This window comes from Pelobates fuscus, chromosome 7, assembly GCF_036172605.1.
Source record: "Pelobates fuscus isolate aPelFus1 chromosome 7, aPelFus1.pri, whole genome shotgun sequence".
Taxonomy (NCBI): domain Eukaryota; kingdom Metazoa; phylum Chordata; class Amphibia; order Anura; family Pelobatidae; genus Pelobates; species Pelobates fuscus.
The window spans coordinates 90,996,530-91,140,708 of record NC_086323.1 but is presented as its reverse complement, the minus strand read 5'-3'; positions in this window follow the sequence as shown (position 1 = coordinate 91,140,708).

The window sequence follows — 144,179 nt, the reverse complement described above, 5'->3', positions numbered from 1 at the left end:
TATAAAAGCTCACTTGCATTTTACCTCAAAGGGCGGGACACATGTACCGAACAAACCCCAATGTTTCAGCCCAAACAAACAAATCCCAATGCCTTTCTCAAGGGATAATCACATTCACCCATCCTCCATTGGTGTTTTAAGTAGCCCTCCTACCTGCTGACGGCCATTAGGAAATAACATTTGTAACTCATTAGTGATGTCCCGAACGGTTCGCTGGCGAATAGCGAACATAGCGTGTTCACGTTCACCACGGACGGCGAACATATGCGATGTTCGGTCCGCCCCCTATTCGTCATCTATGAGTAAACTTTGACCCAGTAACCTGTGTTTATTATACATTATCCCCCCGTAGCCAGTAACCTGTGTTTATTATACATTATCCCCCCATCGCCAGTAACCTGTGTTTATTATACATTATCCCCCCATAGCCAGTAACCTGTGTTTATTATACATTATCCCTCCCATAGCCAGTAACCTGTGTTTATTATACATTATCCCCCATAGCCAGTAACATGTGTTTATTATAAATTATCCTCCCATAGCCAGTAACCTGTGTTTATTATACATTATCCTCCCATAGCCAGTAACCTGTGTTTATTATACATTATCCTCCCATAGCCAGTAACCTGTGTTTATTATACATTATCCTCCTATAGCCAGTAACCTGTGTTTACTATACATTACCCCCCATAGCCAGTAACCTGTGCTTATTATACATTATCTCCCCCATAGCCAGTAACCTGTGTTTATTATACATTATCCCCCATAGCCAGTAACCCGTGTTTATTATACATTATCCTCCTCATAGCCAGTAACCTGTATTTATTATACATTATCCCCCCCATAGCCAGTAACCTGTGTTTATTATACAGTATCCTCCCATAGCCAGTAACCTGTGTTTATTATACATTATCCCCCATAGCCAGTAACCTGTGTTTATTATACATTATCCCCCCCATAGCCAGTAACCTGTGTTTATTATAAATTATCCCCCCATAGCCAGTAACCTGTGTTTATTATACATTATCCCCCCATAGCCAGTAACCTGTGTTTATTATACATTACCCCCCATAGCCAGTAACCTGTGTTTATTGTAAATTATCCCTCCCATAGCCAGTAACCTGTGTTTATTATACATTATCCCTCCCATAGCCAGTAACCTGTGTTTATTATACATTATACCCCATAGCCAGTAACCTGTTTTTATTATACATTATCCCGCATAGCCAGTAACCTGTGTTTATTATACATTATCCCCCATAGCCAGTAACCTGTGTTTATTATACATTATACCCCCCATAGCCAGTAACCTGTGTTTATTATAAATTATCCCCCCATAGCCAGTAACCTGTGTTTATTATACATTATCCCCATAGTCATTTATCGTTGGACATAGGCAGCATGATGTCTTAGGCCGGCCCAGAGAGTGAGTGAATAATATAATATATATGTTCAGAAACATATTAGTAATATATGTAAGTCGGGTTCATTCAAAGAGGGTGAAAAGGTATTAAAGAAAAACACACTTATTGCATCAAATTTACAAAGCCAAACTTTTAAAAGCTTTCCTCATTTCTTTCTCGGGATGAGGAATATATCGGTTGTAGACTGAGGATTTCCATCTGCCCAATCTTTTAATAATATGCACTGGAGTGTCAGTGTTGAAGGAGACCGAAGCTGCCCCTATTCTAAATGAAAGACCCGAGACATGGATACAACCCAATCTTAGGAATAGTGTTCTGATGTAGAAGATGAATTTAGCCGTAGTCAGAGGGATTCAGTGAGAGTAGTGGTGAAATGTGTGTGGCATGACTGAGTGTGGGCAAGTAAGAGTCAAGTATTTTAACTGGGCACTAGTTCTAGGTGGGATAAAGTGGTATAGCGGATGGATGAGTAGTTTGGCTCGTTTTAGAGGTTTGTGGAGAAAGTATATAGTGATCATGATTTTTTGCGATATCCAATATTTTTAAGGTGGTCTCAAACAAACATAAAATGCTATATAAAATGTGTGGGAATATCGAATAGTCGTGTACAGTAAATCAGAGAGGGCTCAGAATATCGAGCCATCGATCGGTAACCTGGATGAAGTAGGGGGTCTATCTGTTTTATTAAATACGCGGTAATATGCTTTTAATGGGATAGGATGTTAGGAAAGGTGTGTGATTGGGATAAGTAGTTGTGGCTGTACCTTATCCTGGGACCGACCTGGCTCCTAAGCTTGAGCCGCGTGTGGCTGGATCACTCCTGCCTCCACATGAGCCGCATGCGGCTTAATCTCCTCTTCTGACTTAGCCGCGTGCACTGACCGCAGTGATCGGTCACGTGGCCCGCCTGGCACTAGGAGCATGGCTCGAGTCACGAGCTCGCTCTTAACCCCTTAAGGACCAAACTTCTGGAATAAAAGGGAATCATGACATGTCACACATGTTATGTGTCCTTAAGGGGTTAAAGGGGCAGTGGGAGCCAAAAGTTGATTCAGGCTCCCATTGGCCCACGTCATTCCAGCACCCACACACGAATGTTTTGGGGGCACAATAGCTTGCATTTAAAAAAAAAACAAAAAACTTTTTTGACTGTAATATAATAGCAGTCGGTTTCCTTCACATGTGTGCGTTTCAGGGCTTGCCAGGGCCCAGTGTCACACCAGTGCAACTCATATCTGGTGTAACAGTAGTGTACATTAAAAAAAAAAAAACTAGAAATTTGACTGTGAAATAATTGCAGTCAGTTTCCTTCACGCGTGTGCGTTTCAGGGACTGCCAGGGCACAGTGTCACACCAGTGCAACTCATATCTGGTGTAACAGTAGTGTACATTATAAAAAAAAAAAATACAGGGGGCTTGTTGTCACCTTTCGGGGACCCTTGGTGTTGTACGTGGCTGGGTGGAGGAAGAGACCTTCAATGACATCAGTGAGGACAAGGAACGGGACATGGCTAGCTTGGTATCCAACCTTGCGCAAATGGGAAGTTTGCGGTTGTGCAAATGGACTGTTTGAGGTTGTTTGCGGTGCGTTCAACGGGGAGTTTGGTCTGTCACTGTGAAGCGGGCGTAACCCTTACACTACCTGATCGATACAATATCATACCTGATGCCTTAAAGCACGCTATTTCAAACAATTTAGGAAAGTTAGGTGATTTATGCCCTTTATGGATTAAAACCAGACTCTGCATCAACTATGCAATTTTCCATGGGAGTTTTGCCATGGATCCCACAGTCCAGGTGTTAATCCCCTTGAAACAACTTTTCCATCACTATTGTGGCCAGAAAGAGTCCCTGTGGGTTTTAAAATTTGCCTGCCTATTGAAGTCTATGGCGGTTTGCCCATTCCCGAACATTTGCGGAAATTCGCGTTCGCCGTTCGCGAATGGAAAATGTTATGTTCGCGACATCACTATAACTCATACTTCCAAAAGAGCTCTCTTTGCTGCAATCGGAGATCACATGAGCCACCATGCAAGGGAGGATGCATCTTCTCTATAATCATGTACTGCAATTGTTCAACAGAGTGGCCAGCTTCCACAAAATGCCTAGCCAATTTATTTTATTTATTTTTAATGTCACAGTTTGTTTATTATTATTTTATTGTGAATATCTTGTTTATTATTTTGAGACACATTACCCGAGCAGTGTTGAGGGTGATGATGTCATGCTCAGCCTCATTTGGTAATTACTCTGATGACCATCAGCTGGAAGGAGGGCTATTTAAAACACCAATGGAGAATGGGTAAATGTGGTTATCCATTGAGAAAGGCACTAGTAACTGTACCGAAACGTTGGGGTTTGTTTGGTGAGCTTCTATGCCTTTGTGATTTAAGTGCATGTTATATTGCCTCTATCTCTGGTTGTTGTAGTCTTGCACTATTAACTATTGATTTACTTTTATTTTGTTTATTTTGTGTACGTAATAAAGAGATTTGAGGTATTAACTAAGGTGTACATTTTTTTGTATGTAGTACTATGTTGTTTTTGTATTTGTTCTGTGAACTACAGCCTTTTTCAAATTGATGTATTGATGTTGTAAATAAGATTGAACTGTGTTTGAAAGCCGATATATACAATATATATATATATTTCAAACAAGGAGACGCGCACTCACCGGATCACTGTCACTGCTTTGTTAACTCCAAAAGCAGACAATCACAGCATATCAATGTTTCAGTCTCAACAGGAGATTTTTCTTAAGACCTTAACATCTAGTTCTTGAGAAAAATCTCCAGTTGAAACAGAAACTTTGATACGCTGTGATTGTCTGCTTTTGGAGTTAATCACGCAGTAAAAATGTGATTTAAAAATTCTTAAGAATGTGCTTCTCCTTGTTTGATATAATTACGGGTGATTGCTGCACTAGGGTAAGCAAGCACAGATTTAGTAAACTGTGTGCATGGTTCTTGGGACTAGATAGATAGATAGATAGATAGATAGATAGATAGATTAAGCAATTCATTATGTTTTAACATTCACATTAATTTCAAATGAAGGGGTTTATTCTATATAGTAGTAAAGAAGCAGAAAAGTAAGTGAAGAAAATCCCTTAGTCACAAAAAACATGTAGCTGCAAATCCAAAATTAAATAAGCATGGATATACTGGATACACTCATAGCAGTTCAATAGGTGCAATAACAGGGTTACCTTCTTGGTGCTGGAATCCTCCTAGTAATTATGCTTCTATTAAAGGGGATTCCCTATGAGTGTGGATCAACAAACTTGACCTGTGTGAAGTTTATTCTATATACACATTGTAGCGGAGTTCCCTGTACCCCGACTGGGTACCTCCGCCAACGACCGCTTCCTAGCTGGAGCAGGGGAAAACCCTCAGCACTTCCCACCATTGCCACCAGATGTAGCGGACCATGGGTAACCCTACTGGTTACCATTGCTAATTCCTACCTTTAGCCACTCTGGAACCATTAAAGCATACAGGCATTCATTCCCCAAGTAACCAGACGAAACATAGCTCTGGGAGTCAACTCAACTGAACTTTATTGTAACACACACGGCTTTTATGCCCAGTCCCCTACAAGGGGTTTACAATACAAGACAACAGGGGTTTCAATCCCAGGATCCTCTACATAAAAATATACAAAATACTCAGACACTCCAAAAATACATTTTCAAAAGGGGCAAATTTGAATGTGAAAGGGGGCAGACGGTTTACAACATGGATTGTTTGATGTGTGAAATTCTACACTTGAGATGCATGGCTGTCTAGTTCTGATATAAACTAACTGCCTTCAGCCATATGGCCTGTACCTCTTAATTGATTAGTTCATTTCTTTGAAATGTTAATGATCATTAGCTTTCCAGAATTACATTGTATGATAGCATTCCATATCACAGTATGCTCTGTACTGTATTATAGCATTCACTATCACTCTTTATCACACAGTATGATATTATTCTGCATCATCCTGTATTACTCTGTATCTCACTGTATTATAACATACTGTATTACTCTGTATTACACTATTATAGCATACTGCATCACACTGTATTACAGCATACTGTATTACACTGTATTATAGCACATTATTATCTGACTGTATTATAGCACCCAGATCACTATATATTGCACTGTATTATAGCATACTGTATCAAAGGTATTACAGCATACTGCATCACACTGTATTATAGCACTCTGTATCACTATATATCACACTGTATTATAGCATACTGTTTCACACTGTATTATAGCATACTGTATCACACTGTATTGCAGCACTATGTATTATAGTGGAGTTCCAGTATCATATCTCAAAGAGACACCAACACTTACCCACAGATTAATAACTAAGACTCATTTCTATTATATTTGAAATGGGACAAACACAATCTTCTAATCAGCCTAAACATGATTGTAAACAAGGGGATCACACAGCAGGGGAGAGAGGGGGTGGTACGGACAGCCTAACAAAGGGAATAAAAAGTATATTGCAAGTGTCCATTACACTACAGCCAGCATGATGACCTGAAAACAATGAGCAGGCAAGAGAATGGGCACATGTGGGCATAGTATTCAGTGACAGCGTTCCATCACACACATAATTCTAGTGAAATTAAAATTTGATAATTTTAGGTTGCTATAGCCAAGTTTTGACTAGTGCAGTAGATGGCAACCTGCGGCATTCCATATGTTGTGGAATACAACTACCTTGATGTTTTGCTAACATTATGGCTGTAAGAATATTATGGGAGGTGTAGTACACTATATCTAGAGTGCGGAAGGTTGCTACCGCAGGCTTGGAGGGAGAATTTTCCAAATCACATGTTTTTTGCCTAAATTTGCAGTTCATCTTTCAATTCAAGACAACAAAACCTTTAGTGAATAAACTGAGTTAAACTTTTATATGACAGGATTTATTTAAGCCTGTCGTGGAAACGCTCATCTAATAAAGTGTACTTTTCATTAAATTCTGATTTGTAGAATCCATTCCAAAAGTTGTTTACAGATACCAATTACTGAATTTGTCTGACAAAACAACAGGATGGCATGTGTAATAGCATAGGAAGGAAATGCTTTGTGGCCTTATATTCAGTAAGGCTATACTCAACATGTTCATTATTACATGACTATTGGCACACAGATATATATTTTGTAAATAAATATTAATAATAGTAACATGTACATATCTTCAACAGTTATGCAGCATTTCTATATTGCATAAACACATTATTAACAAACAATTGCCAAAATAGATAGAGTAATTACTAGGGTTACCATAACTATCATATTTTCCATGACACTTCCCCACATTGATAGGCTACAAATAAACAGAATGAAAACAGAAAAAGGTGCGCTAAAATGTAAAGTGCAAATTAATTTAGCAGCATCAGCTGTGTGAAATAAAGTGCAATATACTGTTTCACTCACAAGTGATGAGGTGTATACAAACGGTCAGCACATATGTGATCTAAAAGTGCAGATTGAAATAACCACTTCAAAGTGATATAGTGCATAAATTAATTTTGACTTACACTAATATTATATCTGAGGTAAGTCATAGCTCCAATTGCAGTACATAAAAGAGAATGCAAAACAAATATAGTATAGTATTGCAGGGTAAGAAGTATTGAGTTAATAGTGAGATAGGAAATTCACTCACAAACATAGAGCAGATGAGTCTGCTCTACCTTGAATAGCCCAAATATATAGAGAGACTTCCACTGTAACCAGTAAAGATAAATTAACAACTTTATTTCCAGATATACGAATAAAAGTGCTTAGTAGCAAATATCAGCGGATCCTAAGTTGCGACAGTCCTGCCCTGAGTCCGTGTAAACGCCGGCTGTGGGTAATGTTCATACATGCTCAAGATAAGGTTGTGTCTTCAGTCTGGATACTTCCGGGAGGCGGAGTATACGTAATGACGTCAACTCCCGGTCAGATGACGCGTTTCGCCGAGGGATCGGCTTCTTCAGATCTGACTTCCTTCACACACTTAGTCCTTTTAAATCCACCCAGAGGGTGTGATACATTCTAAAAACTACTCCTACTGGCTATACAAAAAAAACTCATTACTATAATGACGGGAGAGTAAAGACTTAATCTTATTATGGTATTCTGCTAATTTAAAGGTACAAGCAGCCTATGCATACAAATATGAACATTTTATGAAAATTGTACATTCATAATTTACAAAAATATAAATGTATACATAGAAAGATATAAAACTTTTCTCTGTATGGCAAACCTACATATTTAAGGTACAGTGATCTAACATTAAAATATTGAAAAACATTGCAAATAGATACATTCATAAATTCTTTAATGCCAAATATTTTTTTAAAAATCAAATATTTTAAAAATACATAAAATTCATCCTACATACATGAAATCTGCTCAGGGAAAAAAAGGGGGAGAAATAATTACTTTAAGAACTCGCAATGTTAAAAAATCATCACATTTATAAAAAAAAAGTCCCCTTGGCTCCAGAGTGTCCAACTTATAAACCCATTTTATTTCTTCTCTTCCTATGTTATTAATGTGGTTACCTCCTCGCCAAGATTTATTCATTATTTTAATCCCTAAAAAAGTAAGACCATTTGGGTCCTGGTTGTGATATTTTTAAAAATGGGCAGAAACGCTATGTTTCTCATAACCCTTACAGATATTGTTTATTTGTTCATAGATCCTCTTGTGTAATGGACAAATTGTGCGACCTACATATTATAGGCCGCATGGGCAAATTAAAAGATTGTTTTTAGTGTGCCGCTATCCACATAAATATTTAAATCTAAAAAGGTTATATTGGAGGTACTAAAGTCACTAGTTAAACATATTCCCCATTCATTATTATTCAATTGAGTTAAAATTATTTTAAAATGCCTTCTGGACCCTTCCATATAAAAAGCAAATCATTGATATATCTACAGTAGGAGACCAGGTTTGTCCCCCATGCTTGGCTGTCATATATATACTTTGTTTCCCAGCCTGACATATATAAATTTGCATAACTGGGGGCAAACCTGGTCCCCGTAGCTGTACCCTGACGTTGCAGATAAAACTTAGAATTAAAAACAAAATAATTGTTATTTAAAATCCATGTAATGCTATCAATTAAAAAATGTACATGTTCTTCCGAAAAAATGTTTTATTCAATCAGGATTTAATGTACCACCTTACATCCTAGAGAGTTAGGGATGGATGTATATAGTGAGGAGACATCACTAGTCACCAAAATGTATTTTAACCCTTTTTATAACATCTGTGTTATCTCTCACGTATGAAGGCATAGATTTCACCAAATATTGTAGCAATATATCTACGTACTTTGAGAGGTTCACAGACACTGAGCCTATCCCTGAAATTATAGGTGTGCCTGGGGGGTGTTGTGCATATTTGTGTATCTTGGGCAGGGTGTAGAAAGTAGGTACTCTAGGGTATTCTTGCAACAAAAAATTATATTCATTCTCATTGAGCATGCCATCCTCTCTACCCCTGTTCAAGAGCATAGTAAGATACTTAATCATTTCTTCAGTGGGATCTGTATTAAGTTCACTATATACTTCTTTATCTCTCAATTGTTTAAAACATTCTGCTACATAGTCTTTTGTATCTTGCATGACTATGCTGCCCCCTTTGTCTGCCGGCTTTATTACAATTTCCCAGTTTTTTCTTAAATCTTGTAAAGCCTTCCATTCTATATTACTTAAATTTTTGAATACCTTTTATTATTCTGTTCTAGGGCTTTAAAATCCTCAGCTATCGATTTCTCAAATATATCTATAGCACTTGATTTGTATGTTCTAGGATAGAAATTCGACTTGGCCCTTAAGGTAGTGTGAGCCCTCTCAATTTTCTTCTCTTGACACTTATGGATCTCAAACAACCTTTTTAGTGTCAGAGTTCTAGAATATTTTAAAATGTCAATATAAGCAGAGAAAGAATTAAACTTCCTATCAGGTGCAAATTTCAAACCCCTGTTTAAAACTTTTGTTTCTGCTTGTGTTAGTTGGTATTTAGATAAGTTACTTACTCCCTCCATTTTAACATACATCCTCTTTTTCCGGTGTTGACGTTTAATTCCTCGTCTGCATCCTCTGCATCCTCTGCATCCTCTGCATCCCTGAACCTTCTTCTTTTTGGGGGAGAGAAAATAGTATTCCCTCTCTGTATGTCTAAAAAATCTTACCGCCTAAAACTAGCATGGTCATTGGATAAAATTTCAAACCGATTTTTAAACTCAATATCTTTATTTCTGTATGTACGTAAAGGACTTGAATTAATTGTTATCCTATTTCATTTAGATTCTACTTTGGTCCACCTAGTGTGTTTCACACTTTAAGGAGTTTTCCATTTCATAATTTTTTTCTGTTAACATTGTTTAGGCTATCTCTCTTTTTGTTTGTGTAAAAGTTCCAATCATCTCGTCTGAAATGATGATTCCTAACCTCATTCCTCTTTTTATTTTCAAAATTTGAAAAACTTCTGACTTGATTAAATTTATAATCATTAAAATCTCTTTTAAATTTCTTAAATTTTCCAATTTTTACTTGTTCTTCCAACTTTTCCAATTTTTTAGTTTTTAATTAGAAAAGTTGGAAGTAAAAAATTTAAAATTTAAGAAGTTTAAAAGAGATTTTAATGATGATGAGAGTCATACATTTTGGTGACTAGTGATGTCTCCTCACTATATACATCCATCCCTCACGCTCTAGGATGTAAGGAGGTACGTGACATCCTGATTGAATAAAAAAAAAATTCTATAGAACATGTACATTTTTAAATTGATGGCATTACATGGATTTTAAATAAAAATTATTTAGTTTTTTAATTCTAAGTTTTATTTGCAACGTCAGTGTACAACTATGGGGACCAGGTTTGCCCCCAGTTATGCGCATTTGTATATGTTAGGATGGGAAATGAAGTATGTATATGACAGCCAAGCATGGGGACCAAACCTGGCCTTTTTGCCTCCTCTAGCATTTATCTAGATGCAAAGTGATTTACGCAGATAGCTAGTATTCAGATTATCACAGGAGCGGCACACAGATCAGAATCTTTATTTGAAATAGCCAGTGAGAGTACCTGGTATCACTAGACAGGTGCCCTTGAAGGCACAGACTAAGGGATAGTTTAGCCTGAGCCTCGTTGACATGAGGCACCTGCACTCTATATTCAACCGAATTAGTATAGCTAGATCTTCCTTGTTGACAGGTGCCCTTGAAGGCACGGACTAGCTTGTTTCTGTTTTTTTCTCGCTGGGACGAAACAACTCCGCTTTGGTAGGCAGGTGCCTTTCAAGGCACAGATTGATGAATTTCTAGCCTGAACCTTGGAGGATATTAGGCACCTGCTGTACATATCATATTATATAGATTCTATACTCTATAGAGACTTTACAGCTAGACTTGACTTTGACAGGTGCCCCTGCAAGCACAGACTAGTTTGCCTGTTCTCTCTCGCTGGGACTCCATTACTATTACGTACGATCCATCTAACTATTTAGTTATCAAATATAGATTCTGGCTTAACTACAGGGAGTAAGTGATCATAACCATCCAGAGACATTATTAAATCTCTCTCCCCTCGAACACTATCAAATTGTAACTCCATGTTAGTACGCCTATTTTCACTGCACTAGCAAGCAGCCCTACTTTGAGTGCTTCTAACCATCACTCCCATCTATATTATACTGAGCAACCCCCACCATAAGGGTCTACTCAGTCTCAATAAGGTATTCCCCTTGGAGTCATGACTACACTATAGATCTGCCGTTTGGAGTCTATAGTATAGTGTTTTACTATATCTAGGTGTGAGACCTAGACAATTGTATCACTTAGGGAATTACCAGTGGAGATTCTAACAACACATAATAGATGGATCTGTGTTGTATCAATTTCTCTGATACATTTCTGGTACATAACTCCAATACTATTCCATTTATACTGCACTGATCTGGCTACTGTGTATATTTTTTCCAGGCACACAGAGCCTGTTGCAGTGATTCTATTTGGGGTGAACTTCTATACCCTGGAGTTTTGTCTCCACCCAGCCTGTATCTGTTTATATGTTTATCAATCCCCTACCCTATTGTAAATTATCCCCACTTTTGTCTATTTAGTTTATTTAGAGCACACTACCACACTACTATATTTAAGTGTGGCAAGTGCAGCATGTGTACGTCCGTCTGTTTTTGAGTCTCATAATAAAGTATCTTATAGATTTTTAACCTTAATTAGTTTTTCCTCCTTATAACCATTCTGGATCAGATTTTCTTGCTTTCCTACTGTAGATATAGTGATGATTAGATTTTTTTTAATATGGAAGGGTCCAGAAGGTATTTGAAAATAATTTTTTAACTCAATTGAATAATAATGAATGGAGAATATGTTTAACTAGTGACTTTAGTATCTCCAGTATACATTTTTTAGATTTAAATATTTATGTGGATAGTGGCACTTTAAAAACAAAAAAAAATATTTTAAAGAAGTAGATGCCAATAGTTATGTACTGTACAATAGCGGTCACTATGCAGCCTGGCTTAATAATATTCCAAAAGGACAATTCAGAAGGATCCGAAGAAATTGTACAAAGGTGGATATTTAAAAATCAGGTGAGCATATTAAAAGAAAAATTTAAAAAGAAAGAATATCCTATTAAACTCATAGAGGAGGCATATGAAGATGCTTTAAAACAGAATCAAGATGATCTAATTATAAACACTAAGAAAAATATAGATTCCAAAGAAAACATAGCCCCTATGGTGTTTGATTACAATAGGGATTGTAGAAAGATCAAATCAATTATAAGGAAGCATTGGCATATTTAAAAAAAAGACAATGAACTTTCTAACCTTCTCGCTGGTAGACCTTGTAGAAGAGTGCCTAGTTTCAAACAGATTTTACTCACCCTAAAGAAGAGTACAAAAAAGGTACAAAAAACCTTTCTAAATGATAAAAAAAAGGATTTTATTCATGTGGTTTATGCACAGGCTGCAAATGCAGCAAGAATACAACCCTCAAAAGTATCAGCAAATTTAGGACAAAATACAAAAATGTGGATTTTCTTATAAAGGATTTTATTACTTTTTTTTCTATATTTGAGTGATAACAGGCTGATTATCATTAACGATCCGTTAGCCAAAAAAAAAAAAAACCTTCACGATATTGATCTGAGCTGTCTATACTGACCTTGAATCCAATAATATTTTTTGCAAAGTACCTCCAAGACTAATAGTGACCTTCTTGCATTACTAAAACTCTTATTAAGCTCCCCAGACTTTAGGTATTTGAATATATCAGCTGATATTTAGACTTCGAGCTACACCTCATACATACCAAACCGCCTGGGGACCGTCTGTCAGTCCTTTGGAGACTGACATTCATTCCCACAGGTTATCTATATTTGTAATATTTGTGATCTTTTTACACCAAGCAATTAGAAGGACACTTTCAATAGATACATTATTGGATGATATCCTGGCTGACACTTGATACTATTATACTTACCGTATTTACTCGAGTATAAGCCGACCCGAATATAAGCCGAGGCCCCTAATTTTACCCAAAAAAACTGGGAAAACTTATTGACTCGAGTATAAGACTAGGGTGGGAAATGCAGCAGCTACTGGTAAATTTCTAAATAAGCTGCAGGAGAGGTAAGCGCTCGCTGCCAGCCCCATTGTCTGTATTATGGCAATTTAAATTGCCATAATACAGACAATTGACTCGAGTATAAGCCGAGTTGGGGTTTTTAAGCACAAATAATGTGCTGAAAAACTCGGCTTATACTCGAGTATATACGGTACCTGAAATCCCTACTAGCAGATTTCACATTTTAGTACCTTTTGACCATTTACTCTGGCCATTTGGACTATTTGTTTTTATATTATTAGGACACTTGTTTTGGGGTAATACGTTTTAGTACATACTCTAGGTTAATTTTTTGTACACTAGCACATTTGGTTTTTCAGTATTATTTACTTATAATAAAATGTATTTATTTTTCTTTTAATTTATCAGTCAAGTGCTTTGTCTGACAGTTATTTTCTGTGTAGATCCAAGCACTCACTCTTCAATCTTTTGAGTAGATTATCTATACTACTTAGGTACACTACCTGTGCTCCTTTATGTTATATTTGGGGTTACCCCCCGTTCCTTTAATGTACCTTTAATTTGGCTCTATTTTTGCTTCATCGTTTTCGGATTTTATTACTTGTTTTAGTAAAAATTGTATTTATCTTTTAATTTGCCGCACGGCCTACAATATGTAGGTCACACAATTCGTGCATTACACAAGAGGATCTATGAACACATAAACAATATCTGTAGGGGTTATGAGAAACATAGCGGTTATGGTGCAAGAGCTCCCTTTGTGCAGCATTTCTCCTTGCAAATTTGTAGATATTTTCATTTATTTACCATGGTGCAATCCTGTGTACATTTGGCTTTTCCCACAGAAATCCCAAAACTGCAGCAATGTTGCAACCGCAAAGGATTCTGGGTGGGCATATGCAAATTAGTTTAACACAGAATCACATTTTTGCCTCATTCCATTTTAAACATGGATTCCTTTTAATCTGTGTTTGCAGTATACAACTGCAAACAAACACAATTTCTGTGCGAAAAGCAAGTCTTATGGCTTGACTGGTGTGCAGATTTTTGTTTAACATTGTATTAACTATCCACAGACTTTAGGTGGAAGGGGTTTTCAATCACAATTTTTCCCCACCATAACCTATTTGGATTTTGCTTCCCAAGCACTACCAAGCCTCAATAAGCAAACCAGTAACCAGCCTCATGCTGATGAGTTGCATTAACAACGAAACAGCTGTCCATGAGTGGTTCACTGGTTTTGCATCTTTTCCTAAATTGTGTTCCAAGCAGTTGTATACTGCAAACACAGATTAAAAGGAATCCATGTTTAAAATGGAATAAGGCAAAAATGTGATTCTTTGTTAAACTAATTTGCATATACCCACCCAGAATCCTTTGCGGTTGCAACATCGCTGCAGTTTTGGGATTTCTGTGGGAAAAGCAAGTCTTATGGCTTGACTGGTGTGCAGATTTTTGTTTAACATTGTATTAACTATATATATATAGATATATATATATATATATATATATATCTATATATATATAGTTGAAAGAAAAAGTATGTGTGGCAAACCTAGCCACTTCAGACTATGGAACTAGATCTCTAAAGGTTGTCCTACACACTGCTGACATATTGTATTTGAATGTACTTTGTATTCTGCCTTGAAATGTATGGTTGCATGTATTCCTATGGTATTCGTATGCTAGCAGCCGAAAGCCGCTGGCATTTACATGGTCGTTTCATGAACAGCAACTTTACCGGCTGTTTGTGAAACAAATTAGGGTACCGAACCCAAGCCCACACACTTAGAGGCGTGTGACACCAATTACCCGATTGCAACATTGTTGCAATCGGTAATTAAGTGGGTTCTTAGGTGGCCGTCGTTCGACTACCGACCACGCGGCGGTCGGCCATCTTGGATCCTTTGTCTCCCCCTTTGTCTCCCCCGGTGTTTGGTCGTCGAGTGCGTGGAATTAAAAACGGCTACTCGACGACACGAACACCGCTGTACTTCCAGGCTGTTTGGCAGCTCCGGTCTTCTCCTATTGTGGGACCCATCGGTGTTCAGTACTTTTGAAATGAACTAAATAAGTGAATGTATTTTGTGCGGCGTTCGGTTAGTTTAGCTGGGATCTGAGCGGTATTCACACAAAATGTACCCTCAGACCCTAGCTATCTACTGAATGTCTGTTCGTGCAAATAAGACGAATATTGTTAGAGTTATGGATTTAAATGTGAAATGCCGGTTCTGCTGCACGAGGGGATAACCCACTTAACAGTATATTTCAGTGGGAGTATCCCTCTCGTGCAGCGGTGCCTGATGGGAGAAATGTACCAAATGTTAAGTCCCCCATGTAGTCCCTTACTGTATCACCCCTGCTTTGTCAGTAAGGAAACCCCTTGCATGGGGACTTGCATAAATACTGGAAGTTCTGAATAAAGCTCTCAGTTGACTCCCAGACTGTGTTTCGACCGTTTATTGGGAGGATTGGGGATATTGCCTTACTTTTCAGCGCTGACTGTGGATTTACCTGTAATACCAGCGGAGATCGTGGATTATAATATTGCACTCCGCTACAGTATGTGAACCCCTTGGAATGATATGGATTTCTGCACAAATTGGTCATACAATGTGATCTGATCATCATCTAAGTCACAACAATAGACAATCACAGTCTGCTTAAACTAATAACACACAAAGAATGAAATGTTGCCATGTTTTTATTGAACACACCATGTAAACATTCACAGTGAAGGTGGAAAAAGTATGTGAACCCTTGGATTTAATAACTGGTTGAACCTCTTTTGGCAGCAATAACTTCAACCAAACGTTTCCTGTAGTTTCAGATCAGACGTGCACAACGGTCAGGAGTAATTCTTGACCATTCCTCTTTACAGAACTGTTTCAGTTCAGCAATATTCTTGGGATGTCTGGTGTGAATCACTTTCTTGAGGTCATGCCACAGCATCTCAATCGGGTTGAGGTCAGGACTCTGACTGGGCCACTTCAGAAGGTGTATTTTCTTCTGTTTAAGCCATTCTGTTATTGATTTACTTCTATGCTTTGGGTCATTGTCCTGTTGCAACATCCATCTTCTATTGAGCTTCAGCTGGTAGACAGATGGCCTTAAGTTCTCCTGCAAAATGTCTTGATAAACTTGGGAATTCATTTTCCTTCGATGATAGCAATCCGTCCAGGCCCTGACGCAGCAAAGCAGCCCCAAACCATGATGCCCCCACTACAATACTTCACAGTTGGGATGAGGTTTTGATGTTGGTGTGCTGTGCCTCTTTTTCACCACACATAGTGTTGTGTGTTTCTTCCAAACAGCTCAACTTTGGTTTCATCTGTCCACAGAATATTTTGCCAGTACTGCTGTGGAACATCCAGGTGCTCTTATGCAAACTGTAAACATGCAGCAATGTTTTGTTTGGACAGCAGTGGCTTCCTCTGTGGTATCCTCCCATGAAACCCCATTCTTGTTTAGTGTTTTACGTATTGTAGATTCGCTAACAGGGATGTTAGCATTTGCCAGTGACTTTTGTAAGTCTTTAGCTGACACTCTAGGATTCTTCTTCACCTCATTGAGCAGTCTGCGCTGTGCTCTTGCAGTCATCTTTACAGGACAGCCACTCCTAGGGAGAGTAGCAGCAGTGCTGAACTTTCTCGATTTATAGACAATTTGTCTTACCGTGGACTGATAAACAGCAAGGCTTTTGGAGATACTTTTATAACCCTTTCCAGCTTTATGCAAGTCAACAATTCTTAATCGTAGGTCTTCTGAGAGCTCTTTTGTGCGAGGCATCATTCACATCAGGCAATGCTTCTTGTGAAAAGCAAACCCAGAACTGGTATGTGTTTTTTTATAGGGCAGGGCAGCTGTAACCAACACCTTGATTGGACTCCATTTGGCTGACATCTCACTCTAATTAGCTCTTGGAGATGTCATTAGTCTAGGGGTTCACATACTTTTTCCACCTGCACTGTGAATGTTTACATGGTGTGTTCAATAAAAACATGGCAACATCTCATTCTTTGCGTGTTATTAGTTTAAGCAGACTGTGATTGTCTATTGTTGTGACTTAGATGATGATCAGATCACATTTTATGACCAATTTGTGCAGAAATCCATATCATTCCAAAGGGTTCACATACTTTTTCTTGCAACTGTATATATATATATATATAAGGAGATAAACTTGGCACTCACCCTTTTTAAACAAATATTTCTCAATGTTCTTGCCTGGGTGCTGACCTCAGCGTCCGTGTAAATATTCCAATGTAATAAGGTGCACTCACAGGACTTTTTTCAAAGACTTACTTTATTTTTAAGAAGTGAATTCCATGTGAAAATATCAAATCGACGTTTCGACCCCTATAGGGTCTTTTTCAAGATCAATCTTACAGTGTACAACCAAGCATATATATAGGTATTTACTAATAATCACTTACCTAATTGGTGTGTGTGACCAAAGCTCCCGCTCGAAAATCTGAAACCCGGAAGTGATTCAGTGCCATCACGTGACTGCGTGTGATGACGCGTGTGCGTCGTTGCCAAGCAACGAATCTAAACAAAACATAGCCTCCAATGGAATATCTATTCCGCGGGCTGCAAGCAGCTCTAGGGGGGCTCGATCGTGTTCCTGAGTGCCAGTGACTGAGTGGTACCTGCCAATAGTAATTGGCAAGGTCCATCCCTGCTTCCCCATGGAGGATTACTATAATGCATTATCTGAACTGTCCGAGAATTAGACGTGGGCTATGAAAAAAGTGACCTCACACGTGAAACATAGTGAAAGTGCTAGTGCTAAAACATGCAAAATTACAAATAACACCATCCTACCCAATCCTCCTCGGACAGTCCTGCTAAACATAGTTCTGAACATAATAAAATCTTATAAAAGATACTAGGGACAAAACTAATGTAATTAGAGCCCATGTGTATTGTATCATACTATATAAGTGGAGCATATAATACGTGCTACTCTATAATATACCAACTTAATGTATTTTTTCAAATAATCCATATTTACAACATATAATCATGTCCATCCAAACTTATGGACAAAATATGCACATAACATACTGCAGAATGTTTACTAATAGCTAGTATAAGGCCATGATACCTTGCTATTCTGAACCTGTTAAAGGTAAAAACCTGAACCCAATCAATCTATACTGGACACTATGAAGTGTCTGATGAATGGATTACCTATAGTTTAATTTTAGTACTTAAAATAACCAAACAATTATTCTGTGAGAAGCATATTTACAAACATAACTACCAGAAATTACGGTTATTTGATGACCAAAGTGTCTCCCAACTAGACTACCGAGACAATTCCAAATATAAATCTCTAATTCACAAAAACATAGAGTATGTGTTATATTCATTCAAGCCACGGGGTGTGACAGTGTCCAAAGTAAAGATCCAGTATGCTTCTCTTTGAAGCAATATTTTAGATCTGTCTCCTCCCCGAGGTAAGGGTGGCACATGATCTATCGCCATGAATCTGAGTGTTGGAAGTCTGTGTGATGCTGCAAGGTAGTGTTTGGCTACCGGTTTATCCGTCTTTTGATCCCTGAAGGCTGTCATAATGCCCGATCTGTGGCCTCGGATGCGATCTCGTAGGGTAAGATCTGTCTTCCCTACATAGGATAATCCACATGGACAGGTTATTAAGTAGATGACGTGGTCTGTAGTGCACGTGATGTAGTGTGGAATTTTAATTCTTTTACCGCTATGCGGGTGGGCAAAGGAATTACCAGAGTTCATGTGGCTGCACGTGACACACCCACTGCATCTGTAGCATCCCAATTTCTTCCGTATGACATTTTTCTTATAGCTTTGTACAGGGTCATTCCGAATTAAGATGTCACGTAAATTTCTGTTTCTTTTGTAACTGATGATGGGTTTCTTGTTAAATATGACAGGTAGTTGTTTGTCAGATTCCAGTATATCCCAATGTTTTTCTATAGATTGCCGGATTTGAGTAGATCCAGTATGGTAAGTGAGTGGTAAGTACATTGTGGGCATATCGTTGCTAACTTCCCCTTGTATTTCATTAGTCTCCTGTATCCATTTTTCAAATGCCCGACTTTTAGCTTTCTCAAGTGTGTTTGACTGGTAGCCTCTTTCTTGAAATCTATGGGTCATATCGTTCAGTTGTTTCTCTCGGTTCTTTTCATCGCTGTTGTACCTAAGGACCCGCATATATTGGGATATGGGTAAGGAGTCTTTGAAATGTTTCGGATGATAACTGGTGTTGGAGAGTAGTGTGTTTCTGTCGGTTTTCTTACGATGGAGTGAATATCCAAATTTATTCCCCTCTTTATATATAGTGACATCCAGGAAGGGAATTGCTTCATCACTATATGTCAGTTTGAATTTAACTGGTGACGATAACTGATTGATATTAGCTACCGTCTCTTCCAATTCCTTAGACGAGCCCTTCCATATCATCAGTACATCGTCGACAAATCGATAATAGGCTAAGATCTTGTTCGAAGATTGATGCAAAATATGTTGATGTTCAAATTGGGACATATAGGCATTGGCATACGAAGGTGCCATAGCCGCCCCCATTGCAGTTCCAGTCAGTTGTAAGTAAAATAAATCTTCGAATTTAAAGTAATTGCAGGTGAGTGCAATACTTAAGAATTCTAAAAGATACTCAATTGGTGGTCCGTGATATTTTTCTGATGTTGCGAGTATTTCTCTGAGTGCTTTTATACCCCCCTCATGGGGTATAATAGTGTACAAACTTTGTACATCTAAAGTGGCCAAAATTATATCATCTGGATCCTCCAGCAAGATCCCTTCCAATCTATTAAGTAGGTCTCTGGTGTCACGAATGCACGTCGGTAGTTCTTTAACACTGTCTTTGATGTGAAAATCCACATACTTTGCTATTGGTTCTAACAAACTCCCTCTGGCTGAGACGATGGGTCTTCCTGGGGGGTTGATACTATCTTTGTGAATTTTTGGGATGGTGTAAAGTACAGGATATATCGGGTGGTCCACGAATAAGTACTTAGATGTAGACATATCCAAATATCCCAGCTGTAGTCCCATCGTGATATGTTCCATGATCCTCTTTTGAAACTTAATGGTAGGATCGAACGTGAGTCTTTGGTAAGTGGTGGTGTCGGATAATTGGCGCATAATTTCTGTCCTGTATTGATGGTATGACATTATAACAATCGCACCACCCTTATCCGCCGCTCGAATGATTATATTCGAGTCTTGTTTTAGATCCATAATTGCCTCCCATTCCCCTTTTGTTAGATTTTGTCTGTGATCCAGGGGTTTCTTGGTAATATTTTCAGCATCTTTCTTTAATGTTTGCATAAAGGTTTTGATTGAGTTATTTGTTGTTTTTACCTCTTTGATGTATTTCGGTTTAAATGGATTTGTTGAATAATCTGATCGGATATCCTTTCGGTGTTCATTATTAATGAGGGTTCGTTGTAATTTGTACATCTCTACTTCCATTTTAAACGGCTCTGGTTTGGATACCGGTACAAATGTTAATCCTTTTGTGAGTGCAGAGTAATGGTCAGCTTTCAGAATTTTTTGAGAAAGGTTAAAGACATTAGTTACCTCTTCCGTATGGGAGGTTTGCCCTTGGAACTTATGTGTCTGTCTCCCCTTCTGTCCTCTCCGTGGAATTCTGTTCTTTTTATGCCTCTGGTATCCATTCGGGATGTCCCTGGTGATTCTTGTGGAGCCGGGTCTCTTTCTAAAAAAGGTTCTGATCTTCCATGATTTTTGTCCTCTCTAGTTTCAGCATCCGATGCCGACTCTCCTGAACTAATATCAACCGTTTGGAATGAAGGTTTCTTGATCCGATATCTGTATCTGGGAACTTGATCTCTATTTGAAGACTGTGTGCCACTGAGCCACCTATAGATTTGGTGGTATTGATAATCATGGTTAATGTGGCAAACCCAGCCACTTCTGATTTATATGTATCGTATGTTGTCCATAGGCTGAATGTATACTGCAAGTTGTTACCTGTGATAATGCTATGTACAGCCGTTCGCCGTACGAATATGGGTTCCCCAAATAGACCACACCTTCACCAGTCGGGTGGCACCAAGTAACCGATTGCACTCCGGGTGCAATCGGTATTTAAAGGCTCTCCTTGGTGGCCGCCGATCGGCTACCGACCATGCGGCGGTCGGCCATCTTGGATCCTTTGTCTCTGCAGCGGTGTTCGGTCGTCGAGAGCCTGGAACCGAAAACGGCTACTCAATGATTCGAACACCGCTGGACTTCCAGAGCGATGTGGAGTACCGCGTTTAGTACATTATGTGCCCCATATATATTCGGTACTTTTAGACCGAATTCCCTGTTTGGATGTATTTTGTGCGGCGTTCGGTTAGTTTAGCTGGGATCGGAGCGGTATTCTCACTAAATGTGCCCACCGACCCCAGCTATCTACCGAACGGTCATTCATTTAAAAGCGAGCTGTAATGGATAAACTACCGATTTCTGTATAAATTGTCGGTTTTGCTCCACGAGGGGATAATCCACTTAATCGTCCATTTTAGTGGGAGTATCCCCCTCGTGCAGCAATGCCTGTTGGGATAATTGCAATGCCTGATGGGAGAAATCCCCTGTAATAACTGTAAGGAAACCCCTTGCACGGGGAACTGCATAAATACGGAAGTCTGTGAATAAAGCGAGTTAGTTGACTCCCAAACTGTGTTTCGTCCGGTTATTGGGAGGATGGGGAATATTGCCGTACTTTCTGTCTTGACTGTGGATTTCCTGAGGATACCAACGGATATCGTGGACTAATATACTGCGTTCCGTTACAATTGGTGGCAAGCGACGGGATCCGAACCTTACAGCCGAAAAACAGAGTTCGTGTAACTGGAACTACCGAACGAGGAAAGCAAAGGCAATTCGTATGGAGATTGACTACACCATACTAAAGCGACAGACGTTAAAGGAACTACTGGAAGCCAGAGGGAAAGTAGCCAGCAGCAAAAACAAGGCGACGATCATTGCCGAGCTGATGGAGGGAGACCAAGCCCGCAGCGTTACCCCCCCGGTAGTTATGGAGGAAACACTCTATGAAAGAGAGATGAGGACCAGGCTAGCGTTTTTGCCGCAACCGGTATCAGATGCCATGTTAAATATGGTAATGGCAAATGTGCAGGAATACGTTATGGCACACAGCCCGCAACACACCCTGGCTCGAACCGAGTCAAACCCAGGGTCACTCTACAACCCAGTAAAGCCCAAGATCCCGTACCAGGCCTTCAGGGCTTTTTGCGAGGAAAAGGACGAGATAGACGGGTACTTGCAGGACTTTGAAAGACTGTGTGATCTGCATGAGCTAGAACGGTCCGTATGGGTGCAACTGCTAGCAAGCAAACTAGCAGGTCGGGCAGCCGAAGCGTACCGTGCTGTACCCAGTGAGGACAGCAAAGATTATGCCAAAGTAAAGCGTGCAATCTTGGAGAGGTATGCCATTACCCCGGAGGCATACCGGCGCAAGTTCCGACACTTACGCAAACCAGAGCGAGATTCGCACGCCGAATGGGCACACAAATTAGATCAAGCCTCCCAAGGGTGGATCCAGGCCAGCAACGCCACCACCATGGAGGAATTGCGCCAGCTGATGTTGCTGGAACAATTTTTTAATGGACTATCCCCGGAGACGCAAGAATGGGTACGGGATAGGAAACCCCTTACCCTAACGGAAGCGGCTAGATTGGCCGATCAACATTTCGATGCCCGGAGGCCCCAGGGACCCGTAGCCAAAAGCTACTCCCGACCCCCAGGACTACCTAGCGCTACAACACCCCTAGCACCCACCGCTGCCCCGTTCCGTCCCTCCCAAGGACAGATACCGCCACCGTCCAGATACAACGGGCGGGCAAACATCCAATGCCATTCCTGCAAACAATGGGGGCATATGGCCCGAGAGTGCAACCAGAATCGCAGCCGGCCCGCCTGGAATCAGGGCCGTCCAAACCCCGCACCCAGGGCGGCTGCTCACCATTACCAGAGGGACCCCGCCACTCAGGATGTATGGAGTGTGCAGGCGGAGGAACCTCTGGGCATATTGCACGAGGTCATGTCGGTCCGAGCCACTGATAACCGGCAACATCACCGACAACTAGTAACTCTGGAGGGAACCGAAGTGCAGGGTCTGCGAGATTCGGGAGCTACCTTAACCCTGGTAGCCCCCCATTTGGTTCCGGAGGGCACGCATACCGGCGGATCAGTGGCCGTTCGGGTAGCCGGGGGAGCTGTATACCGGCTACCCACGGCGAAAGTACATTTGAACTGGGGTGCGGGAGAGGGGACAATAGAAGTGGGACTAATGCAGAACTTACCAGCAGATGTTGTGTTAGGGAATGATTTGGGTCAGATGACCTCTGCCTTTGTTCCTCAGGCACCCTACCAGGAAGCCCATCCGGTAACCACACGGCAACAGGCACGCACCACGGCTACACCGATACACTCTGAGGCTCAGGTAAGAGACCACGACCCTCACCCGACTTACATATCCTGGGATACCCCGACTACCTTTATCACCGAAGTACAGACCGATCCCACTCTACAAGTCTATAGGGACCGGGCACAAGCTGTCCAGGCCGGGCTAGAGGGGGAGCATTTCACGTGGGAAAAAGAGTTACTGTACCGTGTCACGGCCAAAGACGTGGGGGGGTCCGTCACCTTAACGAACAAACAACTAGTGGTACCTCGGAAGTATAGGCAGGAGCTGCTCAGAATTGCTCATGACATCCCCTTATCAGGGCACCTAGGGATGACCCGTACCCGGTACCGCCTAACGCACGCGTTTTTCTGGCCCGGAATCTCACAGGATGTGCGACAATATTGCACGTCCTGCGACGTCTGCCAGAGAGTAGGAAAACGAGGGGATCGCCACAAGGCCAAGTTATGTCCCCTTCCCATTGTCGCCGAACCCTTCAGCAGGGTCGCAGTCGATATAATAGGGCCCCTGCCAAAACCCAGTCCTTCGGGGAAGAAATATATTTTAACTGTGGTGGACTACGCCACCCGATATCCCGAAGCGGTAGCCCTCTCTAACATTCACGCTGAAACCGTGGCGGAAGCTCTCATAAAAGTATTTTCCCGAGTAGGGTTCCCCCAGGAGATAATATCTGACCGGGGCACCCAATTTACTGCTGAGGTTACCCAACAGATGTGGAAAGTGTGTGGCATTAAGCCCATAGTCAATTCAGCCTACCACCCCCAGTCCAATGGACTATGTGAACGCTTCAATGGGACGCTGAAGCAGATGCTTCGGACGTTCGGGGAGACCCACAAAGACTGGGAGAGGTTTCTACCTCACCTGCTCTTTGCGTATAGAGAGGTTCCCCAAGAATCGACCGGGTTCTCCCCATTCGAACTACTGTTCGGGAGGAGAGTACGGGGACCTTTAAACTTAATTAGGGAGCACTGGGAGGGGGAGAGTATCGCTAGCGAAACCCCTATAGTATCGTACGTACTGGAGTTCCGAGACCGACTGGAGGCGCTAACCCAGGCCGTACACACCAACCTCCAGGCGGCCCAACAACGTCAGCGGCGATGGTACGATAGGGGAGCCAGAGACCGCAGCTTTCAAGTGGGGCAGAAGGTTTTAATTTTAAAACCTGTCCGCGCCGATAAGCTGCAGGCCATCTGGCAAGGCCCATACCAGGTAGTGGAGCAGCGATGCGACACTACCTATGTGATTGGCCCCTGCTCCGGGGTAGGGAAGAGACGCATGCTTCACGTCAACCTGCTCAAACCCTACCACGAGCGGATAGAGGATGTGACGGCAATCTGTGCCTCAGCCATGGAAGATCAGGAGAACTTACCATTACCTGATCTGCTAGAACAGGAAGAGCCGGTAGAGCCCTCCCGGGGGGTTCAACTGGGGGAGCGGCTAAGCCCTCGTGAGCGTGCCCAGATACAGGCGCTGATCGTAGCTAAAGGGGCTACGTTCTCTAATGTACCTGGGTACACTCCGCTGGCCACCCACCGGGTTGAAACCCCGGGACAGCTACCTATGCGGCAGGCCCCATATAGGGTCCCGGAATCGGTCCGGACTCATATGAAGGCCGAGCTGGATGAGATGCTGCAGTTAGGGGTTATCGAGCCCTCCGATAGCCCCTGGGCATCGCCGGTAGTCCTGGTACCTAAAAAGGACGGCACGACCCGATTCTGCGTTGACTACCGGAGGCTGAATGACAAGACCGTGTCTGACGCCTACCCGATGCCCCGTATAGACGAACTGCTAGATAAAATGGCACGGGGCCAGTATCTCACTACAATTGACTTATGTAAGGGATACTGGCAGATTCCTTTAGCCGATGATGCCATCCCCAAGTCGGCGTTTGTCACCCCGTTTGGCCTGTACCAGTTCAAGGTCATGCCCTTCGGGATGAAAAACGCTCCGGCTACTTTTCAGCGGATGGTAGATCGACTACTGGACGGCTTCCAGGACTATGCCTGTGCCTACCTGGACGACATAGCCATCTTCAGCCAGACTTGGGAAGATCACCTCCAACATATAGGGGCGATCCTAGATCGTATTGGGGGAGCGGGGTTAACGCTGAAACCGAGTAAGTGCCACATAGGGATGGCCGAGGTGCAGTACCTAGGACACCGAGTAGGGTGTGGGCAGCAGAGGCCCGAGCCAGCCAAAATCGAGGCCGTGGCCAAATGGCCTACCCCCAGGACCAAAACCCAGGTGCTAGCGTTTCTAGGGACTGCAGGGTATTATAGGAAATTTGTACCCGACTACAGTACCCTGGCCAAACCCCTGACGGACCTGACCAAAAAGAACCTTCCCCGACTGGTTGTCTGGGCCCCAGAGTGTGAGCAGGCATTCCAACAGCTCAAGACCGCACTAACTAATGCTCCTGTGTTAATGGCTCCTGATCCAACTAAAAGATTTCTTGTCCACACAGACGCTCCAATGTTTGGATTGGGGGCAGTGCTGAGCCAAGTGGGAGCCGATGGCGGAGAACATCCCGTAGCCTACTTAAGCCGCAAGTTATTACCCCGCGAAGTAAGCTACGCCGCCATTGAGAAAGAATGCCTGGCCGTGGTGTGGGCCCTTAAAAAGTTACAGCCGTATTTGTATGGACAACCTTTTTCCTTACTCACAGATCATAACCCGTTGGTATGGCTAAACCGTGTATCTGGAGACAATGCCAGGCTGCTGCGCTGGAGTTTGGCGCTGCAGCCCTTTGACTTTACCATCCACTACCGACCAGGAAAACAAAACGGTAACGCCGACGGGTTATCCAGACAAACAGAATTAGAAAAATGATCTGTGAGTACTCCCCCGGACATCCCCAAGCCGATCCGTTGGGATCAGACTGTGTATGCCGGCTTGGTTCTGGGGGAGCATTGTGGCAAACCCAGCCACTTCTGATTTATATGTATCGTATGTTGTCCATAGGCTGAATGTATACTGCAAGTTGTTACCTGTGATAATGCTATGTACAGCCGTTCGCCGTACGAATATGGGTTCCCCAAATAGACCACACCTTCACCAGTCGGGTGGCACCAAGTAACCGATTGCACTCCGGGTGCAATCGGTATTTAAAGGCTCTCCTTGGTGGCCGCCGATCGGCTACCGACCATGCGGCGGTCGGCCATCTTGGATCCTTTGTCTCTGCAGCGGTGTTCGGTCGTCGAGAGCCTGGAACCGAAAACGGCTACTCAATGATTCGAACACCGCTGGACTTCCAGAGCGATGTGGAGTACCGCGTTTAGTACATTATGTGCCCCATATATATTCGGTACTTTTAGACCGAATTCCCTGTTTGGATGTATTTTGTGCGGCGTTCGGTTAGTTTAGCTGGGATCGGAGCGGTATTCTCACTAAATGTGCCCACCGACCCCAGCTATCTACCGAACGGTCATTCATTTAAAAGCGAGCTGTAATGGATAAACTACCGATTTCTGTATAAATTGTCGGTTTTGCTCCACGAGGGGATAATCCACTTAATCGTCCATTTTAGTGGGAGTATCCCCCTCGTGCAGCAATGCCTGTTGGGATAATTGCAATGCCTGATGGGAGAAATCCCCTGTAATAACTGTAAGGAAACCCCTTGCACGGGGAACTGCATAAATACGGAAGTCTGTGAATAAAGCGAGTTAGTTGACTCCCAAACTGTGTTTCGTCCGGTTATTGGGAGGATGGGGAATATTGCCGTACTTTCTGTCTTGACTGTGGATTTCCTGAGGATACCAACGGATATCGTGGACTAATATACTGCGTTCCGTTACAGTTAACTTTGGCCAATTTTTGTTTTTTAAACCTAATAAGTTCATTTTTGTATTTATTAATGTCTTCCTGTAGTTTTAACATTTGTGTGGTGGCTGCTGAAGATTGTAAGGGTAATACATTAGAGATCTCGAACTCCTGAATGGAGTGCTTCACCCCAATTAATTCTTTACCAACCTCCTCCACCACTATAACCATCCAGTCCAAAGAACATTTGTTCGCAATATTCATCCATTTCTTGCAGAATTCTGGATTCTGTCTACCTATAGTTGGTGCGTTTCTTACTCTAAATCCTCTCGGGATCCTTTTGGCTCTATAGTAATCGGAGATGAAAATGCCATGTAAATCGAGATCCACCTCCCGTCTCTTTAATTTTATTAAATCATTGTAAAGATCCTTAGCGGTGTTGGTATGGGATAATTCACTTGCAGTGGAAGGCCATAATACTGCTTGTGCCTGTATATCCGTGATAGTAAGGGTTTCTGCAGTCTCTGCCAAAGCTCCAGCTCTGGATAAGAACTCCTCCATGTTAAACAATCTTGAAAAGATAGTCACTAAAATCACCGTTTAGTGAATGTGACAAAAAATATATTAACTCTGCTGGGGGTGCACAAGATGGTACAACGCAATACCATACATAAATAAGGAGATAAACTTGGCACTCACCCTTTTTAAACAAATATTTCTCAATGTTCTTGCCTGGGTGCTGACCTCAGCGTCCGTGTAAATATTCCAATGTAATAAGGTGCACTCACAGGACTTTTTTCAAAGACTTACTTTATTTTTAAGAAGTGAATTCCATGTGAAAATATCAAATCGACGTTTCGACCCCTATAGGGTCTTTTTCAAGATCAATCTTACAGTGTACAACCAAGCATATATATAGGTATTTACTAATAATCACTTACCTAAACGGTGTGTGTGACCAAAGCTCCCGCTCGAAAATCTGAAACCCGGAAGTAATTCAGTGCCATCACGTGACTGCGTGTGATGACGCGTGTGCGTCGTTGCCAAGCAACGAATCTAAACAAAACATAGCCTCCAATGGAATATCTATTCCGCGGGCTGCAAGCAGCTCTAGGGGGGCTCGATCGTGTTCCTGAGTGCCAGTGACTGAGTGGTACCTGCCAATAGTAATTGGCAAGGTCCATCCCTGCTTCCCCATGGAGGATTACTATAATGCATTATCTGAACTGTCCGAGAATTAGACGTGGGCTATGAAAAAAGTGACCTCACACGTGAAACATAGTGAAAGTGCTAGTGCTAAAACATGCAAAATTACAAATAACACCATCCTACCCAATCCTCCTCGGACAGTCCTGCTAAACATAGTTCTGAACATAATAAAATCTTATAAAAGATACTAGGGACAAAACTAATGTAATTAGAGCCCATGTGTATTGTATCATACTATATAAGTGGAGCATATAATACGTGCTACTCTATAATATACCAACTTAATGTATTTTTTCAAATAATCCATATTTACAACATATAATCATGTCCATCCAAACTTATGGACAAAATATGCACATAACATACTGCAGAATGTTTACTAATAGCTAGTATAAGGCCATGATACCTTGCTATTCTGAACCTGTTAAAGGTAAAAACCTGAACCCAATCAATCTATACTGGACACTATGAAGTGTCTGATGAATGGATTACCTATAGTTAAATTTTAGTACTTAAAATAACCAAACAATTATTCTGTGAGAAGCATATTTACAAACATAACTACCAGAAATTACCGGTAGCCAAACACTACCTTGCAGCATCACACAGACTTCCAACACTCAGATTCATGGCGATAGATCATGTGCCACCCTTACCTCGGGGAGGAGACAGATCTAAAATATTGCTTCAAAGAGAAGCATACTGGATCTTTACTTTGGACACTGTCACACCCCGTGGCTTGAATGAATATAACACATACTCTATGTTTTTGTGAATTAGAGATTTATATTTGGAATTGTCTCGGTAGTCTAGTTGGGAGACACTTTGGTCATCAAATAACCGTAATTTCTGGTAGTTATGTTTGTAAATATGCTTCTCACAGAATAATTGTTTGGTTATTTTAAGTACTAAAATTAAACTATAGGTAATCCATTCATCAGACACTTCATAGTGTCCAGTATAGATTGATTGGGTTCAGGTTTTTACCTTTAACAGGTTCAGAATAGCAAGGTATCATGGCCTTATACTAGCTATTAGTAAACATTCTGCAGTATGTTATGTGCATATTTTGTCCATAAGTTTGGATGGACATGATTATATGTTGTAAATATGGATTATTTGAAAAAATACATTAAGTTGGTATATTATAGAGTAGCACGTATTATATGCTCCACTTATATAGTATGATACAATACACATGGGCTCTAATTACATTAGTTTTGTCCCTAGTATCTTTTATAAGATTTTATTATGTTCAGAACTATGTTTAGCAGGACTGTCCGAGGAGGATTGGGTAGGATGGTGTTATTTGTAATTTTGCATGTTTTAGCACTAGCACTTTCACTATGTTTCACGTGTGAGGTCACTTTTTTCATAGCCCACGTCTAATTCTCGGACAGTTCAGATAATGCATTATAGTAATCCTCCATGGGGAAGCAGGGATGGACCTTGCCAATTACTATTGGCAGGTACCACTCAGTCACTGGCACTCAGGAACACGATCGAGCCCCCCTAGAGCTGCTTGCAGCCCGCGGAATAGATATTCCATTGGAGGCTATGTTTTGTTTAGATTCGTTGCTTGGCAACGACGCACACGCGTCATCACACGCAGTCACGTGATGGCACTGAATCACTTCCGGGTTTCAGATTTTCGAGCGGGAGCTTTGGTCACACACACCGTTTAGGTAAGTGATTATTAGTAAATACCTATATATATGCTTGGTTGTACACTGTAAGATTGATCTTGAAAAAGACCCTATAGGGGTCGAAACGTCGATTTGATATTTTCACATGGAATTCACTTCTTAAAAATAAAGTAAGTCTTTGAAAAAAGTCCTGTGAGTGCACCTTATTACATTGGAATATTTACACGGACGCTGAGGTCAGCACCCAGGCAAGAACATTGAGAAATATTTGTTTAAAAAGGGTGAGTGCCAAGTTTATCTCCTTATTTATGTATGGTATTGCGTTGTACCATCTTGTGCACCCCCAGCAGAGTTAATATATTTTTTGTCACATTCACTAAACGGTGATTTTAGTGACTATCTTTTCAAGATTGTTTAACATGGAGGAGTTCTTATCCAGAGCTGGAGCTTTGGCAGAGACTGCAGAAACCCTTACTATCACGGATATACAGGCACAAGCAGTATTATGGCCTTCCACTGCAAGTGAATTATCCCATACCAACACCGCTAAGGATCTTTACAATGATTTAATAAAATTAAAGAGACGGGAGGTGGATCTCGATTTACATGGCATTTTCATCTCCGATTACTATAGAGCCAAAAGGATCCCGAGAGGATTTAGAGTAAGAAACGCACCAACTATAGGTAGACAGAATCCAGAATTCTGCAAGAAATGGATGAATATTGCGAACAAATGTTCTTTGGACTGGATGGTTATAGTGGTGGAGGAGGTTGGTAAAGAATTAATTGGGGTGAAGCACTCCATTCAGGAGTTCGAGATCTCTAATGTATTACCCTTACAATCTTCAGCAGCCACCACACAAATGTTAAAACTACAGGAAGACATTAATAAATACAAAAATGAACTTATTAGGTTTAAAAAACAAAAATTGGCCAAAGTTAACCATGATTATCAATACCACCAAGTCTATAGGTGGCTCAGTGGCACACAGTCTTCAAATAGAGATCAAGTTCCCAGATACAGATATCGGATCAAGAAACCTTCATTCCAAACGGTTGATATTAGTTCAGGAGAGTCGGCATCGGATGCTGAAACTAGAGAGGACAAAAATCATGGAAGATCAGAACCTTTTTTAGAAAGAGACCCGGCTCCACAAGAATCACCAGGGACATCCCGAATGGATACCAGAGGCATAAAAAGAACAGAATTCCACGGAGAGGACAGAAGGGGAGACAGACACATAAGTTCCAAGGGCAAACCTCCCATACGGAAGAGGTAACTAATGTCTTTAACCTTTCTCAAAAAATTCTGAAAGCTGACCATTACTCTGCACTCACAAAAGGATTAACATTTGTACCGGTATCCAAACCAGAGCCGTTTAAAATGGAAGTAGAGATGTACAAATTACAACGAACCCTCATTAATAATGAACACCGAAAGGATATCCGATCAGATTATTCAACAAATCCATTTAAACCGAAATACATCAAAGAGGTAAAAACAACAAATAACTCAATCAAAACCTTTATGCAAACATTAAAGAAAGATGCTGAAAATATTACCAAGAAACCCCTGGATCACAGACAAAATCTAACAAAAGGGGAATGGGAGGCAATTATGGATCTAAAACAAGACTCGAATATAATCATTCGAGCGGCGGATAAGGGTGGTGCGATTGTTATAATGTCATACCATCAATACAGGACAGAAATTATGCGCCAATTATCCGACACCACCACTTACCAAAGACTCACGTTCGATCCTACCATTAAGTTTCAAAAGAGGATCATGGAACATATCACGATGGGACTACAGCTGGGATATTTGGATATGTCTACATCTAAGTACTTATTCGTGGACCACCCGATATATCCTGTACTTTACACCATCCCAAAAATTCACAAAGATAGTATCAACCCCCCAGGAAGACCCATCGTCTCAGCCAGAGGGAGTTTGTTAGAACCAATAGCAAAGTATGTGGATTTTCACATCAAAGACAGTGTTAAAGAACTACCGACGTGCATTCGTGACACCAGAGACCTACTTAATAGATTGGAAGGGATCTTGCTGGAGGATCCAGATGATATAATTTTGGCCACTTTAGATGTACAAAGTTTGTACACTATTATACCCCATGAGGGGGGTATAAAAGCACTCAGAGAAATACTCGCAACATCAGAAAAATATCACGGACCACCAATTGAGTATCTTTTAGAATTCTTAAGTATTGCACTCACCTGCAATTACTTTAAATTCGAAGATTTATTTTACTTACAACTGACTGGAACTGCAATGGGGGCGGCTATGGCACCTTCGTATGCCAATGCCTATATGTCCCAATTTGAACATCAACATATTTTGCATCAATCTTCGAACAAGATCTTAGCCTATTATCGATTTGTCGACGATGTACTGATGATATGGAAGGGCTCGTCTAAGGAATTGGAAGAGACGGTAGCTAATATCAATCAGTTATCGTCACCAGTTAAATTCAAACTGACATATAGTGATGAAGCAATTCCCTTCCTGGATGTCACTATATATAAAGAGGGGAATAAATTTGGATATTCACTCCATCGTAAGAAAACCGACAGAAACACACTACTCTCCAACACCAGTTATCATCCGAAACATTTCAAAGACTCCTTACCCATATCCCAATATATGCGGGTCCTTAGGTACAACAGCGATGAAAAGAACCGAGAGAAACAACTGAACGATATGACCCATAGATTTCAAGAAAGAGGCTACCAGTCAAACACACTTGAGAAAGCTAAAAGTCGGGCATTTGAAAAATGGATACAGGAGACTAATGAAATACAAGGGGAAGTTAGCAACGATATGCCCACAATGTACTTACCACTCACTTACCATACTGGATCTACTCAAATCCGGCAATCTATAGAAAAACATTGGGATATACTGGAATCTGACAAACAACTACCTGTCATATTTAACAAGAAACCCATCATCAGTTACAAAAGAAACAGAAATTTACGTGACATCTTAATTCGGAATGACCCTGTACAAAGCTATAAGAAAAATGTCATACGGAAGAAATTGGGATGCTACAGATGCAGTGGGTGTGTCACGTGCAGCCACATGAACTCTGGTAATTCCTTTGCCCACCCGCATAGCGGTAAAAGAATTAAAATTCCACACTACATCACGTGCACTACAGACCACGTCATCTACTTAATAACCTGTCCATGTGGATTATCCTATGTAGGGAAGACAGATCTTACCCTACGAGATCGCATCCGAGGCCACAGATCGGGCATTATGACAGCCTTCAGGGATCAAAAGACGGATAAACCGGTAGCCAAACACTACCTTGCAGCATCACACAGACTTCCAACACTCAGATTCATGGCGATAGATCATGTGCCACCCTTACCTCGGGGAGGAGACAGATCTAAAATATTGCTTCAAAGAGAAGCATACTGGATCTTTACTTTGGACACTGTCACACCCCGTGGCTTGAATGAATATAACACATACTCTATGTTTTTGTGAATTAGAGATTTATATTTGGAATTGTCTCGGTAGTCTAGTTGGGAGACACTTTGGTCATCAAATAACCGTAATTTCTGGTAGTTATGTTTGTAAATATGCTTCTCACAGAATAATTGTTTGGTTATTTTAAGTACTAAAATTAAACTATAGGTAATCCATTCATCAGACACTTCATAGTGTCCAGTATAGATTGATTGGGTTCAGGTTTTTACCTTTAACAGGTTCAGAATAGCAAGGTATCATGGCCTTATACTAGCTATTAGTAAACATTCTGCAGTATGTTATGTGCATATTTTGTCCATAAGTTTGGATGGACATGATTATATGTTGTAAATATGGATTATTTGAAAAAATACATTAAGTTGGTATATTATAGAGTAGCACGTATTATATGCTCCACTTATATAGTATGATACAATACACATGGGCTCTAATTACATTAGTTTTGTCCCTAGTATCTTTTATAAGATTTTATTATGTTCAGAACTATGTTTAGCAGGACTGTCCGAGGAGGATTGGGTAGGATGGTGTTATTTGTAATTTTGCATGTTTTAGCACTAGCACTTTCACTATGTTTCACGTGTGAGGTCACTTTTTTCATAGCCCACGTCTAATTCTCGGACAGTTCAGATAATGCATTATAGTAATCCTCCATGGGGAAGCAGGGATGGACCTTGCCAATTACTATTGGCAGGTACCACTCAGTCACTGGCACTCAGGAACACGATCGAGCCCCCCTAGAGCTGCTTGCAGCCCGCGGAATAGCTATTCCATTGGAGGCTATGTTTTGTTTAGATTCGTTGCTTGGCAACGACGCACACGCGTCATCACACGCAGTCACGTGATGGCACTGAATCACTTCCGGGTTTCAGATTTTCGAGCGGGAGCTTTGGTCACACACACCGTTTAGGTAAGTGATTATTAGTAAATACCTATATATATGCTTGGTTGTACACTGTAAGATTGATCTTGAAAAAGACCCTATAGGGGTCGAAACGTCGATTTGATATTTTCACATGGAATTCACTTCTTAAAAATAAAGTAAGTCTTTGAAAAAAGTCCTGTGAGTGCACCTTATTACATTGGAATATATATATATATATATATATATATATATATATATATATATATATATATATATATATATATATAGTGCCTTGCAAAAGTATTCACCCCCTTGGCATTTTTCGGGTTTTGTTGCCTCACAACCTTGAATTAACATGGATTGTTTGAGGATTTGCATCATTTAATTTACAGAAAATGCCCACAACTTTGAAGATTTTTTTGATTTTTTATTGTGAAGCAAACAACAAATAGGACAAAATAAGAAAAAGTCAATGTACAAAGTTAATACTTTGTAGAGCCACCTATTTGCTAGCAATCACAGCTCCAAGTCACTTTGGATAAGTCTCTATGAGCTTGCCACATCTTACCACTGGGATTTCTGCCCATTCCTCCTTGCAAAACTGCTCCAGCTCATTCAAGTTGGATGGTTTGCACTTGTGAGCAGCAATCTTTAAGTCTGACCACAGATTTTCTATTGGATTGAGGTCTGGGATTTGACTAGGCCATTCCAACGCATTTACATGTTTACCCTTAAACCACTGTTGTTTTAGCAGTGTGTTTGGGGTCAGTTTCCTTCTGGAAGGTGAATCTCTGTCCTAGCCTCAAATCACACACATAGTGGTACAGGTTTTTCTCAAGAATATCACTGTATTTAGCACCATCCATCTTTCCCTCAACGCTCTCCCAGTCCTAGCTGCTGATGGTGTTCTTTGGGTTATGTGATATTATGGGTTTGTGCCAGACTTTGCGTTTTCTTTGATGGCCGAAAAGTTCAATTTTAATCTCATCAGAACAGAGCACCTTCCTCCATACATTTTCGGAGTCTCCTACATGCCTTTTTGCAAATTCAAAACGTGCCATTTTGTTTTTTGCTGAAAGTAATGGCTTTCTTTTGTCCACTCTGCCATAAAGCCCAACTCTATGGAGCGTACGGTTTATTGTAGTCCGATGTACAGATACTCCAGTCTCTGCAGCTCCTCCAGTGTTACCTTAGGTCTCTGTTCTGCCTCTCTGATTAATGCCCTCCTTGCCTGGTACGTGAGTTTTGGTGGGCAGCCGTCTCTTGGCAGGTTTGCTGGTGTGCCATGTTCTTTCCATTTGCTTATGATAGATTTGATGGTGCTCCTAGGGATCATCAAAGATTTGGATGTTTTTTTATAACCTAATCCTGACTTGTACTTCTCAACAACATTGTCCCTTACTTGTTTGGAGAGTTCCTTTGTCTTCATGGCAGTGTTTGCTTAGTGGTGCCCCTTGCTTAGGTGTTGCAGCCGCTGGGGCCTTTCAAAAAAGGTGTGTATATGTAATGACAGATCATGTGACACTTAGATTGCACACAGGTGGACATCATTTCACTAATTATGTGACTTCTAAAGGTAATTGGTTGCACCAGAGCTTTTTATGGGCTTCATAACAAAGGGCGTGAATACATACGCACATGCCAATTTTCTGTTTTCTATTTCTAAAAAATAGTTTTATGTATATATTTTTCGCATTTCACTTTGCCAACTTAGACTATTGTGTTCTGATCCATCACATAAAATTCAGATTAATAAAACATTGAACTTAAGGCTGTAATGTAACAAAATATGTAAAAAGTCAAGGGGGTGAATACTTTTGCAAGGCACTGTATATAAACATTAGAAAAAGAGGGTACACTTACCGGACTTCTGAATGGATACGTGGTTTTAATGAAAATATACAATTACATCTGCATCAAATCGACATGTCGACCCTCAAGAGGTCTTTCTCAAGATAACAGATAACAACACACATTTTTAACCCCTTAACGACCGCTGACGGTTCAGGACCGTCAGCGGTAAAACGTGCGTTTGGACCGCTGACGGTCCTGAACCGTCATAACGGTTTTGGGCTACTTACCTGATCGCCGTCGGTCCCACGGCGGCGATCAGTGCTCCACCCGGTCCAGGGGGGTTGCCTGTCTGCCCAGGCAGTCCCCCTTTGGCAGATCAGGACCCCACGGCCATGTGATCACTCGATCACATGACCGCAATAGGTGTCCATGTGTCTGCCTGCAGGGGGACTGTCTGTGCTGACAGGCAGTCTCCCTGCAAGTGAAAAATCCAAAATAAAGTGTAAAAAAAAAATCTGTGTAAAAAAAAAAAAATAATATGTGTATATATATGCTATATATACATGTATTATATCTATATATACCTATATATAATATATGTATATATATATATATCATATATATAATGTCACACTAAGTGTATTTTTATATTTATATATACGTATATAATTATAAAAATACACTTATATTTAAATTACACACGAATATATACAATATATATAATAACTATATATATGGTATATATAAATTATTATAAAATACAAATAATATGTTAATAAAAATAAATAACAAAAAATAAAAATAATTTGTAATAATTAAAAAAAAATTATATATATATATTCAGTTTTATTCTAACAGTATTTTGATATTGATATATATATATTTATATCAAAATATACTTAGAATGTAATGATATATATATCTATGTATAAATAAATAAATAAAAATAATACGAAATATACATATGTCCACATACATAATTACATAAATAATTTCATAAATATACACGTAGACGTCAAATATATAAATATGTATATATATTAAAATTCTACGTGCATATTTATGTAATATTTTTACCTAATTAAGTAATTTTAATGATTGCAATTTGAGGGACCTGCCTGCCAACCCAGGCCCAAAGTCCAGATAATTTAATTTGCTAGCACTGTGTTTAACCCTGTAACTTTCTATGACACCCTAAATCCTGTACATGGGGGTACTGTTTTACTCGGGAGACTTCGCTGAACACAAATATTAGTGTTTCAAAACAGTAAAACATATCACAGCGATGATATTGTCAGTGAAAGTGAAGTTTTTTGCATTTTTCACACACAAACAGCTCTTTCACTGAGGATATTATTGCTGTGATATATTTTACTGTTCTGATACACTAATATTTGTGTTCAGCGAAGTCTCCTGAGTATAACAGTACCCCACATGTAGAGGTTTTATAGTGTTTGTGAAAGTTACAGGGTCAAATATAAGGCTTGATTTTACTTTTTTTTTTTTTATTGAAATTTGTCAGATTGGTTAGGTTGCCTTTGAGAGCGTATGGTAGCCAAGGAATGAGAATTAGCCCCATGATGGCATACCATTTGCGAAAGAAGACAACCCAAGGTATTGCAAATGGGGTATGTTCAGCTTTTTTTAGTAGCCACTTAGTCACAAACACCGGCCAAAGTTAGCGTTTTTTGCATTTTTAACACACAAACAAATATAAATGCTAACTTTGGCCAGTGTTTGTGACTAGGTGGCTACTAAAAAAAACTGGACATACCCCATTTTGAATACCCTGGGTTGTCTACTTTAAAAAATATGTACATGTTAGGTGTGTTTCGGGGATTTATGACAGATAACGGTGTAACAATGTCACTATTGATACATTTAAAATATATATATATTGAAACAGCAATTTCCTACTTGTATTTATAGGCCTATAACTTGCAAAAAAAAGCAATAAAGCATGTAAACACTGGGTGTTTTTAAACTCGGGACAAAATTTTGAATCTATTTAGCAGTTTTTTTCATTAGCTTTTGTAGATAAGTAAAAGATTTTTCAAGTAAAAGTCCAAAAACATGTTTTTTTTTTTATTTTTCACCATATTTTATTATTTTTTTTAAATACAATATATGACATAATATATATACTGGTATGTAAAGAAAGCCCTTCTTGTCGTGAAAAAAACAATATATAACTTGTATGGGAACCGTAAATGAGAGAGCGGAAAATTACAGCTAAACACAAACACCACAAAAGTGTTAAAACTGCTCTGGTCCTTAACGTACAAACATCGCAAAAACAGGCCGGTCCTGAAGGGGTTAAATACGAAAATAGTATTAACACTTGCCAATCAAGTGCAGTGACCACCAACAAGCCGTTCGAAACCCAGAAGTATGAGGGGCTTTGTGATGCTCGCGGATACAAATGTGGTTGCTAATAAACCTACAGAGAAAAATATGAATGTGGAGAAAGTGTCCGTGGAAGTAAAGTGTTAGACTTAAAAGCAATCTAGGAAAAACAAAAGGAACATAGTATTTATAGAGAGACAAGGCACTGATATACAAGAAGGAGATGAGTGATAAAATGTGATAAAGTGAAATCAACAATCATAAGAGTGGAACATCATGCCCTGAAGAACAGTGAAGTGTAAAGATATATAGTTAGTGCCATATCAATTATAAATTAGTGTATATATATATATATATATATATATATATATATGTCCCAGGTCCCAGAACTCAATGCTCCCGGTCTTTTAATGCTCCGGTGCTGTCTCCAACCAAATTGTATACGATACCAGTAGAGAGCACTCGGGAGTCTTTCAAGGTAAATTTCATCTGTTGCTTTATTGAACAATTACAAATTCACACAACGTTCCAGTCGACGTTTCAGTCTGTAAAAGACTTTTTTCAAGACCAAAAGTATTTTACAGAATGAAACGTCGACTGGAACGTTGTGTGAATTTGTAATTGCTCAATAAAGCAACAGATGAAATTTACCTTGAAAGACTCCTGAGTGCTCTCTACTGGTATCGTGTATATATTGTAAATTGCATATTATTAAGAAAACAAATAACGAAAGGTTTACATTAAATCAAAGAGCCAATCAAGGTATAAAGGTATAACTATAACATAAAGAAATATTGTTATAAACAGCAGCTCTAATAAACAAAATCCTATCCAAATTACTCAGATCTGGGCTAGGCAATGGAGATCAAATATTCTAAGATAAAATATTTTTTAAGGAAATCCTTCACAATATAAAAAAAATGTCAAAACTGGTGTTTATATAAAGGAAGTACTGTATAATCTATCACAATGTATCTTGAAGGAACATAGAATAAACAATATTTTCATATTAGGGGTAACAGTATTCAGATGGTGAATCCTGAAGGCTTCTCGCTGTAGTAAATGTCAGGATCATGTGAGCGGAGGGACGTGGTCTATGACTAGGAATCGCAAGGTGAGTAGATGGTGTTGAGCAGAAAGAAAATTTTAGATGGGTTTTTTCCACGAATGATAGTCCACATGGGCATGTAATCATATAAATCACGTGGTCTGTGGTGCATGTGATGTAATACCATATTTTAATTTGTTTGCCACAATTGGGGGGGTGCAAATGTAGGGCCACTTATCATGTGGCTGCATGTGATGCAACCCATACATTTAAATTAGCCTTTCTTCACTATGGTTGGAGATTTCATATAGCAATGTATTGGATCACTGCGTACCAACAGGTCATGCAGATTCTAGTTTATTTTATAACTAACAATTGGGTGATCACAAAATATTGAGGGTAGATTGTTGTCAGATTGTAGAATATCCCAAAGTTTAAGATAGTTTTTATGATTAGAGGGGTGCTGGTGGAACGTGATGGGTAAGTACATTCATTTTGGTTTGATCAGGTAATTGGTGCCTCCCACAAAAGGTAAGGATAGTATTAGACTAATGACAGTTAATTGATTAATTTGCTTGATACGCATTTAATTGATACGCTTTTATGAAGAAATGGGTTTTTCATGATTTTTTTAAGCAGGGGAGACTGGGTGAGCATCTAACGGAGAAAGGAAGTGAGTTCCACAGGAACGGTGCAGCCCTCGAGAAGTCTTGAGGCGAGCATCAGAGGTGAGGTGCGGACAGAAGAAAGATGTAAGTCTTCAGCAGAGCGTACAGGCCTTGACGGAACATACTTGTATATTAGGGAGGATAGATAGGTGAGAGCAGCATTATGTAGAGATTTGAAAGCAAGAACCAGAATTTGAAATTGAGCCCTATATCTAACAGGAAGTCAATGTAGGGATTGACTTGGGGGATGGGGGTTGACTTGGGTGTTATAATGCATGACAGGACCTTCCATGTTGAGTGCAGGCAGGTGATTTGTCAGCAGATAGATAGTGTTGTTTGCTTATGACGGTCCTTCATGACCAGTACTGTTCTGCCTTGTGTTAGACTAACAGGGAGGGAAAGGTTCTTCGTAGCTGGTTTGTTTGTGCCGCTAGGCATTTATGCAGTGTTCTTAGTTTATTTATTCAGTAGGTGTGGGCTCCTTGTTGTTGGATGTCTCTTAACGTGATGTTGACTGGCATCTGATCTGGGAGCATGCAGAGGTCTGCTCTGCATTCAGGTCTAATAGCCATTGGGTCTTGGTGTAATGTGATGCTTCTTCCTCCTAGATGTTCTTCTAGTACTATACAGTCTCAGCTCTGGGTGGGTGTTTGGTGGATGTAACTGTGAATATACCATGGATGTTTTTTTGGTTAACAGGGCATTTATTTGCTTAGCCCCTTTTTCTCTGATGTATCTTCTCAGTCTGGTTGCCAGTGCTGTCAGCCATTCTCAGCTGTTTCTAGTGCCTCTGATATTGGCAGACCCTTGTATTTCCTATGTAGCCAGGATCTATAATTTATCTTTATGTTTCCTCTGGGAAGTTGATCCAGCTTACTAACCTCCTTCTATGTAGCCGTTAACTTGGATGACAACTAATGCTGTGAATAATTAGATTGGAGAGAGAGAGAGAGAGAGAGATAGAGAGAGAGAGAGAGAGAGAGAGAGAGAGAGAGAGAGAGAGAGAGAGAGAGAGAGAGAGAGATTAGTTAAAGTTAAAATTATACATATATTAGCATAATTGTAAAACTATATATTCCACAATTCATTTGAACCCTTATGGAGACCTAACAAGTATTTTAAATAATATAAAAAGAAAAATCAGTTATAACAGCTCTAGAAGAAAGAATATAATAGAAAAACAGATACAGAAAAAGTAAGCTTTTAGATATCTATCACCCAGCATGCTGAACATGAAACCTCTAGATTGCTTGTTGTTATACACTGTTACGCAGAATCACAATATCTATCAATGTGTAGAAATATGTGTGACCTTTCTTTTTCTCTTTGTTCTGCAATGAAAAAAATCATAATGCACATAAAGTTGTTCAGTGAAATAGTGTGACATGGGAAAATCACAATATCATCTAAATGCTAAACAGTACATAAATATACACTTTCTCTATAAGCTTTCTGCTATAGCATTCATAGGTTCCAAATTTAAATGCAAAAATACGGCTCCGTTGTCCCTGGAGAATTTACGTATTGAAATAAATCACTAGTGTTGAAATTTTTGTCTTAAAGGAAAATGTTAAGTTGTTTGTATTTGTTTGTGGCAATACAAAACTGTAAATAATTATGTTGATTGTATTGTTCTGACAAAACATTACTTAAATATATGCTTACAATTCTGAGAAAACTGTGTAGTTTAAAGGCATACATTTTAAAGATGGCTTTATTTACTTGTGGAGAATATCCAGGAAAATTTCAAATTATAGACCAAAATAGCTAAAATAGAAAAAAATATATATAGTTTTCTTTGCTTTTCTAGTTCGGCTTAAACGTAGATATTCCCTTACGTTACTCTGAATAACCACAACAGGGTTATTTGCTAAACTGTGAATGGTCAGAAATGTATAGTCAGAAGAGCTGAATACTAAAAAATAGTTATAGATTTTTTTTTTGCTGCTTTATATTAGCCTAAAAATTTTATATTCCTGGAAAATTGCTTACATGCGCCACTCTACCAAGACAAAACATTTAAATTGTACTTCTTATGTCAAACATGATATTAATACACAGAGCACAAAATGTAATTTCTATATTTCCAGTAAATGTATAAATTACAAGTTATATCACTTTACAATAATTTATACCAGCAGCATAGTGGTAAAGGCTACAATATAGAGATCAAGAGTTATAGGGATTTGGCAACTCTTTGTATGTAGCCACAGGTAAGAATTTTGGGATAAACTGGTGGTATGACTGTATGCATAGTTGCTCTGCTATTTATATGTCTTCCCCTGTTTTATAATAGGGTGTGAATGTCATTTTATTCTGCAGAAACAAAGCATGTTCCAGCCTGGTGGAAGCCATGCACTTAGATTCGGCATTTACACTGATCAGCCCCAACATTAAAACCACCTGCCTAATATTGTATATGTGCCCGTCATGCTGCCAAAACTGCTCTGATGCCTTGAGGTTTAGACTCCACAAGTCCTCTGAATGGCACAAGACATTAGTAGCCTCATGGAGTTTGACTCTTTTAAACAATGCTGGCGTCATCATGCTTTGCAAGTTGATGTCCAGCGTGTTGAAAAACCCATTGGAAAACATTGGGTCAATGCTTTACTATGGAGAAGGCCTACTGAGCGTGTGGCACTTACTGCACATGCATATTTAATTCTCCCATTGGCTGACTTTGGAGGAGGAATAACGCAAACCAGCACCCAGGGACATCAGTGCTAGAATAAGATAAGTGAAAAAATATATTTTTATCCCCTAACATCTAGGTGGATGGGCTGCGATTGAGGGGGCAGAGTGTTCCTATAGTGTTAGGAATACAGCTTGGTATTCCTAATACTATAGTGTCACTTTAGGTCCTGCAAATATTGGATTTGTGGTTCCAGCACATCCCACAGATGTTTAATCAGATTGAGATCTGGGGAATTTGGAAGCCAAGGCAACATATTGAACTGTTTATTATGTTCCTCAAACCATTTGTGAACAATTTGTGCAGTGTGTGCTAAAAGAGGTCTCTGGAGTCAGGGAACACCATTGCCATGAAGAGTGTATGTGGTCTGCAAGAATCTCTATGTAGGTGGTTCGTGTCAAAGTTACATCCATATGAATGCCAGGACGCAAGGTTTCCCAACAGAAAATTGCTCAGAGCATAACACTGCCTCAATCGACCTGCCTCGTTCCCATAATGCATCCTGCTGCCATCTCTTCTCCAGGTAAATTATGTACATGCACCCGGCCACCCACCTTATCTAAATGAAAATATGATTCATCAGACCAGGCAACTTTTTTCCATTGCTTCACGGTCGAGTTTTGATGCTGACGTTCCTATTGAAGGCATATATCTTTTTGCTTGTTAATTTTTCCTGCTTCCAACACATTAAATTCAATAACTAACTGTTTACTTACTGCCTAATACATTCCCCACCCTAACAGGCACACATATAAAGATCTAATTAATGTTATTCACCTGTCAGTTGTTTTAATTTTGTTTCTGATCAGTGTATATATATAACGTGTCAATGTTTCGAGCTATCACTAGCTACTTTTTTTTTTTTACTACTAGCTACATTTTTGTTTGTACACTCTATATGTTGAATTTCATGGACCTCCAGATTCTGATCAGAAAGTGATATTTCTCTGTATTAGAGAAAGATATTTCTTTTGTCATTTTTGCTGATATATTTTTGGTTTCCAAAGTTGTGGTCTGATTAGGAAGCTACTCTTCTAATAATGTTTATTTTTACTATATCACATAGTGCAGGAAAGAAAGCCAGCTGCAAGAATGGTGTTTCACTACTAATAGACTATAATTCTCATTTTGAATTTCAATAAAATCTAGCACATTAAAGGAATATCCCAAGCTAGTTGTTTTGGTTTTGGTGACATTAGTACTCTGGCACACTCCCGCATAAGAAGTCAAACTGTTTTGAATGGTTTGACTTATTACCTGCAGTTTGCTGTTCCCCACCTTCTGTTGTACCTAAGGTGAACCTCTGTTAGCTCCCCTGAGCTAAGTCCAGCAGTGCATGGAGATTCTATTCTTATAGTGTTAAAATGTCATATTTTTATATATCTCTATGCAGCAATCTATTGGCTTAATCAATTGTCCAATTTAAATGTGCTAATGCTTTATCCCAGGTTTTAAATAGATGTTACGCTATATTTCAGTTGAAAAGAACTGGATAGTGAAGGAGTTAACTTGATTCTTCTTTTCTACATGTCTTGAATGAATGTAATAAAATATATCACTGAGTCATTTAGGCAGATGATTTGATGAATGTTGTGAGCACTTGTTCAATTCATGGATGATAAAACACATCACTTTTAATCACACCATTTCGTCTCAACCATTTTGTGCCACCATGATGTTTAATACACATATGGGTCTATGAATATATTTGAAGCTGAAAGTTCCAAAGAAGGTTTCTCTCCTGCTTAACATTAAACTACATATAATATCCCCAATCCTATCCATTTTTTATAATACAGAAATACAACTTCACTTCATCCTGAGGGTGGCTAACGAAGTGCAGTCACCCTTATATGATTTATACAAGTTAGGTAATAAGTGGTTGTACTTGGATGGATTCTATTTTTTTTAAATAAATAAATAAATAATAGTTTTGATCCATATGATTATCATTTCTAGACTTGTGCATTTGTTTTTGGATAAATGTGATTTTTTTCCGAAGTATGGGCAATTTGTTAAATCGTAAGTATCACAAATAAACAAATTACATTTATTATTAATAAAGAAAAAATAATTGCTTGTTGGATGAAAATTAGTCTATGCAATTTGTTCATTTGCTTTTTTGTTTTTCCAATTGCAAGAAGGGAGCAACCAGCTACAGGTAATGAGTATCTTTAAAAAAACAAGGAAATGTTACAAGGTGCACTTTCGAGAGATGTACATTTGTTTTTTTTTATTTGTTTTTTTTTTTAGAAATTTTGGATATAGCAATTTATTTCATTAAGTTCTGATACTGGCACTTTTATAATAATTGTTTTAAAGTAAATAGCACTTTAGGAGATACTACGTAGTATGTGATGCACTTCATGCACACTAAAATAATGCAGTTTTTGCATGCATTTATTACATACTGTTTATATATATATATATATATATATATATATATATATATATATATACCAAAGAGTTGTGGTGGGGAAAAACGTGTGGATGAAAATCCCTTCTACCTGAACTAAATGGATAGTTATTACATTGCAAAACAGATATACACACACCAGTCAAGCCATAAGACTTGCTTTTCCCACAGAAATCTCACTTTAACAGTGCTCTCACTACTGCAAAGGGATTCTGGGTAGGAGGATATATACCTATATGTCAGCCCATGCCCCCACTCTACAGCCCTTGCCCACCACTTCTAAAACCCCTGTGACCCCCCTCGGCCACTGCCCCCTCTAAAGCCCTATTCCCATTTCTATAGCCCCTGTGCCCCCCTTTACAGCCCCTGCTCACCTCTTCTATTACCCCTGTGCCCCTCACCACAGCCTCTGTGTCCCCACCACAGCCTCTGCCCCCTTCTACAGCCAATATCCCAGCCACCACAGCCCCTGCCCCCCCCTCAACAGACCATATACCATCTCTACAGCCCATGCTCCCACTCTACAGTTCATGCCTCCTTTTTACACCCCTAACCCCCTTCTATAGCCCCTGTTCCCCTCTCTACAGCTCCTGTCCCCCTTTCTAAGGGATGGGGATGGTGCCCCCCCACCACAGGCCCGTGTGTCCCCCTCTACAGCCCCTGTGCCCCCCTCTACAGCCCCTGTGCCCCCCTATACAGCCCTGTCCACCCCTACAGCCCTGCCCCCCCCCATTTACAGCCCATGTATGTGTTCCTCTACAGCCCCTTTCCACGAGGAATAAGGTGGTCTCTGCCCCTGTGGGTTTTTTTGGGGGGGGAAGGGGTGGCAAAATATGAAAAATTATGGATTAAGCTCACTCCTTCCACAGAATGTTGAAGTAGTATCATGACTGGATGAGATACTTCATGCTCTGTGCAGAAGCTGCGAAACCCGATTATCTACTGCCAATATGGGAACTTGGAACCTGAGTTATTTTTTATGTATATATTTTGAATGCATTGTTTATGTACTTTTAAAAAAAAAAACAGAAAAAAAAACATGCCTACAGCATATCCCTGCATGTGCAAAAGTGCATTTATATAGGATCCTACAGTCCTTCTATAGACCCATATTTTCTAATCTTGTGGATGTGTTAGACTACATCCATAACACACTTGGCAGATCAAATCACCAGGAACAGAAGAAAGAAGTGAAGAATAAGGTCAATTTCACTTTAATTTGTTAATTAATGATCATTATGGGAATCTAAATTACTAACTTACAAACTTCTTGTCAGGGTTCCACGTGACTATCTGTATCTTTGAACCCCTCTACCCATGCTCTAGATAGTATATTTATTTATGATTGATAAGTGCCCCTGTGCTTTTTTTAATTTTGATGAATTTTTAGGAAGCTGCAGTCCCTGAAATGTCATTACGGCCCTAAAAAATACCCTGATCAATTAAATAATTTTTATATTTTTTAAATATATTACAAAAATATTATAAGATAAGGTATGACGATTAGTAATTGTAATAATAATGATAACAATGATTCTAAAATAACATCAAAAATAATACAGAAGAACTCTCTCTACATTACCAATGTGTCCAGATGGGATGAACCCTATGTGAAGAATCAGGCTATACTGATTATGTTTCTTATAGTGTCCCTTTACACTATAATCTGGCCGAGCTCGCTGACAGTTACTCCAGAGTCTGCAGCTCTGCCCCCTGTCACAGAGGGGCCCCGCACCCAGCAGCACTCCTTGCAAGCTGCTGGGATCCCTCTTCATGTCTCCCGAGTCCCCGCGCAGCCATGGATGCGTGGGTCAGCGGGACCCACCAAAAATTAGCCGGCGACTCACCAATGGTTTGCGACCCACACTTTGGGAAACCCTGATCTAAATGATTGTACTATATGTCATTTGTTAAATAAACAAATAATCAGAAAATAAAACTAAAAAGCCCTACATTTCCTCTCAAGCATGCAACATACTTACAGAAAAGAAAACAAGTATGTATGTTTAGAAATCACCTGGAAAATGGTTTAAATAGTGACAACCTAATCTTACATGTCAAATGACTTAATTCATGTGTTACTTTACTCCCTTCTTTGTTGCAAGGTTATTAAAACTGTTCACACTTAATTATTTTGAAAATAACAAGTCTTTACACTTGCTTTGACATTTCCATTGTTCCATGAATTGATTTTCTACTCATTTCAGGTGCCAATGTTTGGATGACACAAGGAAAAGCACTAATGACAAATCAATTAAATAGGAGCATGTGGCCGATCTTATCTTATTGTTTTTGAATGTGGTTTGATTGCTGTTACAAGACAACTTGACTCTTCTATTTCTTTGTATTTAACCTGCAGTTTCATGAAATTGCAATATGGACAGACAAATAAATAGTGTTTATCTGAAAAATAGACTCAAGGACCAATTCCTCAAATTCATCTGTAAATAATTAATTGCATCTCTTTTTAAATAACAAAAATATACGTGCTCTGTACATGCACACACTATTTAACACATGCACATTATCTCTAACAATTCTCATATACTTGCAGACATACAAATTGTCTGCCTAGCTGTGCTATGCATTATTCAAGAGCACCCCAAAACACAAAAGGTATCAAGAGGGAAATGTATGCACTTGGGAACATAGTGCACCCTAAAGCACAAACACACGCTGCATGTATATATATATATATATATATATATATATATATATATACATACATACACACACATACATATACTGCTGTTTGTGTTTGTGTGTGTGTGTGTGCTGTTAGTGCGCTGTGTGAGATAACATGGGGATATGTTGTGTTTTGGGGTACTTTTGGGGTACTTATGGAACATTATAAAAAAATCGTTTTTTTCTGCCTGGAGATAATTAAGTTAATGCATTATCTGCCTTAATTATCTCCCAGGCAGAGGGGAAGGATTGTGTATACTGTATGGGAGTGTCTCACTGTATAACTCTGTGTTTATTGGTTTGTTAACTTTGTGTCCCTATGCCAAACAAGGTTCATGTGGATGTCACCCTTGTTGGGAAGCTTGCATAAAAGGCCAGTGTGCCTTCATTAAAATGGAGTTCCTGCTTACCCTCAACATAGAGTCTCATCTCATGTGTGGGTAAAACAGCTGTATCTACCCTGGGGGTTGCCATATCACTACACCCCCCTGGGATTATAATCACTAGCACTTTTAAGAGCTGTTCCTGCTTCGTTCTCTGGAGTAGGAGAGGTTCACCAACTGGAAAATGGATCCTGGTCTTGGGTCCAGGGTGGGTGGAGGAAGGCGAGTTCCCAGCCAAGCTTTAACGCTGGACGTGTGGACTGCGGTGTTGATGGTGTCGGGTGGCGTGCATGGAATCCTAGGTGAGCACTAGGAGCATCGACTGATGGAGGTACCCAGTCGGGGTGCCAGGTGGTCCATCACATCTGGTGGAAGCGGGTGGTATGGCTGCTTAGTGCGTGGAGAAGCAGCTTGGAAACACCGTTCTTGGATTTATATTGAGGGCAATGCTAGTACCCGTACAGCACCCCTGGCTACAACAGTATGGAACCAGCTAGTTCCCGGACAGCGTTCCTATACAAGGAGGAGAATGATGCAGACTGGAGGGATACAGTCCAGAAAGACGCCTGGTATGAGGCCCTGGAGAGCATACAGCGTCAGCGGGGTGAGAGCCTCCCCAGTGAGGAGCAGCGGTTACAGAAGCATGTGGCGATATGAATGCCTCTCCTGCGAGAGCAGCCCCTGGATGAGTGGGTGACAGAACTCAAGGCTTGGTATGGAAGGAGCTTTGGCTAGATGATGCCTACCAGGCCCTGTGGTGGTATACGGGTCGGCATACCCCCTGGATGACAGAGCATGACAGGCCCGAGGAGGAGGATTATGATGGCCCTGGCTGTTTATGGGAGGCCCTTGCAGAACCAGAGTTTGGGTGTACTGAAGAGTCACGATTCTGGGACATTTATGATTACAGGGAGAGCATGCATGATTGGGCTGACGCCAACGAAGTAAGACGAGACCAGACCCACCTGGTAACAATGCAGTGGGAGCTGGAGCAACACTACCAACACCTACTCCGATCAATTCGGGCCCAATTTACCCTGCAGGCAGACCCAGATCTGCCACTCTACAGCTGGGAAGACCCACAGATGGCAGGTGGAGATGGAAACGAGGTCTCTCTACTAGCCCTACAGGGATGCAGGCGGCCCAGATCGCTAGCTACAGCCGGAGTTACCGGGAGTGGAGATGGTCGGCCTTACTCAACAGCGGCAGTATGCAGTACAGGTAGCAGAAGGTGTCGTCCTTCCTCCCGAGCGGCAGTTTAATTGCAGGGAGAGGAGACAGTCGGTCCCTCTCCCCAGCGGCAGTGTATCCTGCAAGGAGTGGAGACAATCGGTCTCACTCCCCAGCAGCAGTGTCCAGTAGTGATGTCGTGAACATAACATTTTCCGTTCGCGAACGGCGAACGCGAACTTCTGCAAATGTTCACGAACGGGCAAACGGGGCGAACCGCCATAGACTTCAATAGGCAGGCAAATTTTAAAACCCACAGGGACTCTTTCTGGCCACAATAGTGATGAAAAAGTTGTTTCAAGGGGACTAACACCTGGACTGTGGCATGCCGGAGGGGGATCCATTGCAAAACTCTCATGGAAAATTACATAGTTAATGCAGAGTCTGGTTTTAATCCATAAAGGGCATAAATCACCTAACATTCCTAAATTGTTTGGAATAACGTGCTTTAAAACATCAGGTATGATGTTGTATTGATCAGGTAGTGTAAGGGTTACGCCCACTTCACAGTGACAGACCAAACTCCCCGTTGAACGCACCGCAAACAACCGCAAACAGTCCATTTGCACAACCGCAAACTCCCCATTTGCACAACGTTGGATACCAAGCTAGCCATGTCCCGTTCCTTGTCCTCACTGATGTTATTGAAGGTCTCTTCCTCCACTCAGCCACGTACAACACCAAGGGTCCCCGAAAGGTGACAAGAAGCGCCCTGTATTTTTTTTTTTAAATGTACACTACTGTTACACCAGATGTGAGTGGTGGCACTGGGCAAGTGGGCACAGTATACGCTGTGAGCCTGACACACACGCTGGCAGGCAGGCAACTGCAATTAGATTACACAGAAAAAAAAATAGCAGACTGATGTTCTAGCCCTAAAAAGGGCTTTTTGGGGTGCTGTCCTTACAGCAGAGATCAGATGAGTCCTTCAGGACTGTAGTGGACACTGAATACACTAGCCTAGCTATCGATTTCCCTATTAAATCAGCAGCAGCTACACTGTCCCTCCTCTCACTAAGAATGCAGCTTCTGGGGGGCGGGGCCTAGCTGTCATGGAGGAAAGACGCACTTCGTGTGAGCTCCCTCAATATCTCACTTTAAGCAGCTATCAACAAGCGAATTTCACCCCAGAAGGGGATGACCCAGCAATGTTGCTCCTACCTGACCGACCCAACATGCTTGATAGCGGTCAGCAACTCGACAGAGTCTTACTTACCTCCGTGTGGCAAGTGTGGCCTGGTGCTCACCGAGCGGGAGAGGCGGCCGATCTCCCGATCCTGGGATGCCCAGGAGCAGCTACTTCCCGGCAGGAGCTCCGTTACCCCCCCCCCTCGGACCGGTGGGTGTTATCCCGGTTATCCCCTGAGAGGCTGTCTGAGCTAATGGACGCACAGAGCACAGTCGCCCAGGCTGACATACTCATCTGCGACTCTCCCAATATGGCGGCAGCCGCGTGTCCTCCTGGTACCAGCAAAGCATGGCAGGATATTGAGTCTAAGTTGGACAGACTTTAATACATTTTAGAAGCAAATAACAAGCATGAAGCCCCAACAAGCTCCACCACAGCCCCAAGAATTTAAAGGCCTGAACGGCAGGATAAGCGCCCTGGAAACTACCTCACTCTCATCCAAGCAGCAGATCACTACCCTCCAACAGGAGGTCCGAGACCTGCGACAACTGAACGGCTCATATGAAAGGCGCTTCGCAACTCTGGAAGACTCCTGCCGTCGGAACAACATAAAGATCAGAGGGGTCCCTGATGACGTACCCGAAGCGGAGCTCCCGCACGTGGTAAGGCGACTATTCTCGGCCCTGCTCACGCCAAAAATGTCCAAAACACTGGAGATAGAGGGCATGTTCAGAGTACCCAAACCCGCCCAAGCACCAACCTCTGCCACGAGGGATTTAATCGTAAAGTTCGTTAGAGGGAGAGACAAGGCAACCCTCCTAAACGCACTGCGCAACAATTCGCCCTACTCCTTCGAAGGCATGGACTTAACTTTCTATGCGGATCTGAGTTACAGCACATTAGCATGGCGCCGAGAGATGCGACCACTTACCACCCTCCTACAAAAGCACAACCTCAGCTACAAATGGCGCCCCTCACGCGCCCTGTCAGTCACTCACGGGACTAAAACTCACATCATCCGAGACCTCCGGGAAGCCGGAACGGTCCTGCAGCAATTGGGCCTTCCCCAACACCTTCTTACCACCAAAGCACCGGAGACAGCACAGCGACCAACCCACGGCTGGAACCCGGAAACCGCAGCGGAATTTGTCCCTAGACGGGCCACCCAGAGCTCGCAGGACAGAGCCAAGACCTGACTCTCTGAATGTCGGCCTACCACAGGCCCAGTACGGGACTTACTCAATCCGGAGGCCCCAACCAAACACGGCCCATAGACCCACATACCTATTCACACGTTGAGTATATACCGCTCTTTCACCCCCCCCCCCCCCCCCGAGACACCGCTAGGCGTTGGGAGCAAGGATGACTCCGGACCCATAACTCTATGGATTGTTTCGTTTTGTGTTACTTCTCGTTTTTGATTTCTCCTGCTGCATGTTTTATTTAACCTGGTGTCTATTACCTACTTAGGTATGGTGTTACCACCGTATATATGCAATATTGCTCCCACACATTACACCCCGCTAGATCAAACAGAGGGCCTCACACGAGAGGCAATTAGCGTTAATATGCCTACTCACCTAGCAGCCTTATATGGCTGACACCATGAAAGGCACGCAACCTGACTACACGAGACCACACTGCACACACTACTGACAACATCGACCTAGCTCAACACCCCGCGCGAGGGCATACGCGCAAGGGAATTGCTCGAAGTGCAATGTCCTGTCTATCTCTCTCCGTTTGCCACGTGCACTTTGTAACAGGACAGGGCTGCCGGGCTTAACAGCTTTCTCAGCCACGAGCGATTACTTTTTCTTAATACTTACCATTTTTATTTTATTTTTCTCATTTAAGTCAACACAAGGTAACGCAAGGGGAGAACCACTTTATAGGCAGTCAAACGGCAGCACACCAAGGGGGTCCAGCAAATTGTATTGTTTTACGCCTATATCTCTGTATTGACTATGCTGTACAGGTTCGTTAAAATGCTGCTTAACAGCTACGCACTAGCGAGCCGATTTATTTAACCACTGTTACCAATTGAAACCGGCAATTAGCCCCCCAGGGCAGTCGACCTGCATAAATGTAATGTTTAATGTGTTATTTGGCATCAGTTATCCCTAGCACCATGAGGGCTGTCCCCGGCTACCGTAAATCTATGAACCCAGCGGCAACTAAGCATCAGTCCTCACCTTGCTTGTTTATTATGTTACTTACTTATTCTAATTTATTGACAATTCTCTTGCCTACCGTTTTTACATCTGCACCTTCAGCTTTATTTTTCAGGCAGATGTGTATATCCCAGCATTTAAAATACTGCAATAGTTCCCTGCAAAGTACACCTAATCCACACACATGCTAAACTACTGTGCAGATACTCTCCGCTAATGTTTAAGCGATTCAGTGAGCTTGTTGATACTAAAAAAAAAATGTGCACATACTCATGCCATTGTTAAGCCTGTATACCTATATAAGTACGCTTTTGTGGCGTTTGTGAATGTTATGTACTTACCTGCACAACAAAAATAAAGAATTCAAAAAAAAAAAAAAAATCCACCAACGCAAAAGGCGTTGAAGACGGGACCGGAGGCACAAACAGAAATGCAGAGCCTGCCCCACGTCAAGCACTCGCCTCCACCTTAAGCCACCACAATTCCGCACCGGACGTGACGCACCACCGGGACAGATCCGACCACCCAACAAAACAAGCATCCACCACCTCAAGCCGCGAACCCGGCACTCAGCCAGAGACTTGCCTTTGTTGTTCCAGGTATCAGGGACTCCCAGAGTCTGCACCTGGCGCCCAGAAGGGATCGGATGAGCACAAGAAGTAAACAGCAGCCTGCCAAGCATGTCCCACTATAGCCGATCTTTCACACCATGCCTTTGATCACATGAACTGCTCTCTGCACATTAACTAATCGTAAAGTAGCAAGTGTTTAAACATGTCATTATTTCACCTCCTAAAGAGTTTATTGTCGTAGTTCCTTACATGCCTTTACCTTAACCGTTCATGTATTATGTTATTCACTAGTCTCATCTCATGGGGCGACTCACACTTGATTTATAACTAGTGGTGGAGCTGCTGATATAAATACACAGTTGATAACGTGCAAGCTACACCCTAAACATGACAGCCATCTTTCACAACAATGTGCTGCTATATACTCATACCCTCAGTGCAACTAGCCATGATATACGCACGTTCAGCCTAGCATGCTCAAATATAACACACTTCTGTCTAAGGAGGGTCTGGGAGGGAGGGTCTGCTGCTGATTGGCTGGAATGTGTCTGCTGACTGTGAGGTACAGGGTCAAAGTTTGCTCAATGATGACGAATAGGGGCGGACCGAACATCGCATATGTTCGCCATCTGTGGCGAACGCGAACAAGCGATGTTCGCCAGGAACTATTCGCCAGCAAACTATTCGGGACATCTCTAGTCAGGATAGATGCCTCTGGAATGGGAGGTACGGGTTGAGATGATACGCATACCAGTGTCTCAGGGGCCAAATAAGCATGTCTGGACAAAAGTGTCTGATGGGCCTGGGCAATCTGGTCCATACGGTGATCCGGTTCTTAAAATCTTGCCTCATGGGAGGCCATTTGCTGTCCTAAACCTGCAGGGCCCATGGTCCTATCATAATGTCATGATGTAATACCCCAACACGCAGAGTTTAGGATAGCAAGGTACAAGACTAGGATATAACTTATTACCTGAACTTAGAATGGCCAGACTAAACGTCAGACAGAGATAAAGCGTAATCAGAAACGAGACGAGGTCATGGTAACAGAGAGACTACGGAAACGAGAACAAGCCAAAGTCAGGTAGATGGTAATCTGTCACACGGGCAAACAAGACAGGAAAGGGTTAAAGATAAATTCAGAGTCAAGAACAAAGCCATGGTCAATACCAAAATATACAAAATAGATCAAGGAATGCACTAAAGGGTACTGACACAGAAACCATGATAGGACAAAGTGGATAGGGCTACGGAAGATTAAATATCCTTTAACATTTGATTGGCCCACGTCATGCCTACACCCCCAAAACGTTCGTGTGTGGGGGTGCTGGAATGACGTGGGCCAATGGGAGCCTGAATCAACTTTCACTGCCCCTTTAAGAGCGAGCTTGTGACTCGAGCCGTGCTCCTAGTGCAAGACGGGCCACGTGACCGATCACTGCGGTTAGTGCACGCGGCTTAGTCAGAAGAGGAGATCAAGCTGCATGCGGCTCGTGTGGAGGCAGGAGTGATCCAGCCACGCGCGGCTCAAGCTTAGGAGCCAGGTCGGTCCCAGGATAAGGTAAATACAGCCACAACCACTTATCCCAATCACACACCTTTCCTGATGTCCTATCCCATTAAAAGCATATTACCGCGTATTTAATATAACAGATAGACCCCCTACTTCATCCAGGGTACCGATCGATGGTTCGATATTCTGAGCCCTCTCTGATTTACTGTACACGACTATTCGATATTCCCACAAATTTTATATAGCATTTTATGTTTGTTTGAGACCACCTTAAAAATATTGGATATCGCTAAAAATCATGATCACTATATACTTTCTCTACAAACCTCTAAAACTAACCAAACTACTCATCCATCTGCTATACCACTTTATCCCACCTAGAACTAGTGCCCAGTTAAAATACTTGACTCTTACTTACCCACACTCAGTCATGCCACACACATTTCACCACTACTCTCACTGAATCCCTCTGACTACGGCTAAATTCATCTTCTACATCAGAACACTACTCCTAAGATTGGGTTGTATCCATGTCTCGGGTCTTTCATTTAGAATAGGGGCAGCTTCGGTCTCCTTCAACACTGACACTCCAGTGCATATTATTAAAAGATTGGGCAGATAGAAATCCTCAGTCTACAACCGATATATTCCTCATCCCGAGAAAGAAATGAGGAAAGCTTTTAAAAGTTTGGCTTTGTAAATTTGATGCAATAAGTGTGTTTTTCTTTAATAACTTTTCACCCTCTTTGCATGAACCCGATTTACATATATAACTAATATGTTTCTGAACATATATATTATATTATTCACTCACTCACTCACTCTCTGGGCCGGCCTAAGACATCATGCTGCCTAGGTCCAAATAAATAAATGACTATGGGAGGATAATGTATAATAAACACAGGTTACTGGCTATGGGGGGGATAATGTATAATAAACACAGGTTACTGGCTATGGGGAGGATAATGTATAATAAACACAGGTTACTGGCTATGGGGGATAATGTATAATAAACACAGGTTCCTGGCTATGGGGGAGATAATGTATAATAAGCACAGGTTACTGGCTATGGGAGGATAATGTATAATAAACACAGGTTACTGGCTATGGGAGGATAATGTATAATAAACACAGGTTACTGGCTATGGGAGGATAATGTATAATAAACACAGGTTACTGGCTATGGGAGGATAATGTATAATAAACACAGGTTACTGGCTATGGGGGATAATGTATAATAAACACAGGTTACTTGTTATGGGGGATAATGTATAATAAACACAGGTTACTGGCTATGGGGGGATAATGTATAATAAACAGAGGTTACTGGCTATGGGGGATAATGTATAATAAACATAGGTTACTGGCTATGGAGGATAATGTATAATAAACACAAACACAAAAAAAAAAGAATGCAGCTTCAGAATTAATCTAAATTGTATGCTGTCTAGGAGGTGGGAGGGTCTGGGAGGGAGGGTCTGCTGCTGATTGGCTGGAATGTGTCTGCTGACTGTGAGGTACAGGGTCAAAGTTTACTCAATGATGACGAATAGGGGGCGGACCGAACATCGCATATGTTCGCCATCCGTGTCGAACGCGAACAAGCTATGTTCGCCAGGAACTATTCGCCAGCGAACCGTTCGGGACATCACTAGTGTCCAGTACAGGGAGCAGAAGGTGGACAAAGATGGACACTTTAATGTTAGGTGTGTGAGAGGGTGTGTAGCCACTGTTGGGGCTGTTCTGACTTACTAACAATTTCTGCAACTAAATCATAATTTATAGCAAAAAGCAATATATACTATTTACACAGACTACAAAAATGTGATAAGCACATTTTTGTAGTTTGAAAATATATTGCTGTGACTATTATTGCTGTGGATGTCTGTTATACATTAGACATACCAACAATATGGAGGTCCTACAAAAGAGGGTCATTAGGACAGAGAATAGGGACCAAGGCATTTGGACCTAAAATGTGGACTGTCTTGCCTGTATTGAAAGGTATATGTTATCTTTAACATTGCATGCATTCACACCTCAGACTGAATATATAGATTTTTAGACATTTTATATATATACAGTTAATAAATTCATTAAAATAATTTCATCTGAATTATATATATTTGTTTTTCTTCTGGGGAAGGGAGCAGAGCGCATTCTGTAAAATTCTGTACCTGCTAGCATCTGACATACAAATCCAGCCTAGCATTCCAAATAATTCTTCATATACAGGTACATTCATACATCAAGTTGCTTTTTTAGCATTGCAAAACTAACTAAAAACAGAAAAAAAAATACACAAAAAGTCCTCCTTATTCTTTCTTTCGCTAAACCGTTTTCAGTAATACAGCAGAGAAAATATATATTGTGCAAGGCCTCCCCCACACACAATATACAGGGTTCCTTGAGACACATAAAGTCCAGCTTGTAATTCCAAAGAAAATGTCTATATATGTCAAGCATATACATTATTTTTGCTTTATGGTGGTTTTCTTGGAAACTGGAATCCCAGCAATGCCATTAGGTATCTTGCAAAAAAAAGAAATATCACATGCAGGGTATGTAACACCTATGCTAATATATATATATATATATACAGGAATTAAATTTCTTAAATAATTATGCACACAATTGCTGTTTTTATGCTATGTGTCTCATGTTCCAACTATATGTAACACTTATATATTTACTTATTACCAAAAGCTCTTGGTAGTAAAGGGGTTAAAGTGCCAATATAATGTAATTTGTCCCTTGGGTTTGGTAATTTCACGCATCCATATATTCAGGCATCAACCTGTGTATAAATTCACAGCAGCGTATTATTGCATCTATACCATTGAATACGTTCTGATTTATACAACTAATTGTGTATTATGTAGAGTAATATGTTATGCATCTTATTGGAAAGATAATTCACATTCATTTTATTTTCAGTCATGTATTTGTATAAAAGAATAATATAAAGAAAACAGAAAAAATAAATTATGACTAAGAAATAGAAAACTGGTTGATATCACTACTGCAGAATCAATATCATCCCTAGACATAAAGGTTTACCTACCAAAGTGAGAATTCCAAAGTGAATTTCAAATTTAACAGGAAACTATAGGATAGGAATACAAAATTGTAATTCCTAGCATTATAGCACCCTACAGTGCCCCCCTCACTCATGTGCACCCCTCCGCCGCCCCATTGCATAAAGGGTTTAAATCTCTTTAATTAATTTACCTGAGGGACATCGGTGCAGGGTCAGGCTCTGCTCCTCTGCCCCCGACTTCGGCTGATGTCAGCAAAATAATGTGCATGTGCTGCAGGCGCCACAAGCGCTGCAAGAGCAATAGGACAACCCCATACGAAAGCATTAAATCAATGCTTTTCTATGGGGTTTTAGCAGTTGCTGGATGTCCTTTTGCATACCAAAAGTTGCCCAATTACCCCAAAGTGCCTTTAGTGGCTGTCTGATAGACAGCTGCTAAAGGTGTAGTTAACCCTGCAATGTAATTATTGCAGTTTTTCAATAACTGCAATAATTACCATTGCAGGGTTAAGGGGACAGGGGCACTGCAACCAGACCACTTCAATGAGATGAAGTGGTCTGGGTGCCTGTAGGGTCCCTTTAAGGTCAGAGTAGCCAAAATGGAAGCATAGGTGATTTTTTTCAAATTAAGCTATTGTGACCTTAAATTTGAAATTCCCTTTGAATTCGCCTTGACTTCTTACTTTAGTGAATAATCCTGTATGTGATTTTAATCTCTTCAATAATTCATTAAACGTGACATTTATTTAATGGATATCTCTCACTTCAAGATTTATAATACTATAGTATTATGTTTACTTTTTCCTTATATTAAGAAAATATCTGTTTGTCCAAGAAATAGAATTAAATGAAAAAAGATCCAAACGGATCAATTTACCTGTATTCTTTGAGTGCCTACATTCCCTTTCAATTATTGTTATAAGCTCATCTTTGCACCTGGAGGTCAGCACAGAGAAATAAGATAAAACAGAAACAATGGAGGAGATTTATCAAAGTATTCTTTTCTAAAAAGTGGTTTTGTCACCTCAAACTTATCTTTCTCCTACTGTTTCATTCTCTCTTCCTCTTTCAAAATATGTTCTTCTTTACTTCTTTACAAAACATAGCATAAGACAAAGTAGGGACTACTTTGTATAATGTAATTTTCCTGAACTTGACACTCTTGACAAAGGTTGGACCTTAAAGGACCACTCCACACCCCAAAAGCACTAGTAGTAAAAATGAAAAACAAAGAGAAGATGTTTGTGGCCTGGTTTATAACCTTTTCAGAATTAAATTAACTGCTCTATTATATTCGTATAGCTTACAGTGCTGGTTTATCTGTCTTTTCTGATATATATATATATATATATATATATATATATATATATATATATATATATATATATATATATATATATATATATATATATGGGTGTAGAAACAATCGCACTCCTGGGACTTGGTTGAAGTAGTAAAATTTAGCTTTTATTTATTCCATATAAAATATCAACGTTTCAGCTCCAACATGGAGCTTTCATCAGGACAGGTATGTTACCTGTCCTGATGAAAGCTCCATGTTGGAGCTGAAACGTTGATATTTTATATGGAATAAATAAAAGCTAAATTTTACTACTTCAACCAAGTCCCAGGAGTGCGATTATTTCTACACCCATATCTACCTTTGTCACAACCAGCACCGGGCACTACAAAAGTCTCCTTGGAGTGCAAGCTACAAAATATATATATTTTTTTTTCTTTGTCTCTATCCACATTCAATTTAACAAAAAACAGTATAACTTGATTGATAGCTATGGTCAGACAATGCTCAAATAACACACAGAACAGAAAGAGAAAAAGAAGGCTTTACCAACTAAATTTAATGAATTTCTAGTTGTATGTTAGAGCCCTTAGGGAAAGACATATTGTAATTATGTTATAACATTAAGACAAATAATGTAGATGCATTTTGTTATTCCAAAAACAAAACAGACACACTCTAATACATGATATTCTATAGCAAGTGCTCTTTAAATAACAGATAGTGTATGAATCACAGGGATGAATGCTAGTTTAATGAATGGACTGCTGCATACACCAAATGATTCATAGCGTGCTGACAGTAAATCTGAAGCTATACGTAATGAAGCAGCACAGATGTACGTTTGTTATTTGTTGTAGCATCAATAAAAGATTGATGTTCCAGACTATATCATTTGGCAGGGAAAAAACTACTATTTCTAATTTTTCAAAGGACTTACACTTTTGAAAGCTATCTATCTATCTATCTTTCCGTCTGTCTGTCTGCTTCTTAGTCTGACTGACTTACTGCCAGTCTGCCTGACTGCCTATCTAAAACAGAATAGGGGTTAAATTATCCTCACATTTATTGTTAAAATTATCATTATCTAATGCTCAATTGTCTCAGGTTGTTTTGATGTTACGTATTGAAACTTTGCTAAATGCTTCCCTCTTGGCTTGATTATTGGGTTCCCTGGTCTGCCTTGCTACGTGTAACCACATTCCATTGCAGTCATAGTTCATGTGGGCAAAAAGTAGTGGTGCTGCTGTAGATATAAACATGAATTTATTTTTACAGGGTTATTTGGGCAATGAAGTGTACATTTAAAGAATATCTTGCAAATGCACAAAAAAATACAGTTTTAAAATGTACAAGGTGTCTTAAAAAAAAAAAAAAAACTATCTTGAAAAATTAATATATTGATTTGGTTACACCATATGTCTATATTGTGTTAAACCCAACAATATATCACAATACCCCAATGTCGGTGGGTCCTTGGTTAATTTTTTCCCATGGGGAATAAACATTCACTTCATCCCTCCACTCTAGGTGTCTCCTTGGAGGTCGCCACAGGAAAGCATACAGTCTCAGTAAGAAGTTTAACCAGTAAATATATTGCATTTAGCATAAACAGGTATTTGGGTAGGAGCCTGTTCTCATTCAGTTACTGTGAAAACTGAAAATTTAGATTTTAGAGCCAAAGGGTGTATTTTTATATTACTACTTACATTGCTTGTATTTCTTTTTTCACATAAGCAGTTTAACAGACAATCATGACCCACGTTTCTTTTAATTATCCAAAAATAACAACAAAAATTTAAACCGAAGAGGTAATACATAGAAATCTCTGTCCACTTTCCTGTTGACATATCTTGACCAGAGTGAAGTGAAGAAAGCAGCTCAGTGGCAGAAATATGCAATCATTCACATCACACCCTATTTAATATGATTGAGAATGAACAATTAGCAGGTCAAGTACTTTATTTTTATCAAATAGACTGCAGTGTGAAGATAAGTTGAAGAGATGACCTAGGAATGAATGCAATCATTCTTTATTTCTGTCTTTACTGCATGACTATGACCAAAAGATAATTACATTATAAATTCAGTATCTCATTGCTCAAGAAGGTTTACTATCAGATTGCCTTATCGTGTGTTGCATTAAAAGATCAGTGAGCCTTCATGAGAGCACAGTTAATTTTAGTTCAGCTATATCAAGTAATTACTACAATAGACATTTTGGACTTGGAACAAGTTCATTTGAATTCCCAGTATGACCACAAAATAGGTTAGAGGAGTAGTTTGTAATATATCTCTGTATGGTTATTCAGATTTATTAACACATTTTTTTTCTTTAATATTCTGATTGTAGGTTGGATTGATTTACGTTTATTTATTACACATTGTAGTTCTTTATCTTATTAGCTGATAAGCAGCTCATTTGGTTAATGTTTCAACTCTAAAACATATATATACTTCAGGATAACTAATTCTTTCTTAAAATACTTTGCTGCATGCAACACCAAATATATCAGAGGAGCCTTTTTATAGAAAACTCACAGTGTTCCTTTGCGGCATCCAAAGAAGGCTTCCACAGATCTAGAATTAAAGACATTTGCATTGAGCCACATTGTGGGTATTATCTAGCATGAATTGGATATACACTTTGTGGTGGTTAGAAAAAGATGTACGTTTTACCGTGATTCAGAGCCAGGTTAGATTGCACAAAGCCCTAGGTATACTGTCAAGCCTTCCTAGAGTCCTGGTCTCTGTTTCTTGTGAGTGTTGTGTGTGGTAGCCAAGTGTTGCATCTGTATCAGGGAGACTGAGTGTTGTGTGTGAGAGTGTATGTGTGGCTAATTGCTTGTGTGTGGAGGAGAACAATATGTGTGAGGTGTATGAGTGTGCCTGTGTTGGACAAATTTTGTGTGTGGTGGAGTCGTGTTCTGTTTTTGTTGATTTGTCTCAATTATGTGTAGAGGAGTTTGAGTGGAGCCATGCTGGGTAGAGGGATCCAAGGTGGTCCAGTGGGGAGCATTGCGGTCTGCACCAACATAGGGTGCATATCCGTATCCGGGATGTGGAACAGTACCTGGGGAGCTGGGGGGGTGCCGTTGATGTGGAGCAAGATGCAGCAGCAGAAGAGGACTCAGCCGAGGAGGTTATGGAAGAGGATGGAGTAGGAGGAGTAGAGGAGGTGGCAGCAGGCCTGCCTGCAAGTCGTGGCGGTGTAACCAACTCCTCTGCAGAGCCACGCATTCCATGCTTGGCAGCCGTCAGCAGGTTTACCCAATGCGCAGTGTTGGTGATATACCTGCCCTGACCATGCTTTGCAGACCAGGTGTCAGTGGTCAGATGGACCCTTGCCCCAACACTGTGTGCCAGACATGCCATTACTTCCTTTTGCACAATCGAGTACAGGTTGGGGATTGCCTTTTGTGCGAAGAAATTTCGTCCGGGTACCTTCCACTGCGGTGTCCCAATAGCTACAAATATTTTGAATGCCTCAGACTCCACCAGCTTGAATGGTAAAAGCTGGCGGGCTAAGAGTTCAGTCAAGCCAGCTGTCAGATGCCGGGCAAGGGGGTGACTTTGTGACATTGGCTTCTTACGCTCAAACATGTCCTTAACAGACACCTGACTGTGGGCAGATGAGCAGGAACTGCACAAGGCAAGAGACGGATGGTTGAGAGGGGGCAAGGAGGACAGCAGTGGTTAATGTGGCTGAAGATGCTGGACCAGGAGGAGGATGGCGACTTTGAGTTTGTGTTCTGCTTGTACTCATGTGCTGATCCCATAGGCATTTGTGATGTGCGATCATGTGCCTTCGCAAAGCAGTTGTACCTAGGTGGGTGTTGGACTTACCACGACTCAGTTTCTTTTGGCACAGGTTGCAAATGGCATTGCTGTTGTCAGAGGCAGACACACAAAAAAAAGCGCCACACTGCTGAGCTCCGCAATGACGGCATTCTGGTGGTGGCAACAGCATGCGTTGATTGGCGTGCTATCTGGCTGACCCCAGGTGCCGATGCATGCTGTCTGACTGTGCCACTAGCTCCTTGCGATGACCTCCCCCTGCTTCAAACTCGTCTCCTCCTCCTCCTCTCTGTCTCCCCATCTGAACGTTCCCCCTGTTCTTCTTCTCTTCTAGCGGGCACCCACGTGACATCCACGGACGCATCGTCATCATCAACCGCTTCACTTGTATCTGACAACTCAGGAAAGGAAGCAGCAGCGGGTACAACATCATCATCCTCACACCGTACGTGTGTAATGCTGCCTGACTGAGACATATCCCTGTTATCTACATCCTCTGGCAATAATGGTTGCGCATCACTCATTTCTTCCAACTGATGTGTAAATAACTCCTCTGACATACCAAGTGAAGTGGCTGTGGTGCTAGTGTTGGTGGTGGCGGCAGGCGGGCGAGTGGTAACTTGAGAGGTGCCCGAAGCTAAGCTGGAGGAGGATGGTGTGTCAAGGTTCCGAGCGGAAGCTGTAGAAGATTGGGTGTCCTGTGTTAGCCAGTCAACTATGTCCTCAGAACTTTTCAAGTTCAGGGTACGTGGCCTCTGAACACTGGGCATTATTCTAGGGCCAAAGGGAATCACAGCACCACGACCACGACGGCCCCTGCGGGGTGGCCTGCCTCTGCCTGTCATTTTTTTTGATTAGTGGTACTATGCGTGCAAGCTACTGTGACAACAGATATGAGTGGCACTGTGCAGTGGCAGAAGTTGGCAGTAGACGATGTAGGCCTGACACACACGCTTGCAGACACCTAACTACTATTCAATCTATTACAGTCAATTTTTATTTTTTTTAAATGTACACTACTGTTACACCAGATATGAGTTGCACTGGTGTGACACGGTGCCCTGGCAGGCCTTGAAACGTACACGCGTGAAGGAAACTGACTGCTATTATATTACAGTCAAAATATTTTTTTTTTTGTTAAATGCAAGCTATTGTGACACCAGATATGAGTGGTGGCACTGGGCAAGTGGGCACAGTATACGCTGTGAGCCTGACACACACGCTGGCAGACAACTAACTGCTATTCAATCTATTACAGTCAAAATTGTATTTTTTTTAAATGTACACTACTGTTAAACCAGATATGAGTTGCACTGGTGTGACACTGTACCCTGGCAGGCCCTGAAACGCACACGCCTGAAGGAAACTGACTGCTATTATATTACAGTCAAAAAAGTTTTTTGTTTTTTTTTTAAATGCAAGCTATTGTGACACCAGTGAGTGAGTGGTGGCACTGGGCAGGCCCTGAAACGCACACTAGTGAAGGAAACTGACTGCTATTATATTACAGTCAAAAAAGTTTTGGTTTTTTTAAATGCAAGCTATTGTGACACCAGTGAGTGAGTGGTGGCACTGGGCAAGTGGGCACAGTATATGCTGTGAGCCTGACACACAGGCTGGCAGGCAGGCAACTGCAATTACATTACACAGAAAAAAAAAGCAGACTGATGTTCTAGCCCTAAAAAGGGCTTTTTGGGGTGCTGTCCTTACAGCAGAGATCAGATGAGTCCTTCAGGGACACTGAATACACTAGCCTAGCTATCAATTTCCCTATCAAATCAGCAGCAGCTACACTGTCCCTCCTCTCACTAAGAATTCAGCTTCACAATGAATGTAAAATGGATGCTGTCCAGGAGGTGGGAGGTTCTAGGAGGGAGGGTCTGCTGCTGATTGACTGGAATGTGTCTGCTGACTGTGAGGTACAGGGTCAAAGTTTACTCAATGATGACGAATAGGGGCGGACCGAACAGCGCATATGTTCGCCATCCGTGGTGAACGTGAACAAGCGATGTTCGCCAGGAACTATTCGCCAGCGAACCGTTCGGGACATCACTAATGTTGAGCTAAGGCAATTCACAATTTGAAATGATTATGGGAATGGTGTCATTGCACAGTCCAGTTTACCATACCATATTCTTTATAAGTTAGTTAGATGGTTAATCCACCATTTGTGTATGTGGTTGTGTCCTCTTTAACGGGTTTATATTTGGAAGCTTTGTTTGTCACTTTTGATAAAGAATCTGAGTGCAAAATTTGGGGTAACAACATGTTTCTTTTTTGTTGTTTCTCCACACTTAAGAGCACAGAGATTCTATCAAGGTTGTCCAGGTTTAACATTAACATTAAAATAAAACTAATATGTATAATGTGGGAGTGTACAGCTCTGATTGTTGACAATCTTCTTTAAATTATTTAACATAACGCTGGGTTTGATACAAAGAAACAACATTACCATACACTGAACTATAGTGGTTTTGTAATTTAGTAATTTAGTAATTGAGTGTCTCTAAAATACTGCACATCTTTACAATTGCTAACAATCTGTTTGAAATAATAAGAAATTGTGGATTAGACTCTCTCACATATGTGCATGACAAGTTCCCTTTAATTAATTAATAATATTGCTTTCATCTTAGTTTAATGCATTTGTTCTTGAATTCTTTAAAGATAGCATATTCTTAAACTGTACTTTTTTTTTTTTAGAATGAAAAAGTATAGCAAGGAAACAACCACAATAATAATTTAATAATAATGACTGCAGTTGCATAGTAAATACATGTAAACATAAAATCCCTCTCCGTTTAGTTTTATCGATGAGTGCAGAATCTACCTCGTCTCAAGCTTGTGATTAGCACCAATCCCTGAACTTCATTTATGCCATTCCTCCCATTCGTATCTCCATGTGGAGTGATTTCCCAGTAATTACAGCAATTCATCATTGTAGTCTATTCATGCTAATTCTGCTTATATCAGGAATGCAATGGCAATTAATCACCAGCACCATCTTCTATTGCAAGTTGCAAATGCTTAGTTTACTAATCTCGGTGATATTTCGATACAAAAACAAGGGAAAGGGAAATATAACATTAGGAAAAAGTAGTTTTTTATGTTTTTCTATATATTACGCACTTTCAGAAAAATAGCAATAATCAGTAATACTGCTTTTTATTGTCCCTATTATTTGGCACCTCTAGCACAACACTAATGAAAGGAAAATAGTTTATGTTTATTTGGAGCTGAATTCCAAATTATGGTTCATTAGTTTTTGTGCAAATTGTATCTTGCTCAACATAATCTCTCTCTCTCTATACACACACACACACACACACACACACACATATATATATATATATATATATATATATATATATATATATATATATATATATATGTATATATCAGTGATGTCTCTGTCTATCTATCCATCCATCTTATGTCAGTAATTATTCATCATTTTTCTCTGACCTCTGACCTTTCTGTTTGGATTGATGACTGTAAAATGTTGTGTACAACACCATACAAATAATACTCGAAAAATTAGAATATCGTGCAAAAGTTCATTTATTTCAGTAATATAATGTAAAAGGGGAAACTAATACATGAGATAGACGCATTACATGTAAAGCAAGATAGTTCAAGCCGTGATTTGTCATAAGTGCGATGATTATGGCTAACAGCTCTTGAAAATCCTAAATCCACAATCTCAGTAAATTAGAATATTACATGCAATCAATAAAACAAGGAGTGTACATAGAACAATATCGGACCTCTGAAAAGTATAAGCATGCATATGGACTCAGTACTTTTTTTGGGCCCCTTTTGCAGCAATTACTGCCTTAATGCGGCGTGGCATGGAAGCTATCAGCCTGTGGCACTGCTGAGGTGTTATGGAAGACCAGGATGCTTCAATAACGGCCTTCAGCCCTTCTGCATTGTTCGGTCTCATGTCTCTCATCTTTCTCTTGCCAATGCCCCATAGATTCTCTATGGGGTTCAGGTCAAGCAAGTTTGCTGGCCAATCAAGGGTCATTGAACCAGGCTTTGGTGCTTTTGGCAGTGTGGGCAGGTGCCAAGTCCTGCTGCAAAATGAAGTCAGCATCCCCATAAAGCTCATCTGCGGAAGGAAGCATGAAGTGCTCCAAAATCTCCTGGTAGACGGCTGTGTTGACCCTAGATTTAATAAAGCACACTGAACTTCAAGCATCTTGCAGTGTGTGCCTCTCCATTCTTCTTCCAGACTCTGGGTCCTTGGTTTCCAAATGAGATGCAAAAGTTGCTCTCATCAGTAAAGAGGACTGAGCAACAGACCAGGTCTGTTTTTCTGTAGCCCAGGTAAGATGCTTCTGACATTGTTTGTTGTTCAGGAGCAGCTTGACAAGAGGAATACGACATCTGAAGCCCATGTCCAGATCCGTCTGTGTGTGGTGGCTCTTGATGCACTGACTCCAGCCTCAGTCCACTCCTTGTGAAAGTCCCCAACACATTTGAATGGACTTTTCCTGACAATCCTCTCCAGGTCATCCCTGCTACTTGTGCACCTTTTTCTTCCACACTTTTCCCTTCTACAAAACTTTCTATTAATGTGCTTTGATACAGCACTTTGGGAACATCCAACTTCCTTCGCAATTACCTTTTGAGGCTTTCCCTCCTTATGCAGGGTGTCAGTGATGGTTTTCTGCACAACTGTGTCAGGTCAGCAGTCTTCCCCATGATTGTGATTCCTACTGAAACAGAATGAGAGACCATTTAACCCCTTAAGGACCAAACTTCTGGAATAAAAGGGAATCATGACATGTCACACATGTCATGTGTCCTTAAGGGGTTAAAGGCTCAGAAACCCTTTGCATGTGTTATGACTTACTTAGCTGATTAGAGTGGCACACTGTGAGCCTAGAATATTGCACCTTTTCACAATATTCTAATTTACTGAGATTGTGGATTTGGGGTTTTCATGAGCTATAAGCCATAATCATCGCACTTATGACAAATCAAGGCTTGAACTATCTTGCTTTGCATGTAATGCGTCTATCTCATATATTAGTTTCCCCTTTTACGTTGCATTACTGAAATAAATGAACTTTTGCATGATATTCTAATTTGTCGAGTATCACCTGTAAATGTAAACTTGGTTTCATATTTTTTGGTCCGTTTTTTAAAATTGTATTTAATTTAGCTCAATTCGCTGTTCAGCTTGTCTGAATATCCTCTATGAGAAAAAAATATCTTAAATAAATAATATATAACTATAAATATAGATATATTTTTTTTACCGCTCCTCATTTTGTTTTCAATTTTTGGCAATCTTATCACTCAAGTTAAAATATATCTGCCTTAACATAGGGTGAAGTAAGCCCATATGTTTGACGTGACCCAATGTGTAAAAAACAAAAATGTGAAAAGCCAGAACTACACCAATTTTCAAGAAAATATCAAAACATTAAGATGCCAAGTAAATATTAGATTGCACTGCTGTACAATATCTGTATGTACACAAAATGATATCATTACAAAAGGACATGTTTGTTGAATTAGCTTACTCCCTGATAAATGTCACAATCATAATAATTGGAAGATGTGTGCTATACAATCTATATGCTGTTGGTTTGCAATAGTTATATAACGATTAACCAAACATCCCTTTTCAGTTGTTGTTCCAGCACTAAAAAAGAAAACAAAAAAGGGTAAAATTAAAAAAGAAAAAAACTAAACAAAAATATATTGAGAACCATGATGGATACTTCATTTCTCTATTTATGTTATTTGAGATATCATTAGTGAGTCATCTTTTTTTCCTATCAATCATATTTTGTCTCAGAGCCGTAAGCGGATAATTTTCTCAGTTATGATATGATGCTTTAGAGATATGGAACTTGGTTAAACATTCAATTGTACAATAATGAAGTTTTTCATGTATATCCAACCTCTGTGTCACCCAAACCAGGTATGCTGCACACACCACACACAGTGGTACTTAGCTTTCATATAATTGATGCAGCTTAACAGGTGGTTTTCCCAATTAACCACCCCTCTTAACAGCAAAATGTAAAGACACATGTGAAGAAAATAGCCTGTTATTTGAGACTTTTATTGCCATTCGAGACTTTTGACATTTTATTGGTTCGGTAGCTGTAACTACCAAACACAGACCACCCCCCTGGCTCATTATCTTCATAGAAAACTGTAGATTAAGCGTTCTCCCTGTGTGGCCACCGTTCGTATAGCCGAACGCCATGTGCGAGAGAAAATGGCGGCCATCTTGTTTGGACGAAAAGAGGCAGCGGAACTTGGTCGTCGAGTGTCTGGAACTAAAATCGGACACTCGACTTCCAGAACACTGTTCAAACCATTTGAATGCCTGCTTCCTTCTCCCCAACAGCCAGGAGAGCGCTGTTCGGTAGTTTGGTTCCCACGAATCAGGGGAACAATCGCTCCTATAAGCCAGGGGACTCCGTTCGTGCATTTATTCATTTTTATGACTTTTCAAAATAGACCGACCACACAGCCTAAATTCATGGAACTGTTTTGGGCAGGAGTCTCGTGTGCAGTCGGTCAAATGGGACTTCCATAAAATTTGAAAACCCCTGAACTGATCTGGGTGATTTTTGGATATGTTGGTCACCCAGATCAGTGCTATCAGTGTGTGTGACTTTAATGGGGATACTATGTGTTTTAGGGTACTTTCCAAGTTTTGGGGAAAATATGTTTTTACTGCCTGGAGATAATTGAGTTACCCAGTTAGCTGACTCAATTATCTCACAGGTAGAGAGGAGGGGATTGTCTGTTTGCATTGGGAGTGTTCATCTTTATCACTGTAATATAATGGGCTGCAACCTTTATGTCCCTGTACCCCACAAGGTCCATGTGGGAGTGCCCCTTGCATGGGTACTTGCATAAAAGCCAGTGTGGCACCATTAAAATTTATTCCTGTTGTACCCTTCATGAAGTCTAGGCTCATGTTTGGGTAACCATCTACTTGCTGGGGAGAAACTACTTGGAAGCTGCATTTGTCTGAAACTATTCGTATCTACACCCGAACTGCAGCTATAATCACTCAGGCTCAGCAGTTCGGGAGGAATAGGCAAACAGGGTATATACTATACCAGCGTTTGTAACAACAACAAACTTTGTGCTGTAGATTTGCACTCACAAGATGATGTGAAGTTTTGTGCCTTGGGGTGCCTCCTTGATTCAGGCTGGGGGGCTAAAACCTTCCTTTACTCCTCCACAGGGGTCAGCAGTAAGGTAAGTAGTCACTTTTGCAGTAGAAAGTGTATTTATTGCACATAAAATATATATATATATATATATATATATATATACAAACATATAATAAAAATAAATAAATAAATAAATAAGTCCAATACGTTTCTTCCACCTATGAGACACAACGAAAGAAGTAAAATCAAAGTGCAATAGTGCCAAAGAAAAAAAAACAGCAAAACAAACCCTACCCTCCCCTGTCCTTATATAGGGCTAACCCCAAAAGTCCTTTGGTGGCCCAGTGGGCGTTTTCCATAACCTTCACTCCTTTGGTTGAAGCTCCTCCACTTTGGATGTTCTACTGGGCTCCCCTTGCTAGTGAGGTACCGAACTGTTCGCTGGCGAATAGTTCCCGGAGAACATAGCGTGTTCGCATTCGCCACCGTGGGCGAACACATGCGCGGTTCGATCCGCCCCCTATTCATCATCATTGAGCAAACTTTGACCCTGTGCCTCACGGTCAGCAGACACATTCCAGCAAATTAGCAGCAGACCCTCCCTTCCAGACCCTCCCACCTCCCTCCCAGCATCCATTTTAGATTCATTCTGAAGCTGCATGCTTAGTGAGAGGAGGGAAAGTGTAGCTGCTGCTCATTAGATAGGGAAATTGATAGCTAGGCTAGAGTATTCAGTGTCCACTACAGTCCTGAAGGACTCATCTGATCTCTGCTGTAAGGACAGCACCCCAAAAAGCCCTTTCTAGGGCTAGAACATCAGTCTGCTTTTTTTTTCTGTGTAATGTAATTGCAGTTGCCTGCCTGCCAGCTTCTGTGTCAGGCTCAGTGGATAATGTGCCCATTTGCCCAGTGCCACCACTCATATCGGGTGTCACAATAGCTTAAGCTTGACATTTAAAAATATTTTTTTTTTCACTGTAATAGATTGTAGAGCAGATAGTTGCCTGCCAGCTCCTGTGTCAGGCTCACAGTGGATACTGTGCCCACTTGCCCAGTGCCACCACTCATATCTGGTGTCACAATAGCTTCAGCTTGACATTTAAAATGAAAACATTTTTTTTCACTGTAATAGATTGAAGAGCAGTTAGTTGCCTGCCAGCTTCTGTGTCATGCTCACAGTGGATACTGTGCCCATTTGCCCAGTGCCACGACTCATATCTGGTGTCACAATAGCTTAAGCTTGACATTTAAAAAGAAAACATTTTTTTTCACTGTAATAGATTGAAGAGCAGTTACTTGTCTGCCAGCTTCTGTGTCAGGCTCACAGTGGATACTGTGCCCATTTGCCCAGTGCCACGACTCATATCTGGTGTCACAATAGCTTAAGCTTGACATTTAAAAATACATTTTTTTTTCACTGTAATAGATTGAATAGCAGTTAGTTGTCTGCAAGCGTCTGGGTGTCAGGCCTTCAGCGTGTGCTCTGCAGAACTATGCCAGTGTACTTGGCCACTCATATCTGGTGTCTCTATAGCATGCTTTTACAAAGAAAAAAAGTTTTTCAGTGTAAGCTAATAGCAGTCAGTGTCCTTAACCCCTTAAGGACACATGACATGTGTGACATGTCATTATTCCCTTTTATTCCAGAGGTTTGGTCCTTAAGGGGTTAAAGCAGGTGTCAGCGTGTGCTCTGCAGACCTCTGCCAGTGTACTTTGCCAGTTGCCACTCATATCTGGTGTCTCTATAGCGTGCTTTTACAAAGAAAAAAGTTTTTCAGTGTAAGCTAATAGCAGTCAGTGTCCTTAAAGCGGGTGTGTCAGGCCTTCAGCGTGTGCTCTGCAGACCTCTGCCAGTGTACTTTGCCAGTTGCCACTCATATCTGGTGTCTCTATAGCGTGCTTTTACAAAGAAAAAAAGATTTTCAGTGTAAGCTAATAGCAGTCAGTGTCCTTAAAGCGGGTGTCAGGCCTTCAGCGTGTACTCTGCCAACCTCTGCAAGTGCACTTTGCCACTCATATCTGGTGCCTCTATAGCGTGCCTTTAAAAAGAAAAAAGTTTTTCACTGTAAGCTAATAGCAGTTAGTTGTCTGCAAGCGTCTGGGTGTCAGGCCTTCAGCGTGTACTCTGCCAACCTCTGCCAGTGTACTTTGCCACTCACATCTGGTGTCACAATAGCGTGCCTTTAAAAAAAAAAAAAGTTTTTCACTGTAAACTAATAGCAGTCAGTTTCCTTAAAGCGGGTGTCAGGCCTTCAGCGTGTAATATGCCAATCTCTGCAAGTGCACTTTGCCACTCATATCTGGTGTCACTATAGCGTGCCTTAAAAAAAAAAGTTTTTCACTGTAAGCTAATAGCAGTCAGTGTCCTTAAAGCGGGTGTCAGGCCTTCAGCGTGTACTCTGCCAACCTCTGCAAGTGCACTTTGCCTCTCATATCTGGTGTCTCTATAGCGTGCTTTTACAAAGAAAAACGTTTTTCAGTGTAAGCTAATAGTAGTCAGTGTCCTTAAAGCGGGTGGCAGGCCTTCAGCGTGTGCTCTGCAGACCTCTGCCAGTGTACTTTGCCAGTTGCCACTCATATCTGGTGTCTCTATAGCGTGCTTTTACAAAGAAAAAAAGATTTTCAGTGTAAGCTAATAGCAGTCAGTGTCCTTAAAGCGGGTGTGTCAGGCCTTCAGCGTGTGCTCTGCAGACCTCTGCCAGTGTACTTTGCCAGTTGCCACTCATATCTGGTGTCTCTATAGCGTGCTTTTACAAAGAAAAAAGTTTTTCAGTGTAAGCTAATAGCAGTCAGTGTCCTTAAAGCGGGTGTGTCAGGCCTTCAGCGTGTGCTCTGCAGACCTCTGCCAGTGTACTTTGCCAGTTGCCACTCATATCTGGTGTCTCTATAGCGTGCTTTTACAAAGAAAAAAAGATTTTCAGTGTAAGCTAATAGCAGTCAGTGTCCTTAAAGCGGGTGTCAGGCCTTCAGCGTGTACTCTGCCAACCTCTGCAAGTGCACTTTGCCACTCATATCTGGTGTCTCTATAGCGTGCCTTTAAAAAGAAAAAAGTTTTTCACTGTAAGCTAATAGCAGTTAGTTGTCTGCAAGCGTCTGGGTGTCAGGCCTTCAGCGTGTACTCTGCCAACCTCTGCCAGTGTACTTTGCCACTCACATCTGGTGTCACAATAGCGTGCCTTTAAAAAAAAAAAAGTTTTTCACTGTAAACTAATAGCAGTCAGTTTCCTTAAAGCGGGTGTCAGGCCTTCAGCGTGTAATATGCCAATCTCTGCAAGTGCACTTTGCCACTCATATCTGGTGTCACTATAGCGTGCCTTAAAAAAAAAAGTTTTTCACTGTAAGCTAATAGCAGTCAGTGTCCTTAAAGCGGGTGTCAGGCCTTCAGCGTGTACTCTGCCAACCTCTGCAAGTGCACTTTGCCACTCATATCTGGTGTCTCTATAGCGTGCTTTTACAAAGAAAAACGTTTTTCAGTGTAAGCTAATAGTAGTCAGTGTCCTTAAAGCGGGTGGCAGGCCTTCAGCGTGTGCTCTGCAGACCTCTGCCAGTGTACTTTGCCAGTTGCCACTCATATCTGGTGTCTCTATAGCGTGCTTTTACAAAGAAAAAAAGATTTTCAGTGTAAGCTAATAGCAGTCAGTGTCCTTAAAGCGGGTGTGTCAGGCCTTCAGCGTGTGCTCTGCAGACCTCTGCCAGTGTACTTTGCCAGTTGCCACTCATATCTGGTGTCTCTATAGCGTGCTTTTACAAAGAAAAAAGTTTTTCAGTGTAAGCTAATAGCAGTCAGTGTCCTTAAAGCGGGTGTGTCAGGCCTTCAGCGTGTGCTCTGCAGACCTCTGCCAGTGTACTTTGCCAGTTGCCACTCATATCTGGTGTCTCTATAGCGTGCTTTTACAAAGAAAAAAAGTTTTTCAGTGTAAGCTAATAGCAGTCAGTGTCCTTAAAGCGGTTGTCAGGCCTTCAGCGTGTGCTCTGCAGACCTCTGCCAGTGTACTTTGCCAGTTGCCACTCATATCTGGTGTCTCTATAGCGTGCTTTTACAAAGAAAAAAGTTTTTCAGTGTAAGCTAATAGCAGTCAGTGTCCTTAAAGCGGGTGTGTCAGGCCTTCAGCGTGTGCTCTGCAGACCTCTGCCAGTGTACTTTGCCAGTTGCCACTCATATCTGGTGTCTCTATAGCGTGCTTTTACAAAGAAAAAAAGTTTTTCAGTGTAAGCTAATAGCAGTCAGTGTCCTTAAAGCGGGTGTGTCAGGCCTTCAGAGTGTGCTCTGCAGACCTCTGCCAGTGTACTTTGCCAGTTGCCACTCATATCTGGTGTCTCTATAGCGTGCTTTTACAAAGAAAAAACGTTTTTCAGTGTAAGCTAATAGCAGTCAGTGTCCTTAAAGCGGGTGTCAGGCCTTCAGCGTGTGCTCTGCAGACCTCTGCCAGTGTACTTTGCCAGTTGCCACTCATATCTGGTGTCTCTATAGCGTGCTTTTACAAAGAAAAAAAGTTTTTCAGTGTAAGCTAAAAGCAGTCAGTGTCATTAAATCGGTTGTGTCAGTCCTTCAGCGTGTGCTCTGCAGACCTCTGCCAGTGTACTTTGCCAGTTGCCACTCATATCTGGTGTCACAATAGCTTAATCTTGACATTTAAAAACAAAAAAAACTTTTTCACTGTTATAGATTGAATAGCAGTTACTTGTCTTCAAGCGTGTGTGTCAGGCCTATAGCGTGTACTGTGCCAACCTCTGCAAGTGCACATTGCCACTCATATCTGGTGTCACAATAGCGTGCATTTAAAACCCAAAAACTTTTTTCACTGTTATAGATTGAATAGCAGTTACTTGTCTTCAAGCGGGTGTGTCAGGCCTACAGCGTGTACTCTGCCAACCTCTGCCAGTGCACATTGCCACTCATATCTGGTGTCACAATAGTGTGCATTTAAAACCTCAAAACTTTTTTCACTGTTATAGATTGAATAGCAGTTACTTGTCTTCAAGCGGGAGTGTCAGGCCTACAGCGTGTTCTCTGCCAACCTCTGCCAGTGCACATTGCGACTCATATCTGGTCTCACAGTAGCTTGCACGCGTAGTACCACTAATCAAAAAAAATGACAGGCAGAGGCAGGCCACCCCGCAGGGGCCATCGTGGTCGTTGTGCTGTGATTCCCTTTGGCCCTAGAATAATGCCCAGTTTTCAGAGGCCACGTACCCTGAACTTGAAAAGTTCTGAGGACATAGTTGACTGGCTAACACAGGACACCCAATCTTCTACAGCTTCCGCTCGGAACCTTGACGCACAATCCTCCTTAGCTCATTGGCTTCAGGCATCTCTCAAGATACCACTCACCCGCCTGCCGCCACCACCAAAACTAGCACCACAGCCGCTTTACTTGGTATGTCAGAGGAGTTATTCACACACCCGTTTGAAGAAATGAGTGATGCGCAACCATTATTGCCAGAGGATGTAGATAAAAGGGATATGTCTCAGGCAGGCAGCATTACACACATGGACGTACGGTGTGATGATGATGATGATGTTGTACCTGCTGCTGCTTCCTTTGCTGAGTTGTCAGTTACAAGTGAAGCGGTTGATGATGACGATGCGTCCATGGATGTCACGTGGGTGCCCGCTCGGCAAGAAGAAGAACAGGGCAAAAGTTCAGATGGGGAGACAGAGAGGAGGAGGAGGAGACGAGTTGGAAGCAGGGGGAGGTCGTCGCAAGGAGCTAGTGGCACAATCAGACAGCATGCCCCCTCTCAACCATCCGCCACTCCGTCTCCCGCCTTGAGCAGTTCCCGCTCATCTGCCCACAGTCATGTGTCTGTCAAGGACATGTTTGAGCGTAAGAAGCCAATGTCAGAAAGTCACCCCCTTGCCCAGCGTCTGACAGCTGGCTTGATCGAACTATTAGCCCACTAGCTTTTACCATACAAGCTGGTGGAGTCTGAGGCGTTCAAAAAATTTGTAGCTACTGGGACACCGCAGTGGAAGGTACCCGGCCGAAATTTCTTTTCACAAAAGGCAATCCCCAACCTGTACTCAATTGTGCAAAAGGAAGTAATGGAATATCTGGCACACAGTGTTGGGGCAAGGGTCCATCTGACCACTTATACCTGGTCTGCAAAGCATGGTCAGGGCAGGTATATCACCTACACTGCTCATTGGGTAAACCTGCTGACAGCTACCAAGCATGGAATGCATGGCTCTGCAGAGGAGTTGGTGACACCGCCACGACTTGCAGGCAGGCCTGCTGCCACCTCCTCTACTCCTCCTACTCCATCCTCTTCCATAACCTCCTCGGTTGAGTCCTCTTCTGCTGCTGCATCTTGCTCCACATCAACGGCACACCCCCACCTCCCCAGGTACTATTCCACATCCCGGATACGGCAGTGTCACGCCGTCCTGGCTTTGACTTGCTTGAAAGCAGAGAGTCACACCGGACAAGCACTCCTGTCCGCCCTGAACGCACAGGTGGAAAAGTGGCTGACTCCGCAGCAACTGGAGATCGGCAAAGTGGTTTGTGACAACAGAAAACATTTGTTGGTGGCATGGAAGTTGGGCAAGTTGACACATGTGCCGTGCATGGCACATGTGTGTAATCTGATCGTACAACGCTTTGTGCATAAGTACACAGGCTTACAGGATGTCCTGAAACAGGCCAGGAAGTTGTGTGGCCATTTCAGGCATTCCTACACGGCCATGGCGCACTTTGCCGATATCCAGCGGCGAAACAACATGCCTGTGAGGTGCTTGATTTGCGACAGCCCGACACGTTGGAATTCTTTACTCCTAAAGTTCGACCGCCTGCTACAACAAGAAAAAGCTGTTAATGAATATTTGTATGACCGGGGTGCTAGGACAGTCTCTGGGGAGCTGGGAATTTTTTTGCCACGTTACTGGACGCTCATGCGCAATGCCTGTAGGCTCATGCGTCCTTTTGAGGAGGTGACAAACATAGTCAGTCGCACCGAAGGCACCATCAGCGACATCATACCATTTTTTTTCTTCCTGGAGCATGCCCTGCGAAGAGTGCTGGATCAGGGCGTAGATGAGCGTGAAGAGGAAGAGTTGTGGTCACCATCACCACCAGAAACAGCCTTATCAGCATCGCTTGCTGGACCTGCGGCAACGCTGGCAGAGGATTGTGAGGAAGAGGAGTCAGAGGAGGAATGTGGCTTTGAGGAGGAGGAGGAAGACCAACCACAACAGGCATCCCAGGGTGCTCTTTGTCACCTATCTGGTACCTGTGGTGTTGTATGTGGCTGGGGGGAAGAACAAACCTTCATTGACATCACTGAGGAGGAGGAACGGGAAATGAGTAGCTCGGCATCCAACCTTGTGCAATTGGGGTTTTTCATGCTGTTGTGCCTGTTGAGGGACCCTCGTATAAAAAGGCTGAAGGAGAACGACCTGTACTGGGTGTCCACGCTACTAGACCCCCGGTATAAGCAGAAAGTGGCGGAAATGTTACCGAATTACAACAAGTCGGAAAGGATGCAGCATTTGCAAAAGTATGCTTTACACAGCGTATAAGGGTGATGTCACAGCACAACAGGAATCTAACAGGGGAAGAGGTGGAAGTCATCCTCCTCCTCCCACGACCACGCCGGCAAGGACAGGACGCTTTAACCCCTTAAGGACCAAACTTCTGGAATAAAAGGGAATCATGACATGTCACACATGTCGTGTGTCCTTAAGGGGTTAAAGACGTGTTGTTGATGGAGGACATGCAGAGCTTTTTAAGTCCTACGCATCGCCACAGCCCTTCAGGATCCACCCTCAGAGAACGACTCGACCGACAGGTAGCAGACTACCTCGCCTTAACTGCAGATATCGACACTCTGAGGAGCGATGAACCCCTTGACTACTGGGTGTGCAGGCTTGACCTGTGGCCTGAGCTATCCCAATTTGCGATAGAACTTCTGGCCTGCCCCACTTCAAGTGTCCTGTCAGAAAGGACCTTCAGTGCAGCAGGAGGTATTGTCACTGAGAAGAGAAGTTGTCTAGGTCAAAAAAGTCTAGATTACCTCACCTTTATTAAGATGAATGAGGGATGGATCCCGAAGGGACTGACACTGGGCGATACATTCGACTAAAAAAGGCCTGATGCATTGGGCTAAAAATGGTCCACACGCTGCTGTATTTTAGCTCTGAATGCCGGTTGACTTGCGTGACTTATACGCCACCAACTAGGGTTCAAGCCGCCATGTTTTAGGGCACTTTCTGCCTGGGAAACAAACATCAATTTTTGTGATGCTGCTACAGCAGCGGCTGCAACAATACCTAATTTTTCAGGCATGTGTACATGCCTAATTTTTCAGCCCTCTGTGTCACGACACTCCTTAGCTGATTTGCCCTCGTGCAGTACTCATAATCACCACTGTTTCTGTTTGGCACTGTTCCTGATTTATTTTCATTAAGCACTTCACCTGGTCCTTGTTTAGCACCTACTTAGTTTGGGTTCTCCCCTCACTCCTTGCCAGATCATTGCCTTTTGTTTCCTGTTTCCCTGGTTTCCTGTGTTCTTGGCTCCTTGCTCCTTGCTCCTTGCTCCTGCATACTGCGACTTGGTCCTGTGTCCTGTGTCTACTGGTCTTCATCCTGTGTCCTCCTGATCCTGCGTTATTGTGTCCTCCTGGTCCTTCGTTGCTGTGTCCTCTGACCCTGTGTTCTGGTTCTGTGGTCCCGGCTTTACTACCAGTGATCCTGTCCCTGCAGACTTGTTCATTTACTCTACTTTTGATCTTGATGTCACTATATTAGTCTTGTGACTCTGGATTTGTGCCCTACCTGATACTCGTGGTAGCTGCACAATCCTGCCCTTACCAAAGGACTTACAGTATTTGTTACCTGCACGATTCATGCTTATTTTTGATTTACTGTATATATTTTGTGGCCTTGTCTGTGTGTATATATATTGTTTTGCTTTCTCCTTTGGTTCCCTGTAAATATATATGATTCTTGCTTTACCCTATTTATTTGTGTCTTGGCATTTATTTCTCTGCTGAATGGGTTCCCACATTTAAAGTGATTTAAAGTCATTACACTCTGGTGCTGCACTGTGGCTTCAAAAACCAAACTAAAAAAAAAGGCAGATAGTGACCCTATGTAGGGGGAACAGTCCCTATTCTGCTCTGTGTCAGTGTGTATCATGGTCTCTGAGGACAGGTGTCAATCCATATCTGCGAAGTGACCCTATGTAGGGGGAACAGTCCCTATTCTGCTCTGTGTCAGTGTGTATCAGGGATCCTTAGGATAGGTGTTAATCCATATCTGCCAAGTGACCCTATGTAGGGGGAACAGTCCCTATTCTGCTCTGTGTCAGTGTGCATCAGGGTCTCTGAGGACAGGTGTCAATCCATATGTCAGGTGTCAATCCATATCCATTGCGATTTAGGAATGTTAGGTGATTTCTGCCCTTTATGGATTAAAACCAGACTCTGCATCAACTGTGTAATTTTCCATGGGGGTTTTGCCATGGATCCCCCTCCGGCATGCTACAGTCCAGGGGTTCGTCCCCTTGAAACAACTTTTCCATCACTTTTGTGGCCAGAAACAGTCCCTGTGGGTTTTACAATTCGCCTGCCCATTGAAGTCAGTGGCGGTTCGCCCGGTTCGCGAACGTTTGCGGAAGTTCCCGTTCGCGAACCGAAAATTTTGTGTTCGCGACATCACTACCCCTTGCTTATTTCAGCTGATCATTATGTGTATTTATGTTCCTTTCTTGGAATGCGTTCCAGGGCCTTCCACCGACGTCAGATCACGATCGCATGATTTTCTGCTTTTTGTGTTCCAGCGCCATTTTGGTAAGCCTATCGATCGATACAAACAGGTTCTGTTTACTACAGAGAAACAGAATTTACCAAATGTCCACTTTAATTTAACCTTCAATTGCCCTAAATTCTGAAGAATTGCTCTGTTAGAAATTATATGCACAAGTCTATTAAATATCATCATAAAGTTGAAATCTGTCAAGATCTGACCCTCAGAAATACATTATGCCTCCAAAAGAGCCTTTGCAAATCGATGACCTTATATAAGTCATATCCTCAAAATGTTTAGAATTGTTTAACTTCTTACCTGGCATACACTAGGTTCTACTCTCTGCGTCAGCTACCTCGAGTCAAAAAGTCCTAAGTTAAGCCTGGCGGTTTTCAGTTATCAGCTAACACTCTCATTCAATGAGATATCCCTGCTCTGCAGGGCTTAGCTCTGGGAAGCTATTAAAAGCTCCTAAGCAGGAGCTTTGGATTCTTTGGCTGAGGTAGTCTGCTAAAGCTGGCAATTGACAAGTAGTCCTTTTTTAATAAATAGCCATGTTATTCTTAAAATATATATATATATATATATATATATATATATATATATATATATATAAAAGTGCCTTTTAATGGTCAATGTGAACCTCATATTAGTATAACGGAGGCATAATACCTTCTTTATGATTGGCCAGGACAGTGTTTGACTCCACCCCCCATTTTGCCTCCTTGGCTGAGATCCAAGATTCTGACCATCGTCAAGGAGTTGCACCGCGCACTGGCGCTCCCCCAGATACCACTACAGCATCTGGCACGTATCATTGGCCTGCTGGCATCCCCAATCCAAGCGGTGTTCCCGGCGCCTCTCCATTACTGTGCCCTCCAGCGCCTGACGATCCCACACCTCCATAACGGAGCATCCTATGTGAACATGGTCTCTCTGGACACAGAGACACAAAACCTCTCGACTTGGAATGGCAAGGCCATCTTCGGTTCCCAACCGGAGTTCACAGTGGACTCGGACGCAAGTCTCCACGGTTGGGGTGCCCACTGCAACGGTGTGACTACTGGAGGATATTGGTTGGAAGATGAATCTCAACTCCACATCAACGCTCTGGAGCTCCTGGCTGGTTCCTTTGCGATCCGGACTTTTGCGAACGGGACTGCCAGCGCATGCATCCGGCTGTGCATGGACAATGTCTTGGTGGTCCTTTATGTCAATCACATGGGCGGAACAAAGTCGGCAGTTCAGGCCTGCCTGGCAAAGGACTTTTGGGCGTATTTCTTGGCCAGGGATCTGGTGGACCAGGCGCAATACCTCCTATTTCTTGGCCAGGGATCTGGTGGACCAGTCGCAATACCTCCCGGGGCTTCACAACATTCATGCGGACTGGAGTTCACGCTATCTGTCGGACAGCAGCGACTGGAGATTGGACGTAGGGGTGTTCTCCGTTATCTCATCTCTCTGGGGTCCTTTTGACAACGACCTCTTTGCATCCCAGCTCAATGCCCAAATGCCACGGTTCTAGAGCTTGTGCTCGGACCCAGCTGTGGAGGCAGTGGACGCCTTCCTTCAAGAATTGACCTGCTAGCTCCCTAATGCCTTCCCTTTGTTTGCCATGATCCCTTTGGTCCTGCTCCAAGTTCGCCGCCAACAGACTGAACTGATCTTGCTGACCCCGTTTTCGAGGACCCAGTCCTGGTTCCCAAAGCTCCTGGAACTGGAGGTGGATGTGCCCAGGCTGTTGCTGTCTTACCCGGACCTTCTTATGGATCCATCGGGCCGGCGACACCCTCTTCTGCTGGACGGGTCACTGCTGCTGCTCACGTGGAGTATTTCAAGGTTATTCGTGGCTGGTTGTGTGTATCGCACAATTAACTTGTATAGATTTGCCATTTCTTTGGCTCATCAGGGTTTTGACAGTTTTCCCGCCGGCCAACACCCTTTGGTGTGCCGGTTGCTTCGGGGCTCACGACGGTCGCGCCCTCCTAGGACTTGATACTCTTCCACTTGTTATGTCTCCTGCGTGTTGTCTCTCTTTAGTTCCTGGCCTCCTAACTTGGACCTCTCCTTACAACAATTTTCAGCCAAATTGGTCTCCCTCTTTTGCCTCATTTTGTGCAAGCGGGTTTCGGATGTTCGTGCCCTGGACTATAAAGCACAGTCTTTCACTCCAGACGGGGTGACCTTTAACATCTCCAGACGCACTAACACGGCTATTTGGTCGGTATCGTTTCTGAGTGCATATCATTCGGTATCGTCTCCACAACTTTTTCTATCGGTTCGTCAACCGTTTTCCTCGTTTCCAGTACTACTTTGGCTCGCTGGGTGAAATGGGTGATGTCACAGGCTGGTGTGAATACGTCAATTTTTAGCACCCATTCCTCACGGGGGGCGGCAGCCAGGTCTATGGTGGCTTCGGGGCGCGTCTGGAAGACTTGATGAGGATGGTGGACTGGTCCCGTGAATCCACATTTCGCGAATTTTATTTTCAAACGGTCCCTCACATTTTTTCATCAGTTGTTGGTCAGCTTTAAACTTCCAATATGAGCCTCCGTGTCTTGACATAAAATTACATGATTTTGCTATTTTATGACGAAAAGTCATGATTTTATGAAAGACACGGAGGCGAGTATTGTCCCCCCTTCTATGTTTGTTTCACTTGATTCTCCCTCCCTGCTGACTTTTCTCTCTGATATGAGGATTCCAGGATGTGGTAGGTATATTGTGGTATGCACTGTGTTTATTTAACCATTTATGTTCACATGTGGCCCGGTTCTGTTTCATGTTTTTGTCATTCATTTTTTTTTTTTTTTTTGCTCTTCTGGTACTGTGACCTTCTATCTATGGATCTGATGTGTCTTGGCATGCACACTTTGGTTTAAGTATCGATTTAACCATTGGGCTCCTGTTTTTTGTGTTTTCACAGCTTGATTCAGTGCTGCTTGATGGTCCTCACTTCTTCCCAGTGGGTTTCGTCTAATTTGGCTGGTTTCCACCGCAGGCACAAAATTGTTTTCCTGTGTTGATGTCCCTTGGACTGCCATTCACAGGATTTTGTTACCATGTTTTCTGACTGTTCGGACCATCTGTTGGTTCCTGTTTCATGTCTCTCCTTGTGATGTGTTGCATTCTCCAAAGAAAGAGGAAGCTTGAGAGGTGGTGCTTGCTGTTATACTGGGACCTGGATGGGGATTGGCTGGTATCTCATCATATTTGTTATATTTTTTCTACTTGTGTTCTTTGTTGCTATTGGTGGACAGTAAAGAAACCTTTAAATGCCTCTATTTAAACAATCCAAGCCAATAAATGGGTGCCAATAAACTAAAAATAAAGACAGTTGGCTCTAATTTGATAAGGACACTTGTTAAAAAATAATAATAATACTACTAATAAGAATAATACGAATAAAGGAAGATAAGCAGCATTTTTTATTTTCTTTGAGAGTGTGTAGAAGTAAATCTTACATTTATTTTTCTTCTGGTGTTGTGAGGTATGAATATGGTGTGCCAGTTGGTATGCAGTGATATATGTTGAAATAACTGTTGTCTTGAATATGCAAAATGGTTTACCACAGATCAATAAATGTGTTAATATCTGTAATTTCATATTGCATCTATTGCAGGTTGACATTACTGAGTATATGTGTTCAATAATTGTAGATGTATGAAATGATCTAAAGGTGATTCAATTATGTATGGTGTCTCTTATTTATTTTCTGTATTGACTAGCATTGTGTACTCTATCCCTAGTATATAAAACAATATATAATTATATAAATAATAGTGAAATGTAAGTAAAATGCAATATCTTTATGATAAATCAAGAGCAGCTAAAATGCACCATAAAACAAATCTCCAAAGTATCCTTCAATATTGCCATTTATCTATATGCGCAAGCACTTAAATATATATATATATATATTTCTATATGTGTGTATAAATCTATATTTATATATACAATCTTACATTTATCAGAAGATTCTTCACAGTGAAAATGTGGGAGTGGAAAATAGATTTCTTGAAATTTAGCAGTAACCTATGACTGAAAGATTATGTGTCTTGACTCATCCTTTAGGACCTTTATTGCATCAAGTGTGTCTCCACCTCCCACACTATATTTTCTATGTATCAAGTGATGGGAAGCAACTGTCAATGTAATATAGATATATTGATAAGAACTATACTAAGAAGTTGAGCTTCATATCCTATGTTTAAAAACAACAACATAACATTCTATATTTACATCACGGTTTTCAATCTAAACAATTATCAATAAAACAATCTATTTATCTATATTGTGCAGACTGTTCACTTGAGTTCTCTGCTCTTGTTGCATACCATTGATTTGCTGCACTAACTACATTATTGAAATGACCTTTTCACATAGTTCTAAAAGCCCTGTGCACTTCCAGAAAGTTGAATGCCAAGATAATGTCAAAATTACCTGTTGTTCGCCAACATTTAAAGTTGAATAAAATCGATATAGCTTATTTTACTGGTCACTTCAATTGCTCCACATGGGGTGCGGTAGATGGATTTCTATTAGTCATCATGCCTGAAACACAATACAATGATGGAAACACATTTTAGAGAAAACTTCTGCTTTTCCCATGTTTGTTTCTTTTTCTAATCACAAATAAAACAATGGTTCTACTCAGTCAGATTTAAGCCATACTTGGCTGCACATTTTTCATGCTGTTTTAAAACCACCTTTACTTTTCCTAGACATTTTGCCCCATCAATACTAAACATTTAAGTATTTTGGAGTCATTCATACTAGAAAAAAGTTGTGATTTTTTTTTTAAAATACACAAACATTTATCATGATTAAACTCAAGTTTCATGGAAATCCCATACACTGGCAATGCAAATGATTAGCAATATCACATTAAGTTGATATACAGTTAATACAACTTTATAATACTTAACTTTGCACTTTATAATTCAACCTATTGGTTTATAGTGCAAAATGTTTCATATGGATGCAGCTGAGAATCATAATCTAAGAGGTTTACTGATCTGTAACCCTGTCTCCCTCCTCCACATCACATCTTAGTGGAATCTGGTCATAGTTGGTAGGGATGTGCATGGGCAAAAAAATGTATTCTGTTCGGAAATTGGGGTAAGAAAAGAAATTCATCAATTTGCCATTTTGGTAATTTGGTTCAGTTCGGGACTTCCAAAATTCGGGACTTCGGCAATACGGAACTTTGGCAATTCGGGACCAACTCTAAGCCTACCCCTAACTCTACCCCTGTCATCATTCACATTTGGAACAAAATAAATTGCACATGTCTAATAGTTGGTATATTTAACCCCTTAAGGACACATGACATGTGTGACATGTCATGATTCCCTTTTATTCCAGAAGTTTGGTCCTTAAGGGATTAAACAACATTGTAGCGGACCACGGTTAACCCGACTGGTTACCTCTGATAATTCCATCACTCAGCCACTCTGGCACCATTAAAACATGCAGACATCCATTCCCCCAGTAACCAGATGAAACATAATTCTGGGAGTCAACTGATTTATTTTCGACCACACACACCTTTTATGCACAGACCCCCTACATGGGGTCTCCAATACAATAACACAGGGGTTACCTGAGAGGTAATTGCGTGAGAAAAACCTATAATTCAATTATCTCTCAGGTACAGAAAATACATAAAAAATATACAGTGCCCTCAAAAGTTATATCCCCGGATAGCCACAATCTGAGTACATAACATATCCAAAGATCACTCAGATCGGTTAGGTGAAATGGGAATGCCTCCGGGGTAAAGTTTTGATCGGCCGGACACGAGGCACTATCCCAAAATAGTTCCGGGAAAATAGGTGTGCTGACCTGTCTCTTTTCGGGGATTCCTGTGCAAACACCATGCATGGGTTTTTCTTAGTTTCAAGGTACAAATGCTCTCCCTGTTTGGTAGTTCAAATCTCCCAAACCTCGTTCACTTTGCTGGTCGTGAAGTAGAACGGGCAGCGGTCCAATCTTTACCAGGGTTTGTGCGAGTTCCTAGCTGAAAAGAGTTCCAAGCACTCGATGACCAAGTGCAGTGCGTCACTTTCGGGAGACAAGATGTCCGTCATTCTTTAGTCAACCACGTGCGTTCAGTTATACAAATTGGTGGCCACCCAGGGAAAGCATTAATTAATTATTTCCCTTGCGGTTTCGCACTTAAGTTGCTGGTGTGAACGTTCTAATGGAGTACAGGGGTGGTCCTCGTTCAGGAGACGAATAGATGGAGTTCGTATATAACAACTCCTGAATTGAAAAGGAAAAAAAAACATGAAAGATGGCAAAACTTACGAAATTGGTGGTAGGTACCACGACAAATATATAAACAAAACTGTATACCTCCATTGGAAATATGACTATGCATAGTGTAGTGCAGATATTTCTTTAGCCTCAGCGAGTCCTTCTGCTGGTGTGGTACTTTATTTGGTAAATATACCATGAAAGAAGATGCAAATGCCCCTAAGTGTGTTGCAAGTATAGATTTCATTTAAAACTTACATTGCTGTAAGTGATTAAAACAGGATCACTGGATTTTAAAAGGTGTAGAAGCCTTGAAGGTCCTTTGATAAATACTAAAAGGGCAAAATGCATCAGTGCACTTTCTGATAGACCTTTTTTAACCCCTTAACCCCTTAAGGACACATGCCATGTGTGACATGTCATGATTTCATTTTATTCCAGAAGTTTGGTCCTTAAGGGGTTAAATACTTGGACCATGTATTTTATTTAATGTTCCCAATAAAGTAAGGGTTATTTTTCAACCTTTTCCATTCCACATTTCTTGCAATATAAACAAATTAAAACCAATGTGGCTTAGTAGAGAAGTAAAACAAGAGATCAAAAATAAGAAAAGGGCATTTAAAGCATTTAAATCAGACAAATCAGAGGCATCATATATAAGATATAAGGAAGCCAATAATACTTGCAAAAAGGCAATTAAAGTGGCTAAACTAGAAAATGAGAAATTGATAGCCAAAGAATGCAAAACCAACCCCAATTTTTTTTCAAGTACATCAATTCTAAAAAAAACAAAAAATGAACGTATAGGTACACTGAAAACAGAGATGACCAGGAAAAGACAGAAATTTTACATAACTACTTTTCTTCAGTATATATTAATGAGGATCCTATGGCAAGAGATAAGCAAATGATTGCTGCAACAAACTTGCAGATAACTTGTGATTGGATAACTCGAGACAAGGTGTTACAGCAATTAAAGAAAATTAATGAAAATAAAGCTCCGGGGCCTGACGGTATCCAACCACGAGTACTTAAGGAGCTAAGTGGGGAAATAAGTGAACCTCTGTATTTAATTTTTCAAGATTCTTTTGTTTCAGGTTTTGTACCGGAGGATTGGAGGAAGGTAGATGTTGTTCCTATATTTAAAAAGGGTTCAAAATCCTTGCCTGGAAATTATAGACCTGTGAGCTTAACTTCTGTGTCTGGGAAATTATTTGAACCGCTATTAAGGGATAATATTCAGGAATTCATTGGTAAGAACTTTGTTATTAACAATAATCAGCATGGTTTTATAAAACATAGGTCATGTCAAACTAACCTAATTGCATTCTACGAAGAAGTAAGTAGAAGTATAGATCAGGGTGTTGCAGTGGATGTGTCATGCCCCAACTACCGGTAATTCCTTGTCTCTTCCGGGTTGACGGAGTTTAGCCACACCCCCTCTTTGACGCGGTCTCGCCACACTACATAATGCGACCGCGCCAGATACAAGACACTGGATTATTGAACAGCGTTACCGCAATATCAAACCGGCTGAAAGTTTCTCTGCAACCTACCTGTGTACCGAACCGGACTGGAACTCGAACTAACCTCCTTCTCCTCTCCTCGACCACGGCTAGTATCTGGACTTCTCTCATCCTGTCTCAGAAAGAACCTCCCCGGAGGAGAACTCCGGAACCTGAAATTCACTCTCTGGAAGCTAAGTCAATTGTTTCATCTGTGATAAGAACTTTACTTCTCTCACGCCTGCTGAGCATTCCTTCCATAGTTTGCTCTCAAGTTTTTCCAAGCATTTCTGCTACAGCCTGCTCTCAAGCCCGTTAAACATTCAGGCACCAGCTGCTCCCTGACCTGCTATCTTTAAACCCAAAACGAATCTCTGCTGTTATAACTTAATTTATAGCTTTCTTCATTACCCTAAAACTTGCAAACACCAATTGTGCTAGATTGCATGTATATTGGAAGCTGCATACTCCAATTAAACCAACAGCGAAGTATTTAAAGATACAGTACCTGTATTTCCCTATATTGAATAGACAATTCCTATTTTATTCTCTAATTTTCGAATCAACAATTTAAGTAATAAGAAATCTGCAGTTGCGCTCCATATCAATCTATGTAAACGTGACAGGATGTGATCTACTTGTATTTTGCCAAGGCATTTGATACGGTTCCTCACAATAGGTTAGTCTTCAAACTAAAAGAAATTGGTCTAGATGAATATTATTGTTCTTGGGTAGAACATTGGCTTAAGGATAGAGTACAACGAGTTGTCATAAATGGTAAATTTTCAAGCTGGACAAAAGTGGTAAGTGGTGTCCCTCAGGGTTCTGTTTTGGGACCGCTTCTATTTAACATATTTATAAATGATCTTGAAATGGGCATTGAAAGCCATGTATCAGTGTTTGCAGATGACACAAAACTTTGTAAAGTAATACAATGTGAGCAGGATATTGCCTTGTTGCAGAGGGATTTGGATAGACTGGGGGACTGGGCACTAAAATGGCAGATGAAATTTAATGTAGAGAAATGCAAAGTTATGCACTTCAGGGTTAAGAATGCACAAGCAATTTACACCCTAAATGGTAGTGAACAAGGGATAACCACACACGAGAAGGATTTGGGAATTGTTATAGACAACAAATTAGGCAGCAATATGCAATGTCAATCTGCAGTTGCTAAGGCCAGTAAGGTTTTGTCATGTATAAATAGGGGCATAAATTCTGCAGATGAAAATATTATTTTGCCTCTTTATAAATCGCTGGTAAGACCACACCTTGAATATGCTGTGCAATTGTGTGCACCTGTTCTAAAGAAAGATATCATGGCACTAGAAAAAGTACAGAGACGAGCTACAAAATTGATAAAAGGAATGGAGCATTTTAGTTATGAAGAAAGGTTAAAAAATTGAAATCTCTTTAGTTTGGAAAAACGGTGCCTGAGAGGGGATATGATAACATTATACAAATATATTCGGGGCCAGTATAAACCATTATCTGGAAATCTATTCATAAACAGGGCTATACATAGGACACGAGGTCACACATTTAGGCTGGAAGAAACAAGATTTCATCTAAGGCAAAGAAAAGGTTTTTTTACAGTAAGAGCAATAAGGATACGGAATGTTTTGCCTGAAGAGGTGGTTATGTCAGAGTCTATACAGATGTTTAAATTGCAATTGAATAAATACTTGCAAAAACATTACATACAGGGATATAATTTCTAATTAGTGGGGTAATCGCTGCTTGATCCAAGGAGACATCTGACTGCTATTTTGAGGAAGTCTCCTTTCAGCTATGTAACTATGTAACTATACCTGTAGTTGGATGGGGATTGAATACACTTACCTGGCACAAGGGAAGCAACATTGCGCAAATAGTAAGGATCACATCAGTGCAATATATTTTGGAACCTTTTATGGCCTGAGTCAGCTTGTCTGTGGCTCATTATCATGTGTGAGAGATTGATTTGCTCTTTCCAAACTAATTATTGCATTAGTTTATACACTATGATGTGTTTGTTTTGTTTATTTTCATAGTACAACCGCTATTCCACTTTTTGGTAATTGTATTAATACTGTGTGTGCTTTCACCCATTTTCTGATTTTTTTTAATTCACTACATGCATGTGCTGCAGATGCCATGAGCAGGGTGGTTGTAGCACCTTTTATACAGTATACAAGTTATTTGTCTTTCTTCTGTATATCAGCATTTATAATGATACTCATTTCTTTGTTCTAACCATATCAAGTAGTAGGCAAACACGTGAAGCTAATTTGCAAGATTCTGGTATTCACAAAATGAATATTACAGAAAGATTAGAGGGAACAAGACAAAATAGATACAAAAGCTCTAAAACTGGAAAGAAATGAATTCACCAAATCTTATAAAGCATAAAAAAAAAAAAAAATACACCATAACATATATTGTGAGTGTCCAGGAGCTAAAATTACGTAAATATAAAATAAAATACAATGCAAATGATAAATAATGAGTAAATGCAATATGCTAAATAATATATCTATATAGCCCTTAAGAAAATGTCCATGATGTGTAATAAAATAAAAAGTCCAAAGTAAAATATAATATATAAATTCAGAGTAGGAAATTAGTCCAAAGCAATCTGTAAGTCCTTGCGAGTCCTTTTGAGGTATTTATACCATAAGTAATCCTAACCCTGCTTGTGAAGACAAAACAGGGCTGATGGTACTTATGTCTTATAATCTACTTTCATGTGCATAAAATATGTATATGTCACATATTCATCTGCCTATAAAAATGTGATTAATGGAATTTACTGTTCAGACAGGAAAAGTTGTCCCGAACAACATTACTGTCCCGACAGGAAAAGTTGTGCCGAGCAGCAATCAAATCCACGGTAGGGTTTGTGCTGAGCAGCAATTATGCAAATGGTAACCTGGTAACTGCCTTTGGGGACAAAGGCCGATTACACCCTATCAGATCCAGAGGAGGGGTATTTAGGTTCAGTTCTCATCCTGCTCAGTGCTCTGTCGTGGTTCCCCTTGTGGTTGTCCGAAAGCGCGTTATTGAGTATGGTAATTCTGGTTATTTGACTTTGGCATTGTTTTTGACTTCCCTGTTTTCTGGCATTCCTGACCCCTTGACCTCGGCTATTCCTGACTATTCTTTGGTACGTTAGTCCGGCCATTCTAAAGTCCGGTATACGTTCCTTATCAGTCCTCTGTGTTACACAATTCTACGTGCTGGATCATACTGTAATCCTGACAGTATATAGTCTATGACAGAGCAAATTAATATAAGGAACTAGTTGCTCAAATTAAACTTGCAATAATGCCACAGTGCTGAATGAAAAAGTGACTTGAATTATAAAAAAACCAGATCAATTTATTAATTTAAAAAACCCATTCCAAAATATAAAAATGGCGATAAAAATCAGAGGATAACATATAGTCCAGTATACAGGAGATAAAATAGGTGAATAATACTGTAGTCCAGACCCAGATGGATGAGGATTGTAGGAGTTGGCATTTCCTCTATATCCTGGAAGCCGGTGAGAACGGCGTGTGTGTCACTGTGCGTTCCACCTCCGACCTCACATTGAGAGGTGACCTCTGGTCTCACTGGATAGTATTGGTGTCGGGTCTGGAATCTTTGACTGACAGGGATGTTTTCTATTCAGTCTCCACTGGCAAATGCTCCTCTTGATCAGATCGCATAGTTTGCCTTACGCATTTCATAGGGTATAGCCCTACTTCATCAGAGGCTTCTGATCTGTGTGGTATGTGGCAGTTTATATATGCACATACCTAAATTACTAATTGCACATGTGGATGATCATCACATATATTACTAGATTAATATAAGTGTGAAGGAAACATTAATGAAACATTAACATGTATATACTTCATTATTTACATATTATTCAATTTATCTGTTAGACATAGACATGCAGTTTCAATGTCATGGAAACAGCAGAAATAGACCATTTATAGCATCATTCTTACTCATTTTCCAACCTTGTAGATCAGTCCATGTAATACATTGGTAAACTGATTATTAAGAAACTGATTAATAAAGAGCTGATTATTAAAGAAGTTAACAAACAGAAGAAATGTATACTTATTAAAAACTTGTTGTCAGACTTTTGAACACTCACACTATATTTTATGGTGTATTTATTTTTGTTTTACGTGTAGCTAATTTGTTTTATACATTTTAGAAATGATATTCTTTAACCCCTTAAGGACGAAATTACCTTCAGAAGTCACATAATTACCAATTACCTTCAGAAGTCACATAATTAGTGAAATGATGTCCACCTTTGTGCAATCTAAGTGTCACATGATCTGTCATTACATACACACACTAAAACGCACAGACTGGGCAAGGAGGCCATTAATCAGAGAGGCAGCACAGAGACCTAAGGTAACCCTGGAGAGCTGCAGTGTTCCACAGCAGAGACTGGAGTATCTGTACATAGGACGACAATAAGCCGTACGCTACATAGAGTTGAGCTTTATAGCAGAGTGGCCAGAAGAAAGCCATTACTTTCAGCAAAAAACAAAATGGCACATTTTGAGTTTGCGAAAAGGCATGTGGGAGACTCCCAACATGTATGGAGGAATGTGCTCTGGTCTGATGAGACTAAAATTTAACTTTTTGGCCATCAAAACAAACGCTATGTCTGGCGCAAACCCAACACATCACATCACCCAAAGAACACCATCCCCACAGTGAAAAACAGTGGTGGCAGCATCATGCTTGTTTTTCAGCAGCCGGGACTGGGAAACTGCTCAGAGTTGAGGGAAAGATGGTGCTAAATACAGGGATATTCTTGAGCAAAACCTGTACCACTCTGTGCAAGAATTGAGGCTGGGACGGAGGTTCACCTTCCAGCAGGACAATGACCCCAAACACACTGCTAAAGCAACACTTGAGCGGTTTAAGGGGAAACATGTAAATGTGTTGGAATGGGCTTGTCTCAATCCAATAGTAAATATGTGGTCAGACTTAAAGATTGCTGTTCACAAGCACAAACTATCCAACTTGAAGGAGCTCGAGCAGTTTTGCAAGGAGGAATGGGCAAAAATCCCAGTGGTGAAATGTGGCAAGGTCATAGAGACTTATCCAAAGCGACTTGGAGCTGTGATTGCTGCAAAAGATGGCTCTACAAAGTATTGACTTTAGGGGGGTGAATAGTTATGCACATTGACTTTTTCTCTTATTTTGTCCTATTTGTTGTTTGCTTCACAATAAAAAAAAAAAAAATCTTCAAAGTTGTGGGCATGTTCTTTAAATTAAATGATGCAAATCCTCAAAGATGTTAATTCCAGGTTGTGAGGCAACAAAACACGAAAAATTCTAAGGGGGGTGAATACTTTTGCAAGGCACTGTACATGACTTATTTTTTGCAAATACTGAACTGCACTTATGAGATATTTATTTATTTTTCTATGACACGCTCTCACAACCACTATATTTTGTCATATTGCAAAGCAACAGCAAACAATTATTATATTTTTGGGTCCTCTTGGGATCACTGATTGATTTGCTTACCACCTAACATAGTCAATTTATAGACCTTTTTTTTTTTTTTTTTTTTTACAAATGAATGCTGTTAAGCTGGCATCACATTTAAGAGACAGTGTGTATTTGATTGTGCTGATGTAAAGCTAAGTTTCATTTTTACTGGTAAATGTGGTATAAAATGCAGGCATGGAGGCAATTGATTAATACTAATATAGGGTTCACTGTGTCTAATTGTACAATAATTTTCATTTTATTCAATTAATTACAAATAAAGGTAAATTATCTTTTTTCATTATGTTTTTTTTACTAACAATTACTATATATCTCCAGGTGATTTGAATTTTATTTTCTATTTCAAAATTTGACTTCATGTTCTCAGATAGGTTAAATATTATGATTGGATAATAATATTAGAAAATCGATCTTTACAGACATAGCTCCAAGACTTATGTCCTTTTGTGTAGACTCAATGACTCTCTACCAGCATCTGATCTACAGGAATATTTTACAGATTTTACTGGTATTTATTATAACAAGAGGACAGTTTAATACTTTGTTAACTGAATGATTAATGCAACTCAATGGACTAACCAAACGTTTTTTGTTTTGTTTTTGCTTCAGCAAACTTGATAGAAACTATATTGCTACATAGATTATATAATATCCAAAAAAGACAACAGACATGATGTCAAAGAAGAGAGACTCTCCAAAACCCTATGCATACTGCTGAAGCATTCACAGACTTTACAAAGAATGATGATGGGTGAAAAATGATGCAAGCACCTGCAATGACTCAGGCTCTCCTTGACTTCCTTAAACACAAAGTTTGTTCTTAGAAAGTATAATTTTCCCCAGTTAGATAACCAAAACAACAGCTTAAAATTGATATAATGGAAGTAGAGTTTGCTGTGGTCCTGAATATGTTAAAAAAAATGAAAAATCTTGGAATAGAGAGTTTTTTTTTATAAATTCTATAAGGAGTGACACATACTTATTTTTCTTTAACCACTGATTAGCACCTTCGTGGCAGCAAATATTAATATCCAGTCTGCAGACATGCAAAAGGTGTGCATAGTGGTAATTCAACGGAAAGACACAGGTTTGTGTATATGTTACCAGCTCATCTCTTAAATCTAAACAGACAGATTGTTGCAAAATATTCTCTCCCTTAAACTAGGCCCCTTTTAACCAGCTTAGTCCAGCCAGATGAAAATGGATGTATATTGGATACAGATGGGCATGACAATATCAAGTGTACACTGAATATCTTCTATGCATTCATGCGTTCAAAGAAGAGACACACTTTCCCTTGGTAAAGAAAAAACCTTACTTGTCCTATTGGTTGCACACAAATCAGGCTTCTAGTCTCTTGGGATGTTCTATAAATGATTAATTCATTATATAATAGTAATCTATGTCTATAAATGATGAATTCATTGTATAATAGTAATCTATGTATTATCTTTAATAGCACCCACCTGGGTTGCCCCTATCTCCACTTCTGCTCATACTATACAAATTAGGCATGTACATTTAGGAACTCATCGGAGTTTAAAGACCTGAGAATTAATTGAGTATAATTGTTTTTCTTGCAATACTTCACACATTTGTGTACATCTTTTCATAGAACAGCATTGATCAGTACAGAAGAAACAAACAAACAGAAAAATTAGATAACATTTTCACTTGCCACATTCATATGTATTTGCAATTCCCTGGGAGAAAGGCACAGCTGATCAATACTTTCAACATACTCTGCCCAAATATTGGGCACAGGGTAACCAAAACACAAGAGGAATCTGGGGACGCACACGTAGCATCTGTCTTACATCCCCAGTGATGGAAACTACAGTCACAATGTACAAAATAGTCTACATGTGAGTAAAATACCCACACAGTAAATACTGTTTCTGGCTAAAGTCAGGCACCTGTACTACATTTGGCATTGCAAGCTGCTAGTATGCATGTTTTATTTTCATGTGTCTGAACTCTTCCTCTTTCTCTTTTGATGCCTTTTTGATGATTTCTGCCTGATATCCACCAACTCGTACAAATCCCAGTGCAGTTTTGGAGGATACCTCCTCCCCTCGTCCTATCTCGGTTGGAGTCCCCCAAGGCTCTGTCCTTGGTCCCCTTTTATTTTCTCTTTATACTGCCTCTCTTGGCAAACATATTAACTCTTTTGGTTTGCACTACCACCTGTACGCTGATGACACCCAGTTATATCTCTCCTCCCCAAATCCTGTAGATTCCATCTTAAAAACATAGCCTGCATCCGCTCCTTTCTTACACAAGGAGCTTGTCCATGCTCTAGTAATTTCCCGCATGGATTATTGTAACTCTCTCCTGATTGGTCTTCCCAAAAGCCATACTGCACCGCTACAGTCCATAATGAACACTGCTGCCAGACTGATTTTCCTCTCTAGTCGGTTTTCTCACACCTTACCCCTCTGCCAGTCCCTACATTCTACATTAGCTTCCTGTATGCTATAGGAGTCAATTCAAGGTACTAATTCACACCTATAAAGCACTGAACAACTCTAGCCCCTCTTATATCTCCTCACAGATCCATAGGTATGTCCCTTCTTGGTCTCTCCGCTCTGCCTGTGACCACCTCCTGTCCGTTGTCCACACCCGTACGACCAACTCACGCTTGCAGGACTTCTCGCGGGCGGCTCCCTTCATATGGAATAGCCTGCCTACCGCTATCAGACTCTCCCCCAGTCTTGCATCTTTTACGAAGTGCCTTAAAACCCATCTCTTTAGGAAAGCTTATGGCCTCCAAGACTAATCTCTACCTCACATACCTGTCTCTTGCTCTGTCCTAAAGGGCAGCCCACCTTATTTGACTGCAAATTTCTGTCCTAATGTGTTTTACACCCCACCTCCTATAGAATGTAAGCTTGATTGAGCAGGGTCCTCTTCAACCTATTGTTCCTAAATACCCCTCTCATAATATTGTAAAGCGCTACGGAAACTGTTGGCGCTATATACATGGCAAAAATAATAATAATAATTTTTTTCTCTGCTTGTGGCAGACTGACTGAAGCTCAAGAGGTATTTGGTATTTGGTTTAACCCTTAACTACACAAATAATATGAACTTGAGTTCAAAGAGATAGTTTCATACTCCAGAATTATGCTAATAAAATTTTAAATATTGCAAGTTACATTTGTTAAATGCTAATGAACTTAATTTGCAGTTGCTCACCAAATAGAAGGCTGCACTACCATATTATAATCCACCTCTATCAACCCTGTGCAGCTGCACAGAACATTAGGGATAGATCTTCCTTTCCAGCTGTAAGATAGTAATTGAGTTTTGATCTTCTTAAGGGTTCTGGATGGGTTGTTCACAGTGTTGCCTCTTAGCTTCTCTTGCATTGTTGTGGCTGTGTGCTTAGGGTCATTGTCCTGTTGGAAGTGAACCTTCAGCACAATCTGGTCCTGAGCACTCAGGTTTTAATTAAGGATAGCTCTATATTTAGCTTTGTTCAGTTTTCCATCAACCAGTACCAGTCTCCAATCCCTGCCGCTGAATAACTCACAAAAACATGACACTACCAACATCATGCCTTATTGCTGTGATGTTACTGTGCAGGTGATGATCAATGTGTGGTTTCCTTCAAACATTACTCTGAATTTAGGCCAAACAATTCAATCTTCATTGTATCAAGAAGATACTATTTCTAGTTTTTATTTCAAATTCTAAGGACTTTAATGTATCTTGCAGTGAGAAGAGGCTTCTGCCTGGCCAGTTTGCCATAAAGGCCATGTGACAAAACCCCTGTTTTGGGGCTATCAGTGCCCTTTGTTCGTATGCCGTTCGCACATTTCTGCCCTATTTATTCCCTTTTATTGTACCAAACAAAGTAACGAACAGCCAGATCTCACGCAATGGGAGTGTGCAGCCTGTTAACCTCCTAGAAGCTGTGGTTAACCGTAAGTAATTAGTGAACAGCTGGGTGGTCGCCGTTCGTATGAACGAACACGTGGCAGTGGCCATCATAAATTGTCGAGCGCCCAGCGGTGTTTGGTCATCGACCGTGTGGAACTGTTTTCGGTCACTTTTTCATAAGAACACTGTTGGAACCTCCAAACTTCCATCTCTTCGTTTCAGTTTATATGAACGCCACGTAGTTTGGTACATTCATAACCCACAAACTAGACTGACCCTTATAGCTAAAAGCCATGGAACTAATGCTGGACAGATTTCTGCAGAACGGTCTGTGAAAACTCCATAGCGATTCAACTGTGTTCATGGGACTTGACCGCTGTTCAGATATATTGAGCGCTCAGATCCAAGCTATCTGGGGATATGTCGAATGTGGTGGTTCAGTTATGTGAAATATGAGTTATGTATTTTAATGTGTTTTGTTACAGTTGTAAATGGGAAATATTTGTTGTACCTGGAGATAATTAAGTTTTCTACGGCCACTTAATCCAACTATCTCTAGGATAGAGAGGAGGGATTTTACTGTTTCTGTGGGAGTGTTTCACATTGTATTGTACTTTGATTGCTTACTGTAAATTGTGTTCCAGTCCTCCACAAGGCCCATGTGGGAGTATCCCTTGCAGAAGAACCTGCATAAAAGGACAAACTGTGGCCACCATTAAATAGATCTTTTTACCCCTTTATTAAGTCTTGGCTCATGTTTGGGGGATTTGGAGCTATAATTCACTACACCTTCTTCTACACTTTTCGAAAAATTCTGCATGGATATACTCAGCTAGAGTATAGGGGATCCGTTACAGGCCACATTGGTGGAGTGTTGCAGTAATTGTTGTCCTTCTGAAGATTTCTCCTATCTTCATACACAATCTCTTAAGCTCATTCAAAGTGATAATCAGGTTCTTTGTTATGTCTCTTATCAAGGTTACTCTATTTGGGCTCGGTGACCAGCTCTAGGACAAACTTCTGCCATTCAAGAGTTATAAAGGCCCCTGTTCTCTTGGGAGCCATCTTGCAGCTTATTTTTGTAGCCTCCCCCAGATCTGTACACAAATATAAAAAGTAATGGTGGGGCAAGTATCCTGTATATAACACAAACCTGTCTCTGAGCTCAGTTCATTTTGCTTTATTTTTGCTCAGTTATTTTTCATTTTAATACATTGGAAATGTTTTTAAAATAATATATATATATATTATATATATAAATTATGTGGGGGTGGGGAGGAGTATGTGATTCTGTGTTACATGATTAGAAATTTTATTTATTTACAACACTGTTTTCTAGTCTGTATCTTCATTATATGATTTTTGTAATTTTTATTCTTTTTGGTCCAACCCAAATTCTTGTTTTTTTTTTCCATTAAATAATGTACCATTTAGGCATACTGAAATGAAAAATACATATATACATTACTTCCCATGACAACCAAAATGCTCAGAATCTAGTGGTGGGCTATTTTTGCAAACTATTTGGTAAAGGGACTAATGAATTAATTTGTGTGTATGATATATTGCTGGTAATGCAGATGTTAGTATTAAAGTGTAAGATGCTGTTAATATAATTTATTTTTATTTCATATGGTAATATAGACATGTAACCAACAAAACCACATGAATTTAATGTTAACTTTAATCTTTCATTATGATAATCATTTTTGCTCATAGCTATATGCTTGTCTAAGAGTGCAGTTCTCTTAACTTTCAAGTATGACTTAACTTCATAGGCTTCAAAATACAAAGACCCTGTTCTACGTTTGTACTATTTTTCTTATGTGGTTACAAGTGTCAAAGTAGCCTGCTAAACTGTACCAAGGGAATGGCAATTACATAGAATCACAGCAGTGGATGCTGCATTATAAAATAGACAATGGTCAAAGCAGGTTAGAGGAACTTAAAAAGTGTCTTCTTTAAGAAGGCCCTGGGGGCCTATCCCCAATGCAAGCTACAATTCAGATAAATCACAACAGTTCCAAACAGACTGAAACAGAAATCATGTTAAACTCACTGTTACTTAGATGGAGACTTTTATAAATGTATATAAGTAGTCTAACTGTTTTAGAGTTAAAGCGTGACTGTAAAGTCCTTTACACACAGCAATGTTACATACAGAAACTAGTCTATAAGTGGTGATTTCAATATACTTTAGCTTATCCAGGTTTATTATGTAACAAAGTGATTTTTTTTTTGTATGCCAGCATACAGGGACTAAAACAGACTAATTTTGTAACAGTTTAGTTTTTGTGGATATCATGTATATTTTGAACACCAGGGCTGTGTTTGACTTGTGCTGGCTCTGCCCCTGATCTGCCTTCTTGACAGTCTCAGACAATCCTATGGGAAAGCATTATGATTGGCTCACATAATCACTTCTGTTTATGTCAGGGATGCAGGCAGCAGCTGCAGACCTGAATACAAGTAAGATTTTACTATAGTTAGGGAGGTGGGAAGGTAAGGTGGGCTAGATGGTGGTTTTAACACTATAAGGTCAGGAATACATGTTTGTGAATCTTACCCTATAGTGTTCCTTTAATGAAGCAATTTTGTGTATAGATCATGCCTCTGAAATCTCACTGCTCAATTCCCTATCATTTAAGTCACTTTTATTTCTGTCCATGCAGCCCTAGCCCCATCTCCTCTGGCTCTGATTGACACAGCCTGCATAACATAATGGTTTCATTCTCAATCAGATGGTAACTTACTTTAGATGCTTTATCTCCTGCTCTGTAAATATAACTTTAATTTTCATGCGGCTCCTGCAAGATCTACCAAGCTATTAACAGTGCAGCAGATAAGAAATCCTAAATTAAAGGATCACTATAGTCAACATATAAATGCAAGAAAGACCGGTCCCCTAGCCTTCTTTATTGCTTTTATATAAACTTCCCCCTAATAAAAAATACGTTTGAGGCCTTTTTATCATTAAAACTTACCTCTGTTCCAGCACCGATGTCTTCGTTAGGCCACTACCCCCATTTTTGTCAAAATGACGAAATCACAGGGCCCAATAAGATGCTTCTCTATGAAAGAACGGAGCACTCTACCGTGCATGTGCGCGGTATGTGTGTGTGCGAGCTGAGCTGACTGACAGCTCAGCTTGCTGTCTATGCCCACCCCCCTCCTACAGCCAGGGCCGGCCTTAGGCAGTTGGGCGCCCTGTGCGAAAAATCTTCACAGCGCCCCCCCTTCCTGTCCCCCCTCCCCCACTCCTTCCCCTTCCCACACACCCTGTCACACACACACACAGGCAGACAGCCATACACACACACACACACACAAACACACTCAGGCAGTCATACACAGACAGCCACACACAAACACACACACACACACAGACATAGAATGTGATGGCAGATGGGGGCGTGGCCGACCACGGAGCAGCATGGACGTGCTTTAACCCAGCTCCTCCAGGCCTGATTGTGAATCCGCATGCATCGGAGACTTTAATCAAAAATGGGGAACCCCAAAAAACAGGAAAATAATCAAGAGAAGACGGGGAAGACCCCTTTATCGAAATCGGGCACTCTAAACCATTTCTTCAAAGAAAATTTGGATAATGAACCCAGCATTGAAAACAACAAAATGGCCGCGCCTGACAGGGGATCGGAGCAAAATCCCTCCAGCCCATCGGGCTCCGAGCAATCAGTTACAACCCTTGACTCAAGGAAGGAAGCTGATCTTAGAGATCTAATTCAAAATTTACCTTCAAAATCTGATCTGGCTACCATGATGGGCAGACTGGAAGCGAAGATGGAGTCCGTCGAGGCCGCAATGCAGCAAGTGACCAACCGTGTGTCAGATCTAGAGGAAAAGAGAGATGTCACCCAGGCACAACTCACCAACCTAGCTAATATGGTTGAATCACAAGGCAACACACTGGCTAGCTTTCAGAGATATGTCGATGACCTGGATAATAGAGGCCGTCGAAATAATCTAAGGGTGAGAGGCCTTCCAGAGCAACAAGGGGAGGATGTAACCTCAACACTTACCAAATTATTTAACCTACTCCTGAACAAACCAGGAGAAAGTCCAATTTTATTTGACAGGGCTCACAGATCCCTGAGACCCAGGGGCTTGGCGCAAAACGCCCCCAGGGACATCATTTGCAGACTGCATTACTTTTCCATTAAAGAGGACATCCTCCACTCTCTCAGAGATACCTCCCAACCAATTCTATTTCACAAATCACCAATTCAAATTTTTCAGGACCTTACCTGGTATACTCTCCAGGCGAGGAGATGCCTAAGACCAATTACTTCACTACTGCGCCAACGTTCCATTAAATAAGCTTCCCATTCGCCCTAATCGTACAACACAAGGGCACCTTACTCACGATTACCTCGTATCTGGACGTTAAGCCTTTCTTGAGAGCCCTGGATCTCCCAGACACGGCCATAATGGACTGGAATACACCTGCTGCATCTGCGGATAGCTCTTCTGCTCCCTCAACCCAGCGGGGATATACCCCTCTGAAGAAACGCCGACCCGACATCCATCTATTTTCTCCCAACAGACGACCTCCAGCACCCCCAAGAGAGAACAGAAAGTAAATCTTCATTCCGTCTCAGCACTCTCGTATCAATTTCTAAATCTTATGGGATTTAACACCACAATACCCTTAATCACACGCGATCTCTAGGAACTGTCTTTTACTACCACCGGCTACCGACCTGTTCCAGCATCCCCTACCCGGAAGACCCACAGCACACGTTACACTCACTTGCAATCCAGCTGAGAATTCACCGGGGATATACATTTTCCTGCGCTGAAGTCGGACTCACAAACTTATACTCCATGTCCCCTATACGGAGATGTCATTCAAAGGGAACTTGTAAACGATCCTCTTGGAGGCTTAGATCTCCGCGAAAACTCTGCCTTAACATATGTGTAGGGGGAGGCTGCCGGATCATCTCCAGCCAGGTTGTATATCCCCCAACTGTAAAGGTTACATATCGGATTTTACACACGGACTGTTATCTAGCTTACACCTTGTACAAACCCCCCTTTCATCCCTACCTTTCATCTTTACCAATCCCTTTACACTCCTCCCAATTAGGTGTTGAACCGGGCCCCATGCCTTAACTACATCAAGTATGGGCCGCAACATATAGCGATTAATTTGTTGCATCAATGTCCTGGAGAATTTCATTAAAAAAATTGACAAAATATTAATAACGAAAAAATAAATAAATAAATAATAAATAAATAAATAAATAATTACACCCAAACATTTAGACATGCGGTATTCCACCATTATAAAAGTATTGAGTTATTAAGCCCATCCATTAAGTCAATCTATTCTCCATTCTATATTTTGTTCATAGATATCTATATAACAATGTACAATCATCACACAAATCCCTCCCCTCCCCTTTTCTCCTTTCCCCCCACCTCCTATCATCTCTACCCGTTTGAACCCGGTTTCCTATAACGTAGGCATTGGGTATATGAAGACTTTGACTTACAGGGTCTGCTACACGCAATTTACCTCCTCTCCATCGCTACCTTTGTTACCTCTTCACACAACTTAATGTCTTTGCAATACCGCTATGTCACTAAATACCAGCACTATATAATGTGAATTTTGTGTGATACTTGCCCCCTCTTTTCTCGCTCATAAGGAGAGGAGGTGTTATATGGTAGTATATGGTGATATTGTCTGATATATTCTTATAATCATCTACGCATTGGAATTATCCTAATGAATATGTATTAACAGACATCTCTGTATATAACATGTACTGCACACTATAATGTAAGGTATTTATGTATCTACAACACCTATGTCCTTGCTTACCCATTTATACTTTCTTCCTCCCCAATCTTCCAGGTATACCGTAGAAATGATTTTGCCTTATTCACCCCATTCCACTCCTATCCACACCTTTCACCCCAACTTCCTCCCCCCTTCCTCTCTTTCAGCAATACTCACACAAAGGATGACGGGGCTCCACCAGATAGTACCCGGATTCGATCTGGTTTGATATATACAACTATATTTCTAACACAAGGAGTCACCTACAACTTAAAGGTCTCATACTATTCCCTGCACTATATAATTGACACGTGGAATAGTCGAATTTCACCCCCCTACATTACCCTTCCCACACCCCACCCACCCTTTTGTCTCTTTATCCTCTCTCCCTCTCTCCCTCGATAACCAACACACTCCGCTGGGTTTCAACACGAGCACACAATGAATACTTTGTTGCTCCACCATCCAATTTGTATTTGGAATGATTTTATGTTTATGTACTAATAGGTCTTGCGATATATATTTGTATATAATGTATATATTACCTATACTATGCCTAGAGTTCACACCTGTCCCCTCCTCTCTCTCCCCCCTCCCCCCTCCCCTCCCCCTTCAACCCACATGCCTGGGAGAGCTTTGCGTCACAACTAAATAAGCAAACTCGCTTTTGGGTATAAATAAAACAACCCCTAACACATTGACACACTTGTCTCCTAAAAAATTCAAACTTTAATAGTGGATTTCACTAAACAGGGCCACTTCTTGTCCACCCGCCCGAGAAATTAGCTGTTCCTCTTGTGCACGGAGAGAGAACTAGCACACCTGTCACCGCTTTAGAGCGTGACAAGACACAGGCAAGCACTAGCTGTGTCACTACTGTCTGGGAATTCATCATTGTCCCAAACGGGGCACACATACCTGGGCCCTTCTCGCAACCACCAGACACACTTCGGACGAGCGCCGCTGCTTCCTGGCACACTGCCGTCTGACTATAGTTACTTATCGTTAGTACTTTTGTTTATCCTTGCTACTTTTATTTTATTTATTTTCTTTTCTTCATTTTGATTCTACTTTTACCACATATTTACTTAAGGAGTTAGTTGACCGCAGTTTGCTAGGCACTAAACCATACACACACACACAGAAAAATAAATAAATAAATAAATAATAAAAAAAAAAAGAAAAAAAGAAAAATAACATTAAAGAAAAAACAATCAAATCCTAAAGGAATAATTAAACAGAAAAATAAAATAAACTCATCTACTTGCGGGGAACAAAACTGAGATATAAGATAAACCTTTATTGGGTCATTCTTTGGGTCCACCTGTTATAGAAGCGAATTACACACAATCTCACATCATACGTGGCTTAAGTCAAACACTTAAGACCCATTTATCTATACAACTCTTAAATAATTAAGTCACATCGAGCTAACTCAAAAAGACTGTTAACAATCCATATTCACGGGGAATAGGCTTCACCTAACCCTAACCAGGACCACTTCCGTACCCCGTAATCTCTATTTGAATATATATAACACTCCCCCCTCCCTCCTGCCCCCCCTACCCCCCTTTTCTCTTTCTTTTTATTTTTTTGAAAGGCATCTAAAAATGGCAACTATTAAACTATTAACACAAAATGCAAGAGGACTAAATACCCCTGAGAAAAGAACCATAGCCTTATCTGACTTCAAAAGACATAAAGCTGACATTATATTTGTTCAAGAAACTCACTTCCGAGCTGACTCGATTCCCAATTTGCGAAATAAAGACTATCCGACAACATACTACGTCAACTACACGGGCTCTAAGTCCATGGGAGTGGCAATTTTGATAGGAAACCGTACCCCATTTGTTTATCAAGACTACCAATCCGACGACTCGGGGAGGTTTGTCTTTGTAAAAGGGAAAATAGGAGACACCAAAGTCACGTTAGCCAATATCTATCTGCCCAACAAAAAACAAAATGCAACACTGAAAAAGATATTGTACAAATTAACCTCCTTCCAGGAGGGCATTCTTATAGTAGGCGGGGATATAAATATCTCACTGGATGGTGACCTTGACTCCCCTGCCACATCCCAACTTCACCTAACTCAGGCTCGGAAACAAATCAACACAACACTTTTCGAAGCCCAACTATTCGATAGTTGGAGAACCATCCACCCTACATGTAAGGATTATTCATTTTACTCCCCTCCCTCGGGAACTTATTCCCGTATTGACACCTTCTTCCTCCAACACAGATTCCTCCACTTAGCTAAATCAGCTTCGTACGGGCCGATTACTTGGTCGGACCACGCACCTCTGACGATGGATCTGTTGATCCCTTCCATACCTAACCCGACATCCCAATGGAAACTTAACGATCTGATCCTAAACGACCCTGAGGTAATTTCGCAAATCCAACATACAATCACCTCCTATTTTTCGGACAACGCTCACCCTGACAGCTCGCCTGCTCTAATCTGGGAGGCACACAAAGCGGTAGTAAGGGGCGAACTGATTAAAATAGCTGCCCAATTAAAGCGGAAGAGAGAACACACGATCACGCAACTGATTCGTGAGTTAAAAATACTTGAAAGTAGACACCACCAAGGGCTCCAAGGCCTAGAGGAATATAAAAACATGCTAAAAAAAAGATCTGAACTGACTATACTTTTACATCTCCACGCCAAACGCAAAATCTCTCTGACCAAACATACGTACTATACAAAAGGGGGAAAAGCAGGCAAACTCTTGGCTCAAACTCTCCAACAACCAAAACAGTCCACATTCATCTCTGAAATCAAATCGGAAGACGGCTCTACGTCCAGACATATGCCAGACATCATAAATTCTTTCCATAAGTACTACACTAATTTATACAACCTTAATACATCAACTCCTTCCTCGGAGGATATCCAACATGTCTTGAGTACTAGGATCAAACAAACCCTCCCTTCAAGCGATATTGCTTACCTAGAGGAACCCATCAGAATAGAAGAATTCACTAACACTGTTAAAACACTCCGATTGGGTAAAAGCCCTGGTCCAGATGGATACACTGGGAAATATTATAAAATACTTTCCCCAACATTAGCCCAACACTTCATAGCGGCATTCAACGTACGAAATTTAGCAACCACACTGCCCACTTCAGCTTTGGAGGCTAATATATCTTTAATTCCTAAATCAGGAAAAGACCCCTCACTCTGTGGAAACTATAGGCCGATTTCTTTAATTAACATCGACTTAAAAATTTTAACCAAAATACTAGCCACTAGACTAAAACCCTTTCTTCCTCTACTCATACACCAGGACCAGGCAGGATTCATCCCCGCTAGAGAAGCTAAACACAACACAACGAAAATTGTAAACATCATACACTGGGCTCAAAAACACAAGGTTTGCAGTGCCCTGCTGGCCATAGATGCGGAAAAGGCCTTTGATAGGGTCAGCTGGGCGCTGCTTACACATACAATGAAACACTTAGGTTTTGTCCCTCGTTGGTTGACTTGGTTGTCTACCATCTACTCACTTCCGACGGCAAGAATTCGCATTAATGGCCAACTCTCTCGCCCAGTCACAATTACAAATGGTACAAGGCAGGGGTGCCCTCTTTCCCCTCTCTTGTTCGTCCTCATTTTAGAGCCCTTCCTACAAGGGATCAGAGATAATAATCTCATCCAAGGAGTTCGAATTGCAAACCGCGAATACAAGGTTACGGCGTTTGCGGACGACCTCCTGTTCACCATTTCTAACCCGCTTACCACATTACCACACATCCTCACAGAAATGAAGATTTATGGTACGATTTCCAACTTTCAAGCCAACCTGTCTAAATGTGAATTAATGCCAATCTGCTCCCCCTCCTCACACAATAAAACACTCCGGGAAAACTTTCCTTTCTCTTGGGCCCCTCAATCAATTAAATACTTAGGAGTTCACATTCCATCAAACCTAAACAACCTCTTCGATCTAAACTTTCCTCCCCTAGTGAAGTCCATTGACTTGGATCTACAATCCTGGCAGAAACCCTGTTTTGGCTGGTTCTGTAGATCTAATATAATAAAGATGAATATCTTGCCGCGACTGTTATACCCGCTTCAAACATTACCCATCACGATACCTAACAAGTTCTTCAAAACAATCAGAACCTTAATTAACAACTTCATATGGACTAACAAACATCCACGTTTAGCCCTCTCGACACTGAACAACACTAGGGATCAAGGAGGAATTAACCTCCCGGACCTTGAAACATACCACAAAGCAACCCACCTGGCCCGAATTTATGAATGGACGCGAACTAACCCAAACCTGCACTGGGTGCAGATTGAAAATGCATCTTCGCCGATACCCTTGCATTTAAGACCATAGCTATTCACAAACCCAGCCCAGCACCAACTCACAATTGATAACCATCCCACGATTAGACCTACTCTTCAAATCTGGCAGAAACTAACCAAAACATCAGCAATTGCCCCTCACCCCTCCCCGCTCTATCCTCTCACGCACAATCCAGATTTTCAAAGAGGGCAATCAGGGAGCACGTATGACCTCTACCATTCTGGCGAGGCCTTACAACTAAAAGACATCACCGACACCAACGATAACATAAAATCCTTAACTCATCTAATACCCAACACGACCCCAACGGGTAACCAGCGATTACACTATGCTAAACTGATCCATTTCCTTAAAAGTGCCAATCTCCTTCTTACAGAGAAAAGACCGCTGACTGACTTTGAACAACTTTGTTCAGAACACACAATCACAAAGAAATTACTTTCTATCATGTATAGACTAATAAGGAAATCTAGAGATATATCTTTACCCGCTTGCACAAGACATTGGATGGAGGAACTGCAAATAGACATACCTCACACAGATTGGAGAAGAATTTTCATGATCGCACACAAATCTACCTCATCCACCGCAGCTCAAGAAAGTAATTATAAACGCATCACCCGTTGGCATTTCACCGCCAGCTAAACTTAAAAAAATACATAATCTGACACAACAGACATGTTGCAGATGCAATCACGAGTTAGCGCATCATGCCCACATTTGGTGGCTCTGTCCACAGATAGCAACATTCTGGAAGAGGATACAGGTCATAACACAGCTGATACTTGCTACTACCATTCCGCTTACACCGCAACATTACTTATTCTCCTTAGCCCCTCCAGATATCGGAAAAAACAAAGCCTCGCTGTTCAATTACTTAGTAATGGCGGCGTCACAACTCATTCCTATATACTGGAAGCAAGCGCAAATCCCCTCTATCAGAGAGTGGATTAGTAAAGTAGACAAGGTCAGACAAATGGAAGAAATAACTTATGCACAAACAAAAAAATGTCAAACCTTTACCAAAATCTGGAAGCCTTGGCTGCACTTCCTGGCAACTAAAGGCATTGAATACTCTAAGCCCAATCCCGCTTGAATCTTTCACCTTCCACCCCTCTCCCCCCCTTATTCTCCCCCCCCCCACGTAACTCATGTCGTTCAACATCCGAATACCCACCTTAAATACAATCTCACGTCAATCTACTAGCTCAGTAAGACTACACACACATTTAATGCAATGCTCGAATCTAACTTGTGATTTCATACATACGGTCTCATTGAATTACTTAATTATTTCCTGCCATAACTAGCAACACTGCAACAACTGCGCCTATCCTCTTTGTCAGGTTATTTCCTGTTAATTCTACTTGGTTGAATTTTGAATATTGTTTTATATTTTGGTTTTTAGTTGACCAACTTGAATAAGTGTTGAGTAACTACCTTGCCATGACAGTTTATCAGTTAGCTTACTCACTTACTCTGTTTTGAAGCTTAATTACTGTGTCATCTACTGTATTGTATTCATTCCATGAAAGTCTATATTGTGAAACTCAACTATTGTGTATTCTACTGTAATGTACCCAATATTTTGAAATGCATACTGTGACACATTTTACTGTTCTATATTTCAATTGCAAAAATAAAAATCTTAAATTTAAAAAAAAAAAGAATGTGACGGCAGATAAGAACCATTCGGCCCATCTAGTCTGCCCAGACAGTCACACATAGGCAGTCACACACACAAACACACACACACACACAGGCAGACAGCCACACACACACACAAACACAAACACACACAGGCTGGCAGTCACACACAGACAGCCACACACAAACACACAGGCAGACAGCCACACACAGACAGTCACACACACACAGACAGACAGACAGACACACACACACACGCAGACAGTCACACACACACACACATAGGCAAACAGTCACACACACACACAGTCAGACACACACACACACACTCACTAACAGACACACACACTCACAGGCAAACACACTAACAGAAACACACTAATTTATTTACACCCCCCCCCAGCCTCCTTACCTAAGGGAATGCTGGGGGGGGTGTCTCTTCCTCCCTGGTGATCCAGTGGCTGCTGGGCGAGCGGCACTGGCTGGCTGGCTGGCGAGCGAGCGGCAGGCTGGCGAGGGAGCACTTCCTCTGAGCTGTCTGCTCAGCTCCCTCGCGCGCCGCAGAGTGAGGCTGGGAGCCGGAATATGACGTCATATTCCGGCTCCGCCTCCCAGCCTCACTCTGCGGTGCGCGAGGGAGCTGAGCAGACAGCTCAGAGGAAGTGCTCCCTCGCCAGCCGCCCACCAGCGCCGCCCGACCGCCCAGCATGTCTGTTGGCCGCCTAGATAAGGTGTTTTTAATAAAACTAGTCAAATTTGTCAGCATCAAAGTAGCTGTTTAGTTGATAAGTGAGTGTGCTGGATTTCTATTTTTACTGTACTTATTGGCCCCCAGCAGCATCCTATTTAAGCATGTTTAGGGGAGTGCAGCCAGCCCCTTGTTTTCCCAAATAAATAAATATCTATCTATCTATCTATCTATCTATCTATCTATTTATATCCGTATAATGACTCCTGCATCTCTCTTATCAATCAGAGGAGGCTGACAGGACTATGGAAGGCATAAGAGAGTGAGTATTTGCAAATATTAATACCACATGCCATAAACATCTATTTACCCTAAATTTTTGGCTGCTTCCAGTGCATCCGGAGTGCCATCATTGACTGGGCTGTGCTTTTGAAGGCCAGTTCTTTGTGTATATGTGCCTACCTATGGGTTGCTCTCTGTCATGTTTCTATTTTGAGTGCTTTAGCACTTTTCTGGAATGGGTGGTGTGGAGGGAAGCGGGGGTCGCTTCCCTTCTGCATTACCTAGATGACTTCCTGTGTGTAGGGCCGGCGGAATCGCACGTCTGTGCCCTTTTGTTGCGGGTTCTCGGGGAGGTGTTTCAGCAATTCGGTGTTCCATTGGCTCGTGACAAGATGGTGGGTCACGTGCCTGAGTTTTCTGGGCATTGACATCGATTCAGTGGCCGGGGAATGTCGGTTACCCCAGGAAAAGGTCCTGAACCTGCGCCTAGCAGTTTCACGGGCCATTGGGCAGTGGAAGATCCAGCTGCGTGGCCTGCAATCTCTGCTGGGGAAATTAAATTTCGCCTGTCGGATTTTGCCCATGGGGCGTATCTTTAACAGGCGCTTGGCGGCGGCGACATCTGGGGTCGTTTGCCTTTCGCACTTTATCCGTCTTACGCGGCCCTTGCGGGCTGACTTGGCAGTCTGGGATTCCTTTCTGGCCTCATATAATGGGAGGTCGTACTGGCAGGACCCGGAGGTTTCTAATGCGGACCTCCATTTGTTTACTGATGCAGCTGGCTCTGCCGGTTTTGGGGCCATTCTGGGCTCCAAATGGTGCACTGACTCGTGGCCGGAGACCTGGCATACGGCAGGGCTCACTCGAAACTTGGCGTTTCTGGAGCTCTTCCCTATTCTGGTAGCGTTGGAGGTATGGGGTTCCCTGCTGGTGGACAGACGGGTGGTTTTCCATTGTGATAACTTGGGGTGGTGCAGGCTATTAACCAACTGTCGGCTTCTTCCCCCCCCCCCCCCCCCGTGGTTCGCTTGCTGCAGCGCCTAGTTCTGTGCTGTCTGGAGCTGAATGTGTATTGTAGTGCTGTACAAATCCCGGTGTTTGTAATATGATGGCCGATGCTCTCTCTCGTTCACAGTGGGACGTGTTTCGGGCAGTGGCCCCGCAAGCCGAATTGGAGGGTGTCCCGTGTCCGACAGAGATGTGGTCATTGGGTCTGACAGATTAATGGAATTGGTTCGCGGGTCGGTCGCTGCTGCCACATGGGACTGCTATAACAAGGTTTGGAGGGAATAGGATGGGTGGGAGAGGTCCAAAGGGGGCGTCCGGGACACGGCCACTCATCTGCAGGGTCTGGTTCTTCTCTTGGGGGAATGGGAGGCCGCTGTGTTGTCTCCCTCTGCCATTTTGGCGCGCTTGGCGGGGCTCAGCTTCCTGTTTAGGTTGCAGGGTTGGGAAGACGCTACCAAGGCGTTTATTGTATGCCAGGCGCTAAATGGTTTGAGGCGAGGGAGGCTGTCTGCATGAGATTCGAGGCATCCTGTCTCGGGCACGCTCTTAACTACTTTGTGTGAGGCATTGCTCGGGATTTGCCATTCGGATTTCGAGGTTCGGCTCTTTCGCCTGGCCTTTTCCCTGGCATTCTTTGGTGCCATGTGGATTGGGGAGCTGGTGTGCCCCAATCAGCAACAGGTAGGGGGGGTGCTTTTTGGGGACGTTACGTGCACCGCGGATCGGATCTCGTTCAGGATCCGCCGCTCTAAGACGGATGTCTTGGGGAGGGGAAAGTGGGTCCAGTTGGGGGCCGTGCCTGGTTCTGGCATTTGTCCTGTTTGGTCCTTTGGGGAATATTGTGCCTTGCGGCCTTCTAATGCGCTGCCCCTCCTGGTGCATGGAGATGGTAATTTCCTGTCACATTTCCAGTTTATGAGAGTGTTTCGTTTGGGGCTGGAAGCCATGGGATTGGATAGCAGGGAGTTTGGGGGCCATTCGTTCTGTATTGGGGCGGCTACTGAGGCCTCTAGGCTTGGCATGCCTGCGCAGGTGGTTCAGAGGATTGCTGGTGGGAATCAAGACGTTATGTTTCCTATGTTCATCCGGATGGTTTACTGACGTAATTTCTTTCCGCAGTTTCATTTCCCCCCAGGATTTGGATCGACCCTTATGTTTACTGGGCTGGGCAGCGTGCGGCGGTTCGGCCTGAGGGCGATCGGTTGGGTTTCACGCCTTCCGTAGCAGAGGTTCGATGGCACGGTGCGAGGGGTATGAGGTGGGTTCGACTCCTCCCTGAGTTGGTGCAGCTTTCCCATCTGCTGGGGGTGCCGAGTGTCCTGGTGATCCACATTTGGGATTTGATTTTGGCATTAACGCGGGACTTAGCCTGCATTCACGTTTTATTCCCCAAGGTGCGCTTGGTCTGGTCAGAAGTCATTGCCCGTAACTATTGGCATGGCGCTAGGAGCCAGAGTGCCATGGAGCATTGCAGACGCAATTTAAATAGGCGGGTTTCCCAGTTTGTTTTTGTGGGTTCGGGGGATCCCGGTCCGCCATAGGGTTTTTGAGCGTGAGGCGGCCAATTTTTTTCGAATGGATGGTGTACACCTAACTGAGGTCAGGCTCGACCTTTTTAATCTCGCCCTACAGGAGGCGGTGGAACAGGCCATGGGTGGTTTTGGTGGGGATCCCCGCTGATTTAGGGGTAAAACAGCAGGTCTGGTGGCGGGGGTATGTCCTTGACAATTAAGTTTGAGGGGTTATGTTTAAGGATGGAGTAAGTTTCATTATGTTTGCAGGTCTCAACCTCTCCTGCTTCAAAGGGTTAACATTAGGTTGCCTGAGGTGTCGTGCCCATCGAGCGTGGATAAGGTCGGCTGATGGCGGGCATTGGAAGGATATGATTTATGACGAGGGGGGAGGTGAGAGGAAGTGGTGATTAGGAAGCACTGTATGTTTATTGGCAAGGACGGTTGGGTCACTGTATAACACTATGTGTGGAGTTATATATGTATATATGTTAATTTATGATTATTTATTTCTAACAATATGGTTACAGAAAGAAGAGATTTAATAAATCAAGTTATGGATGCGTTATGCATACTAAGTTGTCTGTCTTTATTGGGGGGTTGAATGGGGTTAGTTATGCTGCATCGTAATTCCCCACTACGTACATACATGTTACTTTCCAGTTCCTAAGTTCACTGGCACCAAATTCAAGAAGCAGGCAATTGTCTTCCAAAAACTTCTAATTCGTTTTCTATTTCACCAGTGGAGTGTCCCTTTAGGCACTCAGTCTAAGCCTGAAAAAAACAAACACACTCCATCTTAATTCAAGGTTTAATTCCTATTAAAAATGAAACACTCCATGTACCCCAATGTGTTTGTGTCAGTGTGTATCTGTGTTAATGTGTGTAACTATGTCTGTATGTATGTGGCAATGTATGTGCATACATTTCAAGTATCAATTTCCAACACAACATGAAAGCACAACCCTTGTGTTCAAACTCCAAAATAATTTACACAAATTTTCATTCAAACACCAATACTGCACAGAAATGTACACCTGAATTTAAAAGACAACACCACATACAAACATACCACTGCAATCAAATGCAAACATTACAAACACACCCCTGTATTGGTACACTAAAATTATATACAAACACCCCTTCATTCAAACACCAACAGTACACACAAAAGCATACATGCATTTAAAAGCCAACACTACATAAAAACACAACCCTGCATTCAAATGCAAACACTACACACAAGCACACCACTGAATCCCAAGGCAACTGTATGTAAAAATACACCTACATGCATAGACATACCTTGTACAAAAACATTGTAACATTCAAATGTACAAACACTGCTCACAAATACAACCCTGCAAGAATGGGCAATTTATAGATTCCCAGCTGGCATTGCATCATGAGAATTTTACGTCAGATACGGATCTACCTTACGGCCACTGTTGCACGAGAGGGGGGCCCAAAGGAATTTCTTGCAGTGGGACCCTCTCTACATTAGTTCTGCCACTGCTCACTATGCTCACAGTTTTAAACACAATACAAGCAAAAATATGCACACACATACATATACACATATGCAGTTATAAATACCAATATTTTTTGTATATTTTTATGCCTGAAACAGCCAGTTAATACATTTGTCAAACTTACTTTATCTGCTGTTTATCATAAGTACAGCCCTGGTTAGGTCATATTTGAAAGATGACTACAGAGTTCGCAACAGTACAAGACTGCATTTTATTTAAATTCCTAGTTTGTGCACAGTATCTGCGAGTTGCTTTAAATTGCCACCCACAAAACTTGCAAGAATTGGTAACAAGGCAGATACAAAGTAAGTTGCTTGTAATGTTCTTGGTGATGTAATTTTATGCTCACTGGCCTCTGTTAATTGGGAATAAAACCATTTTGGAGACATTTGACAATAAAAAAAAAAAGGCTCTACCAAGCATACCCAGCATACAGCACACTTCAGCCACATTGAAGCTACACTTTAACATTACCATTTACCCTAGAAAGCAGTGATAGACAGAGAGAACATTGTTTGATTCATTAATTTAATGAATCAAACAGGGTACATTGTTTGATTCATTAAATCTCATTTTTACCAGCTCTATTTGCTGGTGAAAATGAGAGTTAATTAATCACTATAGGCACCCAGTCCAGTTCATCTCTCTCAAGTGGTCTGAATGTCATTTGCCCACCCCCTCTTTATTTAAGCCTACAGTTGAAAAAAAAAATGCTGTTCTGTATGAATGCCAATGTTTACATTGTAGTGTTAACCTGCCTCTAGTGGCTGTCAGAGTAAAACTTTGCTATTTTAGTCAGATGGTTGTGCATGCACACTAGCCTAATGTATTGGATTGGAAAGCATTGGATTGGCTGAGATCATCAATGTTGATCTCAACCAAAGAGGTAGAGCTTTACAAGGATACCAGCACAGCGTGGGAAAAGGGTATGTTAAATACCTTTTTAAACCAAAGCATCCCTGTCCCGGTTACCTAAAATGGTACTAGGGCACTGTAGCATTAGGAATACATATTTGTAGTCCATATATGTTTAGTTTTAAGTTTTGAATAACTATCAATAGAGTAGTAATACATGGTTTGCGGACCAGGTTGCCTAGGTTTACACAATTAGCAATGTGACTCCTACAAGTCATGCCATCTGTTACAATAGTATAATTGAATCAGGAAACAGCCACAGCTAATAATGGGAAGGATCGTCTCCCACCAATCAGGTTTAAGCATTTGTTGATTCCACGGCAAACTACATGCTCTGAACTTCCAGAGTAGATGGGATTAGGGTTGGACATGCACATTCAGCACACGAGTACGCCGTGGTCGACTTGTCAGCATACCTGGGGTAAGTTCATTAATTTAAAAAGTACATATATATTTGGTAGAAATGTTATACTATATTATGCTGTTCTGAGGAAAATCCCATGCGGAAACGTCAAAACTTTGCATCACTACAAGCACTTTATTGAGTGCACTTTTTAAGAATTTAGGAAATAAACACTACCCTTTAAGAAAGACCATGAGTGCAGACTACTACTTCCTTTTTTGTATATATAAATGTAACTAAAGTCTGGCACCTGGCATTGAACTCTCTGAATGATTTTGGAGCATAAGTGCAAGGAGTCTTCTACTATAACATATATATATATATATATATATATATATATATATATATAGGCCTTGCGCTGACTCGGGCCTCCCAGATGTCTAAATCCCCCTAGGGCAGACTGACCTGTCAGGTCCTCGGTCCACAACTGAGATCATGCCTCCCCTCACTCTGCCACACTCACTCTATTACATTAACCCCACTAAGCCTGTCACACTGACCTTTTCTTGAACTGTCACATTCACCTCCCAGCCCTTTCACTCTCATCCACCTTCACCTTGACACACTAACCCTGTAACATTAAGTCCTTCAATCCTGTTACTCACCCCCCCGCCTTTCCACACTCACCCTGTCAAATAGACCCCTTCTAATCCTGCTCACCTCGCTTCTTCCTGTCACACACCATCCTCCAACCGTGCTACTCACCCCCAACCCGGTCACCCCCAACCCCTGCCACAGTCATCTTGTCAATTAACCCTTCTTAATCCTGTCACATTCACCTCCCATTGCCGTGTCACATTCACTCCTCCAACCATGCCACATTCTCCCTGTCACATCCCCTAATCCTGTTACACTTACATTCCCTCACCCTGTAACTCTCCCTCTTCCAACTATGTCACACTCCCCCTCCCTCATTCTGTCCCACTCACCCCCTAATCCTGTCTCATTTACTCTCTCACATTAACATTCACCCTGCCACAGTTACCCGTTTACTCATCCTGTTAGACTTAGTTCAGTGTAATAGTTGTTGTGCATTTGTTTCACGTTCCAGTTTTTGGAGGTTTGGATGTTGTCTAATCTGCAGACATTTCTCTATATTGCGGCAGAAGATTGTATTTTTGAAGTCTGAGATTTGTAAACAATCTCAGGCTGGAACTGCTGCAAAGCCACTGTCGCTGAGATGTCCGAGGAATGGCAGATGGATTACTGTAGGATCTGGTAGAATTAGAGTTGAGGATAAAAGGCATACTGCACTGTGTCTTTACATAATTCATTTTCTGCACTTTCAGATTGCAATTGTGTTATGGAGAAAGGCTCAGGCACAGAGTTTGTGGAACCACAATCCTCTATACCTAAGGTGAGCAAGAGTGCACCCAAGGACAAAAAGGACAAGGTGAGGCCTAATAGACAGCAGTTATTGTTGGGGATTCTATCTCAAGAGGTGTGGAGTTGAACAATAGTGGCTTTGTGAGATGTCTTCCTGGAGCTACTGCTCACAGAGACAGGATATCTATTTGTAATATTGTTAAGCAATCAAAGCATGAAGGGGAATTAAATGTACTTGTCCATCTTGGGACAAATGATTTGGCTTGTAATGAGGTTTCTGAGGTAAAGGAAGTGTTTTGTGTTCTTGCCAATGATATACGGCAGGTTGCTTCCACACTGTCATTCTCTGAAGTTCTGCCTGTGCATAACACTCAGAATGAAAGGCGGATGTGTATTAGGAACTTTAACTTGTGGCTTGGTGAATGGGGTCGGGAGCAAGGATTTGGCTTTGTTTCTCATGGTAGCTCTATTTGGAATAGAAATGAACTGTACAAAAAAAGGGTTAGCATCTTTCTCAAAAGGGAACAAATGTTCTCAGTGAGCAGTTTAGAGGTTTTGCTAGAATGTATTTAAACTAGGAGTGGGGGGGGGGGAAGGTTGATAAAACATCAATCCAATTGCCCCCCAAAACAACGACAGAAGGTGCATGTAGCAAGTGTGTTAAAAATGATAAGCTTAGAGTCATGTCTACAAATGCTTGCAGTTAAGGGGAAAAGAACCACGAACTTGTGGCAATAATGGCAACTGAGAATGTAGATTTAGTGGCTGTAACTGAGACATGGTATTATGAGAAAAATTACTGGGACATAGCAATACCAGGGTACTCTTTATATAGAAAAGACAGAGAAGGCAAGAAAGGGGAGTGGTGGTCCTTAATGTGAAATATAACATAAAATCTAGCCTAATAAAAGTCAGTGAAGCAAATATAGAGTCTGTTTGGGTTACATTAGAATTTGGAGATCACACAGTAACTCATGTAGGTGTGATTTACAGGCCCCCTGGACAAATAGAAGAGTTAGATAACCTACTAGTTGAGTAAATAGCTAAATTGACAATGAAGGGGGAAGTTATCATCATGTGTGAACTGGAAATCTAAAATAACTGCTTTTGCCAGGAGCACACATATTCTAACCCCCCTACTGGGATTGTCTCTAAAACAACTCATTGAGGAACCAACTCATAAGGAGGCCATACTAGATTTAGTGTTAACAAATGGAGATTTGGTATCAGGTATTACTGTAGGTGAAAGTTTAGGATCCAGTGATCATCAGTCAGTGTGGTTTAATATAAGAAAATAAAACAAAAATAAAAATTCTAAACTTTAGAAAAAACAGACTTTTCTAAAATTAGAATATACCTGAAGGATATTGTCAGACTGGAGTAGTTTAAATGGAGTCCAGGAGAAATGGGATTATTTAAAAGTTGCACTGGCTGATGGCAACAGACATTTTCATTAGGCTTGTCAGTAAAAGCAAAAAATTTTAATGGGATTATTTAAAAGTTGCACTGGCTGATGGCAACAGAAATTTGCATTAGGCTTGTCAGTAAAAGCAAAAAATGTAAGAAACCACTGTGGTACTCTGCAGATGTGGCCAAAATAGTAAAAAACTAAAAGTTAGCATTTAGTGATTATAAAAAAAAACAGAGTGAGGAACACAGACAGATCTATAAGATTAGGCAGAAAGAGGCTAAGCAAGTTATAAGAGCCTCCAAATCCCACACACAGAAGAGAAAATAGCACAGTCAGTAAAAAAAAGGAGATAAAACATTGTTTTAGATATATAAATGAGAAAATGAAAGTAAAACAAGGATTAGTTAGATTAAAAACAAAAGAAGGGAGGTATGTAGAAAAAGGATAAAGGTCTAGCTGATTGCCTCAAGGAATATTTTTGTTCAGTATTTACAGATGAACATTTTTATTATTTATTTTGTTATTATTATTTTAATATTATTATTTTTTATTTTAATATTATTAAATGTATTATATTATTATTTAAATTTAGATTTATTTATTTTCGTCACTCCTCCCTGCTTGTTAGCTGGCAAGGGAGGGGGGCTCTCATTCCCTGGTGGTCCAGTGGATCGGCTGTGTAGGAGGAGGGCTGGCAGAGAACTATAACTTACCTTTCCTGCAGCTCCTGTCAGCTCCCTTCTCTCTCCTCCGGTCCGGTCAGCTCCCCTGTCAGCTCCACTGCAAGTCTCGCGGTGTGACTGCCGCGCGGCTCTCGCGAGACTTGCAGTGGGAGCTGACATGGAGCTGACCGGACCGGAGGAGAAAGAAGGGAGCTGACAGGAGCTGCTGTGTGGGACCTGATGCGATACACCCAACGTTATTAAAAAAACGTAGTGGTGTACTAGCAAAACCATTAAGGATTTATTTAACCAATCATTGTTAACAGGAGTAGTCCCAGAAGATTGGAAATTAGTGAATGTTGTACCCATTCACAAGAAAAGTAGTAGGGAGGAGTCGGGCAACTATAGGCCAGTAAGCCTTACTTCAATAGTGGAGAAAGTGATCAAAGCCATGTTAAAGGATAGGATTGCTGAACATCTAAAATAACGTGGATTTCAAGATCAGAGACAACATGGGTTTATTCAGGGAGATCATGCCAAATTAATCTTATTGATTTTTTTGATTGGATAACTAAAATAATAGATCAGGGTGGTGCAGTAGACATTGCCTACCTAGATTTCAGTAAGGCTTTTGACACTGTTCCACATAGAAGGCTCATCAATAAACTGCAATCTTAAACCCCTTAAGGACCAAACTTCTGGAATAAAATGGAATCATGACATGTCACACATGTCATGTGTCCTTAAGGGGTTCAGTTTGGATTCCAATATTGTTGAATGGGTTAGGCAGTGGCAAAATGACAGGCAACAGATGGTTGTTGTCAACGGAGTATATTCGAAGCAAGGTCCTTTTACCAGTGGGGTACCTCATGGATCTGTACTTGGCCCCATTTTCTTTAATATTTTTATTAGTGATATTGCAGAAGGTCTTGATGGTAAGGTATGTCTTTTTGCTGATGATACTAAGATATGTAACAGGGTTGATGTTTCAGGAGGGATAAGCCAAATGGAAAATGATTTAGGTGAACTAGAAAAAATGGTCAGAGCTATGGCAACTGACATTTCATGTGGAAAAGTGCAAGATAATGCACCTTGGACGTAAACACCCAAGTGCAGAGTATAGGATATTTGATACCCTACTAACCTCAACATCTGAGGAAAGGGATTTAGGAGTAATTATTTCAGATGACTTAAAGGTAGTAAGACAATGTAATAGAGCAGCTGGAAATGCTAGCAGAATGCTTGGTTGTATAGGGAGAGGTATTAGCAGTAGAAAGAGGGAAGTGCTTATGCCATTGTACAGAACACTGGTGAGACCTCGCTTGGAGTATTGTACGCAGTACTGGAGACCGTATCTTCAGAAGGATATTGATACTCTAGAAAGAGTTCAGAGAAGAGCTACTAAGCTGGTTCATGGATTGCAGGATAAAACTTACCTGGAAAGGTCAAAGAATCTTAACATGTATTGCTATAAACAAGACTATATTTAAAAGAAGAAATACTACAAGAGGACATAGTCTTAAATTAGAGGGCAAAGGTTTAAAAATAATATCAGGAAGTAGAGGGGTAGAGGTTAACACACTAAAGGAGTTTAAGTATGTGTGGGATAGGCATAAGGCTATCCTAGAGTTAAGATAAGGCCAGGGACTAATTAAAAGTTTTGAAATATTGGGCAGACTAGATGGGTTCTTATCTGCCGTCACATTCTATAAAGGCAATAATCACACACACACAGACATAGCTTCGCCATAAACACAGGGCACAAAGGCCACAGGCAGCCCCACCCCCACTCCTCCCCAATATATACAAAACACCGCAAGCAGCTTCCCCACATACATACAATCCCATACCAAAACATACACATGCTCACAGAAACATACGTTCACATACAAGATACTCACTGTCAGACACACACTCTAAGGCATATACACTGGTACACAAAGCCAGACACACAGAAATATACACAGTCAGATAAATACACATTATGTATGTCTGTATTGGTCAATATTTGTGTCTCTGTGCATCAATGTGTTTAATTGAGCATGTATCAGTGTTTATATGTGCTTGTGTATTGGTGTGTGTATGTGTGCATTTACCCCAATGTGAGGGTGCTATGGTATGGGCAATGCAAAGATAAAGTGGCAAGCAACATATATATTATATACATACATATACAATACATGATAATATATATATTTAACCCCTTAAGGACACATGACGTGTGTGACACGTCATGATTCCCTTTTATTCCAGAAGTTTGGTCCTTAAGGGGTTAAAGGACTATAGAATATGTGGGGAAATTGTTTTTAAAAAGCCCAACCAAAATTTTCATTTTTGTTTAAAATAACCCATCCCCACAGGCAGTTAAGCATACACCATTGCAAGGCTATACAACCCAGGGCCGAACTGGGTATACAAAGCAGCCCTGGAAAAAAAATCTATGCCAGTCATTGCGCCATATATTGTCACATGTAATATGTAAGGCTATATCTTGCCACCCACATGATTGAGTAATATATACACACACACACACACACATATATATATATATATATATATATATATAAATATATATTTCTTTTTCTAATATAAAATATTGGTCCTTTCAGAGTAAAACGTTTGATTATACAGTAAGCATACTCACATGCAGACACAGACAATCTCACTGACACACACAAGCTCATTGATTCACGGCCTCATAGACATTCTCACTGATATACATAAGCTCATTGACATAAAAACACAAGCTCACAGATGCACACACATAGGATCACTGACAGACAATCTCACTGACACACACAGACAAGTTTTTTGGTTTACACACAAACGTAGTACAGACAAACTCTGACACGCACAAGCTTTCTACAGACAAGCTCACTGTCACATATACACACGCTCACTAATGAAAAGCTCACTGATACACACATGCTTCCTACAGACAAGCTCACTGACACATAAGATCACTACAGACAAGCTCACTGTCACACAAATGCTCACTACAGACAAGTTTACTGACACACACATGCTTCATACAGAAAAGCTCACTGACACACACATGCACCCTACAGAAATGTTTATATTAAACATGGTCTAGATATTCTGTGGCCACCCTTTACTTGTTTCTGCGAATGAGTCATTGTCACAATGCAACACCTACAATGGAACAGATATGATGATATGCTTCTAAAACCTCACTTTAGAGGGATCTGGTTGTATATGCAGTGGAGAAGCTCAGGCTTTATCAAACTGTTCCAAAACAATCTGACAGAATTCATGAGCGGTATGCACCAATTAGTAAAGCTATAACCAATGACACACATACACACACGCTCACTCAATAGCAGGCACACACACATAGACAGGCACACGCACCCACAAGCTCACTCACTAGCAGACACACAAACACAAAAGCTCATTCACTAGCAGGCACACACAAGCTTGATGATCTCAGCCATAGAGACAGGGCGAGTCGAGGGGAGACCAGCACGGCATGAAAAAAAAAAGTGAGTAAAAACACTATGCCATTGCCAATGGACGGGGTCTGGTAACCTAAACACACACACAGACACACACATACACCATGACAGACAGACAGGCACACACACACCATGAAACACACATATACCATGACAGACACACACCATGACACACACACACACACCATGACAGACACACACAGCATGACAGACACACACACATACCATGACAGACACACACACCATGACACAGACATACACACACCATGACACAGACAGACATGCACACCATGACACAGATAGGCACACACACCATGACACAAACAGACACACACACAATGACAGACAAACACACACATACACACACGATGACAGACACACACATATAGACACACCAAGACAGACACACACACCATGACAGACCCATACACTCACACTGACAGACTGAATCACGCATTATTGCTACCTGTGAGGTCCAGTGGGCAACCGGCCAGGGGATTGTGCAGACGGGCGGCATGCTGGGTGGTTGTGCAGGGCGGACTTCTGGCTGCGTGACTAGGAAGCTGCGCTGTCTCTGCTCTGCTCCCTATACGCAGCCCAATGAGACGGGGCCAGAATATGATGTCATATTCCAGCGTCAGTCTCATTAAGAAGTGCGCGAGGGCGGGCCAGCAGAGCAGAGACAGCACATGTCTCCCTCCGGCCGCCAACAACCTAATTGCGGCCACACCAGCTGTCTGCCCGGCCCCAGGTGTTGCGGCCCACTGGGAAATTTCCCGGTATCCTGGTGGGCCAGTACGGCCCTGATACAACTGTATCACGAAATTGTGCATATAGAATTAGCATAATTGCAAATTAAATTTCCCATTTGCAAATTATGCAACAACTACAATTAGAGAGCTCAAAATGCAGCGGCACAGTGAGTAATGACACTGCAAGCCTATGAACAATAATTACTCTATATCCATCTCTGCAATCCCGCCCTTCAATAAAACTATAGCTCCTTAGACACACACAATGCAACCCCTATTCATTTTTTTCTCTAATGGTGTTAGGGGGGACTATTGTTTGAGTTTCGCCTAAGGCCTCACAAAGTCTAGAGTCTCCACTGTATGTGTGTTTATATATATATATATATATATATATATATATATATATATATATATATATATATATATACATATACACACATATCACTTTTAAATTAGAAAGGAACAATGATCTCACAAGTACTCAAGCTCCAAGGTAGCTATTTGATTATTTTGTTTGCTGTATGTAATTTTATATTTCAATACAGTTTTGCATGAGGAAGTTTAAACTTTACTTTCTACTGCATATCTCAGAGTTCTATTTGTTTGAAATTGGAGTGAACAATTCTTGCTATAAGCTTCCTGAATTCGACCATGTGATCTTAGGTGCATGCCATCCTTCACCAGTTAAATTACTTGAAGTTTTGATATATACTCTGTGGCCAGGTACCGTCATCCTTCACTGGTCTAATAACACGTAGGATTGATTTATTCACTGCCTTTAGGTTAGATAGTCATCTGTAAAAAGTCATATATTACTTTTGTGAATTGACTGTGCTTTATTGTCTTCACACAGTAATATGTTTTCTTTTTGCTATGTGTCTGTCTGTCTGTCTCTTTCTAGCTCTCTCTATCTAATAACATTGAATAGGTGATAGATCAAGTAGATTTTCAGGTATAAATTATTCATATGTTTGGTGTTCATCAAACACCATGTTTTGTAGTTATCACTGGTATAGCTATTTTTGCTTTTTTGTGCTTGAAATCTTGGTCATGGGTTATAATGTTGTATATGAATCACACTTTTCAGATGGTAACACAACAAGAACTATTAAAATACACTGAACAAAATTATAAATGCAACACTTTTGTTTTTGCCCCCATTTTTCATTAACTGAATTCAAAGATCTAAGACTTTCTATGTACACAAAAGGCCTATTTCTCTAAAATATTGTTCACAAATATGTCTAAATCTGTGTTAGCAAGCATTTCTCCTTTGCTGAGATAATCCATCCACCTCACAGATGTGGCATATCAAGATGCTGATTAGACAGCATGAGTATCACAAAGGTATGCCTTAGGCTGGCCACAATAAAAGGCCACTCTAAAATGTGCAGTTTTATCACACAGTACAATGCCACAGATGTCGCAAGTTTTGAGGGAGCGTGCAATTGGCATGCTGACTGCAGGAATGTCCACCAGAGCTGTTGCATGTGAATTAATTGGCAATTTCTCTACCATAAGCCGTCTCCAAAGGCGTTATTGAGAATTTGGCACTACATCCAACCGGCCTCACAACTGCAGACCACGTGTAACTACACCAGCCCACGACCTCCACATCCAGCATCTTTACTTCCAAGATCGTCTGGGACCAACCACCTGGACAGCTGCTGCAACAATCAGTTTGCATAACCAAAGAATTTCTGCACAAGCTGTCAGAAACCACCTCAGGGAAGCTCATCTGCATGCTCGTCCTCCTCATCGGGGGCTCGACCTAACTGCTGTTCATCATCGTAACCGATTTGAGTGGGCAAATGCTCACATTCAATGGTGTCTGCCACTTTGGAGAGGTGTTCTCTTCAAGGATGTATCCCGGTTTTCACTGTACAGGGCATATGGCAGATAGCATGTATGGCATTGTGTGGGTGAGTGGTTTTCTGATGTCAACATTGTAGATCGAGTGGCCCATGGAGGCAGTGGGGTTAAGGTATGGGCAGGCATGAGTTATGGACAACAAACACAGGTTCATTTTATTGATGGCATTTTGAATGCACAGAGATACAGTGATGAGATCCTGAAGCCCATTGTTGTGCCATTCATCCACGACCATCACATGATAATGCACAGCCCCATGTTGGAAGGATCTGTACGTAATTCCTGGAAGCTGAAAACATCCCAGTTCTTTCTTGGCCAGCATACTCACCAGACATGTCACCCATTGAGCATGTTTGAGATGCTCTGGGTCGCGTATACGAAAGCGTGTTCCAGTTCCTGTCAATATCCAGCAACTTCGCACAGCCATTGAAGAGGAGTGGACCAACATTAAACAGGCCACAATGAACAACCTGATCAGCACTGCGTGAGGCAAATTGTGGTCACACCAGATACTGACTGGTTTTGAACCCCCCACCCTATCCCCCAATACAGTAAAACTGCGCCTTTTAGAGTGGCCTTTTATTGAGGCCAGCCTAAGGCACACTTTTGCAATAACCATGCTGTCTAATCAGCATCTTGATATGCCCCACCATTGGATATTTAAAATTATGTTACCATTTAAAATGGAGGATGGAGATGGTTGGCAATATCACTTAGTGATGTCACTTCCGCCAACCATTCACACCATTGGATATTTAAAATTATGTTACTACCAATGAACATTACGTAACTAAACATCACTGATGATTGACAATTTTGTCAACAAATGGAAATTCTCTACCACAGATGTTTTCTCTTGTAACATATAATGTAGAGTGTAACCTGTTTTCCAATTTGTGATTAATTCCACACCATGTGACTTCAAGAGGAGGATCTACAAGGACTTTTAAACATTTAAAAAGAAGGATTCCTGAGGCCATCATGCAGCTACTGAGGAAGTTCATATAGTGAAACGCGTTTAGCTGATTATTCTGGACTTTTTATTGGACTTTTATTGGATCTTTTTACTTTCTAAGTACCGTATATACTCGAGTATAAGCCGAGTTTTTCAGCCCATTTTTTGGGCTGAAAAACCCCAACTCGGCTTATACTCGAGTCAGAGTCTGTATTATGGCAATTTGCATTGCCATAATACAGACTGGGGGGAGAGGGGGGCTGGCAGAGCTGTAACTTACCTTTCCTGCAGCTCCTGTCAGCTCTCTCCTCCTCCGCCGGTCCGTTCAGCACCTCGGTCAGCTCCCAGTGTAAGTCTCGCGAGAGCCGCGGCTCTCGCGAGATTTACACTGGGAGCTGACAGAAGAGCAGAACGGACGGCGCAGAGGAGGAGAGAGCTGACAGGAGCTGCAGGAAAGGTAAGTACAGCTCTGCCAGCCCCCCTCTCCCCCCCACTGAACTGCCACTGGACCACCAGGGAAGGAGAGCCCCCCTCCCTGCCATATATCAAGCAGGGAGGGGGGACGAAAAAAAAATAAATAAGAAAATAAGAAAAAAAAAAAAAAAAATGAATAATAAAATAAAAAAAGGGGTATAAGGACCACTATGGGAGGGAGGGGGTGGGTTAAGGACCACTATGGGAGGGAGGGGGGTATAAGGACCGCTATGGGAGGGAGGGGGGGTATAAGGACCACTATGGGAGGGAGGGGGGGGGGGTAAGGACCACTATGGGAGGGAGGGGGGGGGGTAAGGACCACTATGGGAGGGAGGGGGGGTATAAGGACCACTATGGGAGGGAGGGGGGTATAAGGACCACTATGGGAGGGAGGGGGGTATAAGGACCACTATGGGAGGGAGGGGGGTATAAGGACCACTATGGGAGGGAGGGGGGGATAAGGACCACTATGGGAGGGAGGGAGGGGGATAAGGACCACTATTGGAGGGAGGGGGGTATAAGGACCACTATGGGAGGGAAGGGGGGTATAAGGACCACTATGGGAGGGAGGGGGGGTATAAGGACCACTATGGGAGGGAGGGGGTATAAGGACCACTATGGGAGGGAGGGGGGGATAAGGACCACTATGGGAGGGAGGGAGGGGGGATAAGGACCACTATTGGAGGGAGGGGGGTATAAGGACCACTATGGGAGGGAGGGGGGGTATAAGGACCACTATGGGAGGGGGGGGGGTATAAGGACCACTATGGGAGGGGGTGGGATAAGGACCACTATGGGAGGGAGGGGGGGTATAAGGACCATTATGGGAGGGAGGGGGGGGTATATGGACCACTATGGGAGGGATGGGGGGATAAGGAACACTATGGGAGGGAGAAGGGGGATAAGGACCACTATGAGAGGGAGGGGGTGGGATAAGGACCACTATGGGAGGGGAGGGGGAAGTGAGGACCACTAGGGGAGGGGAGGGTAAGGACCACTAGGGGAGGGGTGAGTCAGGACCACTGGGGGGGGGGGGAGTGAAGGAACACGGGGGTGGGGAGGTAAGGACCACTGAGGGAGGAGGAGGGGAAGTCAGGGGGAGGGGGCGGCAAAAATTTTTTTGCCTACGGCGGCAAATATCCTTGCACCGGCCCTGCACACACTGCATTCACACACTGCATTCATGCACACACACACTGCATTCATGCACACACACACTGCACTCATACACACACTGCACTCATACACACACGCTGCACTCATACACACACACATACGCACACACTGCATTCATTATACACACACTGTAAATAAATATTCAATTAATATACTTTTTTAGGATCTAATTTTATTTAGAAATTTACCAGTAGCTGCTGCATTTCCCACCCTAGTCTTATACTCGAGTCAATAAGTTTTCCCAGTTTTTGGGGATAAAATTAGGGGCCTCGGCTTATATTCGGGTCGGCTTATACTCGAGTATATACGGTACCTATTTATTTTGTTTTTAATGCATTGTTAATAAATGTATATTTACTATTTTATACATTAGTCCAAAGTCCTTTCTAGCCATCAGGAACTCCATTGGGGAGAGTGCTATTCCCCCTCTAAAGTAGCACATTGTTTATCAACCTCAGAGCCGGGATTTCAGGGCTCTGCAGAAGGTGAGCACAACTATTTATATCTCATAATACCATTATAGTATGTGCAATTCAACACAGTTGTTTTTCTGCTTTTCTTCTCGTTGTATTCTCCTGGAGGGATACTACCTGGGATAAAGGGGTGTGTTGCTGCCCTAAGAGCATAAAGGATCCTCTTACGGAGCCAATACCATACAGGCTCCTGTCCATGTGAGTGGTTTCAGTCATTACTTACTACCAATTATCAATTTTTGGAACATCTGCACTATATTTTTTTGTTTCTTGTTTTTTTGTTTCCTTTTATATGTACATTCAAGTTTTTCAAGACTGTCACTGTACTAAAGGGGTGAGTAAACCCCTCTACTGTTTAGAACGCTCCACTTGTTTGGTATAATTTGTATACCTTATTTCTGTATAAAATGAATAATTCACTGAACCAGAGTGTCGGAAACAGGCATGTTCGAGTTGGCGGAAAACAAATATGGGCACAATCTCTAAAAGGGTGCTTGACATATACCACTACTGTACTAAGGGAAATGCTCAGGTATAATCACTAAATTTTAAAGGGTGACAAGACTAGTCTGAGTACTTTAGACATTCACTGCCATATCAATAAAGGAGCATTTGTTGCACTTCATCCTCAAATGTTTGACTGAACTAACAGTTATGAAGTAACTTTAATAGACAACTGGTGCACTACATCAAAAGCAAAGGCAATATAAAACCAATTGAGTATGGGGTATGTTGCATTAGAGGCAGAGAAGACAACAAGAAGACCTATCCCAGATAAAACTATTGTAATTTATTTTGTTTATTTAACTTTTCAGAAATTTTTCAGAGCTCTGTTGTGAGTACAACAATTATGTCCATAGAATGAGATGTTTAAGAATGTAATCATCCTTACTTCTGCTGTCACATCAAGCAGACACAGATTTTGTTAGATTTCTCTCATCTTGTATTTATGTCACTCAAAACTCTTAATTCTAAAAAGGAAATCAGATTCAACAAGTTGTTTGTCCACATATTAATTAATGGGATACTATAGGCTTCAAAACATCTTTAGCCAAATTAAGCAGTTATAGTGTATAGATATTGTGCATCTAGCTGAGGTTTTCACATGATCCCCTGGGCCATGGCATGTTTGTGTGATTTGGCAGTCCATTTTTCATTAAGGTAGTATTGCTGTATTTTGTCCTGTAGTGCTGCTTGTGAAGAGTATGTTGACAGCTGTTGCAGCTGTAGACCACATAGTAGGGAATATTAAAAATAGCAAACAATGATTATTATTGTTTCCTGTAGTTTAAAAACCAATATGACACAAAAAAAGAAATATCATAGTGGAGTATGTATGTACAAAATTGATCTGGGATGGGATTGTTGGGAAAACACAGTCTTTAGAGCCTATAAGTTGGCTCTCAACTGTGGAGGCATCAAACAGAAACCTTGCTTCGGGTAGGTATAGGTCACAGAGAGAGACTTGCAGTTACACCTTGCTTCAGGTAAATTGAGGTCCCAAAGGTGTGCTGCTATAATATGCTTTATTCTTATTTGTGTTAAAGTATATATTAATAAATGTTATTTTAAATGTATTATTTTGGTTCCTGATATTTTATTCTACTCCATTCAGCTACCTCTCTGGAACCTGTACTTATCTGAAGCAAGGTTTCTGTTTGACACCTCCACAGATTAGAGCCAACTTGTAGGCTCTAAATATTGTGAGTTTTTCTGACATCCCCTCCCCGGAGCTATTTATGTACATGCATAATGCACTACGATATTATTTTTTATGTCATATAGTTTTTAAACTACAGCAGACAATCATAATCATTATTTGCACTTTTTTACCTCTTTTATGTTGTCTGTTTATTAAGTGTAAGAGTGACAATATACTTTTGGGGTGTGTGCTGCACTGGATCGTGCTATTATAGGCACCTATTTTTCCTTGATTTTCCGGTGTGTTTTAATATTAAAAAAGGCTTATATTTAGAGTTAACGGTGAGTAAGTTACCTGGCATATTTTAAGTGTTGTTTCATTTTTAATCAGTTCTTACTTACTTTAGAAGTGTTTATCTCCTGCTCTGTAAATTGAACTTAAGTCACACACAGGAGGCCTGCAGACCGTAGCAAGCTATTAACCTTGCAAGAGACAAGAAATTAAACAAAGGACTGTGCAGTAAAATATGTTTAAAACTGTTCACTAAGTTTTTAAGTTGTCTTGGAGCATGTAATGTCCCTTTAACATATTGGGATCAGTCACTAGAATATTAGCAATTGTTCGACTCGGTAATTTATATTTACACCAGTGGTTTTAAATCTAATATATTTATTGAACACTAACACATAAATGTGAGTGGTTAGAGAAGTGTTTATTAAATTGGGAGTGGGACAGTGTATTAATTTGGGGGATGGAGGAAGGCAGTGTATTAAATTAAGGGAGGGTGCAGGGCAGTGTATTAGGGTGGTGGGGGGCAGTGTGTTAAATTGGGGGAAAGGCATTGTATTAAATTAAAAAGGAGGGGGGAGTGGCAGTGTATTGGATTTGGGGACAATGTATTGGATTTGTGGGCAGTGTATTAGAATGCGGGGAGTGTATTCGATTGGGTCTGCATGGAGGCGCTGAATGCACCCCATGGAGATGCTGATTGGCTGCGCAGCTTTTTGCCAAACATGCACAATAGCAACCCAATGCTTTCCTGTGGGAAAGCATTGGATTGGCTGAGATCATAAAGTTTGATTATCTCAGGCAATATGAAGAACACACTCATATGACTTCAAAATCAACAAGATAATGTAATTTGTTACATTCACCATTTCTATCCCATTACCAAACTTTTTTAATATGTCAAGGTAGTTGGACTGAAACATTGGTTATATGCAAATACATATCTCATTAATATAAATAATCCGCTATTTTGTTTACTTTGAAGCCCTACAAGCGTGAGGACATTCAGTGTCCATTAGGCAACTTTTTTAATACTGTACTTTCCTAAATCAACCTACGTTTCAACGTTTTAGATTTTTTGCAGCCCACATAAACGTAAACCTTGTTTATTTGGCCGATATTAGCCTTAGAGTTTGACATGCTTGACATGCTTGACATTCTAGTAGCTGCATGTGTGCAAAGAAAGAATAGTGGTATCCTAGTTATCTTGAAGATAGTCCAAGCAAATCAAATCCGACTTTGTTTCCTCTCACCCTTTGGTAGGCAAAATCCAGGATATGGACAGGCTACCTGTAGGTGTCAATTTTGTACACAGAATGACAATTTTATCTGACTTCAGGGCAGTAACTTAAATCTCAGACTTCACTTGCTATTGTCCATAGTGGGCTTCGATATAGGTGTTCATCCCTGGAATGTTGGCTTGGGTTATGTGAGGATATTTACGGGGATTAATTATTGTCTGATTAATATTAATCTGGGTAACTCTTGATATTCTATCTTTATTTCATGATTTTAATTAGTCTCCCAATCTGCAGTTTGAGATAGAAAAAATTTGATCATGAGCTATCATGAAACCTAATCTGGAGGATTCCGATCAGCCCTTACCCAAAAAAATACTAACTTTTAGTTATGTAATTTTATTTGGTATAATTGGCTTATATTTACCAATGTCTGCTGGATTTCTCTGGAGCAGATTGATTCAGTGTCAGTGAATTATAGTTAAAAGTTCTGGTAGAGATAGGTAGAATTTCTAAGAATTTATTTCCCTGGTAGAGATAGGTTAAGTTTACATATAAGTAAAGAGTAAGATAGTTTCAAGATGTCTGCTGTCAATATGATTTCAAGAGATCGCCCGAGTAGTATGATGAATCAATGATGTGAGAAGATGATGATTATCCCTTCTATCCCTATGTCATGGGGTTATGATATTCTTTATCTGTCCACCTTCTGACCTGGTCCAATGTGAATCTTGGGGCAAGTTTTATGTTAATGACTGCTGATATCATTTTGACATATATTTCTATATGTTTCAAACAACAGGTAGAGCTGTTGGCTTATGTCAGGAATATTACCATATAGGGCTAACTTCTTGTTTAGGGCAATTTAGGAATGTTTTACTTGTAAGATGCTTTAGTCAGTGTTTCTCCTTTCTCAATTTGAACTATGCTCGTTCAAACCTAATGTGTCCTTGATTACCTAACCGTTATTCTATGTCAAGATTTTTAAGTTGTCCAACTTAACTTGTTTATAGGTAATTACATCTTTACTTGTGTGTGTGTGTATGTGTGTATATATATAGCCTATATATATATATATATATATATATATATATATATATATATATATATATATATATATATATATATATATACAGGGAGTGCAGAATTATTAAGCAAATGAGTATTTTGACCACATCATCCTCTTTATGCATGTTGTCTTACTCCAAGCTGTATAGGCTCTAAAGCCTACTACCAATTAAGCATATTAGGTGATGTGCATCTCTGTAATGAGAAGGGGTGTGGTCTAATGACATCAACACCCTATATCAGGTGTGCATAATTATTAGGCAACTTCCTTTCCTTTGGCAAAATGGGTCAAAAGAAGGACTTGACAGGCTCAGAAAAGTCAAAAATAGTGAGGTATCTTGCAGAGGGATGCAGCACTCTTAAAATTGCAAAGCTTCTGAAGCGTGATCATCGAACAATCAAGCGTTTCATTCAAAATAGTCAACAGGGTCGCAAGAAGCGTGTGGAGAAACCAAGGCGCAAAATAACTGCCCACGAACTGAGAAAAGTCAAGCGTGCAGCTGCCAAGATGCCACTTGCCACCAGTTTGGCCATATTTCAGAGCTGCAACATCACTGGAGTGCCCAAAAGCACAAGGTGTGCAATACTCAGAGACATGGCCAAGGTAAGAAAGGCTGAAAGACGACCACCACTGAACAAGACACACAAGCTGAAACGTCAAGACTGGGCCAAGAAATATCTCAAGACTGATTTTTCTAAGGTTTTATGGACTGATGAAATGAGAGTGAGTCTTGATGGGCCAGATGGATGGGCCCGTGGCTGGATTGGTAAAGGGCAGAGAGCTCCAGTCCGACTCAGATGCCAGCAAGGTGGAGGTGGAATACTGGTTTGGGCTGGTATCATCAAAGATGAGCTTGTGGGGCCTTTTCGTGTTGAGGATGGAGTCAAGCTCAACTCCCAGTCCTACTGCCAGTTTCTGGAAGACACCTTCTTCAAGCAGTGGTACAGGAAGAAGTCTGCATCCTTCAAGAAAAACATGATTTTCATGCAGGACAATGCTCCATCACACGCGTCCAAGTACTCCACAGCGTGGCTGGCAAGAAAGGGTATAAAAGAAGAAAATCTAATGACATGGCCTCCTTGTTCACCTGATCTGAACCCCATTGAGAACCTGTGGTCCATCATCAAATGTGAGATTTACAAGGAGGGAAAACAGTACACCTCTCTGAACAGTGTCTGGGAGGCTGTGGTTGCTTCTGCACGCAATGTTGATGGTGAACAGATCAAAACACTGACAGAATCCATGGATGGTAGGCTTTTGAGTGTCCTTGCAAAGAAATGTGGCTATATTGGTCACTGATTTGTTTTTGTTTTGTTTTTGAATGTCAGAAATGTATATTTGTGAATGTTGAGATGTTATATTGGTTTCACTGGTAAAAATAAATAATTGAAATGGGTATATATTTGTTTTTTGTTAAGTTGCCTAATAATTATGCACAGTAATAGTCACCTGCACACACAGATATCCCCCTAAAATAGCTAAAACTAAAAACAAACTAAAAACTACTTCCAAAAATATTCAGCTTTGATATTAATGATTTTTTGGGGTTCATTGAGAACATGGTTGCTGTTCAATAATAAAATTAATCCTCAAAAATACAACTTGCCTAATAATTCTGCACTCCCTGTATATTTATTAAGGGAATTTTGCCTGGATTTGTGGGAGGTGCTGGTTTTCTACTCCTAGCCTACTTAAGGCACTCCCCTTACCTTGCTCCTTACCGTTCAAGGTCAGCGTTGAATGAGGATCCACTTCCGGGTTCTCTCAGACGCCATCTTGGTTTTCTTACCCACGAGTTTCTCCGCGGCAAGCTGTGTACAGGAATCCTCTTGCAGGCCTTTTCCGTCTGTCCAGCTACTTACCCGGGTCTTCGTCATAGATCGCGTCCCAGGGACTCCTAAACCGTAAGTTAGACCTACCTGTCACGCCAGGATCAGTTCCCACAGTGCATGGTACAGCACGGGTCCTCGCTTTACGGTTTTTCTCTGCACAGTTGCATTACACAAGCCTTTTCGCGGCTTCATTTCGTACAATTTGTTCGGCCAAATCAAGCTTATTAAGAGAAACGATCATTTCGCACAAACTGTTTCCCTTGCTACATCTAACGATTATCATTTCGGTTGTGTTTTCCGTTCTGCACTTTATTCATGTTATATTTATGCATGCTTGCTGTTCGCATTAAAATGCATACGTTTAAGCTATTCGTGCTAACTTCTGGTTCCCTTCATATTAGATTTGGTTATTCTGCTATGTATTTCACATAGATCTGGTTCGTGAGTTGCTTGTTTATATAAATAGTTGCTTGTTTTAATAGACAGACCCTTTTTATTGCTATTTAAAGGTATCACTTATTCTATCAAAGTGCATGAAAACAGCTAACATTTCTGTATGGATCATTGGACTCCCACGCTTCCAGGAGTTTTTCCACAATTATCCATTTCATTTAAAATTGACTCAGCCTACGTTACAGGCCTCATTTCTTTGTTGTTAACTATGACACAGAAGGCTATAATTACTTTTCATGCATACTCGGGTTGAATCACACGTACTGATCCAACCAATCATACGTCTTTCCTGCACAGTAATATACATATATATATAACTTACATTTTATGTTTCCCTTACACACCATTATTATATAACACACATGTTGTTTATACATAGGCTATGGCCTCCCTCAGATGTCTTATTAAAGCCATGACATCATTTTCCTGGGTAACACATTTCTATTCCCATGGTATATCACAACCTTTTCATTTTACAATCATATGCCAGCAAACCATAAAACACATTGCTGCTACAGGCTACAAGTCTATTTTCTTTCCAACAATCCACACTCATCATACTACTCTCTTTTACCCGTTTCAGGCGGTCAAGCTTATATATATTTGCTCCACACAGTTTTTCCTGTGAAATTTGTCATACTACCAGGTACGTACACCTGCTCATGTGGTATTCTACCATACATTTAATTTCTTCCCCCTAGGTTAGAGTACTGGCAATAGGGTCACAGGCTTCCCAATAGGTATTTATCCCATCTTGGCAGTCGCCATCAGTTAGTGGTCCCACGAGGCCAACACCCTGCCTCAACGTTTCAGAGGCAAACACCCATCGGGCCACACGTTAGCTAGCCGCCTCGCATGTTGCATAGAGAGGGCCTCACCTGTCACTCCCTTCCCCTGTTTTTCTGTCTTACAGTCACTGAGAGGCCTAAAACTCCTGCCACTACGATGAGTGGCCTCAATATCCCCTCGCGCCAACGCATAGGTAGAGCCTCTCAAGCCGGTTGGCAATTAGTAGGGCCTCATCTGTCACCAAACAAGTATAATGTTTCGCCATCCGGCCTAGCTAGCCTGCCAGTACAATTTGGTGGTTTCATACACTAATTAATTGTTTTGTTTATAGTATGTCTCAGGAAGGGGTAGAGGATTTCTCCCTGCCTAGCACTCCGGCTAGAGCTGTCACTCCGCCACAAGGAGGAGAGCTAGCTAGTCCAGCATCGATCAGATCCTGGACGATCCCTCATATTCCCACGAAATTGAGGAGACGACAAATCCCCTACCCCGCTACAGCATGGAAAGCAGAACTTTTCAAACTGCTACGTACATCTAAAAACAACATGGATGCCGGGGAAGGACCTAGCCAGTCCAACCCAGGAGACATACATTCCATGTTGTCTTCACTCATGGCGTCCATGAGCAAGGTCAACTCCAGGCTGGAGAAACTTGAGTCGGTCACCACGGCCCTTACGCTAGCAGGGCCACCCGCTGCTGCTTCACAAGCACCAGCCAACTTGCCATTAGTTTCTCCAGCCATCACCCTGGATGACCAGGAATTTAGCCCTGCTCATATGATCCCTGAGCACATAAAAAGAGATATCCTGGAAGGAAAAGACGTCAACCTGGCTTCCCTGTTGATTGCCTCCCAGGATATTGTTGAAAATAAGACTTATGCTTACGATGATGTGTCTGTTGTTGTCAGATCTAGGGATGCCCGCCTAAACAGAAAATTGACTATTCCTGAGTTTGTACTAGCCTTTGGTATTTACAGGGATGTCATCTGTGCGGTCTATCCCAACAGAAGAGAGGAGTTTGATCTCTACATGCACAAGCTGGTATACCTGGGAAACAAATATGGTGGTTCAGCCTTCTATGACTACCATAGGTCTTTTTCTGCAAAAGTGTCTGAACACGGTTCAACTGGGGAAGGATTGATACCGTCATTTTTTGCAGACACTTTGCAGGTCTAAGAACACCGACTTGTGCATACTGCTCCTCTACAGCCCATACAACAAATTGTTGTCCCAACACGGCGGATGAACATGCCTCCACGCAAGGAGCTAGTTCCTCTGGTGTTCCAGAGAAATTGTCAAGAGACAACTAGGACGCCCAATCAAGTTTCTGGGCAAGTCTCAGATATGTAATAACTTCAATGTTGGGTCTTGTAATTATATTGGATGTAGATTATTGCATATCTGTTCAAAATGTTTTAGGGCACATGCAAAGACTATGTGTCCAAATAAAATGTATTCCAAGCCTAACCTAACGTACATTAATATGCTGGTATTTACTGCATTTTTGTCTCAGCACCCATCTAGACTCCTAGTAGACTTTCTTATCTCTGGTTTAACAGAAGGCTTCCACACAGGTATCCTACACATACCAGCCGGAACTCTGGAATGCCCTAATCTACAATCTGCACAACACAACCCCACAGCGGTTGACACCCTCATAGCCCAAGAAGTGGCTGAGGGCTTCCTATTGGGGCCTTTCAAAACTCCTGCATTCATAGAATGGCGCACTAAACCCATTGGTATTGTCACAGGGAAATCTTCCCTTAAACAGAGACTCATCATCGATTTATCGGCACCACACTCATCGGCCAACCCCATTCTTTACTCCCTCATACCCTCTGAGGAATTCTCCCTGCAATACACCACCATAGATCACGCCATTACCGCTATCATACAAGCAGGGGTTGGAGCCTGGCTTAGTAAGACCGACATTGCTAACGCCTTTAAGTTACTACCAATCCACCCCACACGGTGGCACCTGCATGGCATCAAATGGTCCGGGAACTAATATTTTTTCTCCCGTTTAACTTTTGGGTCCAAAAGTAGCCCAGCTATTTTCGACACATTTGCCGAAGCATTGTGCTGGTTACTATTGAACATAGCCAGATGCCCTATGGTATTACATTACCTGGACGATTTCCTACTGGTCGAGGAGAATACTTCCCCTCCAAGTAGTCTCAAAGCTACCACCAAGCTATTTGAGCAACTAGGTGTACCTATCTCCCCTAAGAAAACGGAGGGGCAAGACACAATTATCACTTTTCTGGGTATCCAATTAGACTCAGCCACAATGCAAGCGAGCCTACCACACGACAAGATAGAGAATATTCTTACTTACATAAACAGCTACCTTCTGCTCGGTACATGCAACTGCAAAGAGCTACATTCCCTGCAATATTGCAATGCGCATCATACTTTAAGGCCGCTCCTTTATATCATGACTATTGCATCTTTTCCACTTTTCCTACATGACACGCACAGGTTGTCCTTCGATACCCAAGCTACGGCAGATCTAAACATGTGGAAGAGCTTTTTAACCACTTGGAATGGTAAAAGTATGTTCCTCCCTCAATTGACTGACTCTTCTCCTACCATTTGGTCAGATGCGGCATCTACCACAGGTTTTGCAGCAATTTTTGTGAACGAATGGCTTTGGGGTAGCTGGCCTTCAGCAGTTCAGGTTTTGGAAGGTTTTTCCACTACCTCAGCTCTTTTTGAGATCTATCCCATCGTGGCGGCTGCCGTTGCATGGGGTAATTTATGGGCTAATATGCCAGTGCGTTGTTACTCAGACAACCAGGCAACCTGTCACATCATCAACAAAGGTCGTTCCAAATCCCTTACGATCATGAGATTTCTCAGGAAACTCACTTGTTTGGCAGCTTGTCATAATTTTTTCCTATGTTGTTTCCATGTTCCAGGTATATGTAACACAGCTGCTGACAATTTGTCTCGCTTTAAATTTCAGGCTTTTCATCAAGCACTCCCGTCAGCTGCGCCCACAGCCACCATCACTCCAACATTTCAACAACTCATACTGGACTAGAAACAATCATGCAGCATAGCAGGACATTGTCCCAATTGGCACTATCGAAAAATACACACAAAACATACAACAGGGCTTTCACACTATTCAAAAGATTCCTTCTGGAACATAACATCTTGCACCATTTGTTATGACATATTTTTTGGGTTTTGCTTCTTTTTGCCACCTTAAACTTAAAATGTCATATAAGACCATCAAACTCTATCTCACTGGCATTCAACACCATATGCTAATCTTACACCCAAATAACAATAATTTCATGGCCTCTCACCAGATGAAGACCATTCTCAGAGGCATTCAGAAATCAGAACCCACACATACAGCCCAGAGGCTACCCATAGATAACCATATCTTCAAAGCATTAGCTAACCTGCTTGACTTAAAACCGTTTGACACCAATACAAATTCTATCATCAAAACAGCAATATACATAGCTTTCTATGGATTTCTAAGACCTAGAGAGTTCACTACAACCACCACAACCCAATCTACTCCTATCCTCCTCTATTCCCACTTAACAAAACACATGGATCATTACATCCTGACTTTACCTCACTCCAAAACCAGTCAGCACATACCCGTAAACATTCCGTACTATCCCACGCACAACAGATGGTGTCCCGTCAGGGTTCTTGATGCATACATACAGCATCATAACTTACTGCCCTCACAACCATTACTACAGCTACAAGGTTCAGTACTCACCACTACAACCTTCATGACCTACGTCAGGTCCTTGCTCACTCAACTGGGCCTCAACGCAGCCAACTACTCAGGGCACTCCTTTCGTATAAGAGCAGCATCCACAGCCTCCAGTGTCAACATCCCAGCTCATGTTATAAAAACACTGGGGCGCTGGAAGTCATCCAATACATACCGAACCCAGTACAAGAATTAAGGGATGCTTTCAAAAACATGTCTGGTTGATAAATGTATCTGTATTGGTTGTCTGTAATAAATTTGATTACTTAATTTTTGCTCTCTTTTTTTGCCTGGATTTGTGGGAGGTGCTGGTTTTCTACTCCTAGCCTACTTAAGGCACTCCCCTTACCTTGCTCCTTACCGTTCGAGGTCAGCGTTGAATGACCCTCCCACCACACCACATTTTAACATTTATTTATTTCTCCTGGGTAGGCCCTCTTCTTTCCCATGTTTTTCTATATATATTTATGTTGCTAACTAAGAATATATTACACTATATAACTATTTTTGTATATAACTACACTTATAGCAATATATATGTGTGTTTGCTGAACAAATACTTTTTAATTAACACATACTTGTTTTATCTGTGTTCTTATCTTTATTGACACAGATGTATTTACTCACTGTCTGGCTCTTTTAGCTGACAAGGCACAACTTGAGAAAAACATCTTGTCTTTCTATTTTAGCACCTCATGGCATATTAGCTAAATTGTGTTTTGCCATTATTTATATATTATTTTTATCACACAATATATAAGTATTTTATTTCCTACATTATGACATCCATCAGAACTGGTTTAGTTAGGAGAGGTCCAGACGAAGACCAATTGTTCTGCAATTTAACCCCTTATTTTTTATCAGCTAGACTTGAAATTCAACAGAGCAGTTTGCAGATTCTGAAAAAAACAACCTCTGTAGGCAGAGAATGCCACATCTTTATTTTTACTGTAAAGAACCTTCACCTCTGCTGCAGGAAAAAATAATAATTAAAAGCCCAAGTGGATGACCTCTTGTTATTTGTCATGGACTCCTTCCTTATTAGAGCAGTATACTACACACTACTACACAATCTATTTGTCAGCCTACAGGGAGTGCAGAATTATTAGGCAAGTTGTATTTTTGAGGATTAATTTTATTATTGAACAACAACCATGTTCTCAATGAACCCAAAAAACTCATTAATATCAAAGCTGAATATTTTTGGAAGTAGTTTTCAGTGTGTTTTTAGTGTTAGCTATTTTAGGGGGATATCTGTGTGTGCAGGTGACTATTACTGTGCATAATTATTAGGCAACTTAACAAAAAACAAATATATACCCATTTCAATTATTTATTTTTACCAGTGAAACCAATATAACATCTCAACATTCACAAATATACATTTCTGACATTCAAAAACAAAACAAAAACAAATCAGTGACCAATATAGCCACATTTCTTTGCAAGGACACTCAAAAGCCTGCCATCCATGGATTCTGTCAGTGTTTTGATCTGTTCACCATCAACATTGCGTGCAGAAGCAACCACAGCCTCCCAGACACTGTTCAGAGAGGTGTACTGTTTTCCCTCCTTGTAAATCTCACATTTGATGATGGACCACAGGTTCTCAATGGGGTTCAGATCAGGTGAACAAGGAGGCCATGTCATTAGATTTTCTTCTTTTATACCCTTTCTTGCCAGCCATGCTGTGGAGTACTTGGACGCGTGTGATGGAGCATTGTCCTGCATGAAAATCATGTTTTTCTTGAAGGATGCAGACTTCTTCCTGTACCACTGCTTGAAGAAGGTGTCTTCCAGAAACTGGCAGTAGGACTGGGAGTTGAGCTTGACTCCATCCTCAACCCGAAAAGGCCCCACAAGCTCATCTTTGATGATACCAGCCCAAACCAGTACTCCACCTCCACCTTGCTGGCGTCTGAGTCGGACTGGAGCTCTCTGCCCTTTACCAATCCAGCCACGGGCCCATCCATCTGGCCCATCAAGACTCACTCTCATTTCATCAGTCCATAAAACCTTAGAAAAATCAGTCTTGAGATATTTCTTGGCCCAGTCTTGACGTTTCAGCTTGTGTGTCTTGTTCAGTGGTGGTCGTCTTTCAGCCTTTCTTACCTTGGCCATGTCTCTGAGTATTGCACACCTTGTGCTTTTGGGCACTCCAGTGATGTTGCAGCTCTGAAATATGGCCAAACTGGTGGCAAGTGGCATCTTGGCAGCTGCATGCTTGACTTTTCTCAGTTCATGGGCAGTTATTTTGCGCCTTGGTTTTTCCACATGCTTCTTGCGACCCTGTTGACTATTTTGAATGAAATGCTTGATTGTTCGATGATCACGCTTCAGAAGCTTCGCAATTTTAAGAGTGCTGCATCCCTCTGCAAGATATCTCACTAGTTTTGACTTTTCTGAGCCTGTGAAGTCCTTTTTTTGACCCATTTTGCCAAAGGAAAGGAAGTTGCCTAATAATTATGCACACCTGATATAGGGTGTTGATGTCATTAGACCATACCCCTTCTCATTACAGAGATGCACATCACCTAATATGCTTAATTGGTAGTAGGCTTTTGAGCCTATACAGCTTGGAGTAAGACAACATGCATAAAGAGGATGATGTGGTCAAAATACTCATTTGCCTAATAATTCTGCACTCCCTGTATATTGACACAATATCACTGTTTTCCCTCTGTGATTTAATATGCTTATTATTATTAATGCCAATAACTTGTACAATTAAAATTAAATGCAATTTCAAAGAGGTAATGGAGGGTGCTTTCCATAATTCTGTTTTGATTTCTGGTATTTCTCTGGGCTAGGCCACATTCATTTTTCAACCAGATTAGTAGGAGTCCCTGCTCTTTATTTACACACAGCATATTATTCACAAGAAACACAGACATCAGTCACACATTCTGCAGTATATACTGTAGATGCATACAGTATTTAAACACTACCAATATTGTCTTATGCAGCATATAGTAGACACAAAGAATTTATAATCTGAATACAGCATCCAGTGCAAAATACCAGTGCAAACTTCATTAAATGGACACTGTAGGCACCCAGGCCACTTCAGCTCATTAAAGTGGTCTGGGTGCAAACTCCCATCACCATTAACCCTAGAGTGGTAATTATTGCAGTTTTTATAAACTAATTACCTGCTAGGGTTAACTCCTCCTCTAGTGGCTGTCTACCAGACAAGGCTTGAAGGTGACTTTTGGTCGCTTAAACGATGCTGGACGTCCTCATGCTATGCATGTTGACTTCCAGCGTCATTGAAATTCCTCTAGGAAAGCATTAAATAATGCTTTCCTATGGGTAAATCCCAATGCTGATGCTAAACCCATATAAGTGACAGAAGGGGTTATTAACCCCTCCTGCACCACGTGGGTTGGGCCTTGACAGAAGGGGGAACAAATGTGTTTTCCTGGCACTATAGTTTCCCTTTAACTGTAACACTATATAGAGAATGTATACACTACACATACAGAAATACAACTATAGGAATTCACACACTATAGATTTTTTTCTGTTCCTCCTTATAGCTTGCACACACATTCACATTCTACACATACACAAATATATGCAACAGGAGAGGGCTAGCAAATGAGCAGTGGGATAATTTCCCACCTAGCTCAATAGCATGGTAGGGCTGGCAAAGGGATATGCAGCCTTACAAAATTCTTCTTTAGATTGAAAGCTGGATGTGCAGTGGGATACCTATTGGAAGAGTACTGTAGGATTAGGGCAGCAAGCAAGAATTGCACCTCACATTCGCTATACCAGCATTCTACAATGACAATCTTATTCAGGCCTGGACTGGTCCACTGGGATATTAACAAGGAAACTGCAGTATATGGGGTGGATCAGTCTGCCTGACTATGAGTTGTTTATAAATGACAGATTCTTGTGAAAATTGTGGGGGATATATAGGATGTTACAACTCACAAACTCCAAATCTTGCTAATAGTCATATATTGTGTGCCACACATGAATAGGAACATGTACATTGAGATCTGTGTGCTGCCATTCATCTTCCCTCCCCTCCCCTCAGGCTAAAACTTGCCAGCCTTTCCCTGATATGTATACATTCCTTCTCTGCATATATATTGTATTTGCAAGTTATAGAACATTTACACACTACACATGCACAGATACAAATACATTTGCACACAACTTTATTATTAGTATTAGTATTATTATTATTATTATTATTATTTTATTTCTTGATGAAATCCTTTGTAAACTTGTAATGGTGCTTTTTTCTCCAGCTGAATTAGATATGCCAGAACTCCACAGTCTCTAGACACTCAATTTTGACCTTGAAAACATCCCATCACAGCCCCAAATCTATGAATTGCCTTGTATTAAGGATATCAACAATTTAAGAAAAACATGGAAGCAGCTTTTATAAACAAGTAAAAAGGTTTCTGAAATCAGAATATTGGGTTTCTCCCAACCAAGCCCATATCATTTTTACCTAATGCATTGAAATAAGGAAGCATATTTATTTGAAAGGATTTTAGCATTAAAATGAAAGGAGATTTTCAGCAATTTCCGTAAATGTTCTGTCCCCAATTTCTAGCAGCTTTCAAGAATGCAATTTTCTGCAGCAGATGTTGTTGCTGTTTAGAAATCAAACAATCCAAGTTTTCAATCTATTTAAATAGTTATGTGGAAATTGACCGCTTTAGTTATATATCTAGATGCAAAATAGATTTTTATTGTATTACAAAATGTTTTGACATTATTTTAGCTGGCAAATGAACCATTTTATTTTTTATTTTTGCTTAATTTTCATTTTCGTTGCCAAATTTCACAGGATTTCCGAAGACACAAGTATCTAAGGCAGACAAAGGTACTAGCTAAGCAAGATGATCTGAAAGCTCTAAATATAATGGGCAATTTTCCACCTGAGAGCTTTTGTTAGTATTTCCAAAGATAAAAAAATCGCTGAATGCTGTACACTGAATAAAAGTGAAATAATGTTGTTTTTATCAATGTACAAATCTAGAAATAGTATATATATATATTCTATTGTCAAACAGAAGA